This window comes from Carettochelys insculpta, chromosome 13 (assembly GCF_033958435.1).
Source record: "Carettochelys insculpta isolate YL-2023 chromosome 13, ASM3395843v1, whole genome shotgun sequence".
In the NCBI taxonomy this organism is placed as follows: domain Eukaryota; kingdom Metazoa; phylum Chordata; order Testudines; family Carettochelyidae; genus Carettochelys; species Carettochelys insculpta.
Window position 1 is genome coordinate 21,101,849 of NC_134149.1, and position 122,905 is coordinate 21,224,753.

At 41.7% G+C, this 122,905-nt stretch overlaps 1 protein-coding gene across 1 annotated transcript; it reads left to right on the plus strand.

Annotated features, from left to right (window-relative positions):
* Nucleotides 1–21,532: 21,532 nt before the first annotated feature.
* ABCB7 (ATP binding cassette subfamily B member 7) lies at nucleotides 21,533–116,586 on the plus strand. The gene is made up of 16 exons (XM_075007721.1): nucleotides 21,533–21,694; nucleotides 49,694–49,762; nucleotides 53,301–53,387; nucleotides 70,211–70,330; nucleotides 82,059–82,191; nucleotides 82,658–82,926; nucleotides 84,024–84,112; nucleotides 84,204–84,291; nucleotides 86,617–86,791; nucleotides 91,909–92,066; nucleotides 92,603–92,766; nucleotides 92,916–93,045; nucleotides 93,615–93,786; nucleotides 109,169–109,272; nucleotides 112,208–112,315; nucleotides 114,590–116,586. Exons 1-16 carry the CDS (start codon nucleotides 21,533–21,535, stop codon nucleotides 114,806–114,808), a joined length of 2,247 nt encoding a protein of 748 aa, XP_074863822.1. The 3' UTR covers nucleotides 114,809–116,586.
* Nucleotides 116,587–122,905: the final 6,319 nt, after the last annotated feature.

The window sequence follows — 122,905 nt, forward strand, 5'->3', positions numbered from 1 at the left end:
CAGTGCTGCTGGAAGGAAAATGTCTTCCATGCGCTACCGTTTTGCCCTCAAGATCAGGGGAATGGACTAATTAGGGGGAGGGAGGTCTTTTCTTTTTCTGATTGTTAACTAGCTTTGCTTGTTATGAGTACTAATTCTTCAGGGGTAATATTTTGACATATATGAAAAAAAAATCCCAGGTGCGCTTGTTGTGGACAAAATTTCTGGTATGGTATTTTTCAACAGAATTGGTAAATGTTCGAGGGAAAGGGGTTTATAATGGCAGAGTCTGAACTTGATAGGCACAAACATAGAACCTTCATTGGAGTTGAAAATTTTGATTCTGCAGTAATTAAGGGGGGGCATAACAGTAACTCTGTAGGCATGTGCCTAATAGGGAATATAGGATTTTTTTTTAAAAATCAAGCAAAATCTTGGTACATTTTAATTATCTTGTCAAACCATTTAACTGAGAATGAAATATGAAGTAATATTGCTATTCGTAAAGTAGCATTTTGTAAGAACTTCTTGTGTGATTTTTTTTTTATAATGCTTTTAAATATGCATACATTGGAGAGCAGACAAGCTAGGACTGGATGAAAGACTGCACCACCAAAAATGAGCACCATAGAAGGAATTTGTAGGGCTGAAATTTAGAGAACATCAAACCAGGCTTCTTCTTTTACTCTCCCAAAAGTATATGTACAGGTATGTGCAGTTATAAAGTTGTATGTACCTCTGGGGATGGTGGCTAAATGTTTATACATTCACAATTGCATTTTTTGAACACAATCAGAGGTTGATGATTTAACGTTTTGATTATGTGCAGCAAATTTACAGTGTTGTAAAATGAACTACAGGCCTGTCTGCTAGATCAGCTTACTTAGAATGGAGTGTGCATTGGGATTGTGTGCTTTAGAATTTTAAGATGAACAGCAGCCCAGAAACCCAACAGAGAGGCTGCCAGACAAATATCTCATAACAGAAGGCCTGTGTGAATTTGGAGAAGTGAAGACTACTGCAGGGAAAAAATTATAGGAGGCTCAAAAGAGAAGGGAGTCTGATCTCAAGAAGCTGATAACCATCAACATCTTACAAACTCTACTCCAAACCAGAATCCACAAAAATCAAGGCTTGTGTGTGTATCCCTAATGTAGTTCTGCTTGGGGGCTTTACAATCATTTGAACCTGTGCTTCTCCTTGTACTTACAAGCTTTTCACTTCTACCTTGTCCTCCCTACCTGTTGTATCCACCTGTTGTCTCTTATATGTTAAAATTATGTGCCCTGTGGGACAAAGACTAAACAAAATTTGTTATCACAGTCTTGGGCCCTAATTTGGGCCTCTGAATGCTACAACAATACAAATAAGGATATTAATGCCAAAGAAAGGAGCTTGATGGTTGCTGTATTGGCTCAACTTAAAGGCCTAGCCTTGTCCCCATGGCAGACAGTGAGAGGTTTGTTACAGGCTTCAGAAGAAGTTGGAGTGGGTTGCAAGATAATACACTGTGCAGTACACTTGTCTTATTTCCTTTGGGAAAAGTAGTCTGAATTAGATTATGAGGCCACAGTAAAAGAAATATGTCACATCAGCTGTTGAACTTGGCATGAAGTCCGTGAATAGGTTCCAGTCCCATTAGGGGAGGCATCTTCAGGAATTGCTTTCACAGTGCAACTGTTTTTTGTCAGCCATAGCCAAGCAACACACGTGGGAGCTGCATGATCCCTGCTAGAAGAGCTAATGCAGGATAGGCTCTTACATAGGTTTAAACTGGGAGTGAGTAAAATAAAGTACAAGTTAACCAGTGTAAAGCTTGTGGAAGGGGAAACAAAAACAGGGCCTATGTGTATGACAGAAAAATCAAGTTAATTGTCTATTCATTGTGATATTTCTAAAATGTCATTCTAAATTTTTCTATCAGTCTGCCCTCTGGAAATTCATGCTACCTAATCAGGTCCCACAACTTTTCTTCCCTAATTCATGTTAACTGACAAAACTCAGAAATTCCAAGTCCTGTGAAGTGTGCCATACCACAGTCATTGCTCTCTGAATTCTGGTTGTTGATTAAATGATGAGACTCCTAAATTTCAAAGCATTGATTGGACTATATTACAGTCATGGCCAGGAATACTTATCAGTGAATCTGATGTTTACTTCTGACTTTATAATTACAGTTAATACTCCAGGTCCCTTGAGGGGACGTGGGGAATGAAAGGGAAGCAAACGCATATATGAGGAGGAAAGAAAAAAAAATCATTGCTGCTTCAAACCCAACAAAAATTAAACTGCGACTTCTTATCTTTCTGCACAGAAAAAGCAAAACATATTCTGCCAATCTACAATTATTTTTATATTTAGATTAAGGATGTAAACAAAAAAACAAGAGTAAACCCTACATGTGAGAGCATTGTGTTGGAGTGTCACCTGTGCACATGCTGCAGTAATCCTGACATCAAAGTGACTGCTGTCTCCACACGCAGAATTCTTGGGCATTTAAAGATACAGTGCTCAGAAAGCGCAGAACATTAAAGGTAAGGGGAGAATTGGGAAAGAACATTTTGTACTAAGAAATAACACCTGAGATTTTTATTAGACCTACTAGGAAACAATTTAGCTCAGGAAGTCAGCTTTTTCTTTTGGCTCAAAATGGTTGCATGCAAACTGCCATATGTTTTAATAAAAATGTTCAATATGTAACCCTTCTTCCAGATAAAGCCAGTAGTAGCTAGGACCAGATTCGATATGTAGGGGTTCTGCTCCATCCAACCAGTATGAAACTGCCTTGAGTCCCTGCTCAGTAACATGTAAAATTCACACATCGCACCTGGTCACTTCTGAGAGGCAATCCTTCCCCATTCACAAGCACAAAGTGAGTGTAGAAAATACACTTCTAATAAAAAGGGAGGGAAATAACTTGGCATTAATTTGGGGGAAATACCACAAACAGGGTTCATAAACAAAACTGAAAGTGAAAGTCCCACCCCAAGTAGTTTGTGGAGTGTATTTTCCTCTCAGGTTCTTCAGTCTAACAACCTAAATATCCCCCTTGTATGCCCAACCTTTCTCTGCACCCCACTCACAGTTGCTGCCCTCGGTCATGGCAGACCCAGAGTTCAGAGGTGAATCTGAAGGGTTCATCTATCTTGAGTAGTGGACGTAAAGGAGCATCTTTCTCCACGGGTCACTTGCTGTCTGCCTGCTTACTGTTTTCTGCCACCTCCCTGCTGGCCACTTATTTCCACTGCTACCTTTTTGCTCCCACTGGCCCATGGCTTGCAGTGGGTTTGTCTGGGCAAAACCCAGTGATTTCAGCTCTTAGCTCAGAGCACAACACAGCCACAAGAAATTTCAGCATTCACTGGAATAAATTTACAATAATAAAAGAGACCCCTCATGGAGCCTATTTGAGCTCTATCATTGAAACAGTGTGGAGAAACAGGGCAAACCAGTTTCTCAGCTCACATTTGGTAGGTATCTAGACAACTACCTGAGAAGCCTGCCTTCCCCATTTATCCTCACGGGATTCCTTGTCCATCCAACAAGGTCCTTTGACAACATCTTTCTCCTTTTGAAATAAGTTACACACAGTCCTTTCTGTATTCCCACAATAATTGCAAGCAATGGTGATCACATTTCTCAATTCCTGCATTTACTATTAATAGAATTTGTGACCTCACGCCAGCCAAGTTGGTTATAACGAGCAAAACACCACTCCATCAGCTGAATAGCTAACAAATTTAGCAAAGCAGGAGCAAACTGTTTATATAAACACACCCAGGTTTTCTCTCCCATCCCACTAGCTATAATGGAAGCATTCCTTCTGATCCAGCTTACAAATAGTTACAGTTGCTCAACTAACACTTTATGCCAGGGTTAAGCAATAAGATGGATGTGGTTTGCTAGGACTAGCCTGTGATGGTCCACTAGCCCTGTATTTACTTGCACTTCCATAGGTATCAGTAGTTTCAGGATCACCCTTGGCCAATGGGAGCTGTGGGAAGTGGTGTCCCAGTCTGTGGTGCTTTCCACGGGTTCCATTTGCTAGGAACAACAATCCACATCCAATGAGTGCTGCAAGCGCCTGTACCAGTGAAGGCACAGGTAAATACAGTGGCGGTGGCCTGCCACGGTCTAAGCCTGGTGAACTCCATCCAGCCTGTGGACTGGTTGTTGCCCACCACTGCTTTATGCAAACATATTTTAGCTTGTGTGTTGTTTTTAAACTATTTTTTTGTTTATTTGTCTGTTTTTGTTTGCGAGGATTCATTTGGAGTTCGCTGCTCATTATTCAAGCAGGGTGGTTGGTCATCAAGAAAGTTACTTCATATTGTTCTGTCTCTGTGTTTGAATTAACATCATTTTTATAAAACAAAAAAGTGTCATAGCACTTTTTTGCAATTTTGGTTTTGTGAAGATACAGACTAACATGGCTACCTCTCTGTGATAATTTTTTATCGTTTCCCATGTGGGAGTACACATGCTTGTATGACTATGAAACTCCCCTGAAGATTTGTACAAAACCTTGTACTTCCCAATGTTAGCAAACAGCAAAAATAGGCTTTTGAATACTGCTGAGGCAAATTCACATATCTGATATGCAAACTGTTTGCAGTATTTGCCCATGTCTAGTCCTAACCATATGACGTAATGAAAAAAAAAAGAGAAAAAAAACACAGCTGTTAACCTGGTGGTCATGACCAAATTGAAGTTCAGCTAGTTAACTTCAGCATCCCTATATTTGCTCTGTAGTTTACTGGATTTTGCTTCAGTTCATGCCCTAAGTTGTGTAGTGTTTCTGAGTGCTTATAAACAGCTGCTACATTGTATTCCAGGGGTATTTGCATTCCAGTGGTATGCAAAGTAAATTATTTTAGCCAGAAAAACAATGTATTTTTGAAAATTTAGCCCTAACTTGCTAACAGAACATGCAAAAAACTGGAAAATATAGCCCAGAAGAAGACTGCTAACACTATACAAAATTCTGCTCTGGTGGCTGTCAGCTCGTAGTGGAGTTGTACTAGGGATGAGTTTGTCTGAGTGTTTCTTTTATCATCCAGACTGTTTCTTAAATTCATTCTGAATGAAGCAAAAGTTTAAAATAGAAAACTCTTTTGCCTAGTTTTTCATATATTTATAAAGGGAAAAAATATCCCACACTTTGCAGTTCCTTCTGTTTAATTTCAATGGCCCTAGATCATAGTTGTTCTGCAGCCAATTGTTACCAGCCAATCAATTGCATCTCTTATCCAGAAATATTCCTTTTGGTGTATAGGGCTTTCTTTAATCTCCCTTCCTCCCAGCAACCCACCCATCCACAAACACAGTTCTGGGGCTATGATGGGAAATACTGCACTTTGACTATTCTCCAGTTGCCTAAGAACGCCATACCACCCCAGAAGATGTCTTAACGGGTGCTAAGGACTGCACCTGGGCAACCCAGCCTGTCACTGGACTTTAGGAATGGAGTCTATTGCATATTATTATTGCCAGATGACATCAGACATTCTATAGTTTGGACACCACAACCCTGTTGAATTCTCTGTGCCTATTAAAAGTATCTGCTTTTTATTTAGGCTAATTCATACAAGAGCTTACTGAATGCTTTTTTTTTTCCTTTGTGTATCTACGCTGGAAAATCCTCACATTGGTGTAAAAATGGAGGTGCAAATTTTGTTTTTAAAGACACTTATGTTGGGGTGGATTGCAAGACTGGGTCTATTAGAAATTCACTGGTTATAGTTATGTATGGGAAGGGATATCCTGGGAAGGTTGTAGAGAAGTTGTGGGTCTGTTAAGGAGGGGAGAACCAGCAGGGCAGGGAGGCTGAAGAGTGAATCTGAACGTATCCTTATTCTGGGTATTGTAGCCTGGTGCACAGGTTTGAGGTAGTGACCTGACCAAATCTGAGTGGTGCTGTGACTGCACCAGCTCATAATGCCACTCAAATTTTGTTTGGCTGCAACCCCCAGCATAATGGAAGAGTGGCTGGGTCAGGTCCAGCCCTACAGGACAGGAGCTGCATCAGAGGGTAGGTCACACTTGCTGGAGGAGAATGAGGACACTGACCTATGATTTTGGATCTCCAGTTTTGGCCCCTGGTGTAATGCAGAGAGAGAGAGAATGCAGCTGGTGAGTTGCCTTACTAAAAAGTTTAGGAACCTCCAGTTTATTGGACAATGTAGTGACTGTTCAAACCATATCTTTTGTTCAAAGACAATACATTAATCTAAGACAAAAGGATTGTGGTGTTTGTGGACGAAATGCAGAGGGCTTTTCCTAAGTATGGTTTGGAGGTAGAATGCAGAAAACAGACAAGAACAGAGAGGCAAAAGGCAAAAAAAATCCAGTAGCTTATGAGCACACTGTGACCCTGGGAAAAGTGAGAGGGACCTTTTGGTTTATTGACCAAAGAAGCTTGTGCCTGCCTCCCTCTTTTGTTTTGTTTTGTTTTTTCCCCTCCAAATAAGTCAGCAGCAGAGCTACTCTCTAGTCAGTCTCATCAACACAACTGGCCTGGAGCAGGCTGTCTGATTAGCCATGTAACCTGATTGTCTGCAGAATGGCTCTTAATCCAGCAACACAGTAGGTTCCCCATTTACTTCAATGCTCAGGTCTACTGCTGTGCATGTTTCAACTTTGCTGCTTTGCCTGGTACCCCATATGCATTTGTTCTTAGTCCTTAGTTTTGATCCTTAGCTTTGACTTGTGCCTGTGGACTTTGGCAAGATCCTTGGCTCTGGTTCTGAGAGTCTATCTTTTGGGTAGACCCTTGGCTTTGGCTCCAGCCATTAAGCCTGTTACCCACACTGACCATTAGGCTAAACTATCTTCATACTGGCTGGCTGATAGGCCATAAGCTAAGAAGATTGCTCTTTTTTATTTTGGCTCCTTGTGTGTTCAGAGAAGCAGGACTACATACATGACTTGTGTTGTGTGGGGTTTTGTTCTTTAGTACACAAGACTACAGATTCTTCTATTTTTATTTCCAAATGGAAAATTTCAGGGTCCTGATATTTAACTAGCTGCTTGGATCAATAATGGGAAGAAAATTAAACACATATCAGTTTACTGATCATGTATTATAGTATATGCTCTTTCCCTATGGAATCAACCCTCCCCCATAATTTTAATTTAATTTTATCCTTGCAACACTCCTGTGATAGAGGAAGATATTTTACCCATTTTACAATGAGAATTCCCAAAAAGGAAAGCTATTCAGTTTATTTAAAAGAACAATGGTCATGGCACTGACTATTCTAGTTACTATCATGTTTTAGTATGGGGAAACTCTGGGAAAAGTCAACTATTTACTTACCCTAACAATTGTTTAAAATATATTTTAAACAATGTAATCATGTCAGTTGTAAACCAATAAGAACCCAAACTTAACCATGCTGAAAACTTAATAGGCTCAAATTTGTGAAACGGAGGAACTGTGCATAATGGCCAGCTGGCCATGACAATCATACAGATGTTTAAAATAAACAACAGGACTGGTTCATTGCTAATTACACCATTTTTACGCTAATATAATTCCAATATCTTCAAATATGTAATCACACAGCCTCTCTTATAATAATTCAGCACATAATAGTATGGGCTAAAGATTAATAGATTACACAATTTTCTAAAAATATTAGTGGTCATTATCTCCAGTGCAGGACTGTTTCCTACATTTTGTACTGCTTTGTCCAAGCTAGTTCTGAAAATCCCAAGCAAGAGAAGTAGTTCCATCACTTTTCATAAAGAACTATTCTAATGCCTCCTAAATTACACTCAATTTTTTCTGATAATTTTTAATTTTCCCATTCTAAATTTTTTCCACTACTCGTTGTTAAATCCATTCATAATTTTGCTCCTTTTTAAGGTTTAATTATTTTTTTCCATTTTGGTTCATAAGGATTTTAGAATTTCATGAAAGGGACTATTCCAATCCTCTAGTCTGATCTCCTGTGGAACACAGGCTATAGTTCATTCAGTAATACCCGCACTGAACCCATATTTTGTGGCTGAATAGTTTTCCCAGTATGAGTTGATGCCGTGTTCCTGCACAGAGTCTGCAAACAAATACAGTTAACAGTGGTTCCCATTCTGGTCTGGTGTAAACCCATAGAAACAGGTAGGGTTATATTAGGAGTGAAGGTGGCCCAAAAGCTCTGTGAGGTGTGAAATCCCACCAATAATCTCAGTGGGATGTTAACTATTAAGCCTAACAATGACAATTCTAATATTAAATCTTATAACTATTACAAGAATCCAGCTATTCATGGATGCTGGGTGACTCTTGAATTGAGTGCTATTACTTTTTACCCTCTCATTCTGATTCCTTCCTATAATTCAGATGCCATAATAACAACAACATTTTCATTCAATCTGAGCATTGCAATCATTAGAAGTACCTGGTCACTTCTTGAACTATAGGAGTCAGTCTTTGGCATAACTCCAACACTAATTTCTGCTCATTTTGGAAAGTGCTTTATACTTAAAATGTAGCTCAGTCTTCTTTCTGAAGCTCCACTCTGTACCTTTACATCTTTGAGAATTAATAAGCAGAGTTGGAAGGGATTATATGTCAATATCAATCTTTTAAAATATTTTAAAGTTCAACTATAAAAATGCACTTTTAAAATGCTTTTTGTTAACAGTTCTCCATCCCCAATTGATATAGCACGTAATCTGTTTGACTCCTGACTCTACAGCACTTTTAGAGTGTGCATTTTCACGATCCTGATATTTTATACGTAAATCTTATGATTTCACAGCCTGTGCACATTTCAAGTCAAGTATTTCCCTGTCACTGCACAAATCTCCTTTGAACACAGCCTTGATGAATTTTTACACATATGGTTTTATTCTACATACACTACTAAGCCATTTCATGTATCTGTGTGCAGAGATGTCAAAAATATGAGCATTAAGTTGGAGCTACCACCCTAAAGAAACAACGAAAATGGAGATTTGAGAACATAATGGTAAAAATCTTTGATGTCCTGCATGTATATAGTTCAACCTTATTTTTATTGAAGGTTTGGAATACTTTAAAATGAACCCTATTCGGAGAGGAAGTTGGAAATTTCTTCAAGTTTTCTTCATAGGAGAAGTTGTAGACAAAGCCAAATTGTTTATTAGGTGCCAGTCTACTGAAACTAAGAGGGCAAAACTGAAGGAAGACTGTCAGGTATACAGCAAAAGTGTGTATTTTTGATCTAAGAACAATTCTACTAATTTTTAATGCAAGTACCCAATATAGTCAGGTATTGAGTCAGACTAGTTGCAAAAAAAGGTACATATTTTCAGTCACACCAGTGCAACTTCATGTCTTCAATAGGGTAATGTAATCACAATAATAATTTGATCCAAACCTTTTTGGTCTAATTATGTGTCCAATGATCAGATCTCCAATCACCTGCCTTGTTTGTAAAGCTCTTGACAACCTGCTGCTTTATCTGACATCAGATTCACCCAGTCTACTTCTGTTGTGTTTCTGTCTTCATATTCACCAGTGCATTTTATTCTTCTAATCTCTTTACCTTTCTGGCCTCACTTTTCTCTATTTTTCTACTTCAAAATATATCAACTAAATGAAATCCAGCTATTTGTTTTTGAAGTATCTTGTTTTCATGGAGTTTTAATACATACAACCTTATTAGCATTTTGCTGGTTCTGTAATATGGACTGATTCATAGCTCTTAAATAAGGGATACTGTCAACATACTCAGTCATGATACTTTTTGGCTATATCTACACTAGTCTCTTCCTTTCGGAAGGGGCATGGTAATCAGCAAGTTGGGAAGATGAATAATGGCGGCCACGCATGATTTGAAAGTGCCACTGTCAAATCACGCACCATCTGTGTAGACGGCCTTTCAAAAGGACCCCCTAGACTTTGAAAACCCCTTCTTCTTAAAACAAAATAAGAAGAAGGGGCTTTCGAAGTTCAGGGGGTCCTTTCGAAAGGGCCACCTCTACACAGGTGGTGCATGATTTGAAAGCAGCGCTTTCAGATAGCACATGGCTGCCTTTATGCTAATGAGGCACTGCGTATTCATGGCAGTGCCTCATTAGCATCTTCCCAACTCACTTATTACCGTGCCCCTTCTGAAAGGAAGTGGCTAGTGTAGACATAGCCTTTATGATCCATGCTATCTTAAAAGTCATGTGAAAACATTAATTAGTCTTCAGAACTTCTTACATTGCATACGATTATTATCCCCATTTTACTGCTGAGGCAATTGAGAGTCTTTAAGTGACTCTCACAAAAGCTGTGTCTACATGTGCACGCTACTTCGAAGTAGCGGCACTAACTTCGAAATAGCGCCCGTCGCGGCTACACGCGTCGGGCGCTATTTCGAAGTTAACTTCGACGTTAGGCGGCGAGACGTCGAAGTCGCTAACCTCATGAGAGGATCGGAATAGCGCCCTACTTCGACGTTCAACGTCGAAGTAGGGACCGTGTAGACGATCCGCATCCCGCAACGTCGAAATTGCCGGGTCCTCCATGGCGGCCATCAGCTGGGGGGTTGAGAGATGCTCTCTCTCCAGCCCCTGCGGGGCTCTATGGTCACCGTGGACAGCAGCCCTTAGCCCAGGGCTTCTGGCTGCTGCTGCGGCAGCTGGGGATCCATGCTGCATGCACAGGGTCTGCAACCAGTTGTCGGCTCTGTGTACCTTGTGTTGTTTAGTGCAACTGTGTCTGGGAGGGGCCCTTTAAGGGAGCGGCTTGCTGTTGAGTCCGCCCTGTGATCCTGTCTGCAGCTGTGCCTGGCACCCTTATTTTGATGTGTGCTACTTTGGCGTGTAGACGTACCCTCGCAGCGCCTATTTCGATGTGGTGCCGCGCAACGTCGAAGTTGAACATCGACGTTGCCAGCCCTGGAGGACGTGTAGACGTTATTAATCGAAATAGCCTATTTCGATGTTGGCTTCACGTGTAGACGTAGCCAAAGTTATACAGAAAAGGAGTAGTAGAGCAATCCAGATGCACAAGAAACGTGTTACTAGTCCAATAATATCAAGGGTCTGAAAAGTTGACAGACGTGAGAACATTTAGTGATAAGGCTAAAATCTAGTCCTGTCTCATTGTTTTATACTTATTTTAATGTGTCTCCAAATGGTGAGCATTGTTGCATAGCAATCCACTGTGATTAACAGTCAAATTAAATGTACAAAAAGAAGGGACAGTCATATCTAAGTCCAGTCAAATACATTCAAGAGCGAGATTCACCTTTTTTGTGTGGGTCTCCAAAAATGCCGAGCTATCCTCCCTGTATCAGCTCTCTCCAAAGACACCATATTTCTTCCATCACAGATTCAGTGGATGTTATCCATGTCACCCCTTGTTCTATCAGATGTAATCACAGATGAAGCATGGTCCCCATGGGTTGACCTCTTCATTAGTTCTTGTCCTAGGGGATGCAGTGAGTCAAAATAATCTCCTTATCTAATAGACTCTGAATTGGGAGGCAATGTGGTCCAGAGACCTATTATTCAGAATATCACGGTACTTATTTGAGGATTCTCACTGTGGTCTTATTTATGCCACTTCACCTCTCTGGATCTCCATTTCTCCTGTCTTGTCTATTTTGGGTAGGAATTGACTTCTTCTATGACTATGTCTACACTTGGCAAAGTATGTTGACCACAGATACGCAATTCTAGCTATGGCAATTGCATAGCTAAAATCAATGTATCTGCCCTCGGCTAACTTGGCTGTCTACACTGGGGAAGGGTGATGAGAGAGTTTCTTCTGTCGACCTCTCTTACTCTTGGTGTCTTGTGAGGAGTGCAGTGGTCGACTGTGACCCCTGTGAGATCAATTTCGGATGTCTATAGTAGACATGCAAAATTGAACCCTGGAAGATCAACTCTCCTACCCCTGAGTGGGTCAGTCTTCTGAGGTAGTGTAGACATAGCCTCTGTGTCTGTACCATGCCTAGCCCAATGATGTGATATTCTAATACAAATAATAATTGCTAATGGACCATAAGGGTAGGAGAAAGGAATATAAATGTAGAAAAACAAAACTGGTGAACTGATCAAAGAAGATAGGAAGAGGAGAAATAGAGGAGAAACAGAACAGAACTGGAAGAACCTTAGCTACAGAAAACAAGTTGAGATTTTTTTTTAAACTGTGTTAAATAATATAATACCCCTTAGAATTATATATTCAGTTGCATACCTTAACTCATACCATAGAATCAGGGAAATTATAGACCTCTGAAGCAGCTCAGTATCTGGTGATACAATAGGAAATTTATTGAGATTACAGAATGTTCTCTAAAAAAACAGCGCAATTTTTCTCCCTGTACAAGACTGTTCATTAGATGCCATTTTCTAGTGCATTGTTCAGTTTGAATTTTAAAAGTTCTAAGTGATGAAAGTTTCTAAACAAGGTGGATAAAACTAGATTATTTAAAAATAATTTTTTTATTTAATTTGGATATTTTATTTTACTTCAGTTATAGTTTTCTTGTAAAAATCTGCACATAATGCAAAATATGTTGGGGCCTAAATTTATTGAAATATTTTTAAAAATTTTAATAAATAAATATACTGAATCCATGACCTTCTATCAGGTAAGGACTAAACTTATATATAAAGAAAGAATCAGAGGAAAAACATCTAACTTTCGAGGTCAAGCTTTATAACTATGTCACAATAGGTCATGTACAGTATCAGAGATTTGATCCTGTGGGGATCCAGGTGCCATGCTACATCACATAAGAGTCTGCCAAATCATTGCAGGCATTTGGAACTGGCCTCTGACTAGAGGAGATGTGGTCATGTATCTCAACATGATCATCCACTCAGCCCATGTGGGTGATATCTTACTTCTGTTTTATAGCTTTTCTCTGCCTGAGCTCTGCTTGCCTCACTTCCCAATTTTTTAAAAAAATGTCCCACTACTGAACTGATGGAAGTTAGAAGCTAAGCACCTGGAACCAGTATTTAAGTGCTAACCAGCTCTTGATAGCAGCAGACTCTTCTTCAGGCAGAGAAAGACTGTTTTCTTTATTTGGATTAATTCATTCACAATTGAGAAACTGAATGGGAATTGATAAAACAGGAAAACTTGTCTTTCACTTCCAGTCTATAAATCAAAATGAAGTGGCTGAGGATGAGATCTACCAGTTACAGAAATCTGAAGGACAGCATAAGTGTATTAGGACAGGGGTGAGCAAACTTTTTAGGCTGCACCCTCCTTTTTGTCCGTACAATTAGCTGGACCCCTCCCCCCAGCCTGTGGTAGGACCACAGAAAGGGATGCGGGGGGCGGCGCTTGGGAAAGGGGTGCTGGGAGGCTCCAGGGAGTGCCCTGAGGGTGAAGGGGTGCTTGGGGATAGGACCCCAGGAGGGCACCTTTTCAATCCAGGAACTCACCAGCTGCCCTATTGCTTGACTCAGGGCCTCCGTTCATGCGATAGGCCCAGCGGCAGGGGACTGAGGGGGGGAATCCCTTGGCAACAGTGGCCAAGTGGGAAAATCAGATGGCTAGGGAGGCAACAGAGCTGCAGGGGGGTGTCTATCAAACTTTGCCCCCTCTGTACAAAATGCCACATCCCCCTCTGGAGGGTGTGCCCCCCACTTTGTGCACTCCTGCCTTAGTAGAATTTGTCATTTTAAGAGACTTAGGCAAGTAGGAATTTAAACTCCAGTCACTTTGGCTAGGACATACTGGGAACTAATTGATAAATTAAACAGTAGTAAGTCACCAGGACCAGATCATATTCACCCAAGAGTTCTGAAGGAACTCAAATATGAAATTGTAGAACTATCCACTATGCCATGTAGACTCTTGGTTAAATAAAACCCTGTACAAGGATAATTGCTAAATAGCTAATGTGATGCTGATTTTTACAGGGACAACTATGGGACCTACAGGCTGGTAAGACTAATTTCTGTACCAGGCACACTGGATGAAACTATAGTTTAAAACAGAATTATTGTAAATAGATAAACACAACGTGTTGGGGAAAAGTCAACACAGCAGTTGTGAAGTGAAAATATGCCCCACCAATTGATTACAATTCTTTGAGGAGGCTAATAAACATGGACAAAGATGATTCAGGCTTCTAGAAAACCCTTGTCAAGGTTCCGCATTAAAAAAGGCTCTTAAAGTACATACAGGTTGAACCTCTGGAGTCCGGCACACTTGGGACCTTAACAGTGTCGAACCAGAGAATTTGTCAACCCAAGAGAGGTCAATATTGTTTAGCAGCATTACCAACACTTCCACAGGTTTCTGGGCTCTTAGAAGACATTTAGAGGTAAATTAAGGCCAAACAACAGCACAGAACACAAAGCTAGAGCTGGTGGCTTTAAACAAACACTATGGGACCACAGGAAATTTGGCCACGCCCATGACAAGTGGACATCTGGCTAACTACAATCATGCTAGACCACAAATGCTGCTGTGAGTGCCAGACTACAAAGGTTCCACCTGTAGTCATGGGATATGAGGGCAGGTCGTGTCACTGAAAGGTAGTTGTTTAAAAGATGGAAAACAAAGGCAGGAATAAATTATCAGTTTTTACAGTGGAGAAAAGCAAATAATGGCGTCCCCCCTGTAGTGATCTGTACTAGAAACTATGCTCTTTAACATATTCAAAAATGATCTGGTAAAGGGATTGTGAGCTAGAAAGGTTTGCAGATTATGCAAAATTATTTAAAATAGTTTAGTCCAAATCTTACTGTGAAGTGATCTCAGAAAACTGGGTGATGGGGCAAAAAAGGTAGATGAAATTCAAAGTTGATAAATGCAAAGTAATGCACCCTAATACCAACTATACATACAAAATAATGGAATTTAAAGTAATTGTTACCCCTCAAAAGAGATCTTGGAATCATTACACATAGCTGTCTGAAAACACGTACTCTGTGTGCAGCAGCAGTCAAAAGAGCAAATAATGTCAGAAACTATTAGGGAACGGACAGAAAATAAAACAAAGTATCATCATGCCGCAATGTAAATCCATGATGTGCCCATGCCTTGAGTACTAAATGGAGTTTTGGTCACAACCATCTCAAAAAGGATATTATTGGAAACAATACAAAGAAGGGGGAAAAATTAACAGGGGCATAGAACATCTTCCATCTGATGAGAGATCAAAAAGATTGGCTCTGCTCAGTTTAGAAAATAGACAATTAAAAGGAATATGCTGAGGTCTATATGTCATGAATGATGTGTAGAAAGTGAGTAAAGAACAGTTGTTTATTCCTTCATGTAACAGTAGAAACAAGAGTTACTCAGGCTGGGTCTATGCTTGCCTCCAACTTTGAAGGGGACATGGTACTCTGGGTGATAGGAGATTACTAATGAAGTGCTGCAGTGAATATGCAGCACTTCATTAGGCTAATTCTCCCCCGCGGTAACTTCAAAGTGTCAAACTTCGAAGTGCCAGCATGCATGTAGCTGCAGGCACTTCAAAATGCCTTTACTCCTCAAAATTTTGGGGAGTAAAGGTGCTTAGAAGTTGCACGGACACATCAAAGTTTGATACTCTGAAGGTGCCACGGGGGAGAATTAGCCTAATGCAGTGCTGCATATTCACTGCAGTACTTCATTAGTAATCTCCCATCACCCTGATTACCATGCCCCCTTCGAAGTTGGGGGCAAGTGTAGACAAGCTCCCAATTAAATTAACAGTCAGCAAATTTCAAACAAACAAGGAAGTACTTCTTCATACAATAGTCAACCAGTAGAACTCGTTGATGGAAATGTTATGAAGGCCAAAAGCATAACTGAGTTCAAAAAAAGTATTTAGGTAGTCCGTCGTGTCTGACGATGACATCTTGAGCTTGCACAGGTTCATCGTTTGTGGACTCACATGTGGCTGAGGAGTCCAAGCTTTGAACGGCATGGGCGTTCACAGTGGGGGCAAGGGAATTGTCTTGGTTCTGTTGGTGCGGCTGCTGCTGTTGTTTCCTTCCTCTCACAAGCATCAATGAGGCATATGCATCACTGATCTTCAAAGTTGTCATATGCATGTTGTACAAGAGCACGCCAGCCTGTTCAGTCTTTTGCACGCTGCTCTTGTTGATCTGGTTTTAAACCAGCATCAGCAATGTTGGCCTTCACACAGCCTTTATACCTCTTGTGAGGCCTGCCTTGATTCCTTTTGCCCTGAGAGAGTTCACTGTAGAGGAGTTGCTTAGGGTTTCTTGACTCCGCCATTCGTCTGGCATGCCCTGTCCAGTGAAGCTGGGCTTTCAGAATCATGGCTTCGATGCTCGTGGTTCCTGCTCTGTCCAGGACTTCCAGGTTCATAAATCTGTCCTGCCATCGAATGTGCAGTATTGACCTCAGGCTGTGTGTGTGGAAGCGCTCCAGCAGTTTTATATGTTTTCTGTACAAGGTCCAGGTTTCACAACCATACAGGAGATTGGTCAGGACTACAGCCTTGTACACTTTCAGTTTAGTGGACTGTCAGGTATTGTGCTGAATGCCAGAATCTGCCAGGCCAGCCAGGCACTAGGATGTCTGATAGCACGAGCATTGAAAAAAAGAATTACCTAAGTTCATGGAGGAGAGGTCCACCAATGGCTGTTAGCTAAGATGGTCAGGGATGCAACACCACACTCTGGGTATCCCTGCACATCTCACTGTGCAAATCTGGTAAGATGGGAGATGACAGGAGATGGATCACTTGATAAATGGCTCTATGGTGTTGATTCCCTCTCAAGCATCTGACATGACCGTTGTCAGAAGACAAGGATACTGGTCTAGAGGGATCATTGGTCTGAGGCAAAAATTCCCAAAGTGATCTGAAATAATCAGTTTAATTCACTGGCTACATATAATCTGTCCATTTAATCAGTCATTTAGTTGTAAGTGTGAAAAATGTTTTGATAAAGGAATTTTATGTATTCAAAACATTTAAGGTTGTTTTATTTAATACATTTTATGTGCTTATTGGTGTATTTCAGTAGTTCCCAAACTATGTTCCGGCAGAACACTGGTGTTCTGCGAGTGATGGCAAAGTGTTCCGCCATTGAAATTGAGTAATTGTGGTCTCTTCCCCATTTTCAGGGGAAAAAATAAATTTTGGGATGGAATGTTCTCAGTTTTACAGTTTTCTGGAAATGACTATACAGTAACCAATTTTATATGTGTTTTGTTAATGTCTGTTTTCACTATTATTTGTTAAGTTGCATATGCCATACAATAATTTAATTAATATTATTATGAAATATTTCCTGTTAGTAATGTTCCTTATAGTTAGTGTGATATATAAAAGAAATAAAGTGTTCTGCAGAGAGCGCCATGGTATCCAAGTGTTCCACTCCCAGAAAAAGTTTGGGAACTGCTGGTGTATTTAATTAAATGCTAATCACTATTCTAATGCACCTTTACACACATTATGAACACAAACACAATTATCTCATAAATAAGTAAGATATCACTGTTTTAAAACATTAGAATTGTGTAATTAAGAATCTGAAAATATTAAGCTATATAATTGCTTAAATAAATGTATATAGCTACAGAGTACCATGTTGGGTAACCAAAATATACCAAATCTATTATAAAGGCACAATTTAGTGTAAACCATTATGTTTAATGCTATATCAACCACTGAGAATGCACCTTTCTTTAGAAAATAACTGAACTAAAAATGGAAAAGTTGATGAAAAATTATTACTTAAATCAAATTATTCCACTTAGTTTTGAATCAGTCTACCCTGTTCCCAACTGATAGGGATTTCACTAGTTTTCTTAAGATTCCATTCCTCTGTGTCTCACTTCCCATCATAAAAGTTTTCTCCTACTATTCAGTCTCAATTTTTCTCGTTAATATGATGTCATGGTGTGATTCACTCATGTGTCACTGTAAATAATTCCTCTCCTTCTTTAATGTTTATTTTTCACTATATCCCCATAGTTATCTGTAATCAAGCTGTGAATGTTTAGTTCTCTTAATCTCTCCAGTTTCCAAATATTATTGAGCTAAGAGCTAGGGTTATACCTTGGTCTTGGAGGTTCAGTGAAATCACTCTGAATTCTCACACATATGCCTTATATTGAATGTAGCTACAAACATTTCTTACAAACTAGGACTTGCCTTGGAATTTTAGGATTAGAACTGGGCAAAACCCTAGAAAGTGCCTGCAGGGGAAAATTCTGTACTGGCAGCAATATGAACTGGATGATCTCATGCATCTTTCCATCTCTAACTTCAGTGGTTCTCCTAAATTACATGATAGGCCAGTAACTCAACATATAACCTCAAATAATTTCTTATTCTGTGTTTCAGTATACGTTAAAGGAGTCTAATAATACCACTGCCTCATTAGGGAGTTGTGAAACTTGAATATTTTCAGTTTGTCAAGTGTTTTAGATTCCTGGTTTTAAAGTACTAGAGCTGTGCAAAGTAGTCTGGTAATATAGTAATGTTATTTTATTCTGTTGCTAATTTAAAACCTATTTTCTTCCAGGATTACACTAGGTGGCACTGTTCATACCAAATACTGTCAAATGTGATTACAATGAAGAGTCCGATTAGTAACAGAGAAATGTCACCTATATAGTATGAAATGAACCTTGGTCAGAAGCAATGTTGAATGTCATAGTGCAGCCTAGCAATTCCTGAGAAACCTACCTCATTAAAATCAGTTTTAAGCCAGGCCTCTTTTTTTTTTTTTCCTGTCAGGCTGTCTCCCTAACTGAGCTCACAATTCTCCCTGAAGGCAGCAATAGCAATAGTCAAGCTCCGGTAGCCTTGAAGAGATCTTTGGGTGATTAATAATGTCACACTGAGTTACAGCTTCATCATGGCTATGCATGCCAATCAGTTGAAAATATGTGCATTTTTGTAATCCGTGGCACATTCCTGAATTTCCTCAACTTTCAGACTGCTGTAACTTAGGGACCAGTGTTCTGTGTAAACTGAATGCTTGGCAGCCACTTAGGAGAGATTCAGGTGCTGCCCAGCCAATTAGCAGAGTGCCAACAGCTGCCCACAATGGGCAGCATGTGTTTGTATGGGTGGTGCACATCCGTACAAGCCTCAATGCACATAACAACATTTATTCTGCCCATGAAGAGAAAAAATTAGAGGGAACACTTTTAGGGACCTATTCTTACCATGCTGATTTGTTGTGAAGAAACCAAAGATGTGTTGGTGTAAACAAAGTTTCACTTGCCCAAGGAGTTCTGTTACATGGTTCACAGTTAAATCTATCTTGACGATAGCCTCAGCTTTCAACAGAGCTGAGAGGTCACTTATATATAATGACCCAGTCATGCTGGAAGGGCGTAACAAGTTGGGTTCCGCAGGGGTATGATTTGTGACTGGTTCTATTCACTATCTTCATCAATGATTTAGATATTGACATACAGAGTATGCTTATTAAGTTTGTAGATGATACCAAGCTGAGAGAGGTTGCAATTCTTTGGAAGATAGGGTCAGAATTCAAAATGGTCTGGACAAACTGAAGAAATGGTCTGAGGAAAACAGAATGAAGTTTAATAAGGACAAATGCAAAGTACTCTATTTAGGAAGAAACAGTCAGCTTCATACATGCAAAATGAGAAGCAACTGTCTAGGAAGGAGTACTGCAGCAAAGGATCTAGGGGTCATAGTGGACCACAAGCTAAATCTGAGTCAACAGCGTGATGATGTTGCAAAAAAAGCAAACATGATTCTGGGATGCATTAATAGGAGTGGTGAGAGCAAGACACGGGAAGTAATTCTTTCGCTCTACTCAGCGCTCCTTAGGCCTAACTTAGAATACTGTGTCCAGTTCTGGGTACCACAGTTAAAAAAAGATGTGGAGAAATTTGAGAAGGTCTAGAGAAGAGCAATAAGAATGATTGAAGGTCTAGAGAACATGAGCTATAAGGGAAAACTGAAAAAACTGGGCTTATTTAGAAAAGAGAAGACTTAGAGGGGACATGAGAGTGGTTTTCAAGTACCTAAAAGAGGGTTACAAGGAGGAGGGAGAAAAATTATTCTCCTTGGTCTCTGAAGATAGGACAAGGAGCAATAGTCTTAGACTGCAGCAAGGGAGGTTTAGGTTGGACATTGGGAAAAACTTCCTGTCAGGGTGGTTAAACACTGGAATAAATTGCCTAGGGAGGTTGTGGAATCTCCATCACTGGAGATATTTAAGAGCAGGTTAGACAGACATCCGTTGGGGATGGTCTAAATGGTGCTTGTTCCTGCCATGAGGGCAGGGGACTGGGCTCGATTAGCTCTCGAGGTGCCTTCCAGTCTAATGTTCTATGATTCTATCCATCTTACTCCAAGCAGTATCTTCTCAGTCCACATTTTATACTTCCATTTTCAGGACTGTTGCATTATGGGAGATCCCCAGCTGCAATCAAGGTAACTACTGCAGTCAATAAAGTGGGCCCAATAGGGTTGACAAACATTGCCCGAAATGGATAGATGTCTCAGACTCTGGATACTCCTGGAGCCATCAATCTGTGTAAGAATTTGAATATAGAAGTTAGATTGTTAAATGTCACTTTGAAACAAATACCCCTCTTTACAATAGAAAGATACTTTGAAAATTTTTAAAACATCAATCCCAAAGTGATGGATTTATTGGGGACAGATAAGACTAATATTTGGAGTCAGATGTATTTGGTATTGAGGGTTTCATTATTCAGATGACCCAGTTCCACAAACAGGATTATTAGAAAGGATGACTAGAGTTTTAGAGTAAAACCAGTTATTCCTTATCTTCCAGGAACAGGGGACACTGTAACTCAAGATGACCAGTTTAGGGAAGGAGCCAAGAAACAACCCTGGAAGGATTTAATATCTGGGAGATGGGAGGAAAAGACCCCCTGTCTTTTGCTGCTAGAGGAACATGCTGGATCTTGGGTGTGCACTGGAGAGGTTCTTTAAAGCACAGGACACATGCACTCTCTCCCTGATCCTTCACCAATCTGAGAGAACAATACGGCCCTTAAAACCTATCACATTCCATTTCCTTGTGTCTTCAAATAGCCTATTCCCCAGGACACGAAAAGAGGAGGCTGGAGCGTAGCTAAGTGTGAGTGTTAATGTGCTCAAGCAGCTGATCAGTTCCATTAGCTTTGGAGGCCAGTGGCTTGCTCAGGTGCCCACAGACCATGGTGGCTGCTGGGTTACAAAACTTGTGAAAATGAAAACTGGTAGTGGTACTGGCAGCTCCTGGAACATGCAGGCATGTCAGCCCCACACTGGGTGAATCCCCATCCCTGCTTAAGGTGCCCTGGATGGATCCCTGTTGGGGTGCCCCATCGCCATCTAGACTGGGAGCAGAGCTGCCTCAGATGGATCTCCCTAGTGGAGTTAGGAACTCTACCAGTGGGGTGAACTGTGGCTCTGCCGCAGGCCCAGAAATTTCTCATCAGATCTAAGTGGCACTAAGAAGTGAGGGAGATGGAGGGAAGCCCTTGGCTAGGTTCTGAGCAGCAGTAATCTAAAGCAGGTTCCGCTTCCGGTGTCAGGCCAGGCCAGGTCAAGGGACATGAGAACACTTTGCCCTCACTCCTTCTCCCCCACCCCCATCTTTTCCGCCAGTATCCCACAATCCTCTCTTTCGTCTCTCTTCCAAGATGGCGCTGCTGGGGGCTCCACGGAGCCTAGCGGCTCTGGCTGCCTTCCATCGGAGAAGGCTGCTGGCAGCTTCCTTGCTGCGGCACCCGGCGGCTGGCGTGCACGGCTGGACAGCCGGCGGCGGGAAGAAGCGGAGACAGTGCCCTCCGCGGACCTACCAGGTGCGGCGGGGAGCACGCGCTCCTGCCGGGACCGGGCGCTGTCGGGAGGACACGGGGCGGGTAGTGTTGGGCAAAGGGTGAGAGGACCGTGTGGGGCAGGCAGAGCTGGGAGTGAGGGCAGGATACACCCGGAGGCTCCGCGGTATGTGGCGGGGGCAAAGCGTTGTCGGCAGTGAGGAGCTGGGGCGCTAATGAGGCCAGTGTGGCAGGGCTCCTGGGGGACAAGGGGGCTCCTCCGCCAGGGACTGCTGCGTGGCGCCCCGCGGCTAAGGGGCGCTGGGGTCAGGGTTGCCGCGGACGGGGTAAGCGGAGCTGAGAACATGGGGGCAGCACGGCCAAGGAAGCCTAGAGCCAAGCAGGCACTGAGTTTCTTTACAGGAGTTTTTGTACAGGCAGGAGCCGGGGGTGGGTGTTTAAGGGGGAGTTAGTGCCTTGTGTATCTTCTGCCTCTTTTTACTGATATACCTTGGCTAGTGTGGGATGGTGTAGTTTGTACTTTTCCTTTAGAGCCTCCTTTGCTCTGTTATTGCTTTCAATAGCTTTTTTTTCTTCATCTCATTCTGTTGGGAAAAAAACTGAGTGGATGAATTTACGAAGAGTGGCGGTACAGCCAGACCAAAGTTCTTTCTAGCCCAGTATGCTGTGTTGTGACAGTGGGCAATGCCAGGTGCCACAGAGGGAATGAATAAAGCAAGTAATGGTCTGTTGATCCAACCTCTGTTGCCCATTTCCAGCTTTTCAATTCTGAGTCTTTCCCATGCTCCACCTACAACCATCATGTTATCAAGTTATTGCACTTCACAAGGTTATTCTGGTGAGGAAATTTTAAGTGATGCTGACTGAGGGGGGAACCCCCTGGTGCTATAGCATGGAATGTAAGGGGGTCAGGCTAATATTATTCTTTCTATTTCATTTACATCTATGGCTGTTAATTTGCCTATGACTAAAGTGTATGAAATGTGTGGGAGTGGACGGGGGCTATATGCACCCACCAGTATCACCACCCTCCACACACACTCCGCCAGCGTTGTGATGCTTCCAGTGAGCATAGGGCCTCCCCCAGAGCAGTGCAGCGTGAGCTTCCTAGCTTGTGCTATTCCTAGGCCATAGTGTTCTGGGGTCTGGGGTGGAGACTGCCCCACATGCTCTGGAAGTGGCGGGTGGGATAGGGACATGTGGCCAGTGTCTCCTATAGCCTCCACATTGGTTGCCTTTGACTTTAGTTCTGATGTGTTTAAAACAAAGTTGCAAGCGTTTTTAAATAATTGGTCTCTCAATTTGAAATGTTTATAATTAAAAAAAATAACATGAGAGAGTTTATGTTATTGTGGTTTATCTATGTAATAAAGAATGAGACAGTATTTTTATATTAAAAGTACTGGTTTAGATTTGACCAAGAATAACAGCAGGCTGTTAAGTGTATTGGAGGAAGTGTCATTATAGTCATGGGCCAGTCTAATGGGGACAGTGTCCATGTCAAAAAGCCACTAGCAGATTTGGTGGTAATAGCATTCTCACCTTGGCACAGAGGCTACAAAGATAACTGCCCTGAAGCTTCAGCTTCTGAAGAGCATGTTGCACATGTGTTAGGTGGTGCCACACTTTTGCAGGGATGCTGTTCTAAAATATTTGTTTTTCGGTGTAAATCTTTAAATTAGTTGTGAAGGAGCAGAAGTAGAAGTGTGACACCGTGTAGATTCAAGCACAACTCCTTTATTATGCACAGCTGGTAGTGTGTCACTTCGCTTGTTTGGCTCAATGAGACTGACAAACAGCTGATTACAATGAATTATAGAGAGTGCCAATGGGCAGAGGCAAATGATGGGGTGGTATTTCCCAAACCCTTAGATCTGCGGTGTCCAATATGGTGTCTGTTCACCACATGTGGTGAACTGGAGAACGTGGTTGTGGTGAATGCAGCTTGTTAGAGCCGCACACCTGGAGCACCATCTGCGCATGCGCCCCATCATTTGGTGGGACAAACATGGTGGCCTTGGCAGAGGCAGCTCCTCCTGTGTCTCGCTTGGGCTGCGGCAAAGTTTGGGGCTGCACAGTTTGGACAGCACAGCTCTCAGGGCTAGCATTGTGTGGCTCTTGGAGCTGGTGCTGCGCTGTGCCATGTCACTCTTGGGGTGTGCGGCTTGGGCCTGGGTGGCTCCGACAGTGGATCCAGTGAGTCATCGGGGGTGTGGAGGGTAGAGTGCCTGGCTGAGGGGTGGGGAAGGGAGGTGCTGCCTGGCTGGGGGGTAGGGGGCATGTGATGATCAGTTGATTTTCTTTTGGACACCACTGGCCTAGGTAGATGCTAGCAGCAAGGCATAATGAGCACAATAAGCCAATAGTCTAAAAGATAAGTGCTCCACCCATGGCTCAGGTTTACATTTGAATACAAAGGTGTTGTTATTTACATTTTTTCTTGTAGATGATAGATCAGATTAAATTCCAATGCCAGGTCTTTAGGAATGACAGGTGGCACTCACTGTTGGGCCCCTCTGTAAGTACGTTCCTGTGTGGTCTTGAGACATAAAGGGACAATAATTATAAGTATATAATTGGCAATAATTATCAATGCTGCCCCATTCTGCGCTCAGATTGGCATCTGTGAAGAGTAGACGCCATCGCTCATGCTGACATGTTAGACCTTTTCCTGAACTTAGGCTGTTGTTTGAGTACTTAGGTTGTTATCTCTCCAACTGGAGAGCAGACTTCCAAGCCCCTTTTCAATTAATTTTGAGGTGAAAATTCAAGATAAGCCCCAATTACTACTTTCACACCCAAAGTTATACTGTCTAAACTCTTGTTTTATGGCTAGTGACACAAACAAAGGCTTGTTCTGCTATCTGTGCCATGCCTTGTTCAGCAACGAAGGGTCCTGTGGCACCTTATAGACTGACAGAAAAGTTTTGAGCATGAGCTTTCGTGAGCATAACATAAGAACATAAGAATGGCCATACTGGGTCAGACCAAAGGTCCATCCAGCCCAGCATCCCATCTGCCGACGGTGGCCAATGCCAGGTGCCCCAGAGAAGGAGAACAGAAGACGATCAAGTGATTTATCTCCTGCCATCCATCTCCTGCCCTTGTTCTGAAGGCCAGGGCACCATACTTTATCCCTGGCTAATAGCCATTTATGGACCTAACCTGCAAAAATTTATCAAGCTCTTTTTTAAACCCGAATAGAGTCCTGGCCTTCACAGCCTCCTCGGGCAAGGAGTTCCACAGGTTGACTGTGTGCTGTGTGAAGAAAAATTTCCTTTTATTAGTTTTGAACCTACTACCCATCAATTTCATTTGGTGTCCCCTAGTTCTTGTATTATGGGAAAAGGTAAATAATTTTTCTATATTCACTTTCGCCACACCATTCATGATTTTATATACCTCTATCATATCGCCCCTCAATCGCCTATTTTCCAAACTGAAAAGTCCCAGTCTCTCTAGCCTCTCCCCATATGGGACCCGTTCCAAGCCCCTAATCATCTTAGTCGCCCTTTTCTGAACCTTTTCTAATGCCAATATATCTTTTTGGAGGTGAGGAGACCACATCTGCACGCAGTACTCAAGATGTGGGCGTACCATAGTTTTATATAGGGGAAGTATGATATCTTTTGTCTTATTATCTATCCCTTTTTTAATAATTCCTAACATCCTATTTGCTTTACTAACTGCCGCTGCACACTGCGTGGATGTCTTCAGAGAACTATCCACTATAACTCCAAGATCCCTTTCCTGATCTGTCGTAGCTAAATTTGACCCCATCATGTTGTACGTGTAATTTGGGTTATTTTTTCCAACATGCATTACCTTACATGAGCACAGACTCACTTCATCAAATGCTGGTCTTGGAAATCTGCAGGGCCAGGTATAAATAAGCCAGAGCAAGGGTGGGGATAAGCAGGTTAGCTCAGTCAGCAAGGGTGAGGCTTACTACCAGCAGTTGATCTGGAGGTGTGAACACCAAGGGGGGGGAAGCTGCTTCTGTATTTAGCCAGCCATTCACAGTCTTTGTTTAAGCCAGTGCTGAGGGCATCGAATTTGCAGATGAATTGTAGCTCAGAAATAAATAAATAAATAAATAATGTGTAACTAGTTGTGACCATTTCTAGGAGTCTATTTAAAACAAAAACCTGATCCTTTCACTCTTAGGCCATAGGTTAAGATGTGTTTGTGCTACCAGCCCAAACCGCACTCGTACTCTAAAAGGAGTATAACAGTCAATATACACTATATGCTATAGTATTATAACCATCAACTTTGTTTAACACACTTTAAAATGTATTGTGCTTGTTGAAAAATAGTAGGAAAATACTGATTTAATGTATTATATGATAGTATTGTCTTTGGCCAGGTGTGAAACTGCCTGAATATTGTGTAAATATTACTTCAATAATTTTTTTATTTAATGGTGAAATTTTGCCAAATGCTATTGTACACCTCCCTTCTTTTTTTGCGATCATTTGAATTATATAGCATTGTTATGTATTTTTCATAAATTTATTTTTGATATTTATAAAATACTGTAACACAAATCATAGCAGATCTGGTTATAATTTTTTTAAAGGTCTTAATCAAAAAGGCTTCTGCAATGGACTGGCTTAAAACCTATTTACAGTCGAATCCCCTGCCACTGTTAAATCAGTTTAATTCAGAATTTTGAACTGCAGTGTTAAAGATTAAATCTAGTAGAAGCCAGAACAAGTATAAAAAGGGGACAGGGGGGAAAGGCATCTGTCTACTAAAAGGGGCACAACTGGTATGTGACTGACAGTACAGGTTGCACCTCCCTTGTTTGGCATGGTTGGGACCTGACAGGTCCCAAACAAGGGAGTTTGTCAGGCGAGATGCAGGTATAGGGCTTCTGTGCCCAGACAGCCCTGCACTTCCAGAGCTGCTGTACCCCAGCCCCCCTACCCCTGGGATTCTGGCCCCACCCTCTGTCCCCTGGCTGCTGCGGGGAAGCCAGTGGACTCTTGCTCTGTCCCCTGGACCCATGGGGCAGGAAGGGACTCTGGTTCCTGATCTCATGCTGCCAACGTATAGGTAGGGGCTCCTGTACGGGGCACATCCCCAGCCTGGTGTACTCTCACCCTGGAACATCAGTGTTCCTGCTGGACTTGGGCTGTTGCCCTTTGAGAGATTACCATATTTGAGAGGTGCACCTGTAGTATTGTTCTAAGAATCACCAGGAACTTCGGCTCTGTGGAGGAACATAGGACCTGTGCATGCTGAATAATGTCTTCCCTTTTTCTTTCCTGTCCACTCAATTGTTCCTTTCTATGCTGATTCTATCTTTTCCTATATATTGTCTCTGTCTTTAAGACAGAGACTTAACTAATTTCTCTGCTGTGGTTGGCCAAGGTCCACCACTGCATAAGCACAGAACAAAACCAATCCCATCCAACTTGCCTTCCTTTTCATGTGTTACTAGTTAATCTTCTGGAAATCAGAAATTGAAAGCCCAGAACTTACAAGAATGCATTTTATGTCTACAAAACTCTCTAGTGTAGATGTAGTCCATAAGTTGAGACAGAAATACCATTTGAGCAGAAGATTCAGAATTTGATCTTTAAATTGTAGATTTTTTTTATGCACAAATCTTATTTAAGATAATGAAGCTGCTTTCTTGTTGGTTTATGATACGATTTCCTTCTGGATACTCCCTTAGCTTGAACATTATTGTCAAGGTGTGTTAGTTCATTCACCTCTTATATTCCTTTATCTTCCAAAGTAACATTAGCATTGGGAGCTGCTGGGAGTTCTCATGTTTTTTCTTGTTGTTGTTTTTCTTAATTTCCTCATAACTGGGTTTTTTACAACCTGAGACAGTTTTTCAGTCTTCGCTTGCATGTAGTTTTGCTGTCGCTTAAAAGATCTATGTCCTCAGTAAAATCTAATCTAGTGTATTTGAGAGCATTGTGATGCATTGGTGGTGTCTGTCTACACGTTTTCTCATCATGAAGTCAATAGCAATGCCAAGCAGTAGAAGTGAGAGAAGGCTTCCTCGTTTGATACTAGTGAAACACCTGTCTGATCTAGAAATAAAATTCCCCTTTTAAGCATGGGATTAAGAAATCTGCATTGATAATTCTACTGCATAGTTCACCTCTAGGCACTTCTTAAGTGCTAGAATACATATGTTTTGGAGAAGTACTTTACCTGGGATAATTCAGACTTTTTTTTCAGAGAGCAAATAACTTGCATTGACTTTTTTTTCTGAATTGGTCAGCAGTCTACTCCATTTTATCTGCTTCTGTTTTGGTCTTTTTTTTTTTTCCTTGACATTTTCTGCTCTTATCTCTTTCCTGACATTTGTTCAGTAATTCTTTCTCTTTTCCAACACTTATTTATTTATATATTTTAAAAGTACAGTAATCCATAACTTGCCCTAGGCATAATGTAAAAGATGAAATCTAAACATTGTCACCTTTAAAGTCCAAACAATTTTTATTCACTCGGAATTTAATGGGAAAATCTTTAATGAAAATTCCCTTCAATTGAAATAATGAACACCACAATAATAGGGAAGGACACCACCATTTTCTCCTCCCATTCCCTACCCTCTGAGTGCAGGAACAACAGAAAGGGGCAGAAAATGCTTTGCAATATTGTTACGTTTGTTTTCCAAAGACAACTGTGACAATAATTCTCTCATATAGAGGTACCAGTTATTTTATTAATATACAATTCAGAATTCCTGTTGTCAGCTATGAATATCTTTTGTAATATATTCCAGTTGTTTTTGCAAAATAACTTTTTTTGTCAATTCCCAAATAAAAATTTTGGTAGTCTGGCTCCTAAATAGAAACATCACAACTATAAAAACAAAAAGCAGCCAAGTAGCACTTTAAAGACTAGCAAAATAATTTATTAGGTGAGCTTTCATGGGACAGACCCACTTCTTCAGACCAGGTCTATATTGCATAGAGCAAACTCGTCAGACTTGCATTTGTCATTTTCTCAGTTTCTAACCAGTACACCACTGTTCAAAAGAACCCAAAATTGTTGTAATTTTGACCCTTGAACTGTTGAATAAGGTCTGAAGAAGTGGGTCTGTCCCACGAAAGCTCACCTAATAAATTATTTTGCTAGTCTTTAAAGTGCTACTTGGCTGCTTTTTGGTTTTTATAGTATATAGACTAGCACGGCTCCCTCTCTGTTACCATCACAGCTATGCTTTGCATTGCTACAGTGTTAAAGAAGAGGGTGTTGTAAACACATCTCAGATGTTACTGCATCTGAATGTTAAAATGAACGATTCTTGAAAAACTCTTGAATAGCTGTTATTTCAGTTTGATAATCTTAAAGCTATATTTATTGCAGAAGTACATTGCTTGACTAGCTTTTCATTACCATTGATTCTGATTAAATGCCTGATACAGACATAATTCTATCAAGGACCAGAATGTAGTTACTTGTTTAGATGAGTAAGATGGTAGGACTAAAATAAATTAAAGAAGAAAAGACTGTTCACATGATAGGTTCTTGTTTTTAAATGCATGCGAGACAAGAAATTCAGAGATAAAGACCAAGTTTCTGACTTACCTTGCACTTTTGGAATTAGGTACTGCAGCACTGTTCTAAAACTCATGCAATATTTATGCATAGTGGATTTAAAACAAAAGAACTAAAGTAAAATGAGTTCCTCAACTTGAAACATTCATTGTTGGCCTGTTTTGAACAATCTTGAAAAGATTTATCTTTAGATGATTTTTAAGAAGATGATGATTTCAGAGAGTGATGCATAAGTGGGAACATTGTCTTAAATCAGGGATCTGCAACCTGCAGCTCTTTAAGGACTTCTTTGTGGCTCCCAGCACTATGATTGCAACTTGTTTAAAAAAACAAACAAACTCCTGATTATTTTGATAGATGGTGAATGTCTAAAAACCCAACAATAAGCCCAATTCATATCTAAGTAGCAAATGATGTGTGATCTTGAAATGTTGGATAACTCCCTCCTTTAATAAAACAGCAGAAGTATAGCACTTGAAAGATTAACAAATGATTTATCACTGAATAAATAATTTTGTTAGTCTTTAAAGTGCTACATTTCTGCTGTTTTGTTTTGTTGGAGTACGGACTAACACGACTACCTCTCTGTTACTATTCATCCTTAATATGTGCAGTGCATAGTGGGATATGATACTGTGTCTGTGTTTTGATTGTGTTGCTAATAGTCTCGATTGTCCTGAAAAAGGAAAAGGGAAGCTTGTGGCATTCCTGCCCTGGAAGGCAATACACATTTTAAGAAAGAAAGCTGAAATTAAATGTGAACTAAAACTGGCATAATTAAAGTGGGGTTTGGGAGTGAAAGTCAGGAAGATAGTGGAACAAAGACACACACAAAGTGTGAGTAAATAGAATATATAAAATGTTTGTGAAATCCTTCAGTAAACAAGTAATTGCATTACGAATCATTGTGTGTGCCCTTCTTAAAACAGGGGTTACAAAAAGTATGGTTTGATGTAATTTTTAAAGAGCACCTTGTATTCACATGCATTGCAGCTCTTAAATTGCTGAGTGTTTTACTGAATTTGAAAAAAAAAATGGCTGCTCTTGCTCTTTTGGTTGTCTTAGGCTGCCTGCTTTGTAATGAAGGTTGGTATAAATTTGTATTTCATGAGTCCGATGTGGCATGATATCTTGCAAAAGCCTCTGTTATGTAATGAAATGAAACTATCATCTATATATTGCGTAGAGGAACCTCGTCAGATTTTCATTTGTCATTTTCTCAGTTTCTAACCAGTACACCACTGTTCAAAAGAACCCAAAATTGTAATTTTGACCCTTGGTCTGTTGAATAAGATTGGGTTTAGGCAATTGGTATGATACATGGATAACTAATTAACAAAGGAACACTTACAGTAATCCCTTGAATCACTCCCCCCGCCGCACGGTCCTGGCTCAACCCCCTGCAGGGCCGTGAAGCCTTGGTTGAACTCCGCTAACCGCAGCCCCAACCCATCACCAGGCTTAACCCTCCCCGCCAACTCCAGGACGTAAGTTTCAAAAAGAGCCATTGGTGCTCCAGCTGCAGAATGTATGTTCTGCCAGGGTAAAAAGCCAGCCCCCTGACTTACGCATAATTCGAGTTATTCGAGGTTGCGTGGAACACAGCCCTCGCATAACTTGAGGAATGACTGTACTCTAAAGCACTGTGCTGCTGTTTGTTCTTAGTAATAATAATTTGTTACAGTAATGCCAAGGAATCCACATTTGAGGCCCTGGTCTATGCTGTAGAAACACAGAATAAAAGAGTTTAGAATCCAACTATGAGACAAGAGGCAAGAGATGGATACACATGTGATACTGAAAAAAAATATGAAGCAGTTTTGGTCAGTATCATTGAAATTAAAATGTTAATGCATGTTGTAGCAAGTCTGCAAGAGATGTCACCTCCACTAGCATTACAGTAAACTCTTTCATCTTTGGCATTCTGTCATCTTGATAGAATGGGTATCTGAGAAACTCACTTTGCATTTTAGCACTGACAATTTGAATATACCAATCTGTGCTTGCATCTCTTCAAAAAATCCTTTATTAAAGGTGCAAGTCTCACATGCATTTCTTGATCACCCAGAATTACCATCAGTGAAACTTGCCCCACCAACTCTTGCATAACCATGAAAAAATATTTTTTTTTCCCCTTTATGTACTCTGAAGCAAAGTTTTTGTGATAGAGGAGAATTGCCTGCATGTTGCAGCAGAGCACACTTCAGGCTTGTCCATACTTACAGAGAGTCAACACTCCAAAGATCAGTCTTTTTAGATGAGCCTTTCCAGAGGGATCACAAGGCAAGTTGTTAGTTAATTCTTATAATTATTGCTGAACAATACAATTTAATCAAATGAGGAGGTCAAGCTATACTCACATAAAATGACTGATTTTAACCAATGTCTCTCTAGCTTTATTTTCCTGCTTGAAGTAACTGCTTAACTGACCTTAACGTATTGAAGAGCCCAGTCTGATCAATTGACCTCTCCCCATTCCCCTTCTTTCTCTTTCCTCATTGATTCTCATTCACTGTCTTCCATTTCCATTCTCCTAATTCCTGCTGCTGAAATTCAATTAAGCTATTATGCACTCTTCTTTTCTATGTGCCTTTGCCACTTTTCTTTACTCCCACCTATCTTCTCATTCATTGTTTTACTTGACATTTATTCTTTTGTTCAGATGCTTCTTTTAACACTTTCCTTTGATTCTGTCCTCATTCACATTCTTCTTCCCATCCATTCACATACTTGCTATGCTTCCTTCCTCCTGTTACATTTTTTTTTCTTTCCTGCTTTTAAGGATATAGTCTAGCTCCCCAGTAAAACTAGGGGTAAGATTCTCCTATATTTCCACATTATTTTGTTTTATCCCTAATATACTGCAGTTACGCAGGAAACTTGGTCAGAAGTGGCAGAATAGCAAATGCTGCCTGAACATTAGATTTAACCTTTAACAAATGCTTCTTGGTAATCTTGAGTGGTGTTTTTTTTTTGTTTTTGTTTTTAAACATTCAGTGCTCTGATGTGTTAAATAAGATATTTATAATATTCGACTATCAACAGTCGTGCTGTAGAAATAGATAGCTTTCAAGTACAATGAATATTAAACATGTTCTGGTAAGTCTATGATCTGAAGAAGTGTATCTGTTCCCCGAAAGCTCATCACCTAATTATTTTGTTAGTCTTTAAAGTGCTACATGACTGCTTTTTTTGTTTCAATACCATACTAAACATGTTTTATCTTTGAAAATATAGTATTATACTAGAAAGGCAATAAAAGTAAATTAAGATTTCAAAGTCAAACAGTCAGAAGTTAAGAAATGACATAATTAAGGTTGCCTGTTCAGTCTATGAAATGAAGATAAAGCAGGAATAGTCAAAAACAAAGAAGGGCCATCTTTGTACCTCTTAAATAATGTGTTTGCGTCTTTTTACAGTTCTTTCTTAGTGGACTACATCTGTTGGTTGACAGCAGTGGACGCTTAAGTCTGCTGTCTAGGGAGCACGTACAGCTCAGAAAACAGCAATACCAAATTATGTCTGAGGCTGCGTCTACACTATGGTATAAATTTGAATTTAAGGCAGTTAGTTTGTTAGTACCACATGACTGTCTTCACTATAAATACCATTAGCTCAATTTTGGAAGCACTAATATTGCAGTTATCTGATGGGTATAACGTCAAGCTCAAATTCAAAAGTTCAATTCAAGGCCAGTGTGGAAGTGCCAGGTCTTAAAATCGAATTTATTAGCATCCAGAAGTGTCCCTTATGTATCCCACAAAGCTATGCATGCTGCACTTGGCTCCCAGCTTCTGGCTACTAGGGAAGTCTGCGGGGAGGGGGAATAAACCCTCACATTTAACAGGTGGTCGGGAGGAACAGACGGCCCTTCTCCCCTATTAGTCCATTAAAGGGAGGGTTTATTGTACTAGTGAGAGCCGGGAAATAGACAGTACTGCTGCACCTGGCTCAGAATGGTGGGCTGAGGGAACTGTGGGATAGGTTCCCACAATGCATTGCTGCAACAGCTGATGTTTGGTGATTTCAGTGTGGAAGCAGTATGTCAAATTTGTTGGGAGCCAATGGGAAGTGAGGACACTCAAAATTGAATTAAAAAAAGCATTATAAAATCGATTTTTAATAAATTCATATTTATCTCCCAGTGTAGATGTAGCCTTAGGCTGCGTCACCACTGTCTGTTCCAGTCTGCATGTTGGGCTGCTCATGTTAGCTTAATGTTTGGGCTCCCTGTTGATAAAAGATATTTCGAAGAGAAGCATGAGAGGAAGAATAACCTTGTCCATAAGGCATAGGATTGAGACTCAAGAGCACCCAGATTCCTTCACAGATTTTTGTGTGATCTAAGACAAATCCTTTAATTTCTGTGCTTCCACTCCTTAATTTTTACATTGTGAGCCTTCCATGATTGCAGAGGTGTGGCATGAGTTATTTAAGCAATGTTTAATTGAAAAGTGTTGTGTGACTTTAAATGATTGTAAGAGAGAGCAATTTTTCTCAATCTACGGTGAGTGGGCAGAAGAGAAGACCAGTGCTGGGAGGCAAAAGAAAGCTGTGTAACCGTAGAGCCACCTTTTTCCACCCTCCATGTGTGTTAATGCAGCTTAGATAAAGCAACAGATGGCTTGTTTAAAAAAACAAAAAATATTTTCTTCCAACGGTCAGTATACACATAGGGACTGCAGTTTCAACAGTCCAAACTGAGGGAATGTGGGATTTGTCCTGAAACAGGGCATCAGCGCACATGCTAGTTATTTTAACAATAATAGGTTACATTCCCTTAATACAAGGGTTTGTAATCTGATAGAGCTGCAATAAAACTTCACATATATTCAACAATAGAGTTTTAAAATTTGAGTAATGGGAAGAAAATCCCTAATCCAAAAATATTGTAGAGAAAGTCAAATAACCTCGACTACTTTAGATTTACTAGTCTAAGTAAAACATTTATTTTCCTATATAGCTCATTAAAATTCTTGGATTATATTTTTCGGAATAGGAAATTGATTTTTTTTAAGATATGCACATTTACAGCATTATATAAACAATAGAGATCTCAGAATGGTGGGTAAAAATCAATGATTTTTAAAGAAGGATTTTTTTAAATTAAAAAAATCATCAATACAACACTAAATTTCTTGTTTAGAAACAACAGCTACAATTAAATCTCATCACAAACATGCTACATATCTTCTTCATGTCATAAAAATGAATTAACGGCTCTAGTCTCTGCATCTTAACTGCCAGCTCTTGCTTCTTGAAAGTTCAGGGCTTTCAGTTTGTTTCTCAGCAGACTAAAGTAACCTGTGCAAAGAAAGACACAGTCTGCATAGGATTGTTTTTGATCTGTGCTTAGATAGTGCTGGACCTGGGTCAAGCATGACTGAGAGGTTAGTTAAGAGATTGTCTGAGGCAGAGAGACAATATGTAGGAAAGGACTGAGGCAGCACAGAAAGGGTAGGTAAAGAGGGCTGGAAAGAAAAAGAGAGGCTGTTCAGCACACACACACACACACAGCTTCCTATATTTCCCTGCATTAAATGATACCATGCTGATTACTTTTGAACCTCATGGCCACAGATGATGATGATGAAGCCATAAGAGTGTGCCCAAGCAAACCTTATCCTATACTTGTTTTCTCAAAAAACAGAAGTGACAGTGAGTTCAATGTGGCTTACTCCAAAATTAAGTGCATTGTAAGCTTTTTTTTGTTAATTAATCTTAGCTTTTTTTGGTAATTTGGAGTAGGATCTGCATCTATGCTGAAAAAAAGATTAACTGAATAGTAAATTGAGAAGAATGACTATTCAAAATCGTTTTTTAGTTTTGTTTCAGTATCCCATTTAAGGCTAAGAAACTTAGGCCTCATGTACACTAGGATGTTAAGTCAATCAGTCCATACTACATGGTCCATTTTGCTAACTTTAATGGCTCCTAAGGTGAGCTTTGGTACTTCTGCTTTTCATGATTAATGCCAAATTTTACTTTGTATGATCAATTTAGGGTGGTGTAGATGGGTCATTGTTAAATTTGATGTTCTTGGCCTCCTGGAGTTGTCCCACATTGCCTCAGTGTGACCACCCTGGCCACCACTTCCAGCTTCACTGCTCTCCAGGTGTGTAGGAAATCACCCAGCTAAGTTTGAATTTCATTTCCCATTTGGCTAGTGTAGTGATTGGAGCTGGCAGCACATCTGGCCCTGAATTCCCAAAGTCACAGGTGAGCTCCAGCATGCCATGTGCAAGAGATACAGGACCTTATTGCTGTATAGGGGGATGAAGTTGTGCTAGAACTACAAAGCAACATAAGAAATGCCATCATCTATTGCAAGATTTCACAGGGTACAGTGGTAAAAGGATATATCAGGGTTTCCCAGCAGTACCATGTAAAAATAAAGGAACTCAGATAGAAGACAAAAAAAGCAAAGGAATGTTCTGGGTCATCACCACAAACATGTTGCTTCTAAGAGCAGCTGAATGGGTTTCTAGGGTGGACCCAGCCACTGTCCCCAAAGGGTCCATGGCCCAAGAGATTCCTCAGGCAGCTACGGGCAACAGCAGGGGGCATGGTGGATGAGGAGGAGGGGGACAAGGACAATGATTAACAGGCGAATGGAGCAGCTGATCCCACAGATAGCCAGCAACTTTATTTAATTTAGGATTTCATCCCTTCCTCCTAGGATGTTTCATAGCTGGACCCTGATTGCAAGGAGAGCACCTCTGTTGAGTTCTCATTTTTAATTATGCTAAAAGTGCATTAAGGCAATTGGGTGTGATCTGTGGCTGGCATAGTACCTGCACAGCCTGGGCTCCCCCAGGGTAACTTGTTAAACGTGTCTGAGGATAGAGCACTAATCTCCCTGCACATCTCCATAAATCTCTCACACAAGTACTCTTTAATCCTTTCCATGCCAAGCCAACAGTAAGTGATCTGGTGTCATTGCACCACAGAGCAGTGCAGCACACCGACCAGCCTTCTCCCTACATTCATTGAGCGTCTGTTCCTTATCAGTGCATATTATTCTGAGCAGGCTAATATCTCACACTGTAGCCTAGAGGAAGCTTGGGAAGGAGCGTGCTCAACATCAGGCTCTTAGACCACTGCTCTCCAGCCTCCCAGCTGTTAGGTTGGCATGGATCCAAAGGAGAGCACAGACGTGAGAAAATATGTTCCTAGAGCACATGCAAGCTGACCACGCAGATGTGGCACAGTTAAATGCATACAGAACCAGACAGGAGGGTGGATTGGAAGGAGAGGAAAGCGCTCAGAGTGTGCAGTCCAGACCCAGGAAGAAGATGTTGAAACTGATGGGTCAGCAAACAGACTCCTGAGGTGCCTAGTACAGGAGCACAGAGCCCCACTGCAGCCCATGATGAATCACATGCCCTTCTCACCATGTTTCATACCGTCCCTGCTTTGGCCTCTCAGAATGGGGGAAAGTCAAGGGCCGCCTTGGATTCTACGCCCAGGGATGTTTCTGAGAGCAGAAGGCTGACATTACCCCACATGTGATAGCAAAACCCCTCTTGCTCTTGCTAATCCCACCTCCAAAGCCCCTGCTGTGAACTCCTTTACTGTAGCCGAAATAAAAACAATTAAGATCTCAAAAAGTGTCTCTATTGCTCATGTTGTGTGGAGAGCGGGGGTTTACAGGTCAGCATACATCATATAGGGGTACCTACAGAATAGCAATAGACATGAATGTCATGTCACTGTCTGGTCATTCATAAAAGCTGTTATGCAAAGCCTCCTTGATTGCCAGTGCCCTTCTGTGTGGTTTCTTTATTGACATGGTGTTTGGCTGCTCATAATTAGTGGCCAGGTGCTCTGCTTTGGCCTTCAAGCCTGGCCTGAAATTTTCCCTGTTACTCTCATATATTATGGAGCACACCACAGGCTGCCACCACAAGAGGAATGTTGCTTTCTCTGAGGTCTGGGTCAGGAGGTTGCTGAAACCTGGCTTTTAAATGACCAAATGCACTTTCTACTACCATTCTGTGCTTGCTCAGCCTGTAGTTGAACTGCTCCTTACTGCGGACCAAGTGGTCTTTGTATATTAGCCATGAGAGCAAAGGGTAATCTGGATCTCCCAGGATCATTAGTGGCATTTCTACATCTCTAATGGTGATTTTCTGGTCTGGGAAGAAAGTTTGAGGCTGCAGCTTTCTGAATAGACCAGACTTCATAGAGTTGCGTGTGTCATGCACCTTTCTTGACCATCCCACATTGATGTTGGTGTAACGGCCTTTGTGATCTACCAAAGCCTGCAACACCATGGAGAAGTACAACTTATTGTTTATGTACTCTGTGGTAAGTTGGTCAGCTTTCAAAATAGGGATGTGCATTCCATCTATCTCCCCACCACAGTTAGGGAACCCTATCACAGCAAAACCAACCACTATGTCCTGCACATTACCCAGAGTCACCGTCTTCATAGCAGAAGGGTATCGATTGCCTTGGCTATCTGGATGATAGCAGCTCCCACTGTAGATTTGCCCAGTCTGAATTGATTGCCTGCTGACTAGTAGCTATCTGGCATTGCAGGCTACCGCAGAGCTATTGCCACACACTTCTGATCTGTCAGAGCAGGTCTCATTCTGGTGCTGCTGCATTTCAGGGCAGGAGAAAGAATTTGCAAAGTTCAACGAAAGTGGTCTTGCACATGCAGACATTTTGTAGTCACAGCTGATCATCCCATACCTGCATAACAGTGAGGTCTCACCAGTCTGAGCTTGTTTCACAGCATGAAAACTGACACTCCACTGCATACAAACCATAAAGTACAGCTAGCATCTCCTCATTCCTCCTTTGCAGTGTTTCATATTAGTGTATGTTCATGTCCCCCTCGGTCATCACCACTCTGGTGGCTGTTTAGGCTCTGCACATACTGCAGTACAATGCATGAGGTATTCATAATACTAACCACAACAGTTTGAAGCTATACAGGTTCCATGCCAGCCTTGCAGTGACATCTTCATGGATAGCCAGTGAAAAAAGAACGCAAAAACCACTTTTTTCTGTTGCTTTCCAAAGGGGAGAGGAAGAGGAAATAAGTACCCACTCAGAAACACCCGCTGCACTTTTTTTGTATTGTTAGATGCTGAGAGCTTAACCTACAATGCAGGGATATAGCAGGAACTGCGGGATAGGTATCCACAGTGCATTGTCGACAAACTGTGGAAACTTTTGGGATGGGGGAGCCTGTACAGAAAGGATGGACTCTACCTGAACCAAAATGGAACCAGACTGCTGGCACTTACCATTAAAAAGGCTGTGGAGCAGCTTTTAAACTAAGAAATGGGGAAAAGCTGATTAGTGCAGAGGAGCATGTGGATCAGACAGAGACTCCTTAGCAAAGAGTCTATTGATAGAAATTTTCTAGGTTTTAGTCAGGAGGAGAGGATGGAAGAGGATAAAATATGGGCTGGATCAAAAGAGAAACAATGACATAAAAAGAATCAGGAAAGGGCAGAAAAATAAATAGTGATAAGCTTTTAAGGTGCTTATACACAAATGCTAGAAGTCTAAATAAATAAGATGGGTGTACTAGAGTGCCTTGTATTGGAGAAGGATATTGATATAATAGGCATCACAGAAACCTGGTGGAATGAGAATAAGCAATGGGACACAATCATACCGGGGTATAAAATATATTGAAAGGACAGAACAGGTTGTGCAGGTGGGGGAGTTGTACTATATGCAAAAGAAAATGTAGACTCAAATGAAGTAAAAATCTTAATCAAAAAGTTCCATAGAATCTCTAGGGATAGAAATTCCATGCTCTAATAAGAATACAGCAGTAGGGATATACTATCGACCACCTGACCAGGACAGTGATAATGACTATGAAATGCTAAGGGAGATTAGGGAGGCAATTAAAATAGAAACTCAATAATAGTAGGGTATTTCAGTTATCCCCGTATTGACTGGGCACATGTCACCTGAGGACGAGATGTGGAGATAAAATTCCTTGATACCTGAAATGACTGTGTCTTGGAGCAGCTAGTATAAGAACCCACAAGGGGAGAGACAATTCTTGATTTAGTTCTGAGTGGAGTGCAGGATCTGGTCCAAGAGGTAACTGTAACAGGAGCACTTGGAAACAGTGACCATAATGCCATATTCAATATTCCTGTGGCAGGAAGAACATCTCAGCAGTCCAACACTGTGGCATCTAATTTCAGAAAAGGGAACTACACAAAAATGAGAAGGTTAGTTAAACGGAAACTAAAAGGTACAGTGATTAAAGTAAAATCCCTACACGCTGCATGGAAACATTTCAACTATGCCATAATAGAGGCCCAATTTAAATAATTAAAAAGGCATCTTTTAAAAAGTGGAAGTCAAATCCTAGTGAGGAAAATAAAAAGGTGCATAAACACTGCCAAATTAAATGTAAAAATTTGATAAGAAAAGCCAAAAGGGCGTTTGAAGAACAGCTAGCTAAACACTCAAAAAGGAATAACAAGAAGTTTTTTAAGTAAATCAGAAGCAGGAAGCCTGCTAAACAACCAGTGGAGCCCCTAGACGGTCAAGATACAAAAGGAGCACTGAAAGTTGACAAAGTCTTTGTGGAGAAACTCAGTGAATTCTTTGCTTCTGTCTTTGCAACTGAGGATGTTAAGGAGATTCTCACACTTGAGCTGTCCTCTGTAGGTGACAAATCTGAGGAACTGTCCAAAGATTGAGGTGTCATTAACGGAGGTTTTGGAACTGATTGATAAACTTAACAGTAACAAGTCACTGGAACCAGATGGAATTCACCCAAAAGTTCTGAAAAAACTCAGACGTGAAATTATGGAACTGTTAACTGTGGTTGTAACCTGTCCTTTAAATCATCTTCTGTACCCAATGACTGGAAGATAGTTAATGTAACACCAATATTTAAAAAGGGTTCTAGAGCCGATCTGGTAAGTCTAATGTCAGTACCTGGCAAGTTAGTTGAAACCATAGTAAAGAATAAAATTGTCAGGCACATAGAAGAACGTAATTTGTTGGGCAAAAGTCAACATGGTTTCTGTAAAGGGAAATCATGTCTTACTAATCTATTAGAGTTCTTTGAAGGGGGCAACAAATGTGGATAAGGGGGATCTAGTAGATATAGTGTACTTGGATTTCCAAAAAGCCTTTGACAAGGTCCCTCACCAAAGGCTCTTATGTAAATTAAGTTGTTATGGGATAAGAGGGAAGATCCTTTTATGGATTGAGAATTGTTAAAAAGCAGGAAACGGGGTAGGAATAAATGCTAAATTTTCAGAATGGGGAGAGGTAACTGTTGGCATTCCCCAAGGGTCAGTCCTATTCACACAATCTTATTCACCTCTTTCACAAATGATCTGGAGGAAACGGGTGAAGTTTGAAGACAATACTAAACTGCTCAAGACAGTTAAGACCAAGTGGTCTGTGAAGAACTTCAGAAAGATCTCACAAAACTGAGTGATTGGCCAATAAAATGGCAAATAAAATTTAATGTGGATAAATATAAAGTAATACATGTTGGAAAGAATAACCCCAACTATACATACAGTATAAGGAGGGGCTAATTTAGCTACAACTAATCAGGAAAGAGATCTTGGATAGTTCTCTGAAAACATCCATGCAGTGTGCAGCAGTAGTCAAAAACGCAAACAGGATATTAGGAATCATTAAAAAAGGGATTGAGAATAAGACGGAGAATATCTTATTGCCCTTATATAAAACTGTGGTATGGCCACATCTTGAATACTGCATACAGATGCGGCCTCCTCATTTCAAAAAACATACATTGGCATTAGAAAAGGTTCAGAAAAGGGCAGCTAAAATGATTAGAGGCCTGGAACGGGTCCCATATGAATATAGATTAGAGAGACCAAGACTTTTCAGCTTAGAAAAGAGGAGACAAAGGGAGGGTATGATAGAAGTATATAAAGTTATGAATGGTGTGGAGAAAGTGAACAAGGAAAATACATTTACTTATTTCCATAATATCAGAACTAGGGGACACTAAATGAAATTAATGGGCAGCAGGTTTAAAACAAATAAAAGGAAATTCTTTGCACGACACAAAATCAACCTATGGAACTCCTTGCTAGAGGAGGCTGTGAAGGCTAGGACTGTAACAGGGTTAAAAAGAGCAAGATAGATTCATGGAGGCTAGGTCCATTAATGGCTATTAGCCAAGATGGGTAAGGAATGGTGTCCCTAGCCTTTGTTTTTTGGAAGCTGGATAAGGATGACAGGATAGAGATCACTTGATCATTACATATTCAGTCCACTCCTTCTGAGGCACCTGGCGTTGGCCACTGTTGTCACGCAGGGTACCGGGCTGGATGGACCTTTCTGACCCAGTGTGACCATTCTTATGTTCTTACATAAGTCGAAGCTGCCAGCCCTAATGGGGATGCACTCCAGGGACTTCATGTGCCAGTGTGACATGCATCTTTAACTTCACAAAATTGGGTCCTCCAATATTGCCTTTAACAAATTTGACCTAGTTTCCTAGTGTAGACATACCCTTAGAGCAGTTATTTGCAACAACTTCAGAGTCATCCATTGGTATTTTTAGCACCAGTTCAGCTAAACATATTTCAGAAAATGAAGTGTTGGTAACAAGCAAAAGATTTGTCATCCAGTAAAACTAGTATCATGGATGGGTTTGTGGCAAAGGCCAGCAAATGTTGGTTAAACTTCTTTAATCTGGAACTCTCTCATCCAGCAACACCCGTAATCTGGTATGATTTTAGTTAGCTGGAAGACCGCTTACCATGGGTGTGGCCAAGTTTCCCATGGTCCTGTACAGTTTGTTTCCAGCCACCAGTCCTGGATCTCAATGTTCTGTGCTGCTGTTTAGTTCTAATTTACTCCTAAATGTCTTCTAAGAACCCACTAAGCAGTGGAAGTGTTGGTAATGCTGCTAGACAATATTGACACCCCCCTGCCCCCGGTCCAGCAAATTCTCTTATCCAGCATCTTTCAGGTCCTGAGGGTAGCAAATTAGCGAGGTTCAACCTGTAACAACAAGACACCACAAATGAAAAATTGCTTAGTCCATTTATGCCTCAGATTATCCTTTTTGCACTGTTAAGAAAAACCTTCATTAACATGGTTGAGTCCATTTGAGTAAGCTCTGTTCCATGTGGTAGAATAGACATTGATGGAAGGTTGCTAGATATGAGAAGAAAACTGAAAAGTGTACAGAAATATTGAGGGGAAATTTATCAGTTTAAGCCTTGATGGGTGGAGCAGTGTACACAATGACCCACTAATATGTGCCTGTGTGTCAACAGGAGATATGGTTGCATATCTTTCAGAAACTGTTGGGAAATCCCCATGCAACAGTGAAGTTATAATGAACTAAATAAAAATTCAACTTTCATGTCAGTCACATGCTGCAAACATGCCAAAGATGAGAAGACACTTAAAAGAAGAAAATGAAGTATGCTCCTGAATAATCAAGCTGCAGTGCCCATTTAATGCATTTTTTTTTTTAGCCAAAGACTTAATTATGTCTTCTCCCGGAATAAAAGAAATGTTTTTGAAGTCAGTAAACACTTTCATAAGAATTGTGTTGCTTTAGCTTCACTGAACAGAGCAAGAGGATCCAAACTAATTCTCCCTCAAAAAGTTCAATGGAATTTTGTGATTAGTTGTTTTGAGCAATGTATTTAAAATGGACCTATTCTCATAACCTTGAGAAGAAAACTGTGATTAAATGGAACTATCTCATCCAAAGTGTCTAAAATTGGATTCAAAAGTAAGAGTTTATACCCAGTATACTGAAACCTATTAACCATAGCCTTAAACAAACTTCAGAGATGCTGATGCTTTCAAAATGTAGAAGGCACTTCAGGAGACATTGACCAAAAAAGTACCTCACCAGAAAGTTAAACTACAGGCAGTAAAAAAGTGAATGGATGAAAGTGAATGGATTTTCTTGCAAACATTCTTTTAACTCCAGATACAAAGGTGGATGCTTAACTTCTGAAGATGCTGCTATGCTATGGACACCTCAAATAATGTAATCACATAATGCAAAACTAAATAATCAGTATGGCTACTGTAACTTGAAATAACTTAGCAATTTGTGTAATGCAAATTGCATAAATTATTTCAAGTTAACTTATTTCAAACTTGTTGCTGTCCAAACTTTTTTTTTTTTAAGGACGGCTGGAAGTTAGCAGCTCACAAGACTGCTGCAATTGCAATTATGAAACATTTATATAACATTTAATATTTAGTTTGCTAAAATACAAGTGCCATTGTGTTTGTGTGTAATTTAGTTCTTACCATTTTTAATGTGCTGATACTGCTGCATTTGCAGCGTGACACAGGTAAGTATCATGTACTCTTTCCTAAATTAATAAAAAATCAAGTTGTCTAAGAAAATTACACAAACTATACCTTCTTTGATGTTGTAAATTGCTGTACTGAGTTGTAAATTGATGTTTTAGGCATCAAATTTGCAGCATTGTTTAAGAAATATGCGACGGAGTATCAGTGGGAAACTTGATTTACATCAGTGATGTAAATCAATCAGTCTGCCCTGGGCTGTGAATTCTTTTTTCCCTTACGTCTTCAAAGCTCAACAGTCCGCTACTTCCAAGAACATTCTTCATGCAAAATCATTCTGGATTTAATACTGAGCATTCATGTGCTTGATCACTCTGAATGTTAATTGACATGCTTCTTAGTGATCTAAACAAGAGTCTAGAGCATTACTTCTGTGAAGCTTCACTCTGAGAATCAGAGAGAATCCATAGTAGACAATTGAGTCTCAGCACTGAGGATAACATAGTTCTCTAATCTTCAGCATGTATCTGGTGAATGTAATATGCTGAAGGCAGAACTCTATTTCCATGTTTTGACTGGAGTAGTGTAATGAGTAACTCAATCTATATTCATTTAGAGCTTAATTTTGTTTTCCTGTAGCACTTAAGAATGCAGAAGTGGAGCTTGTTCCCAGCCCTGTACAAAAGCTAACAGGCAAGAATGAGGCACCGTTAACAGATTGGAAGGAGCAGTCATGACTGATCTTCTAATGAAGTCATTGCATCTGAAGTAGGGAGTTCAGCTGCAATTTGTAACATAAATATACAATTAAAAGAGGTGGTCTTCTGTTGGATGCCCAGGTAGCATCTGTTGCAGTGTAGATATCCATACTTTTATTCCAGTTTCTGACACAGATCAGGTGGCTGCAGTGCTCTTTACTTATGACTGTGAACCAGGGCTGCTTGGAAACAGAAGCTAATATGGATTGCCATGTCCCGCTTATGAGGTGGAGCTCACATGGAGGGCACACCGTATCAGTGCAGTAGGGTTTGCTCTTAATTCTGTAGACCATCTGGTGGAATTCAGGATGTTGGTATCAATTTATAAAGCCCTAAATGGTTTAATATATGGTCATCATAAAATTTCTGTTCTCAAGCCATGCTTCCTTGGGTGATCTGTGGAAGTGCTTGAGTTCTTGTCAATATAAATATAAGGGAGCAAGTTGGAGGGCGTTCTTTGTGAATGGTGGCTGTCTCTGTAAAGAGTTTATTATAAATCTAAAGTAGTGTCAAAGATCTGCCAAGATATGAATTCTTTCTCCTGCAGCTGTAGCAGTAACATGTTTCAGCTGCACTGTAAAATCACACCTATGGTGGAAAAAGTCCATCTTCATTGGCAAAACCAAACAGTCTCTTAACTATATAAGGGTATTGCAGTGTTGCAACTGTGATGGGACCTTCTGAAGACTTCATTCCCAGTGGGATCAGAATTATGCTACCTATGACCCTGGTTGAACAAAACTTTTGATAAGTTTCTAATGCTGTTTTCTTGATCACAGTGGAGAGTGTTTTGTTTTTTTTTTAGGGGACGTAGGAGCAAGGATGTGTAAACTTTTTATGTCAGACCCTACTTTTCAGCATTGCAATTAGCAAGGCAACCGCCTCCCATCTAATGTAATCCACACCGATGTATAAGAAAATAAGTATGTAGAATGTAAAAACTTCATTAATCGGTGTATAAATGTGAATACACACACACAAAAACAGTAACATATCTCAATATTTTTAATGAGGTGGATGAGGCGGAGACCCAGTAGCTGATTGTGCTGCCATTTCCCCTATGAAATTTCATATCCCTTCTTTTGTGCACCTTGAGTTTAAAGAATGGATTTCAAAGACAGTTGTATATGCAACCACAGGTCTAAGTATTGGACATGATTTGGCTTGTTATACTGGGATTATTTAATGAGCCACTGTCAACTTGCAACCTTCTCAGTTTAAAAGAGAGAGGCGCAATCTAGGCTAATGGGGCACAAGACTGTCATCATCAAGATGATTTCCCAGGATAAGGTAGTTTCACTGACTACACTTGCGTACCCAAAATTTGTGGGGTGTGCCAATTGAACTGTAGCAGAACTTCAAAAGGCTGCGTAGGGAGTGCAGGGCTCTGACAGTCAATGTTGTGCGCAGTCAGCATGCGCCTCACTTGACGTGGCCTTTCTTTAAGCGTGTGTCACTTCTTTTTATATATTGGTAGAGGAAAAAAACTATATAGATGAAAACCAGTAGAATCTGGTAACCTTGTGCATGGACAACAGTACAGAAAATGACTCTTGGACCACACACAGAATCCCAATGGTCCAAAGGTTGCCCACCACCGGTGTAAAACAAGACTTAAAATCAGTTACAAATGTTACTGCCGCAAGGGCCTCGGTCCCCAAACTTCTATGATCTTACTATCTTCTCTTCCGATTGAAACAAAAAGTGAAAAATTCTGATTGTGAATGTTGACTTAAGTGGTAACTGTAAGGAGGCTCTGCACTTCTGAAAACGTGACCGCTTATTTGGGAGTCTTTAGGCGCTCATTTTTGAAAACATTGGCCTGTATAACTGAGTGCTTAGGATTCCCAGTACCGCATTAGGCGTCATGTATATCAGATTTGTTAGCTTGTGTCTGCAAAAGATGTACACACAACTGCATACTGTTATATAAAAATAGGGGTGGGAGGGAGGTATACTACAGGGAACTCCTTGAAATATTAATTTTTAAGACTGCAAGTTGCTCTGTTCAGGGACAGGAGCTTCGAAGTCACTGAAGCACTTTCAGTATAACTTAGGGGAACCTTTGTAAATGTCATTAGGACTTGCATGTTTCTGAACATTTTACCTTTTATCTTATCTGATAAATGGAGGGTGCCTAGCATACCCTTCATGCTAAGCAGTAGTTGTGAAATGGTTTGCAAAAACTGTTTTGCTCAAAGACCAGCATGTTTCTGTGCCATTTGATCAAGATTCTGATACTAGAAAGCCATTGCTACATTAAGTGCCAGGAGTGTGTGATTCATCTTGAGAAGGAGGTAATAGAATGTTTTATTCCAAAAATACTTCATTCTATCCTACATGCAGGGTATAATACAATAAGATGTTAAAACTGGCATTATGTTGTGAAGAAGTTAGCTTCACTTGATTATATTTCATCAGCAGTTTCTAATATACTATATGACTTAGGACAAGGATAGAAAGAAAGTTTTAGGCAATGCATAGGAAATATACAAAGGCAGTGCTGCTCTTTGTTAAGGTTAAGAATATTTTTCTTGAGTTCATTGTCTTGACATTTGTTCTATGCCTTGGGCTGATGAGCTCCTCCTTTGCTGTTCTACTGGACACTATTTTTTATATTGTGCAGCTAGTATTGTAACAGAGCTGTAGAAGACTGGTTTATGGTGAAATGTTATCTAGGTGCTTTAGGAGTATCAGGACTATTTTAACTACAGGTTAGAAATCTCTAGTCAGGTACTTTCTGGTCTGGCAACATCTGTGGACTGACATGATTTTAGTTAGCCAGATGTCCACTTATCGTGAGTGTGGTCAAATTTCTTGTGGTCCCCTAAAGTTTGTTTACAGCCACCAGTCCTTGCTTTGTGTTCTGTGCTATTATTAATGCTTAATTTATCCTTAAATGTCTTCTGAGAACCCAGTAAGCAGTGGGAGTGTTGGTAATGCTACTAGACTGCAAATTCTCTGGTTCAGCCCCAGTCAGATCATGAGGGTGACGGACTAGAGAGGTTCAACCTGTACTGGGGGTAAAGAACATGCTTCTGGATAGCACTCTACCGGTTATGTTATGAAAGCATGCTGAGTGCCCCCTGTCTGCTGTTGCTAGAAGGAATTGGTCCCTATCCTTATTGAAAGGAACAGTGTAATGAAAATGGCTATCCAGGTTTAAGACTCTTTGCTACTACTTATGTAGCATCCCAAAGATTTTCAGAACTTCAGAAGGCTGGGCAGACAAGATCTGTTCTATAACACTTAGAACAGTGGTTCCCAAACTTTTCAGCATCACATCCCGCCTTCAATTTTTAAGAGACCTTCACGCCCCCCAGCTATTCTTTTACCATCATCCAATGCCCCTTCTAACAAAAAATTCAGTTTGTAATTTAAAATAAACACAAAAACTTGATATAAAAATGTTATTTAAAGTAAAAATAAGCACAAATAGTTTTTCGCGGCCCAAAAATTTAATAAAAATGTAATTTAACAGCAGAAACAAAATGAATTTAATGTGAAGGACGATGCTGCATTTTCTGCACAAGTTGGGAAATCCTAAGTTTGAAAGATGAAAGTGTGCAATGCAAATCGTGTTTGACGTCCAGTCAATTTTTGTTTCGTTTTTAACGTGCCTAAACTTGAAAAGCTCTTTTCACAGAAGTACGTTGACAAAAATGGAAGATTAATATGTAGAACTTCTCCAGATTTCAAGTACATTGGGAAATATTTTTATCCAAAATTCCTCCAAGCTTGAGTTTTCAAAATTATCTTTTGCACTTGAATCATATTTTATTTCAAGTGCTTGTTCTTGCGGTAATTCTGACAATGTATCGACATCGTTGAATGGATTGCGTACTGATTTATGAATGGGGTTGCCAGAAAAGTTGTCTGGAAAATAGCAGATAACAGACTCAAATGGAGCTGTGCCACCCTGCCCTGAGCCGTGTGCCAATGCTGGAGCCTGAGTGCCTCCCCACCCCCTGGGGACCCCTTGCCTCCTGCCGGACCTTGACCCCTGCTGGGCTGACACCAGTCCAGCCACAGGCTGCAAAGGCTGGTTCCAGCCCCATGCTGGACATGGCCCTGGCCCCATGGGCACCAGCTCCGCCCCAAAGGGGCAGCTGGCATGGCCCCAGAGCTGCAGGCATGGCCTGGGCCCTGTAGAGACCAGTTGCAGTCCTTGCCGGGGTGCCAGACACTGTTCAGGCCCTGTCCCAGCATGGAGGGCAACTATGGACCGGCCAGGCTAATGGTAACAGCCCCCACCTTGTGAGTGTCTGGTGCAGCCCCAGCTGCCAGAGCGGCCTGTGCCAGCTGCCCGCCCACCAGCTGCCAGGACCAGCTGCCTGCTCTCTGCCAGCCACCTGAGCAGCCCATTCAAACTGCGGGTCAGCCGCCCGAGCCCCACACTACTGGGGCCAGCTACCCGAGCCCCGGGAGCTGCCTGTCCAAGCTCCGTTCTGCCCTTCCCCTTTCCAAAACCCAGGTGCCACCAGCCCCATTCTCTTACCCCATCCCCCTCTCCCTCTCTTTCCCCCAAGCCAGGCTCCCCAGACCCCCATCTTCCTCCCCACACCCAACCCACATTCCTTTGCAGGAAGCAGGTAGCTCTACATGGGACTTCGCTGGCTGCCTGCTTTTTATAGTGGCTGCGCCAGGTCTCCCACATAAAATGGCAGGGGCTGAGTGCTGGAAGCAGAGACTGACTTTTTCCTGTAGTGGGAGGAGGTGATGGGGGTTGGTTTGCCTCGCACCCCTCATGGAATTTCTTCTCACACACCCCGGGGGGGGTACACCTCCCCAGTTTGGGAAACCATGGCTTAGACTATAGTGTTTCAATTCTGCAAGAGCATCTGATAGTACTCTATTTCATGCTTATGGCAGAGTCCCTTATTTGTAAATTTGGTGTGTTTTATATTCCACCTGAAAAAAACTGCAACCCATTTATTTTTAGATTCATAGCAGTGGCAGCATTTCCAAGGCAGAGTTGTAGCTTTTGCTAGCCTTTTGGTCTAACATACAAGCACAATATTGATTGAGGCAAGAAGACACAAAAACAGGGAGGACAAGGATAGGAGTAAAACCATAATGGGAAGTAGAACAAAAGGGCTATTTGAAAATAGTGCAAAGGCCATCTAAGGACATAACAGATTGAGAAGAGGGGAGGGGGAGGTATGACTTTCAAGGAATAAAGAATAGGAGTCAAGTGAAAGTGTGGGTGGAATTGGATGAAAGGTGTGTTGACATTTTGACTTTTTTTTTTTTTTTTTTAAATAGTAGGATTCAGTTTATTTTGTACATAGTTCCCATCAGTTTTTTCATCTTATTTTTCTTCTTTGGTCACTTGTCAAAAACTTTTTCAGTTCTCATGTTATGTGTGTTTACTTGAACTAGATGAAATATTCTCTGAACATGATGTATACTCTCTTAATTACTCAGTTCTCCCTCTCTTTCTTTTATCCTGTAAATTCCACAGACAGTCAGACAAGCTACATGGCAGCGGTTGGAGTGTGGCTATTCAAGACAATTATTAGATGTTGCAAAGGTAGGATTAAGTTGTCTTTCTTCCTTCTGCTGTCTCAGGGAAAAATTCAAGCCCTTGGAGCTTCTTCCAATTTATGCTGTGTATTTTAGATCCTTTATTTAATTTTCCCTTTTTTATGATTTCTAAGTGCTACCAGATGAATGGCAAGTTGTTTCTGCCCCTGGAAATGGTGAAACAATCTCTGCTGAAATCTGGATAATCTTTTCCCTTTGAGATGTCTTGCTAAATAGCTAAAAATCAATGCCAGCGTAGTAATGTTTTCAGAAAGCTTTTAAAAATGTACCTGTGGCTTGTTGACACTCAGATTTATCCTGGAGTTCAATGCCTGAGAAAACTGAGATTGCCTTAAATTATCAAATATGCAGAGCATTATTACTCCAAAATATGCTTAGCTTATGAAACATAAAGAAACTTTGAAAATTTATTGGCATCAATGGCAAAGTATTATGCCAGTTGTTTTTTTTAACTGTCTGAAGGTTGTTTTCTGTGTTGCTAATGTAAACATATGGTGTTTTTTGTTCGTAGTCTTCATCTGCTAATAACAAGGAAATATGTGAAACTATAGGATTGATTACAGGCAGGAAATTTACCTAAATTCTCATGTCTTAATTTTAAAGTTATATCCCACAATATGTCTCCTTTTTAAATACCAATGAATTATTTAAGGATAACATTTCAAGTGTGTCTAAGTGATTTAGGAGCCTAAAACCCATTGATGTTCAGTTACTCAGCGATTTACGCTTTAATTTTATGCTTTGAGATTCTAGATGTGAATAACAGAAATGGAATTGTGAATCAGGTATGCCTGAATTCTAATGCCTGTTGAACCTCTCTCATCCAGCAACAACTGTAATCCAGCATGATTTTAGTTAGCTGGACAGCTGCTTATCGTGAGTGTGGCGAAATTTCCCAGGATCCCATAAAGGTTCTTCACAGCCGCCAGTCCTCAGTGTTCTGTGTTGTTGTTTAGCTATAATTTACCCCTAAATATCTTCTAAGAGCCCAGCAAACAGTGGAAGTATTGGTAATGCTACTAGGCAATATTGATCTCCCATCGTTTGGCAAATTCTCTTGTTTGGCACTGGTCAGGTCCTGAGGGTGCCGGATTAGAAAGGTCCAACCTGTATATTAGATCATGCTACCTCTCTTGTATACTGTATATGAAATTCCATCATAATGCCTGATTATGTTCTCTTATATTGAAGTTGTGTTACTTTTTCCACTGTGAAAGATTCTTGCTACTTTTTTAGATACTCCACTTTTGTTTTCAGCAGCAAGCCTTCAAAGTAAGAGAGAAATAGTGTGATTAGCAAAGTGATGTGTTTGTCCCATGAAATTTCATTCAGATTATCTGAATTACAAACAAATCATCATTTCCCTTTTCTCACTTGTATTCGCCTGGAAAAATTTGGTAGTATGCTAAAATAACTGAATACAATTTAAAAAAAAAACAAAAAAATGCAGGGTTAATCCCACTGCTGCGGCACGTCTTGGCAACATCTGGGAGCAGCAAGATAGTGAATCAGGCTGACTGCCTCAGAATGCACTCCTAGAATTGGCATGTGGCCCCTACTTCCTATCTCCTCTTTTGTAAGCACCAGATGTAACTGAAGGGGTAGAAGTCTATGCTGCCATGCTGAAGTCTCAGGATTCAAACCTTGAGGATACGTAGTTGGGGAGATGATTAGCTGTATGTAACCTTGTTTGTACCTCTGACTGTCATTTCCTAGATGTTTTAACAATGAGTTTTTAAGAAAAGCTGTGTTTTGGTTGTAGATTCAAGCATTCATAGGCTTGCTAATAACACTTGGAGTTGCCCATGCAATTTTAATTATGCTCCCTATTACATATGCAATACTGTGTTTTCACACAGGAAACCTGCTCATTCTCTGCAGAGATTGTACATGTGAAAGGACAGAATTAAGGTTTCATGGGCAACTTTAAATCTGGCATTTATTCACCTTCAGGTGTGTGGCTTTGCAATCTAATTAACTGTTTTTCTATAGATTTTTCTAATAGGAAATGTCAAGTGGACTAGAGTTCAGGGGCTATTGATCTACAGTTCCTTCTCTGCCACTGACTCCCATGCCTTTTGAGCAGGTTATTTAACCTCTCTACTCAGTTGTCCTAACTACAAAGTGGGGATAGTAATATTAACTACTTCAGAGAGGTGTTGTGGGTTAATTCTTTGCACAGCATTTAGAACCACTTGTAAAGTTCTGTATTTATTGTGATATTTGCCAAACTGGTGACATTCCAGTGTAATGCAGTAATTTTAAGCATTTCATTGAAAGTTCCATTTTGCTTAAACAATGTATTAGTAAAAATGCATTTTCTTTCCCATCAAGGGAAGGTATGTGTAGCTAGATATAAATCAGATGACATTTGGTTAACTTAATTGGATGTAAGTAAATTGCAATGTATGTATTTAATTTACAATGTAATTAAATAATGGCCCTGTTTGTGATCTGTTTATTTTTACTATACTTTTGTAGAGAGACTTTTTAATGACATAGTGGGATTCATTGTGGGTGGAGTTTTTTTTTTGCAGTGATTTCTGTAACAAATTTCCTCAATTTACAAGTAAGGATGGCTTTTCTAATCGCCAGCCCTGCAAACTCCACATGTGTTCTGAAGGTCAGACTTGATTTTTTATCTCCTCCTGCATCACCACCACAGTAAAGGTTGTGCAGGGTGATGTAGGCCCTCATTTACAACTGCCCATTGTCCTGGTCTCCTCTGGTTATGCCTGTTCATAACATTAGTAGATTTCCAAATCTGTAGATGAAATCATTTACTAGTTATTTTTTGCACATTAAAACAACAAAATGCACTTCACTCCCTGTTAAACCTTATTTAAATGCAAAAGTTGCATTGGTTTAAGGAAATCGTTGTTCACAAATCAGTTAGGTTAAAGAGTGTTCTTAATTTGGTTTGCCGCTAGCTTTTATTAATTTAACTTATCTTGAATCAGTTGCTTACCAAACTACACTGATACTTTGGTGTACACCTGGCTTATAAATGTTTCCAAATAGGCTTTTGCATGGATTTAATTACTATTTTTTTCAAAGTTTTAAACTTTTAAAACTTTTTTTTAAAGACAATTTAAACTGGCACACTTTATGTACATACAAGTTCTTGGCAAGGTTAACAGAAAACAAAATCATTAAAACATACACATTTTGTCTCTAAGATCCACAGATAATGTGCTCAGGAAGTAGATCTGTTAAATAAGAAGGTGACATTTTTATAGAGTAATTTTTACACTAGAGATGTACTTGAAAGATTTAAAGATCTCCTTCTGTAAGCCTTAAACAATTTCTGCTCTAAGGTATTTTGACATAGCTATTAAAATCTGTTGCCTTCTCATGCCAGCTTCAGGAGACAGGTATGGTTCCTGAGGCATAATCTCCATTCAGCTGAGTGATAACATTTTGTTACTAGATTTTCAGTTCTATTCCAATTTAAGTTTTGTTCATAATTTTTATGTCCAAGGTTCTTGAAGTAACTATATAATTGATATTTATGTTTCACACAGACTCTCCAGAGGTGGCCACTGATAAATAAGAGAACATGTTGGCACGGTCATGCAGGTGGTGGACTCCACACAGATCCAAAGCAAGGGGTAAAAGTTTGATTAAACAACATTACTCAAACTCTGTTCAAGATGCTATAGAAATCAAATGTGTACAGCCTTTTCAAACATTTAAGAACTGAAAATCGCAAATGTTTCCAACAGATGTCTACTTTAGTTTTTAGACTGTTGTTTAATAAATCCTGTGAGTTGTGAGCCATGGATTAGTAGATTGTAAATTGTGTAGCACTGGTAATGATTTGATCTGCTTATTTTGCCACAAATTCTCTGGCTTTCTATAAGAGTTACCGAAATGTCACAAATGTTAACTTGAAATTAGCCTCAGGTACTTTAGGCTTTTCATGACAGATCTATTCTGCTGGACTTTAATATGATCTCTTATTTCTGCTTGTCAGTGGCATTTCTAGGGCTTGATATTTGGTGGAGAAGGAATTTGTTTGTGGGTGCAAGTCAGTGCATCACTCAATCTGTCTGCATTCACTGCATCAATAAAAATGTTTTGTTTGAAAATTCATCATCTCTTTAATCTAATGTGCATCATGGGCAACCTTAATTCTGACTTCCTAACTTTTTCCATTTCAATTTGATTATTACTTTAACATTGATTCTTTGGGTATAATTTCTGCTTTTATTTTTTTTTTCCAGTTTGCTTTTTGAGTTATATTGCTTCTTCCTCTGCTACCAAGCTGCAGAGGGGTAAGAGCAGAGTTTTTTCTTTTTTTAAAAAAGAGAGGAACCAGTACTCAGCCAGTTTCTCTCCTTCCACTCTCTGCCCCCACCCCACCAGTCGATCCCATGACTGGGATTGCCAAGGTGCTGGTACTCAGTACCGGCGAGTACTGGCACAAAAAAAGCACTGGGTAAGCGTCGTCATTGACAGGAGAGACAGATCCCTGCTCTTAGTTCCCAGGCCCCCACCCCCCTCCATCCTGAAGAAGCCATTATGGGCAAGTCTCAGTAACTGTGAGGGCATGGCAGTGTGTACATCAGATAACTGGGACCAGTTTGTCCCTTAGCACATGTCAGGATTAAATTAGGTTCATGGCCACTCTAATTTCTGCTGCCTAGTAATGACTCCTAAGAAGCAGCTGGGAATTGCACTCACCACAAACATCTATCCTGGCAATCTAAGTTACTATCACTTGAGGATCTATTCTGATAGCAAAAACTGTATGGCTATGAATACTGTGTTTGTGAGCCCCTTGAAATACCAGAGGAAGTACCAAGATTTAGCCATCTTTCTTTCCACTGTAAGTTAGTGGAGATTTTCAATTAATTCTTAACAAGAATCTGTGGTGGCAGCGGCTTTCTCAAAGTTTATATTCATCTTTCTCTACAAACCCAGGCTGACTGAAGTTTAGCCTTTGTCTATATGGGGGCTAAAGTTGCTCCCTGTCCTCTGAAGTTATTATAGACGTTCTTAGTAAAATTAGCTCAGTATGCAAGAAAAGTATGTTTAGGTTGAACCTGTCTAGTTTGGCACTCTCTCATCTAGCAATGTCTGTAGTCCAGCATGATTTTAGTTAGCCAGGCAATCACTTATCATGGGTGTGGCCAAGTTTTCCATGGTCCCTGTGATGTAGTGGAAGACATCTGTGTGTTGTGAGTGGCTCACAGAGGGTGTGGGGCTCCTACTGAGGGTAACCTAGGCCACCACGTGACACCTCTGGACTGCAGACAATAGAGGCGGTGGAGCCTGAGGGGTTTGAATTGGAACTGGAAGTTGGAAAGCAGTTAGTCTGGGCTGGAGGGGGGAGAGAGAGAGAGGAGGGGGCAAGGTCCTGGCTCCGGGGGCCCGTCGGGGCCTCCTCTCCCCAGTGTGGATTGGAGTAACTGTCCCTGATCACTGTATTGACCCTTCTGTAAGGTGCCGTGCTCTGTCGGCTAATAAACCCTCTGTTCTCCTGCTGAGTGAGAGTTACTCCTGCCTGCAGACGGGATGCGGAGCTTGGGAATCCCTGAACACCATCACACTGGTGTCAGGGTGGGATGTACTGCACCCTCAGGATGGAGCAGCCGGCAGTAAGAGACTGGGGCGCAGGAGGAAGAAGGGGGGCCACTGAGACCCTGGTGTGCTGACGGGCAGTGAGGTGCAGTTCCCCAAGGCAGAGGGGCCTGTGGCTGAACCCAAGCAACTGTGGTCGTGGTCCTCGAGAGGGGGTGTCATGCCCGAGGACGGGTTACTCCTGGGAGTCCATTGGAGTCAGTCCCAGCAGATGGAGGGGCTGAGGGCCCAACCCCCAGGAACAAGTGACCCGCGAGGAGGCTGACACACTGAATGAGTTCTTCCCAAGAGAGTGTGCTCATGGTCGTTGAGAGGGGGTGTTACATCGAAGAAGGGGTTCTTCTGGGTGTCTGTTGGAGTCGGTCCCAGAGGGCAGAGGGGCCTACAGCCTAACACCAGGGAGCTTGTGACCCGCAAGGAGTCTGGCACACTGAAGGGATTCTTCCAGGAATCGTGGGGTGCAGCAGGCATCGGCCTGTGAGCCTGCAACCACACTCGGCAGCTCCACTGTGAAGCGGCAGCACCTGGAAACTGAATTGAGATTAAAGGAGCTGGACAAGGCAGCATGGATGTACAATGGCAGAGTTGAGGGTTAAGGAAACTCCTGCAGGGGTAAGCCCAGATCGGGGCACGGAGCCCTGGACTGCATGGAGCTCTGAATCGAGTGGCCTGCCACAGTTTAAGGAAGGAGTGTTTTCAACCCACCGTCTACTAGTGGCCAAGACAGGCCTGCAAACAGTTTTCTAGGCCTGGGCCAAGGAAGGGTGCCTGTGTGTCTGTGCAGGAAAGCATCTTGTCCACTGGGAATGGCAAGTTGTCTGTGAGAGAAGCTGCTTCACCTTCTAGGCGTGTGTCGAGACCAGCCAGGGGGGCTGAGACAAAGGAGAGAGTGTATCCGATTTGTGTGTCTGTGTTGAGCAGCAGCAGCATGCCTGGGGAGAGAGCAGAGCCTGCATTTGAAAAAGGTGCCAACAACGATGAAACTAATCCATTGTCTGAGGAGGCTTCCTCAGCCTGGGGTGGCTGGAGAGGGAACCACCAGGAAAGAGCATTCCAGGTGTGACTCTGAATCCGGCCATGGGGGCTGGAACAGAGGGAATGGCTCTGAGATGGGCAGTAGTATCCCTGATAAGGACGCTCGTCCTTGGTGCAAGAAAGGCTACTTCAGCTTCTAGGGAAGTGAATCCTTTGTCTGAGCCTGTGGGGGCTCAAAATGGGGCCAAGATCCCAGAGCTGGATCTGAGTGCAGCTGAAGCCCAACTGGGAAGTGGGCCTACCTCTGTGTGTCTCAGGGAGGAAGATGCTTTAACTCCATCTGATCCAGTTAGTATCATCAGGGAATTCCAGAGACCAGGTGATTCTGGTAGTTGTTCTTTGCCTGATGCTGAGGTGTTACTGGGAGGGAGCGAGAGCTCTCTGTCTAATCAGTCATCCTCTAGCCAGGACACAGGAAGAGCAGACTGGCAATGGAGTTATGCTGCCTGATGAAGATAAAGAAGCTGGTAGCAGAAGGGAGGAAAGGGATCCTACCCTTCTGTCCGGTGGTACTAGCTGTCTGCCTGGAGGGGGATTATGTGGGAATCTGCCCAATGGGCCAGAAGTGATCCTGGATATAGATGAAACCCAGGAGTTGGTTGTGGCTGAAAGGAGCAGTGCCCCTGTGGAACCAGACAGGGGTGAGTTGTTTCGGGGAGCTCTTGAGTAAGACAATTTCTGTGAAACTTTTCCTGAGCAGTGTTGGGGGCTGTGGAAAATGGAAGTGTCATGAAGGAGAGTGAACAGGAAAGGTGCTTGTTTGTAAGAGCCAGAGCCAGCCCTTTGCCTGTGAAGAAGATTGTTTCAGCTCCTGAAGGTCAAAGCAGGCAGTGTAAAGGTTTCTCAGGAATTGGAAGTTGGTCCAAGTAAAGTGAAAGCTATCAGGAATGTGAGCAGCCCTGTGATAACCAAGTGAAACAGCTGCACAATCAATCTCTGTAGGATGCAGGAGAGGGCCAGCAATTCCCGATCTCCAGATGATAGAAACACTTATATTCTCATAGTGGACTCTACTTCTGATTCTATGGGGAGGCAGAAGTTGGAGGTGGAAGGACAAAGGAGCTTTGGGCCTGGTGGGCCAGTAAGGGATAAACAGGGATTTTTTCATGTGAATTCTGCATCTGGGACTCACTAAGCAACTTTCAGAAAGCAGTTTGATATGCAAATTTCCAGACTGGCTAGAAGGAGGAGGTTTTCAGGAGGATCACTAATGGCCTAGACACTGCTAGAAGGAAGGGCACACCCAGAGAAATCAGATTTCCACCCCATGGGGCAAGGGAGAAGATTAGAACGTGATGGTGCAAAGAAAGGCCTCAACCATTTAGCCCCAAAATGCCAGATTTTCAAGGATGTTACACAAAGGTTGCAGTATACCAAAGAGCATTGTAAATGTATAATTGCAATGGGTTTGTTCTTGTTACTCACACTGACTGCTGTAACCAGTGGGTGGTGCTACCAGAAGCTGTGGTATTGTACCACGTGCTGAATGTTTGGAAAGAGCCATGTGATGTGTTGACATTGATGTATAAGCATGAACTGTATGTTGAAGGAGTTTGTAATTTGAAATGTCACTGTTGTTCCCTGTAACTAGTCTTGCAGCCTCTCACATGAGAAGGAACTTTCCAAACCTATTGGCTGTTTCTACACAGGCCACTTCCTTTAGAAGTGGCATGCTAATACATGGAGCGAAAATGCTAATAAGACACAGATGCAAATTCCCAGTGCCTCATTAGCATAACATCACGTGATTTGGAGTCTGGAAGACCATTCTTCTGGACTCCAAAACGCTGTGTAGAAGTGCAGACCCGGGGGGGCTTCCAGAAAAAAGTCCTCCTTCCGGAGGCCCTTTCTTTCCAAAAATTTTCGGGAAGAAGGGGCCTGTGGAAGAAGGACATCCTTCCAGAAGCCCCCTTGGGGGCCACGCTTCTACACAGCGTTTTGGAGTCCAGAAGAACAGTCTTCCAGACTCCAAATCACATGACATTATGCTAATGAGGTGTGGGGAATTTGCATCCACACCTCATTAGCATCTTTCTCTCTGTGTATTAGCATCCCACTTCCAAAGGAAGTGGCCTGTGTAGAAACGGCCATTGTGTGGCATGGAAGGGGGAACTGAGGCGCACATCCATTTTGGTGATATGGCTAAATGCCAAGGGTAGAAAGCATTTTTATCTTCATTTACTGGGCAGTGACTGAATTCCAGACATTTGCTGGAGCAGCTATATGACTGGTGGGCAAACGGGGCAGAGGCCCCAACCAGAGAGGAACTGTTTGATCTGCTGGTGCTGCAGTAGCTGTATGGGCTGTGCCTGCCTGTCTTGAGAACATGACTGCTGGACTGCAGGCCGAAGCAGAGAGACCAACCAACCCGAGGCAACTAAAGGAACTTGCCTGGCTGCATCATATGAAAGAGGCCAATACCAAGCTCCTGAGGTGGAGCCTCCCTCTGCAGCATTATGACATGGATGTGGTACACATCAAGGGCAGCACCGAGGGTACAGCTGATGCCCGATCATGCAGGAAGGGCCCCAGACTTCTCCAAGTCACCGGCTGAGTGACCCTGCTCAGTTCAGTCTGGAAGTTGGGAGAGATGTGATGTAGTGGGAGATGCCTGTGTGTATGTGAGTGGCTCACAGAGGGTGTGGGGCTCCAGCTGAGGATAACCTAGGCCACCAGAACAAAAAAGCAGTCAAGTAGCACTTTAAAGACTAGCAAAATAATTTATTAGGTGAGCTTTCGTGGGACAAACCCACTTCTTCAGACCATAGCCATACCAGAACAGACTCAATATTTAAGGCATAGAGAACCAAAAATAGTAATCAAAGTTGACAAATAAGAAAAAAATTATCAAGGTGAGCAAATCGCGGTTGGGGGGGTGGTCAAGAACTAGATTAAGCCAAGTATGCCAAAGAGCATATAATGTCCCAGAAAATTTGCATCCCAGTTCAAACCACATGTTAATATGTTGAATTTGACTATGAAAGAGAGTTCAGCAGCCTCTCTTTCCAAAGCAGACTGAAAATTCTTCTTCAATAAGACACAAACTCGTAAGTCATTAACTGAGTGGCCCACTCCATTAAAATGTAGACTAACTGGTTTGTGGATTGGGAAACACTGGATGCCCTATTTCGGGCATTGGCACCCTTACCACCGGACAATGCAGTTACATTGACTCCCTCCTCAAACCCTATGACACCAACAATCCCAGCTATCTGCGAGATACTACCGACTTTGAGGAAATTACAAAACATTGGAACAGTTCCTGACATCGTCATCCTTGCCACTATGGATGTAGAGACTCTGTACACTAATATTCCACACAAAGACAGATTACAGGCAATCAGGAATATCATCCCTGATGTCTGACCTCTGTAACTTTGTTCTCACCCACAATTATTTCCGATTTGGGGACAGTTTATACCTCCAGATTAGTGGAACTACTATGGGCACCCTCATGACCCCACAATATGCTGATATATTTATGGCTGACCTGGAACAACGATTCCTCAGCTCTCGTCCCCTATTACCCCTCCTCTACTTAAGATACGTTGATGACATCTTTATGATTTGGACCCATGGTATAGACTCTAGAAGAATTCTACGGAGACTTTAACAATCTGCACCCCACCATCAACTTATGCCTCGATTACTCCACGCAAGAGATACATTTCCTGGATGCTACAGTACAAATCAAGGATGGCAAGATCGGTACCACACTGTACCGGAAACCCACTGGTCGTTATACTTACCTACACGCTTCTGGCTTCCATCCTGCACACACAACTAGATCCATTGTTTACAGTAAAGCCCTTAGATACACTCACATTTGCTCTGATCCAACTGACAGTGAGCAAAAACTACAAGCTCTCTACCAAATATTCATAAACTTGAATTACCCACCAGGAGAAATAAAAAAACAAATTGACAGGGCCAGACGAATACCCAGAGACCAGCTACTCCAAGATAGGCCCAAAAAAGGAAAGAACAGAACACCGCTGGTCATTGCCTACAGCCTCCAACTCAAGCCACTGCAATGAATTATTAAAGACCTACAACCTATTCTTAATCAGGATGCCACACTCCAGAAGGCCCTAGGTGACAGGCCTGTTCTCTCCTACAGACAACCTCCCAACCTTATGAGGATTCTAACCAATAGCCACAGTACTGCAGAAACACCAGTCTTGGGACTTTTCCTTGCAACAAAGCCCATTGCCAGCTTTGTCCACATATCTATTCTGGCGATACCATCACTGGACCTAATGAGGTTATTCACAGAATCACGGGCACATTCTCATGTTCCTCAACTAACAACATATGTGCCATCATGTGCCGACAATGCCCAGATGCTTTGTACATTGGACAGACTTCAAACTCTCTCAAAGAATTTATGGGCACAAAACAGACATCAAAATATTCCTGATCCACAAAACAGTTAGTCTGCATTTTAATGGAGTGGGTCATTCTGTTAATGACTTAAGAGTTTGCATCTTATTGAAGAAGAATTTTCAGTCTGCTTTGGAAAGAGAGGCTTCTGAACTCTCTTCCTTATTCAAATTCGACACATTAACACGTGGTTTGAACTGGGATGCAAATTTTCTGGGACATTATAGGGGCTCTTTGGCATACTTTTGGCTTAATCTAATTCTTGACTCTCTCTCCACCCCCCACCACCCCCAGCTCTCTGATTTGCTGACCTTGATAATTTTTTTTTCTGATTTGTCAACTTTGATTACTGCTTTTGGTTCTCTATGCCTTAAATATTGAGTCTGTTCTGATATGGCTATGGTCTGAAGATGCAGATGCAGCAAGGACTGTCACTCTCATGTGGGTGGGCCTTCACAGTCACGGTCGACGCTGCAAATGATGATCCCTAATGAAACTACGAAGGGCACGATCCATAGTCTACGTATACTGAAGGATGCCTACTACTACATGGTCTGAAGAAGTGGGTCTGTCCCACAAAAGCTCATGTAATAAATTATTTTGTTAGTCTTTAAAGTGCAACTTGGCTGCTTTTTTGTTTTGATAGTATATAGACTAGCACGGCTCCCTCTCTGTTACTAGGCCACCAGGTGACACCTCTGGACTTCAGACAAAAGAGGAGGTGGAGCCTGAGGGGTTTGAATTGGAACTGGAAGTTGGAAAGCAGTTAGTCTGGGCTGGGACAGAGAGACACAAAGTGGGGGGCAAGGTCCTGGCTCCGGGGGCCCCTCGGGGCCTCCTCTCCCCAGTGTGGATTGGAGTGACTGTCCCTGATTGATGTACTGACTCTTCTGAAAGACACTGTGCCCTGTCGGCTAATAAACCTGCTGTTCTCCTGCTGAGTGAGAGTCACTCCTGCCTGCAGACAGGGTTCAGAGCTTGGGATCCCCTGGACCCCATAGCAGTCCCATAAAATTTGTTTACAGCCATCAGTCCTGGCTCTCTGTGTTGTTGTTTAACTGAAATTTACTCCTAAATATCTTCTAAGAGCCCAGCAATCAGTGAAAGTGTTGGTAATGCTGCTGGACAATATTGAGCTTCCCCTGGTGCAGTAGATTTTCTGGCTTGACGCTGAGGATGCTGGATTAGAGGTTTATCCTATATTATCCCCATTTTACAGGTGTTTACAAAGATTCAGAAAGAGGTTAAAGTAATACTGCCTTTTTAGAAATTATTTTTACTTGCTAGTGATACAAGTCATACCTAAGATGTCTGATAACTGAAAGATTAGAGAAAAGTAATTCTCCCTAATTTTTGTTATTAGTCATCTTAGGTATTACTTGACACCAGCAAGTAAAAATAATTTTCTCCTTATTGTCAATTTCTCTGTATGGTGAGTCTACTGCAAAGCAATACAAGGAATAAATAATTAAAGGATGTGTGATTATACAGTATAACAGTATTGGAAAGGGAATGTCAAGGTTTGTATAGTACTGATCCTGAAACTACTTCTACCACAGTTTTAAAATGTATTAGATTTCAAGTTAATGTTGACTTTTTGAGAATTTACGATAAGACTGTATGTAAAGCTATGGCTTCTGAATGTTGGTCCTATTTTTAAGGAGTCTGTCTTCATAGTCTTTCTCATAGACTGCTTCAAATGCACGATAAAGCCCTGATACTTTGCCTCTCTTCCCTCCTACTTTCTCCAGTAGTATAGTCATTATGCAGGTAATTCTGCCATTGACACCAAAGTGCTTTCTTTTAAGTATTGCTCATACCATCCTTTTGGAAGAATTTGCTGTATTAATAATACAACATATTTTGGTACAGAATCTCATTGGATGCCCAGCAAAGGGGAAACATATACACAAGTCTTTTTTTTTTTTTTTCTTTTTTCTTTACAGGTCACCTTTAACAGACTTAATTAAAACAAAAACAAAAAAAAAACCACCACCCTAATCCTGTGGCTTTTATGTCTTCTGCATTGTGATTCATGTTTCTCCACATCTATCATTATATCTGTACTCATTTTGTGTTGAACTTTGATGTAATGCATATTTTGTTCATCCTTTGATTTTTTTCTTGATCTGTTGCAAGACAGTGCAAAGCACTTGCTGAATTCTCACTATTCTGAATAGACTGTTCTGGTTTTGAAACCATTCGTAGCCGTCAACGAGCCAGACTGAATTCCTCGTTTGCCACCTTCATATTTTCTTCTCATTTTTTCCCCTCTCTAATAGCTTTTCTGTACAGTGTCTGACTAGCCAACAGCAACATATAATTAGAACCAGTCCAGTCACTCTACTAGATTTTTTTATTAACATGACACCAGTCTGTTCCTTCAAAACCATTAAAGGTGCTTTAAAAAGTGCTTTTGTTTGAAATGCAAGGCTATTTACGCATACCCTTCACTACAAAGGGCAGTGTTCACGGTTGTGCTTTTGCCAGCATCTCTTCACATCTGTGTAGCTGGGGACAAGCAGAAATGCAATTTTACATCTTCTGACTTATGAATTGTCGATATATCCACTTGTTAAATGCTATATGAAGGGTATTTATAACTTATATTGGTCAGTTACTGTATGTGCAGCTAGCAGCTGTCAGTGTCTTGTTAACTTCTTGCTGTTGAGGCAACCTAGGGACACCAGTATCAAACTTAAGCCTATACTTTAACATAAAAATCCATCTCTCTTGTGTTTTGAATCTCATGTGCCTTTTCTCTTAACAAAAAAAGCCCCTACCTTTTCCCTCTAATTCAAATTTGGCTTCACGGTGAATTTTAAAACTAACTTACGTCTTTCTCCTGAAATTGACAACAGGGTGAATGCATAAAATAAGCTCCAATGTGGGAAATACAGAATTGTGTAAAATCCATCTCTTGTCATGGATCTTCTGTTTAGTAAAAATTCATCCAGAAAAGGGCAAATAAACTTTTTCCAGCAAACTACCTGAAATGGAAAGATTAACATGCACGAGGTAATGGCTAATTTAGTTTACTTGCTAGTTGCTGGCTTCACTTCAGCTTCAGATAACCTTTCTGTCTTTCAAGATTGCCCCAGGTGTCCAGCAATGAAGGAGTTGTTGGTTGTCAGTGAATACTGTGTGTTACATTCTAGTGTGAACCAAGGCACATGTTTTTATATGATTTTGTACAGCATGTGGACTTCTTTGCAAGTCAGAGGAAAATAATTCTTCTTAATCCATTAAATTATCTCACTACAAAAACAAAAATTTATTCTTTCATCAGAATGTTGGATTTATCTTTAGTTTAAAAAGAGGTTTCAGGGTGGGACTAGGTTATAAAATAAGACAGGCAAAAATTTACGGTCCTATTTAAACTCTGGTCATGTACAGCTCACTGACCTTATAATGGATGATTACCCAACTTCAGAGACCATTCCATTAAATGAAGTGGTGACATTTTACACACAATTAAACCAACCAGACCAGTTTTGGAATGTTGGGGGTATGGTCAGGGCTGGGGGGGAGGGTTTTCTTTGAAAGAATACCAGTGTACACTGTAGAATATCCTAAAAGAAAACAGACACTTTTTTTAGGCAGAGCAAGAGTCCTTGTCACTATCCTGTAAAGAAGGGTAAGTAACATACTTGTTAAATGATTAAGTACTTGAAACATATCAGTTTATGGCAATGTGTCTAAATTAGATGTTTAACTAAAATAATTCTTAAGACACAGGTTCGCAATCTTCATTGTACTGCAACCCTCTTCTGACAACAGAAATTAAAACATGAACCCGAGACAAGGGACTGAAGCATGAGCCAACCCAAACCCCTCCACCTCTGGCAGGGGGACAGATTCCAAGTGCTTCAGCCCCAGACAAGGGCCCTGCTACCGGAGTCCTGAAACATAGGGCTGAAGCCCTAGAGCTTTTGCTTCAGCCCCATATAGTGGGGTTCAGGTTTCAGCCCTGGCCCCCAGTAAGTTTGTCAGCCCTGCAGACCCCATTAAAATGGGTTTCCAAATCACTGGTTTAAAATAAGAATGTTTACAAATTTTGAACTTCTGGCAGAAATACTAAATTTCAGATGCATTTGAGTTCCTGTATGCTCAGAAATTAAATTTCTGCATTTATATATGTGTCATAGTGCTGTTTTACTCTCATGTTTCTTATAATCCATACAAACCCCTGTCTTGCTTTGATCCCTTTTGTCTCATCCCATCTGTGATTTTGTTGGCTTTTTTATTATGTCCAAGGTACTTGGACCCAACTCCCAGAAATATGTGCCAAGTCCCACCCTTTATTCACAAGTCTTTGAAATAACTACATGTCACTCTTCTGTGTATTGTACCTGTTTGTGTAGTTACACCTTAAGCTCTTTGGAGCCATGTATGAATTCCACACAGTTTACTTAGGGTATGTCTACACTACAGCAGAAACTCGATTTTAAGGCACTTCACTTGATTTTACAATGTGACTGTCTTCACTGCAAATACCATTAGATCGATTTTAAGGGACGCTAAGTTTGATTTTTTTTTTTCTTGCCCCAACCCTCCAATGTGGCATAATGCCAAGTTTGAATTTAAAAGGTTGAATTAATACTAGTGTGGAAACTGTTTTTCTAAATCGATTTTTTTTTTTTACTGGCCTCCAGAGGTATACCACAGTGCCCCACAGGTGTCCATTCTGGCCACTTTCACCTCCACTGCTCTCCAGGTGCACAGGAACTGGATAACAGGAAGTCTGGGGACTGGAATTCATTTTCTTCCTGACCACCATAGATATCGAACCTCAGGAGCACACCTCAGGTGCCATCCTTGCATCTAGCTACCACATCTAGCGATCACGACTATAGGGGTCTTCTGGTATGAATTCTTGGGGTCGCAAAAGAGCTCCAGCGTGGATCCCTAATGAGATTCTGGATCTCATTTCTGTGTGTGGTGAAGAATCAATGCTGAGCTGTGAATGAGCAAACAAAATGCAGACATTTATGGGAAGATTTCACGGGGCATGATTGAGAAAGGAAATGCCCAGGACACTCAGCAGTCCCAGGTCAAAATAAAAGAGCTCAGGCAGAATTATCAAAGTGAGAGAAGCAAATGAGTGATCTGTATCCTCTCCCAAGGCATGTTTCTACTACAAGCAGCTCCATGCCATTCTTGGTAGGGACCCAACCATCCTCCCTGAGGCTATCAGGGACTCTTCAGGAGGACATCCTCAGGACTACAGTGACAGCTGAGAGGGTGAGCAGGAGGCAGAGGCCGATGCAGAGGAGGGAGTGACAGTCAGTAGGCACCCAAAAAAGCTGATCCTGACAGGGATCTTCATCACCCTAGAACAATCCCTTTAACACCTGATGCTTCGGGGTCCAGAAACACTGGATAGGGCTCTTCCGGTGAGTACATTTTTAGAGTGCTGTAGGTGGGTTGTGCTTGGGTTGAGGTATAGGTTTACTTCTGCTGAGCATATTTTTTAAACTATTACAAGTAGGTTGTAGATCAGGCATGGTGAATCTGTGCCCCTTAGAACAGCTTGTTTAATATTTCCGCAGGTGGAGTACTTATCCTTTTTGGAGAGCTCCATAAAGGTCTCAGCTAGGTATTCTTGAATTTTTTGCACAAGGTTTTTGGGGAGGTGTGATTTATTGCAGCTTCCACAATAGCACACCTTGCCATGCCAGGCAACTAGTATGTAATCTGGCATCATGGCACCACACAGCATTCTGGCAAATTTTTCAGCCCTGTGCTCACACAGCATAAGCCTATTTTCTTTTTCACTTTCTTATTCTTAGGAGGCTAGTGTCTCTTTTTGCAGCCTAGAAGAAGCATGGGAAGTTTCATTAGGGTTTGTCCCCTTAACATTATCGCATTGCTCCCTGGCCATTTGAATTTCCCAGGACTGCCCTGCCACATCATGTGAGTGGCAGGCTCTCCAGTTCCCCTCCCATGTGGCTGGCAGGTCCTTTTCGTCTCCGACCATGCTGCTGGCCTTTCCCCTGCACAAGATTTGTGAGGAGCCACCAAGAAAGTGTTTGGTCCCCCTCACCCCCGAGCTTTACAGTTTACAGGGCTTTGTTTCAAACCCCTGTCCCATCCCTACATCCTTAAGTCAACAACATCTTACCAGGTCTGCAGTGAAATGATCTGGACAACTATTAGCTTCTGTTCTGCAGATGTTGATTTATTGTCATCTTTTAAGAAGCCAAAAGTGGCCTTGGAAAACAAAAGTTACCCTGATAGTGAAACAGAAACCCTCTAAGCGTTTCTATGGGTAAAAACGCTTTGTGTCAAATGAAAAATTGTATCTAAATTATGACCATCACTGTCTTCAACAGGCAGTGTGAGTGGGGGGACAAGGTTTCTGTGATGAGTCACGAGAAAAGATCTAAACAGGACCTTATCCTACAGCAGCTTGAAAAGACAGAATGGGAATGAACCAAAGCTACCACTGACAGAAGATGGACCCAGCAGTGGTGACAAAGCATGCTCCAGTGCAGGACTGAGAACTCTGCGGAGCTCCTGACAGCTGTTGGGGAGCAAACTGACATTCTGCGTTCCATGCTGGAGCTGCAGAGGGACAACCACTGCAGGACTCATAATGTGGCCTCTACACCCTGTTGCGTGACCTCCCCTTGATATGGCTTGACACACCCCCTTTGTTGGGGTCCCTGAATGCATGGGGTTGGGGGAGGCCAAAGACAGTCTCGCGTTCTAGCCATAGGACTTCTCTATGCTGCAAAAGTCTCAAATACCACCATACATGATGCCAGGATTCCCTTGTATTTCCTACTCCTTAACCCTCCCCCCTCTAAATAAAAAGAATCTTTTTGTGAAAACCACAGTGTTGTTTATTGGTTCACATTGGGTGGGATGCAGTTGGAGGTGCTTTCATAAAGGTCAAGCACACGCAGTTATGTCAGTGTGGAGGTGGTATCACAATAGTTAAATGCCGCAGATTCATGTGTCTGTCTGCTCATTCATAAAGCTGTTTTTCAAAGGCTCCCTGATTTTTGTTGCTTCTGCCTGCAGACTGCTGATTGCTCTTGTGTCCAGCTTTTCATGAATACTGCCCAGGGCATCTGCCTCTGCCACCCAGGCTGGCGTGACATTTTCCCCCTTTGATTCACAAATGTTACAGAGAATACAGCACACTGAAACCACATCGAGGATGTTGGTTTCACAAAGGTCCAAACACATCAAAAGGCACCTGCATCTGGCTTTTAAATGGCCGAAGTCACATTCTGCACTTGCTCAGACTTTAATTGAAGTTCTCCTTGCTGCAGTCTAGGGTGCCTGTGTATGGCTTCCTGAGCCAAGGGAGCAGAGGGTAAGCAGGGTCGGCCTGTGTAACTATAGTCATCTCCACTTCACCAATGTTGATTTTCTGGTTTGGGAAGAAAATCCCATCCTGGAGCTTTCTGTGCAGACCTGAATTTCTAAAGATGCACGGGTCATGCGCCTTTCCCTACTATCCCACGCAGATGTTGGTGAAAGAACCTTTGTGATCCACCATGTTTGCAACACCATGGAGAGGTATCCCTTGTGGTTTGTGTACTCTGAGGCCAGGTGGTCCAGGGCCAGGATGGGGATGTGTGTTTCATCTATTGCCCCATCACAGTTAGGAGAGCCCATAGCAGCAAAGCCATCCACTACGTGCTGCATGTTTCCCAGAGTCAGTCTTCTGCGTCAGATGGGCACAGATTGCATTGGCTACCTGAATCACTGTGGCCCTCACTGTAGATCTGTCCACCCCAAATTGATTTCCCACTGACTGGTAGCTGTCGGGTGTTGCAAACTTCCGCAGAGCAATTGCCACAGGTTTGTGAATGGTCAAAGCAGGTCTCATTCTGGTATTGGTGGACTTCAGGGCAGGGGACAGCAAATCAGAGTTCCACGAAAGTGGTCTTGTGCATTCGGACGTTCTGCAGCCACTGCTGGCTGTTCCAGACCATGAAAATTAATGTGGTCCCACAAGTGTGTTCTGGTTTCACATCTCCAGAATCAGCACTCTGCTGCAAGCAATGCCTCTAGGGCAGCCAGTAGCTCTGCATTTCTGTTCTCCAGTTCTTCAGTATCATCATCCGAGTTATCCTCATCCATCTCATCCTCCCCCGGCTTTGTCTAATAAAATACTGCATGCCGCTTTGGGAAGTGGCCATAACATACTATGGAATGGCTATAAACTGTTCAGAATCCATGCTAGCGCCGTGAGCTGGGGCAGGCTTTGGAAAAATGGCACAAAATTCCTTGGTCCATCCATTTGTTTTCCAATGGGAGGTACTTTGCACTCTGTGATTATGACATCAGACACCCACAAGCACTTGCTGCCCATTTTTTCCCATAAGCTACTGGCACAAAGCTCAGAATGCAACAGGCACTGTGGGATAGGTACCCACAATGCATTGCTGATGCAGTCAAACTTTGGTAAACAATGGAGACGCGCTATGTCGACTTTTTGGACATTTGTGGACCCTCATCTTCGACTTTATAAAATCTAGCAGTAAAAAGTCAATGTCAATAAATTTGACTTTATTTCATAGTGTAGACATAGCCTTAGTGTATCAGCCTCATAAAAGTTTTTGGTGTTCTATAAATTAGCCCCGTACAGCAGGGTGGGCAAACTGCAGTCTACAGGCCACATTGGTCCCTCAGGGCTTTTTATTTAGGTCCTTATGATTATCAGTCCAGTGGTGCAGTAGGGCTAACATAGGCTACCCACTGCCCTAGCTCTGTGCTACTCCTGGAAGGTGTCAGCATGACTTTGCAGCCCCTGAAGGCAAGGGTAGAGGGCTCCACAAGCTGTCTTCACTGGCAAGCACTGTATTGCTGCTCCCATTGGTCAGGAATGGGGAACTGCAACCTATGTTTCCTCTAGAAAAGTCAAAATGAAAAAACAGAAAAAAAATTTTTGTCGTTCAGCAGCTTATAAATATCAAATGTTTGAGTACAGAAATAGTTTTCCTTCATATCATTCATATGTAAAATATTTCTTGGCTAAAATGCAGTTCTGTCATGTCTAAATTTTTTTTGCACTGGTAATTAAATGGGTACTCTAAAGGTAGAGGATTCAAGATGGGAAGAGAGACTTTTTGGTTTAAGATTGTGGTGTTAAATGGTAAACCCTTTTAGAGCTGCTTCTGAACATATAGATTGTAGTTCGTTTTCTCAGTACTTTGACATCTAGTTTTTATGGTTTTATAGGTGTTAGTGCAGTCAGGACAGCTTTTTAAAAGAAAAATATGTAATTTCCTTATGTGTTAAAATTTCTGAGTAGTTTTTTCAAGTGTTTTGTCAAACTCACCATGATTAGTGAATATAACATTTTTCTGGGTTTATATTTTGCTTTTTTCCATTTTGATGTTTAAATGCTGCATTTTGAAATATATTTCTTTATCTCTAGTAATATGATGTGGTTTTTTTTTCTCAATAGTTGAAAGAGATAGATGCCGGGAAGATTATCCGGGCAATGTTATCTTATGTATGGCCCAAAGACAGACCAGACCTACGAGCCAGAGTTGCCATCTCTTTGGGATTTTTGGCAGGTGCAAAGGTAAGAAAAGCTCAATTGTGACGACTATAATGGCCCCTGCAACCAGGGAGCATTGTTCTGCTATTACTTTTGCAAGTAGGCCTATGGCAATTTACCATTTGTTGTACAACACATAGGTGTACTGGTTCTCAGTGTTGAGGTGCTCCTATTATGCAGATAAAACAACTATGGTTATAGAGTTGGGAGGAACTAATTAAGATCAATCATATAATTTGAATCAATTGCACAATTTACTCACCATTTAATCAGTTAAATTATGATAGAAGGGTCTTAAGTGTGGGAACGGGAGATGAGTAAAAGAATCAGACACAGTGAAAGGTGTAGAAGGAGCACAGGGAGAGGAAGAAAGGAGGGTGAGCCAGCAACAGAGAAACTCATGGGCCATGTCTACACTAGGGGAAAACTTCGAAATGGCCATGCTAATGGCCAAATCGAAGAATACTAATGAGGCGCTGAAATGAATGTTGGCATGCTGCCGGCCACAGCACTTCGGAAGTGCCGTGTTTCAGTCACAAGTGGCATGAAGGTCCTTTTCGAAAGGACCCTGCAAATGTCAAAATCAGGTGATAGGAATGGGGCATTTCGACGTTTGCAGGGGCATTTCAAAAAGAGTAGGAATTTCCTCTGAATCCTTGCAGGTTTTGCTCTGTGATAACGATGTGAAAATGCAAATGGAAGGAGGATGGCAGTAGTGCATTCATGTGCTACAAATGGAGAGCACTGCAGACATAGTGCAGTGTCTGGTAGGTGGCATTTTTTACCCACCGCCATTAGAAAGTTGTTGGCTTAGCCTCGCCAGGAAGCTGAGAGAAGTAATGGCATCCTGGTGACCCAAGTCAGCTCCTCCTAAACTGGAAGGAAGGCAACATGCAGACCCAGTTTTTTCCTGTTGTTTAGCTGTGGGTGTCTGCAGAGTAGGAAGATTGACATGTGGGAAGGATAAGACGTTGCTCCAGCCCCAGAAGGCTGATGCTGCTGAATTTGTTTCGCTTTGTATTATTAGACAAAAAATATTGCTGTCTTCGTGCTGATTACAGTACTGGCCCTTACTTAAAAATAAATAAAAGTTAAAGAAGAAACATTCAGTTCCATTCCAAGGCAAAGATAATGATTTCACCTTTGTTTTACTTCTGGTTTTGAGAGACTAATTTGTGTGCTTATCAGTGAATGTGTTTATCCCCTTTTAGAATCTTTGTGTGAAGCATTTGCACTATAAATGTGTACAGATTGTTGGAGGGTACAACGCTCAGTTGGCAGTGATTTTGTAGGAATAAGGCAGAAGAACACATGCTTAATTCTCTGCATATACACATTCTCTTTCCATAGAAAAATATAAATCTCCTTTGATTTGTAAGTGTTGGGGAGCAAATTCTAATCTTTTAATTGAAACAAGGAGCTCTAACTGGCTACCTAATGACGGGGCAATTATTTACCACACATAAGGCTAAAACTAGGCTACAGCTGAGATAAACTTAATTCTAGCAAATGAGAGTACAGAAAGAAAAGGTTTTGCTGTGCAGAAAGTCTGTTTCAGGGCTTGTCTACATTAAATATTGACTGGAATAAGCTATTCTGCAATAGTTGTTCCAGAATAAGAGTGTTCAATGAGGGGAATAATTCCAATCAGTTTCCCTATTGAGAGGAGCTCTTACTGAGAAATGAGTTCAGTGCTATAACTGGCTGAACCAAGTATTGTCTTATCAGCATTCAACAACCTGAAAGGAGGGGTGGAAGAAACAAACTGCAGGCCTAGAGGTGATAAAAGAATGTTTGCCTCCCCACTTCAATTCAATTAAATAATATCTTGACCTGCAGCTCTTTGTCTCACTGGTGATCTTTCTCTGAAATGATAGCTTGATCCTTTCTACAGTAGGTGTTCTGCTTTGCAATTGTTGTGCAGGAAGTTGCTAACATCCCCTCTAACAGTGTGTAAAATATGGCATAAACGTATCGTTGAGAATCCTCCACCCCTGTTTTTGACGTCAGTACATAACATGCAACAATATTTGAAACTGTGCTTTGAACTTTGGTAAATTGTGTTCACAACTCATTCCAAATACCGATACCAGTAGCAGATGGCATGATATGCTGCAGGCTGAACAAGAGAGAAGCCCACATACTGGTATCTATCTGGCATACATGTTGTTTTTGTTGTTGTTTAGGGGGTTATTCTGGTGAAGCCTCCCCCTTACACATCTGTCATGAAGGCTCTGCCTACATCTGAGGAAAGCAGGTTGTAACTCCTTTTAAAATCTCTTCATAATCGTGCTTGAAATTCCAATCAGAGGTCAGCTGTTTGAAGGTAATCTGAAGTATTCCCAGCTCCAAGGCATAGATTTTAAGTTTAGAAGGGATCATCATGGTTATAGTCTAACCACCTGCAACTTGTAAAGCTCAGTATGATAGTGGTAAGTCTGATTTTCCCCCATGTGGCGGCACTGTATACTGCTTCTAGAAATGGCTTTTCAATATGAGATGTTGCAAATAGCTTCTTGTATGCAGTGAGATGAAGTGATGCCCAGTATGCCTCAACATTATAACTAGTTGAGTGTTATGCACCCTTCTTGTTAAATCCATGTATGCAACCTAACACAGTCTCCAAACAGCACTATGCACTCTTTACTAACATACCTCAACTATAGCTAGATCTCATGTGGGAAGAATGGGTGACAATTAACTTCCCAAAGAAATCCTCTTTGGTGAACTGTCATGTGGGTTGAGAACAAGAGGAAGACCAAAGCTAAGATTCAAGGATACAGGCAAAAATGCCATGAAAAAATTCGGTCATGCTCCAAAATCCTGGGAATCTCGATCATCAGATCGAAATACCTGGTGTTGATTGCTACAACAGGGCACATCATCCTTTTGATAGTATATGTGCAAGGCATGCAAAAGAGCTTGGTCTTAGAAGGAAAAGCTCTCAGAATCAAGAATTTGGAAGTAGACTGACGTGGTTATTGCAGTTGACCGTGCAGATCCAATATCAGACAGATAAGCCATGAAAGAAGCTGTAGACTCAAACACTGCCCATAGATCCTCACCACCACTGCTAACCACTCTCTGAGATGAAAAGGGGCCGTGTGTGTGTGTGTGTGTGTGTGTAAAATAAATATTAACATAGGCTCCCTTTTCCACAAGCATTCGACTAGCCTGGGCTCCCTTTTCCATAAGTATTCCACAAATATTGTCTTTCTTGCAATCCGAGATCAAATGAAGCATGCAGTGGCAGTAACAAGTAACCACCACCTCTCAGAATGAGTGGCTTCTGAGTAGAAAGAAAAATCTTAACAAACGTTTCCAAGGCTGTTCTTTCATTGTGGCACAAAGCATTATCCTGTCCACATTCTCAGCCACAGAAGTCCAATGGCTGGTTTTTGAGTATGGAGTCATCGGCTGAGAGTTGTGTTTTATTTCATGAAGATTCTTGTACTGCTTTTTTGGTCTTTGGTGGAGCTAGTTATCTAGTTTTCTCTAGTTTTCTGGTTCCCAGCTCAGGCTGTCTGATGAGAACAGAAGAGTTATTATGAGTAAGCGAGTTTAAAAGACTCCCTGAACAATTTTTCTCTTGTTCTCAGTACTCTTCCTACTTGCCACTTTCTGTCTGTACCAAAACTATCTCATACATAGATTCTCACTGTGATAGCTCAGATGGTACGGGCTTTCTTAGCTTCTGCCTTTTCCTCCAATACTGTTAAATCCTTCTACCTTTTCCTCTAGTCAATTTGCATGCAACTTATCTGAAACCTCCCTGAACCCTGTATAGAAAAAAAAAAATTGTGGAACCTTTGAATTAGACTGCCTTAGAGCCCTTTGTCCTGTTTGTTCTCGTGACCAGTTATTTGTGTTTGCTAACCTCTGATGAAACAGATTATTGTTCATATTGTTACAAAACTGTATTAGAGTAGGAATGCTGATGTGTCTGATTCCCATTATATTAAGATCTGGTTCAGTTTATCAACTATAAACTGTTTGCTTCCAGAGGGCTTGTATCCTTAAATTGTATATTTTATAAAGGTCAGTTGAGTGGAGTGGGAAAGTGGAGAAGTTTGTGAGTTTTCCCAGTTTTGTTCATTTTGAAATATTCAGGTTCAGTGTAACTGAGCCACAAGACCAAGTAGACAAAGTTGCACTGTGGCTACTGAAGAGCTTATAGTTAAACCTCTCTCTCCTTATCTTAGGACTGGATTGCTTGTCACTGGAAAAATTACTTTGGTTTTGGTTCTTTCTCCACTTTTCTCAGTTTAAAGCCTTATATTAAATGCTACTATAAAAAAGAATTGTTTGTGCAGTTTTTCATGACTGGAGGACTGAAAAAGGGCTGACAAAGATCTGCTCTAAGGCTATGTATTTTTGTCTTTTTTCAGAAGTATTGTTGAATACTCCTTTTGTTATGTTTGAAATTCTGAATCTTTAGAACATATCTAAACGAGTGCCAGAAAGGTGCAACAGGAAGTGAGGGGAGTTCCTTAATAAATTTAGATACGCTGCATACTTTGTCCAAGGTTTTATGTAGTCTGGCATTAAATTCTACACATTTGCTCTCCCAATTCCATCTTCTGTTGGCTTGTGTGTTTTATTTTGACTCCTTTTTCGCTTCCCTTTCCTCCGCCGACTCCTTCGCTCTTCATCTCAGATGCATTAAGTATCTTTAGGAGCCAGATTAAACTCATGGATTTGACAAGAATCTTGTCACCTCTGTCAAATCTACAGTTTTTTGGCCTCTTGCTTGTGGACTCAAAATGCATTATTCATGAGCTGGAGGAATCTTTCACACGATCTGTATTTCTACTGACTGTTAATTTTCTGTGTTTGGGGAAAATTCATATGGCTAAAAGGGCAAGGAATAAGTGCCGCAAGCTGATGGAACTTACAATGCATGATATAACTCTACCTTTTAAATTACCTTCATATAAGGTCCTCATTATAGAGGTATCTCAGCATCTGTTGATGTTACCTGTAATCAGATGGTTTCATTAACCCCTTTCTTCCTTGTATATGAGGCATCTAAAATGAAATTATTTCAGGATTAATTCCCTGTCCCTTGCTCTGGAAAGGGAGAAGTTTCAAAGACCTCAGCTTCAAGTAGCCCATGTTTTTTCCCCTCTTTGCTGTTTTTAAACCTAACTTGCAGCACTGTATCACAGCTACCACTCCTCTCAGATGGGTGGGGAACTGCCAACTTGCAGTCCGGATTCAGACCATGGCTGGCCTGATTCTGGACCCTGAGACTTTGGGCTCTCCTCCCCATCTTCCAGCTAGCATCCCAAAGTGGGGTGAGGAGCCCTGAGCCGCCTCTTGTTGGACAAACGGCAGCTTAGTGCTCCCTGTAGACGGGCTTCCCCTGCCTCACTGATTAGCCAATATTCTGGCCAAGCAGAGCAGCAGGGGGCAGGAGTTGGACAGTGCCTGGCAATGGTGGGAGGCAAAGCTGCCTGGAGAGGGTTTTCTTCTGCCATTGCCATTTCCCTATCCAGGGAAGTGGTGTGGTGGCGGCAATGATCAGAGGTAAGTGCCCCAGCCCACTCCAGCACCCTTCTACCTTTCCAAATCCCACACCTGCTCTTGCATCTCTTCCCATGAGTTAGGCTGGGAATGGTGGGTGAGGAGCCAGCTGAGTACTGGTTCATCTTTTTACAGAAAAAGGCACTACTTAAGATGGAACACTCTTTCAGAATTTATGAGCTAACCAATATAAATGCATCGAGATACACTCATATCTTCTCTTGTCTGGCTTATCTAAATCATGCTGTATTTGGTGGGAGCTTTTCACAGTTAATTTTTAGGCAATTATGTGGTTATTTTCAGAAAGAAGAATAAAACCCCCAACAAAGTATTTTAGAATAATTTTACTCAAGTCTTGTCAAAAACTGACAACTTCAGAGCTCCATTCTTTCTTTCAGAGAACAAGTTACTATTATCCGAAGAACTTAAAAATGGCCATACTGGGTCAGACTAAAGGTCCATCTCGCTCAGTGTCTTCTGACACTGGCCAGTGCCAGGTGCCCCAGAGGGAATGCACTGAACAACCTGGCAATCATCAAGTGATCCATCTCCTATTGCCCATTCCCAGCTCCTGACTGACAGAGGCTAGGGACAATATTGATGCCCATCCTGGCTAATAGTTATTGTTACACCTATCCTCTATGAATTTATCTAACTCTTTTTTTGAACTCCTTTTATAGTCTTGGACTTCACAACATCCTCTGGCAGAGAATTCCACAGATTGACTGTGTGCTGCGTGAAGAAGTACATCCTTTGTTTTAAACCTGCTGTCTATTAATTTCATTTGGTGACCCCTCATTCCTGTGTTGTGGGCAGTAGTTAAATAACTCTTCTGTATTCACTTTTTTCCACACCAGTCATGATTATATAGACCTCTATCATATTCTCTTTTTGCATATTAAGCAACAGCGGATCCCAAAGTGACCCCATTTTGGTCAAAACAGGAGTCAAACAAGGCTGTGTCATTGCCCGATCGTTGTTCTACATCTTCATTTCCATGACCCTTCCCCTCATTGACGGCAAGTTTCTAGATGTCATGAAGATTGTCAATAACTCAAATGGGAAACTTTTTAGTCTCAGGAGACGGAAGGCTAAAAGCAAGACCTCCATGACCTTGATCATGGAGCTCCAATGCATGGGATGACAACATGGTTGTTGCTCTTTCTCACAGAGCTCTTCAGACCATCTTAAGCACCTTCAATAAAGCATACGAGAATCTTGGCCTCACACAATATGAAAAAGACTGAGCTGCTCCACCAGCCCTCACCAGCAGAACAATCTTATGTACCTTCTATTGAAGTCAACGAAGAACTGCTGGAAAACGTGGAGCATTTCCCATACGTTGGAAATCATCTTTCTGCTAAAGTTGACATGGACATGGAAATCCAGCACCATCTGAGCTATGCAAGCTCTGCTTTTGCCCACCTGCAACAAAAAGGGCTTTGAAAACTAGGACATCTATGCCGAGACAAAGCTCTTTGCGTGCCATGTAGTGGTTATTCCAAAGCTACTGTACACATGTGTAACCTGGGTAATATGCAAGCATCATTTGAAGGCACTTGAACAATATCAACGCTGCCTCAGGTGAATCCTAAATATCTATTGTGAGGATAGGAGTACGAATACTAGCATCCTGGAAGAGTTGAACGTGACCAGCATTGAAGCCATTATTGTTCACCAACAACTTTGTTGGACTGCTTCAGATCAGTGCCTCCCAAAACAAATTCTGTTTTCCGAGTTGAAGGAAGGACGAAGGAGCATTGGGAGCCAGAGGAAGCAATATAAGGACGTTCTGAAGGCACACATGGAAAAAGTACAGAATTGGTGTCAACACTTGGGAGAACCTTGCCTAGGACCATTCCCAGTGGAGAGCAGTAATCCATTAAGGGGGTGGCACAATTTGAGCAGTTCCGCCTCAGTGAAGATGAGGAGAGGTGGAGAAGAAGAGTATCAAAAACTGCCCCGTGCCCCTCTAACTGCTACCAACACCTGTCCCTTCTGCGATAAGACCTCTGACTCCAGAATTGGGCTAATCAGCCATCGATGGACTAACAAATAGGAGGGTGATATGAAGATGTCCTACTCATTATCAAGTGGCATCCAAGAAGATCCCCTTTTAGTCATCTCCAGTGCTGCCAACAGACTCTCTGTGCTCCGGGCAAGGGGTGATGGAGGGTCCTGCTCTGCACCCCGCAACAGGGTCAGGGCCTCAAGTGGAAGGAGCAGGGCAAGGGGCCACCAACTCTTAGAGCTACCTGGACCATGGTGCTCACCCCAGCCCTCAGGGCTACCTGGAGCAAGCCACAGAGTTCTCCGACAGTGATTTAAGGGTCTTGGGGCTCTGGCAGCCGAGAGCTCTGGGCACTTTGTCTTGCTGGGACCCACGCCAGTTGCCTACTCCCCAACCCTTCATTGGGCCTGGTCATCTCATTTCTAAGCTGAAAAGTTAGTCTTTTTAATCTCTCCTCATTTGGTAGCCATTCCATACCCCTAATAATTTTTGTTGCCCTTTTCTGAACTTTTTCTCTAATGCCACAACCTTTTTTTTTTTGTTTTTTTTTTTTTTGTGTTCAGATGAGGTGACCACATTTGCACTCAGTATTCAAAATCTGAGCATACAATGGATTTATATAGAGGCAATGAAATACTCTCTGTCTTCATTACAGGGAAGATCAACACTGCTGTAGCTGATCTTCAGGAGTTTGGTTTAGCATGCCTGGTAGGGAACCAAATTCGCAGTGTACCCCATTGGTGCCAGTACTCTTGCTCCTCATGAGGAGTAAAGGAAATCAGCAAGAGGTTTGGTCCCATCGACTGCTCACACTGGACACAGCATGGAGCTCGAATTAAGGTAGACTCCAGCAATGTAATTCATGTAGCTGGAGTTGCGTATCTTAATTTGACCTTCCCTTTTAGTGTGCACTTTCCCTTATTCTCCATCCCTTTCTTAATGATTCCCAACATTGTTTGCTTTTTTGACTGACACTGCATACTGAGTTGATTTTTTTTTTCAGAGAACTATCAGTGATAACTCCAAGAGCTCTCTCTTGGGTGATAACAGCTGATATAGTCCCCATCATTTTAGACATACAATTGGGATTATGTTTTCCAATATGCACTACTTTGAATTAATAAAAATTAAAATTTATTGCTATTTTTCGCCTAGTCACCAAGTTTTATGAGAACCTTTTGAAGCTATTCACAGTCTGATTTGGAATTAACTGTCTTGAGTAGTTTTGTATCATCTGCAAATTTTGCCACCTGACTTGTTTACCCCTTTCTTCAGACATTTATGAATATGTTGAATAGGATTAGTCCCAGTATGGGCCCCAGGAGACATCACTAGTTACTGCTCTCCCTTCTGAGAACTGACCATTTATTCCTACTCTCTCTTTCCTATTTTAGGTGTTTTGTTTTGTTTTTTAAATTGCATGAGTTTGGATTAGTCTAGTTTAAAGAATGTTACAGGTATTGAACCCCCCACTTCAAGCTCTCCCCTCTAAACTCTCTCACAAAACTCCCCCATTAGCTACTCCTGTTCTCTAGCTCCTCTGGTCACTTAGCAGCATGCTTTTTAAAGCCCTGGCTTTACTGAGTAGCCATGCCTCTGGTTAAGGCTTGATGGGTGTTAAAGGGATTAGGTATCAAAACCTTGTTAAGAGGCTCTGAGCCTTGCCTAGCATGCTGCTAGCCTTAACACATGGTCCAACAAACAAACAAGCTCAGCACAGTATCTTTGAGGCAAGCCACAAACATACCACAAACACACGCACTAGAGAGAACCTCTTACTGGAAGGATCACTTAATCACTTCTCCTTCACCTAGAGAACTCCCTTGCAAAGCTCCTGTCAGCTGCTTCTGTTTGCGAACAATTTTTTTTATCATTTTAGACTTTTGCAGTGTCAGATATTTTTAGTGTATGTTGTAAAAAACTATTCTTAAACTTTTGCTGCAGTTCAATTTTATTCCTTTTCACAGAAAACATTAGTGTTTGTTGTTTGGATGTTCAGATTAACTAAACAGTCTCTTACTCGGGGACCAACAGCCGCCATCGGCCCCAGGGCAAGGTGGAAAGGGGCGCCTGGCTCTGTGCCTCAAATGTGGTGGGGCCAAGGGCAGAAGGAGCAGAGCCTAGAGCAGGTAGCCCTTACCATTGCTCAGACCATGGCACTGCCGCACCCCCCCCACATGGCCGCCCTCGATCTTAGAGCTGTGTGGAGCAGCCCAGTAGAAGTATTTCCAAGGAGCTCACAGTTCTGTCCTCTGATGCCTTGGGTCCCTTAGTGCTCTGGGGCAACTGTCCTCTTTCCTTCACCTCCTCCCACTGTGGTTGGTGGGCCTGCCTTTACCCAATGGAGCTCAATCAAGATTAAGGATTTTAGGTGCTATTATAGTAGAATTCATTTGGGGTGTAATCTGGCCTTTTTGTAATTGAAGAGGGGCTGGGCTACGTCATTTACAAATATCCTCTCCAGATGCTAAGTAGATAACACACTGAAAGTTGATAGGTGATCTTCTTGTAGGACTAATTCGTTTTTTATCTCCCTTTTTTCTAATTGCAAAGCATCTATACAAAGTCAGTTCATTGTAAGGGTATTTTAACATCTGGTATATGTTAAAGATATTGAGTCGTAAGGCATCTGTTCAGTTGCTAAGAAACTCATATGCCTTAGTTTGAAACCTTCATTGTTAAAAGGAGTTTAAATCCCTGAATAATTTTATCAGTCGGAGATAAAATTAAAGCTGTTGACAGTTGCGTCTTCATAGTTGGTATAAATGAATGGTATAATAATGGAACATTAACAAGATTTGGGATATTTGTTTTCTTAAGCATTACAGAATCTTCACGTGTTTTTGCTCTTAATGTATGCAAGTGAAAATTTTCAAGATAAATCCTTCATTAACTTAACCAGGCTTCTTCTTTCTTATATGTGCAGGCAATTCTATTGTTTTCCCTCTCTTATAGACTATTTAGTACTGTCTAGCTCAGGGATTCCCAGCGTATGGGTTGGGACCCAAACATGAGTCACTGTTAGATTTTCTAAGGGTTACTGGCTGGGCAGCTCTGAACCACATGTGTCTATTTAAGGAGCCATTTGCAGCTCCCACCACTGCTCCCGCTCATTCCTTCAGTTCCCAATCCCTGTCTTGCTGTGCTGAAATGAAATTCAGTTTAATGGCCAGCAGGAGGGCTTAGCCGTTAAACCAATTAAATTGAGTCCTATTTCAGTGCAGAAGGACAGGGAACTGCCTGTGCTGCAAGTGGGGGAAGGAAGGGAGTAAGAGGGCTGTGGAGAGCTGCACAGAGGAGGCAGCAGCCCAGCAAAGAAGCAGCGTGGGGCAGCAGTGTCGCTTGTGTGAGGTGGCAGGGGACATTTTGGGACTGTGAGGGTTTTAAGCCTGGGGGTGTGGGAGGCAGCGTTTTGAATTGCCTTGGGTCAGAGATTTACTGAATTGTCAAAATGGGTCACCATCTCAAAGGTTGGGAACCACGCTATATTTCATGTCCAGGTAACAAGTAATTCATATTGCTGTATAGACTGTAAAAGAACTATGTTACATTATTGTGGAGAATTGTGTGATTAACCTAGGTAAAAAAGGTTAATCTTTGAAATCACCTTCAAAATTGAGAGCACCCTGTAAATGAGAAGTAATACTACTATTACACAAGACAAAGAGCCAACCACTCTCTCAACTTTCTTTGAGTCATTTGGACTTTCTGGTGTTTAAGCCCTCTCAGAACGCAGCCCAGAGTTAATATATTGGGTTTTTGGCCTTTTTTTAAAATCAGTAGCTCTCTGCATTAACCATTTCCATTGTTTTACCTGGCAGTATTTGTAGCTAAAATTCTTACAATGGGCAGGCTTTGACCTTTTATAGCTTAATGGCACTGGTAAGTGTATACTGTGCAGACCATTGATACTTGCTCAACTGTCTTGCTATTGTTTGAATGAGTCTTCAAAATGAATTACAGTGAGCTATTGAGTTAGGATGAAAGGTGATATTTAAAACGAACCGGTGGGAAGCATGAAGTAATCCCTCTATCACAGAAGTTCAAACTTCCTAATGCAGATAATTGTATTTTTGAAATCAGGAGTGCCATCTCACTGGTATTAAGTGGTTAATAACAAAATGCAGTAATTGTAGTTAATTCAGGGGAAATATTTATACTTTATAAATAAATATTTTAGCACATCCTAGATAATTGCTGTTTTTATGCTTTTAGGCCATGAATATAGTTGTTCCCTTCATGTTTAAATATGCAGTAGACAACCTCAACCAGATGTCTGGAAACATGCTGAACCTGAGTGATGCACCAAATACAGTGGCAACCATGGCAACAGCTGTTTTGATTGGCTGTAAGTGTGATTCCTTAATCTGTCAACAGGTGTTGACTTTCTGCAGTGAGGTTTTAGAATATTAGAGCTCATGACCTTTTTTGCTGCTAAGCATTGAAGATGGTTATTCTAATATTTTTTTCCTACTTCTGTTGATACTGAGCTTTCTGTGGCCTTAGTTTTGTTTCCCAGTTCGGGGGCAGGGGGGAGAGTTCCTTATAGAATTAATTTCTAATAATGAATCCTCTAACAAGTTGACCCACCAGTATGTTTGTAGTAAACAGCCACAAACAAAAGCCAAATTAAAAATGAATAAATCAAAAAAGTACACGTTGGAGCAGTAAGTGCTACAAATACCCTTTGTATAAAAATAGCCATTTATAAGGGAGGAACAACCTCTTCCCTCTATCATACTTATTTATCAAGGCTGTTTTGAAGTTGAGTAAAATAAGTGACTTAAGAAGAATCTTATATTCTTCTTCTTCAGATGGTGTGTCAAGAGCTGGGGCTGCCTTATTTAATGAAGCTAGAAATGCAGTATTTGGGAAAGTAGCCCAGAATTCTATCAGAAGGATAGCAAAGAATGTCTTTCTCCATCTGCATAACCTGGATTTGGGATTCCACTTGAACAGACAAACGGGAGCTCTGTCAAAAGCTATTGACAGGGGAACAAGAGGCATCAGCTTTGTGCTCAGTGCTTTAGTATTTAATCTGGGACCCACTGTTTTTGAAATGGCACTTGTGAGTGGAATTCTGGTAAGTGTTACTTATTCATGAAGCATCCTGTAAATTGAAGGATCAGGTCTCACTTTTTTGGGATTAACATCATCTAACATTGAATTTCCTTTGCAACAAAACTTACAAAACATAGCATTTGGAAGATACCAGTACAGAAAGCATAAAAGAGCGCACGCTGTTAATATTAAACTTAGCTATTTTAAAACTCATTATTTTAAGCTAACTTTAGGTACAATACATGCTGCTGGGTAACCTAATTTGCAGTTTTTACGGTTATATTTATATGGTATTCTAAATGTTTTATCTCTCTCGAATGTTGTATGGAAAAGTTAACAATGTCAAAAGGGCAAAATGACTATACATGAACTGATGTCTGGTGTGTGAAGTGCTAATAAACTGGATGAATATAGGAAAAAATCCTATGGGTTTGAAATTAATTTTTAGCCCCTTGTCTTCATGAGTATTTTTGTTTGTGTTGTCCCTTATCTTGGATTTTTACATTAAATTTGATTTTACACCTCACAAACATTGTTGATTAAATAATTTGATTAAATGTAGCAGCCTAAAAATATGTAAATTTGTGTCCTGGTATCATTTGATGATGACCCTGTCAGAGATGCCAGCCTTGGTATCCCATTCATCTGCTTCTCACTCAGCCTCCTACAGCTTTTTTCACACTGTCTCCAAAAGCTATGTATACTCAGAGTGGATTACAGTGGGAACAGCATTCCAAGGCACATCTGTAAGGCCACTACTCTGTCACTTAAGACTCACCATTTTTTGCAAAGCTTTGAAGAAATTTGCAGACTAAGACGCTTAGAACAAAATAATCATTTAAAAAAAATTTGAAAGCCTTTTCTCACCATTTTGTGTACTAGTGGTTGCTGAGTCGTTTCATTATCTCATTGATATTACCTCTGTCCTTCCTTAGCCAGCACCCTTTCTCTAACCCAGTTAGATCAAGGCTGATTATTAGTTTATAAACTGTTTGGGGTAAGGGCCATGTCTTTTAATTTCTTTTGGGAGGGACCTACCCAGTTTTTGGATGCTATGATACTTTTGAAATAATATTGGTATACTGAGTCATACTGAAGATTAGTATTTTTCTCCTTCAGTATTATAAATGCGGTGCACAATTTGCATTTGTAACCCTGGGGACACTCGGCACATATACAGCATTCACGATAGGAGTTACACAATGGAGGTAAGGCATTCCTTAAAACAAATCAGGATTCAAAGATTATTCCTCTCACTGTAACCAATACTCTTTGACTGTGAAAACCTTTATTTTACAGGACTAAATTTAGAATAGAAATGAACAAAGCAGATAATGATGCAGGTAATGCTGCAATTGACTCGCTGCTAAATTATGAAACTGTGAAGGTAAGACATCAAATCTCCTTTTGCTGTCTTTAACACTGTGATATAAGATATAGTTATCCACTAACATCTATATATTGCAGGTGAGTTTAGGGGTGTGCTACACAAGAGAGCATCTTTTAGCATCAATCCCTGTTTTCCATTTTTTTTGTCTTACAAAATCCTTCACTTTTTGGAACTTCAGCTCAATTTCCTGAAACAGTAGACCCCTGACTTATGTGAGGGTTACATTCTCGCAACTCCTGCATAAGTCAGATTTCCTGTGCAAAGCATGGGAGCCTGGAAAGTGATGAGAGCATCAGCCCTGGTCAGTTTTCTGGCTCCAAGGAGTCGAGGGGGATCTGGGGACCAGGCGGCAGCCTGGCTTCCAGCTCCCCTCCGCTTGCGGGAGCTGGGAAACTGACCAGCACGAGTGCTGGTGAATTACCAGGCTCTCACCGTGAGGGGAGCTGAGAACCAGGTGGCAGCGTGGCTCCAGGCTCCCCTGTACTGACAGGAGTGAGGAAACTGACCACTTCATCTCTGGTCAGTTTGCTTGCTCCAGCTGGTGTGGAGCCAGGCTCGGCTTCTCTCAGCTGGGGGAAGCGGGGAGAAGCTGCAGTGGCACAGCTGTCTGTCCATCCAGCTTCCCCAAGGTTGGAGAAGCCACTGCGAGGCAGACAGCTGTGGTGCGGCTTCTCCCAGCCGGGGAAAGCCAGGGAGAAGCCCCACTGCCACGGCTGCACACTTGGCTTCCCCCAGCCAGAAGGCAGCTTCAAGGTGCACTTAACTTGCATTAACGCAAGTGAAGCACAACTCGAAGTCATGCGTTTTGTGATGCGTAGTTTTAGTTAAAACAATATCTTGTTTGCAAATGATAAAGTCTGATGAATAACTTATTCCAGCTATTTTCCAAACAAAACAAAATAAAAAAAGCAGTCATGGCACTTTAAAGACTAACAAAATAATTTATTAGGTGATGAGCTTTTGTGGGACAGACCCACTTCTTCAGATCTAGAGAAGTGGGTCTGCCCCATGAAAGCTCATTACCTAATAAAATATTTTGTTAGTCTTTAAAATGTTACATGAATGTGTTTATTTTTTAAAGGAGACGGACTATTACGGCTACCTCTCTGTTACCATTCAGCTGTCTTCCAGTGTTTCTTGTCTCTGTAGCACTTTTGTAGAAGAGAGATTCTCATATGGACTATGTCCTGTCATAATACCCATCCCTATGCACAGTCTTAAAGTGTTATGTTGCAGGCAGACTGTCAAGAAGGGACATGAAAACCATTGGTAGTTCATGGACCACAGTCTGAGAATTACTGATTTATATCAGTACAGATGCCTAAGCTAATTTCTAAGCTAAGGTGCAAGAAATGGTTCTTTGGGCATTAGTAGAAACAGAAAGGTGGTGGGGGAAGGCATTTTATTTTTTTGGTGTTCATTTCCAGCCTAGGTGAAGTGAGGCTTTATGGTCAGACATTCAGATCAATTATATGTTAAAAAATGTAGTTCTCTGAAAATGGATAATGGTCTAATCTAGATAATGTGAAAACTGCATGCAGGGGATGGTGATACAGCCATTCCTCAGTAAGCAGTGGGAAGCTTTTTCTAGTGAGTGCTTGACCCTACGTTGACAATTTCTGCAAAATTTTCAAAGTTTATCTAAAACAAAACAACCCTCACCCCTTATGGTTGTTGAAGACCATCTTCTAAATATAAACCATTTTCGTGCCATCTTTCTGAGCCAGCAGCAGGACAGTGTTGTTTCTAATTCTGTACATCAGCCACTGTATCTATATGAGAAATAAGACTAAATATCAGCAGTGGAAAGGGACCAGGACTGATTGCTGTGAGCAACCCCGACACTGCTAGAGACATATCAGTTTTAGGCTTCCACTGCTTCTGAAATCTGTAAGTAGAAAGGCACAAGTAGTGAAGTTTTCTGTTGAGAAGGATCTAAAAATGAAGATTGGATGAAGAGTAAAATCATGAGGACCTTGCCATCTGAAGAGCATTTGGGGAAGTTCCAGAAGATAGATAAGATTGTTAATCAACACAAAAGATGAATCACTCAAGCTAGGTCCAATAAGAGCACTCTGGTGCAGATACCAGGTGGGCTCTGGTCATCTAACAAGGTCATGGCCCTGGCCTTTGCTGGCTGGGCTTTTAGAATTGTCTTTGGGTATTAGGTTTAATTGTCCAATGAGTAGGTATCTAGTATGCTTTTGAACCCCGACTCGTGCATAATTAATGTTACAATTAATCTTATGTTTAGCTAAAGTACTGCAACCCCAGTACATTTTAAAGAATGACATACTTTTTCTACCTTTGTCTATGCTGTAGTATTTCAATAATGAAAAATATGAAGCCCAGCGATATGATGGATTTTTGAAGACCTATGAAAATGCATCACTGAAGACTACCTCTACTTTAGCTATGCTGAACTTTGGGCAAAATGCTATATTCAGCATTGGCTTAACAGCCATTATGGTACTTGCAAGTCAGGGAATTGTTGCAGGTAAATGATTTGCCTCTAAGTAAAACACAAGTCCCCCTGTGCATTAATAGTAGGATTGGAGTAAGGTATTTTAGAGAGGGCTGTCTATGCTGTGAGATTAGGTTGAGGTATTCATCATTAGGTCGAATTTGAGTGTATCTACACCATCTTAAAGGATTTTGAAAATTGTCCCCTGTGCTCCATATGAATGAGTGGAGTAAAGGTTGAGGAGACATTCACATAGTAAATTAGGGCAGTATAAACACTGTATTTTAATTTGGAGTTAAGAGAGTCAGGTGATGATCTAGAGTATTCCATTGTGAATGCTCTGCTCTAGTGAGCACTTTGAACTTCACTGATCTTCAGCCAGCTCAGCAGGAAAAGTCCCAGGAACTTTTGAACGCTCCTTTTCTTTAGGAGCTGTATGGAGAGCTCATGAGCACAGCTGAGCATGCTTGCCCAGTGTCAAAAGCCTGCACCATGCAGGGTTTAGGACAGGCATGCACTAAGTGGCAGGTGTGAAATTTTGTAAGCGGGGGGGGGGGGGGGGGGAGGGGGCACAGCATGATTGGGCTGCCCTCCTCTGCAACATAGCCTCCATTGCCTTTCCCCTGCCACTCTGCTCCTGTTGTGCTGACTTCTGCAGGGAACCATCTCATGGCTGCTTGCTTTCTTTTTCCAGAGACAACAGCTCACTCTGGGAGTCTCTCCAGGGAGGAGGGTGTGGCCTTGCTGCAGGACAGCCGTTTCATTAATGAATCAATGACCCTCCTGCAGGAAAGAGAGGAGGAGCTGAGTGTATGGGTGAACTCTGGCTCAGCTTCACCCAGCCTACCCCATGCCCAGAAGGAGAGCCTGGGGGAAGAGTGTGGTTAGAGAAGCAGGCAGGCTTTACACGCTGTGAAGACTAAACAGCTCGGCTCCCAGGCCAGACCAGATCAGCAACTACCAGCTACTTACTCCCTACTCCCACTTGGCAGGGCCCTCAAGAATACTAAGTCCCCCTTCAACAGTGTGCTCAGATCTCCCAAATACTGGCTGTGGGCTCTGGGTCCATCAGTGGTTTGCTTTACAAGTGCTAATTCTATTTTATACTTAACTCCTTGAGGCACCTGAACTGGGTTTGCTTCAAAGCTCCTGAGCATTTCATCGCTGCTGAGAATCCCTTACAATAAGTTACAAAATTAGCTCAATTGCTGTCCACCTTTCTGTTAAGTGCCTGGGTCAGAGAAATGATCACGTGGGTCCAACTGATAAAAAACTAGATGTATAAATTTTTTTGCTGGTGTGTCTTCCTTGAATGAACTAAAAATAAAAGCCAAGCTTTTCAGAAGAGAAAGTGGCATACAGAAAGCTGATTTATCTGCTGTCTCCCCGCTCACCCCCAGGGCCTCCACCTCCACCGTTGCTGAGGGAGCACAGCACAGCACTTCCAGAAGATCACCGCTCGCTTCCAGGACTTTTGGGGCAGGGAGCTCTGCTAAATTGCAGGGACAAAAAGTGGGGCCCGATGTAAAAAGTTTGCTCTCCGCTGGTTGAGAAGATTGTGGGTCTGATTGCTGGGGATGGGAAGTGGGTGTAAAGTGGGGGAGAATAAGTGTCTGGGTAGGCACAGTTCTGAACCAGTAAAAGAAATGCTGATATTTATGCCAGAACCTCACGAGGAGTGGTGGACAAGAGGCACACCACAGACACACAGCAGTGCTGTGTGAAAATAAAGGAGCTTAAAGAAGCATATCAGAGGACAAGACAAATTCTGAGCCACAGACATGGAAGGCTGACACCATGCACCCATAGCCACCTGCAACAAGGTTTTCATCCCATGAGGCATTGTGACCCTAGTCTAAAATTCCAGTCTGTTGAAGGGAATGTGGGCTAGCTACCCACAATGCATTACTCCTTGAGTCTGTGCAACCCCTCGCAGTGAGGATGTGCTCCGTGGACCACAGCCGTCTAGCGGGGGGGTGTAAAATTGCGTTTGTTAAATCATATGGTCAGCATTGAATTATATAAAATTGACCTAATTTTATAATATAGACATGCCCAAAATGTGATACTACTGCATCTGATGCTGTCAAAACAAAAAAGCAGTCAAGTAGCACTTCAAAGACTTAACAAAATAATTTATTAGGTGATGAGCTTTTGTGGGACAGACCCACTTCTTCAGATCTACCTACAGCTTCTGATGCTGTAATTTTAAATTATTGTTGTTTTAGGAGTGGATGTTTGGGTGTAACTTTGTGGTGAGGTTTTCTTTTGGTTTTTCGCTTTTTCATGTAGGTAATGCTCCAACTGAGCTGTCCTAGCCAGAAGTAAAACAAACTAGCAGATCAAAATAAAACTTGGATGTATCAGAGCATAAGATATATTACGTGCTTGTCTGTATTACTGGATGGCAGGCATTTTTATTAAATGCAATTTTTGTCACTTTGTTTTAGTTTTAACTTCTGTCACAATGACACAAGTTCTTCAAAGTCTGTTTATCTCACCCTTGAAATATTTTGTTGGACATGGCTGATATGAAGTATTTGCCCTCTCATTTGATACCATTATATTTTCATTGGCTACATCTACACTAACCAAAAACTTTGAAATGGCCATACAAATGGCCATTTCGAAGTTTACTAATGAAGCGCTGAAATACATAATCTGCGCCTCATTAGCATGTGGGCGGCCGCGGCACTTCGAAGTGGCCAGAGTCCTTTCGAAAAGGAGCCTCGTCTGGACAAGCTGCGTCAATTTCGAAGTGCCACAGCCGCCCGCATGCTAATGAGGCACTGAATATGTATTTCAGCGCTTCATTAGTAAACTTCGAAATGGCCATTTTTTGGCTAGTGTGGACACGGCCATTCTGTCGCATATGTGTGGGATAGTGAGACCTATGCTTTAGAAGAAACTGGTTCTTCTCTTTAAAGGAAAACATATTACACTTACAAATTCACTGATTCTAGATGAATAACTTCGTGAGTCTCTGACATTTTAAATTAGGAAAGATAATTGCTGAACACTTGTATTTTAAAAATCCCAGTCATCTAAGAGTGGTAACTGTATGAAAACTCTGTTCTGTTTACGTTGCAACAGAAATGTTCCATCTAATCGTCAGACTCTTGCGCCATTGAAAATTATGTCCATGAATTTAAATGTTAATTTGCTGTTATTGCAGTGCACATGGAGGAGGGGAAGCCTTCCAGTTTGAGTATACCTAAGAATATTGACGTTAACATATTTTAATTAATTGTGGCAACAGTTTAAATTGAAATCAAATATTTTACAATGGTCAGGAAAATGTTATGGTGATGCACCTTACACTGAAAAGCTCCATTAATTGTTACAAAAGATCCATGGGCAGTGGTAGTTCAAAGACTTGCAGATGGCAAAGTAACTCATGTTGAAAAGACTATCGTTGATGGGGTTCTTGGTTTTTTGAGGATGGTAAGGTCGTGGAACTAGACGGGTATAATGAAAACTTATTACAAATAAGTCTTTCCACCAGTCAGTTGCTCTTCTGTGCTTGTTCATTCTGAGACAATACTGGAACTATACATACACTACCACTTACGTCACTCAGGGGTATGAGTAGCCCGTCTCCCTTTGTTTGTCCTACCAAGATAAGTACCTCCAGGTTTGGGAGGTGAATTAATTCTTTCAATGGGAGAGCTCTCTCCTGTTGGCTTAGAGTGCCTAGCTCTGTTTAAAAAGCCCTTCTCTGGAGGTAGATCTTCTACTTGATAGACTTATCTAGACTCATTTATTATTGTGGTACGTTATGGTAGCTATTAATCTAAGGAATCAGACATTTAAATAGAAAAAGATTCAGTAGGAAACATAACTTAGCAGCACACTTGTACGCCTTGCCTTTCATAGTATGTATTGAAGAATTACAAAAATATATATAAAAATGACTATTATACTTGTTGACACAAGGCTTTTTGCTGGGCATTTTATTACGATTAGGTAATCATTTCCATCGCTTACCTGTGCAAGATTGTTTCCCTACACGACGTACTGTACTCTAATATGTAGTTTAAATTATTCTAGTGAAGCTCCATCATTAGTTTCAAGTGGCTATTTTCCAATCTTATTAGAATTCCAGTTTTAAAAAAAAAAGTCTACATGTTTTATTTTTCTTTACTGACTTCCATCCCTCCTCTCTGTTACCATATTAAACAATGCCTCTTCCATCGTGGAATGGGATGGAATAACCATTAAATATTTGTAGACTAACATGACAGCAGAATAATCCCATTTGGTCGTCATATTAATTAAGTGGAACGAAAATATCTCAGGCATAACAAAGCACCAGAATGATGCCCTAACGTGGTAAACGAAGATTTCTCTTGACATGGGAATTCTTGCGTGACCGACATTGGCATAATTTTGTCTGTGTGCCTGCCCTTCTTTCTACACATGAAGGATAGGCCAGAATAAGGAAGGCAAGGTAGTAGAGTACACAGCATTGTGACAGAACCTTGGCTGGTGAAGTATCTGACTATTGCAGCCAGTGTAACCTAGGTCAGGTCCCAGCTGGCCTGTAAACAGGGGAGTAGAAGAGTGGTTTGGAGGTCTTTTAATATCTGTTCTTCTCGGCTGAATGTAAATTGAAAACCTCTGAGGATTGACCAAATAGTTTTTCCTCATAGCTTGGGCCAGTCTGTCTTTTAGGCTGTTCTTTGAATATCTTCCAGCTAATTGTATTTAGTACAGTATCACACAGTACTGTGGTATTTCACACAGTATCTTAAGTCTGATCTTACTAGAGTCGCATAGAAAGTTAATATTCCCTCTCTTATCCAAGAAATGATGCTCTGATTAAGCCTAACTGTATTTCTAAGATTTTTTAGAACCCATTGAAAAGAGAAAAACAATGGAGTTTGCAACATCATCTAATGTTCTGTAATACCATGAGCTATCTGTTTCTTAATTAAATTAGCATTAGAGAGGCCCATGGCATTTCATTGGACAAACTCTGCTGCTCCAAGAATGACTTTTCTTTTGTATTGTTAAACAGTTTTGTCCTGTTGTAAACGTAGCATAGTGCAGACTAGGCTGGATTTGCCACTAACAGGCCTAAAATATTTATGTTCCGTACTGGTAAAATATTTAAGATGAATGCTGTCTCTCCCTATCTTTATTTTAAGGGAACTTGACAGTTGGGGATCTGGTGATGGTGAATGGATTGTTATTCCAGCTTTCTTTACCACTTAACTTCCTGGGAACAGTGTACAGAGAGACCAGGCAAGCTCTCATAGATATGAACACCTTGTTTACCCTGCTCAGCATAGACACAAGAATTAAAGTAAGTGATTTAGAAAGTACTTCAATACTTCATTCATAAAATTTTGTGCCAATGTTTTTGCTTCATTCTCTGTTAATTTTTAGTGCTCATTTCTGTTCTACAAGGTGATGCAGTATAAGGTAGCTCTGTACATTCTTTGCTTTAAGTGCAGTTAGTGGAATAGTTTTTGCTTTTAACTTACAAAGCCTGTTAGTAAAAGAGAATATTATTTCACAGAGAAGTTGTATTGGTATTGAGGTTTTTTTATTTTAGTGTTTTGTACCATGCTCTTAAGTGATTTAGTTGTAATTAATGATGCAGAATTTATTACACGAAAAAGCTGCCTAGAAGCTGACTGATTAGAGGGGAAGTTTTTGACCTTCAGGGGAGGAGAGGAATGAACCATAATCTTCACATGTATGGCTAAAATAGATAACTTTGTTAAAGCTAAAGCATCTGTCTTTCACTTTTTGAATTAAGAATTTGACTGTTAAGCTTGTTGAGCTGTTTGAAATACATTCTGGGCAGTTTATAAAATGGCACTCTTTTTTTAATAGGACAAAGAGCTGGCTCCACCGCTGCACATCACGCCACAGACTGCTACCATCGCCTTTGATAACGTGTATTTTGAATACCTTGAGGGGCAGAAAGTCCTTAATGGAGTGTCTTTTGAAGTCCCTGCAGGAAAGAAAGTGGCCATTGTAGGAGGTAGTGGGTCAGGGTGGGTAAATGGACTTTGCGAAATTCTGCATCATTGATTGACGTTCGAACATATGATTTTATTCTGCTTTGAACGTTTTTTCTGATGTGCTTTTATGTTGATTGAGTTTACAAATTTGACACTAAAATTTCACCTTCTCTCAATTTTAGAAAAAGCACAATAGTAAGATTACTATTCCGCTTCTTTGAACCCCAGAAAGGAAACATATATGTTGCTGGTCAGAATATACAAGACGTCAGCTTGGAAAGCTTGAGGAAGGCTATAGGAGTTGTACCTCAGGTATAGTGTTTTATAATATCCCAGAAGTTGTCCTTGGTAGTATAACTTAAGATATTCAAAAACTCTAGGTCAAATGGAAAACAGGCTTAACACAGTGACATCATCAGACTTAGTGTGAAAGTCTCTATTCCTTTAGTGTTTCAGGAAATCTGATGAAGTGAGTCTGTGCTCACGAAAGCTCATGCTCAAAACTTTTCTGTTAGTCTATAAGGTGCCACAGGACCCTTCGTTGCTGTTTCAGGAAATCTTGTAATTTTTGTATTTGAAACATCAAGGAAATGTTACGAACAAAATTGAAGAGGTTTCTTGCCTGATGTTTTGCATAGTCATTAACACTTGTTGCAAGGTAGGAAAACTAGAGCATGTATGTAAAGGTCTTAATTATGTCACTCCACATGAATGTTGTATCTGTTCAAAATACAGTTATTTCTGATGACATTTTCTCAGAAATATTTTTGCCTTCAGGGCTCAGTAGAAGAGTATAAACTAATCTGTATTGATTGTTTTCAACTTGCACTCATGAGGTATCAATCGTGTTTTCATATTTAAAGTATTCTTTACAATTGTAGGATGCCGTTCTATTCCATAACACCATCTACTACAACCTTTTATATGGTAACATTGGTGCATCAGCAGAAGAGGTGTATGCAGTAGCTAAGTTAGCAGGAATCCATGATGCCATTATTCGAATGCCCAATGGATACAACACACAAGTTGGTGAACGGGGACTCAAGCTCTCTGGTAAATCCATAAATGTTCACATTCTTTGCACTCTTTTTGCTGGCTCCAAACTATGTATGCATTTAACACAATCGCTGAGTTGTCATTATTTTGACGTTCTTAGCAGGCATGTAAAATGTGTACAGTTAAATATTAATAACAATAGCTCAAGACCTCTGTAGTCTAGAAGCTATTTAAAGGAATATATTTTCAGGGAAAATTAAGTACAGGTTGAACCTCTCTAATCCATAACTCTTTTGTCTGGCAAACGCTGTAATTTGGCATGATTTTAGTTAGCCAGACGACCACTTATCATGGGTGTGGCCAAGTTTCCTGTGTTCCCATAAAGTTTGTTTACAGCTCCCAGTACAGTCTCTGTGTTTTGTGCTGTTATTTAGTTGTAATTTATCCCTAAATGTCTTCTAAGAGCCCATTAAGCAGTGGAAGCGTTGGCAATGTGCTAGAAAATATTGACCTCCTGTGGTCCAACAAATTCTCTCATCTGGCACCAGTCAGGTCCCCAGGATGCTGGGTGAGAGAGGTTCAACCTGTAATGTCAGAATTACATATACTTCTTTCCTTCTGGTCTGATGTTTTGGGGTAGTAGAAAAATATGTATGAATAGAATTGGAATGTCTGATGTGTGTGTTTGGATGATGTATGTTGCTGCTTAGTGAGGAGCAAATATGCTGTGCTCCAAGTCCTAAATAAGGGTGGAGGTGAGAGGTGGGTGAAGTGTTGAACAGGGAAAAAAAAGGAGGGCCGCGTCTCAGTGATGACCCGCACCACTGGGATTGATTTTGCTGTTACGAAACTGATGGTGTTATAGCCGTGGCTTACACGACGCTACTAACAGGAGGAATAGGATTACACCCAAAAGAAAGAGAAACACCCCCTGAGGTTTTTCTGACTCCCAGTAGTTATCTAAAACAGCCCACGGGTTGGTGGAATTCATTGGCTGTTGTTTATCCTGATTTCTAAGAGCTGTTATCTATCCCCAGGAAGTGAGAGTTTCGAGTTTTAGGGGATAGGGCTTAAGGGTTAATAGGAGAGTGTGACGTACAGATACAAACAAACAAACAAACAAACTGTCCTGTAGAACACAGAGGTTCAGTGGACCACACTTCCCAGCTGAGACAGCTTGCTTTCAGAACTTCCTGGTCACTGGGTCAAAACCCTTACAGGGGTTCTGGGACGTCTTTGCCTCAGCCTTACACGTGACCCTTACAGGCTCATGAAACTAAAGACACGCACACAGTAATACACATAGCTATGGCAGGGTACTAAAAGGAAAACCAGAGATAAAAATGCAAATGCTAACTTGTACTTACGCAGCTGAGCAGGTACAGGAACAAAACACTGCATCTGGCTATCTAAGCTATACTGTTACACATTTCTTCATGGTACCAATAGGTATTCACGCACTACTCTGTTTAACTTGCGCGCAGGCGGGAGGAGCAGCGAAGGATGATCAGTCCTTGTCGCAGACAGCGTCCGGTCTCTACAGAATTTGGGAATTCCTCACCCTCCTTATGTTGCTGCCTCCCTTTATGGTCCTGCTGTTTGCTGGCTCCACCCAAGGCCTGACACATCACATCCTGGTTGCTTCTGCTTCTCTTTGCCTGCAGCCCCTCTCAGCCCCCCTCACCATTTTACACAACCATACATCTCATGCTTATTTTTTCCTTTTAAGGTATGCAGCTGGCCCTCTGGGCTGCTAGGTCAGAGGCCATGGATCTTTCCTGTGTAGGTTTTTCATGTTTGTCACTTTTAGACGGGGGTGGGGAAGGCTGCAGATAGTGCAGTCTGCAAGCAATTCAGTAAATTCCGTTGCTGACTGATCTAGACTTGCCCAATTCACTTGGTTCCACAGTTCTTGGTGTGGGATTAGTGGTTTAGCCTGCTTGTGCTGAGCCATATTTCCGTATAACAATTTAAAAGGGTCTCTGGACCCTGCCTCCACCCCACGTACCTCATTGTGTTGTTCAAGTGCCCATACAGTTCACCCTAGCATGCTCGAGTGTGGCCGTTTACTTAAGGGTCACCAGGTAATTTTGCACACTTAGGTTGTATTAAAGGTTTACCCAAGTGTGTATGGAATTTCCGAGTTTGGGTTTTTAAATGTAAATGTGCAGCGTCTAACATTGCTTGGAGGGGCGGGTGGGTGGGGCAGTAGTATTATGGAGTTTGTTGGTACAGCATAGTGAAAATCGATCCTTCTCATAGTAAAATGGATTTTATGGTAACTTGCTATTTTGAATTTGGTATAAATGTAATACATATTTTAGTGTGGCCTCTCATGATCCTGGGCCCCCAGGGCCCTGTTCTGTCCACAAATACAGCAGAGACCACTCCAGTTCCAGGAACCCGTACTTCTATTATGTGTGAAAGTCCCCCCACTCTTCTATAGACAGTTGATCACAGAAATCCCTCTCGCTCCCCAGCTACAGGGGAGCAGAGCCTACCACATCCTGGCTCTTCCTCTTCCTCTTCCTCCCCCCCTACCCTGCCCTCTACACTCTACCAGCTGCCTTAAATAACTCCTCTGCTTCAGGGGCTCACAGCTGCCAACCATCAGGCCTGGGTTTGCTCAGTCAGCTCCAATGACCTTCTTAGGGCGGGGCTGACATAATAGAGCTTTGTTGCAGGGTCTGTGGCCAGTAATCTGTCACAACATGCATTGCATTCTGTCAGTTAAGGTTGCTGATTATATAACATGCCTAATACAAAACCTAAAAAGCAAGGAAATAAAAAGTTAATATACCCTATGAGGCTCCACGCGGAGGCACACAGCTCACCTAGCAGCACAACCACTATATGCTGTGGGGAATGTACCACAAGTGTAATTCCATAGAAGGGCCAGCATTTCAACATCACCCTTCCAAAATTCCACCTCCATTCAACAGTCAGACCTGACTATCTCCTCTCTAGTCCCACCATTGCCCCTGCTATGTAGTTGTGTACGATTATGCGTATGAATGTTAGAGGAAAGTATAGGAGATAGAAGGCTGACATCCTTACAGGACAGAATTAAGTGGGTGATAGTGAATGATGGACAGCTGATTGCATAGCAGTTAAGAAATGCTTGGCTGTCTTGCCCATTAGTAGGACTTTTGGGGTGGTGGGACGTGGGGGGTTAAAGATGTAGAATGTTGTGGGTTTTACTGATGTGTGTATGCACATGTATGTATTTTTGATTGAGCATTTCAACCTTAACTACCTCTTAAAAGTAAAGTTTTTTATTGAGAAATAAGCTATTAGGTTTGTGTGCCAAGACATTGTCAGCATTAACCTATGAATTTTACGTGTTGAATAATGCAAACTGTGATCAATGTTCATCTTGTGGGATGAAACAATTTTAACAAGAATAAATGTTATATTTTAGGTGGTAGTCTGTATTCTTATGGTTCTTACAAATGTTCTATAACATATAACTTCATGAAAGTAGAATTCATTTCATGAAGTACTACTACATGTATTTCACTAATTGAATTGATTTTCTGTGTTTAGATATTGTAGAAAGTGTGGTGATGATAAAATGCATAGGTGCGTGAATCCATTTTCTGTGCCAGGTTTCAAAGATGTAAGGCTGCCACCTGTTTTTCACCAAATCTATAAGGCAATGTGTATAAAGGTGTTTACGTTATTCTTAAAGTACATGTTGAAAGAAAACAATTTTCCTATTTATAGCATATTGTTATCTTAAAAGTGTAAAAGTTCTTAAGTGCTTTTGTCCATGACTAAAGCCACTTGATAAAGTTGCAAGTTTAAATGAAATATATGAGAAGTTTAAAGTCAATATCTAAAAACTGGCATTTTTGGCAGTTGCCTTATTTCACAAGGAGTGTTTAATTCTTTTTTTAAAACATCTTTATTTCATTCATGTGACAGTCTAGAAGAGGTGGTGGAGAAAAGTGGGTTATCAGAAGAGTAATTGCATGGGATGAAGGCTGTATGCGTAGATGGTTGGGGGAAGATGTTCCAGGTGTAGGAGCAAGCATGGAGACATTTGTTAACACTTGAAGGGAAGCAGAATTTGTATAGCCATAGGGTTTAGTGAGGGAGTAGAGGAAGATGAGATAAAGCAAGACAGAACTGTGTAGAACTTTGTAGATAGGGATAAAAACATTTTGGCCAATAACCTTGTATGACAGATTGGGTCACAGAGATCCCCTTAAGCCTGTTATCTAATGGGAAGATCATACCACAGAGCCTACCTACCTAAATTCTGGGGGTTCCCAGCGTCCTGTCCTGCTGAGCCAGAATCTCTTGTCTCCTGCAGCAAGGCAGATAGTTGGGATAACAGCCCCTAGCAAAGCAACACAGAAACTGAGAACAGCTCAGATCTGGGAAGACTGTTGCAGGAACTTAACACAGCACCTTGGTATGCAGCCATCCATGGGATCAAAGCCCTAGATAAATCCATTGTAGGGATTATCTTCATTACATGGTGGATTCATGCTGCAGTGCTCGATCCTCTGGCCTTTGATTTATTGTGTTTGCTGAGTCATGATAAATTGACTTCTGAGTTATCTCCTGTTGACTATGGCCCTCCACCAGGAAGGGAAAGAGTAGGTAGAGTTGACAGGGAAGTGTCGGTTGCCAGTCTTACTGCTTGGAAGACACTGCAGTATGTTGACTTCAGCTATGTCATTCATTTTATTTTAATTTTTTTTTTTTTTTTATAATTGGAGGTACACATCTCCTAGAGCTGGAAAGGGACCTCAGGACGTCATCTGGTCCAGTCCCCTGCCCTCTTGGCAGGACCAAGCACCATCCCTAACATCTATTTGCCCCAATCCTTAAATAGCCTCCTCAAGGATTAAGCTCTCAACCCCAGGTTTAGAAGGCCAATGCTCAAACCACTGAGCTATCCTTCCCCCCCATGTTGGGGATTGATGGGCGTGGGGGACATACTGTAGACAAGGCCTTACTCTATTTAGAAGTTTCACACAGAGCAAGCTCATAAAGTTGTTCATTCTCTTTATCAATGAAATAAAGGGTTACACAGAGGATGACAAACTTTTCAAAGATAGGCTACATGCCCCAATTTGCATAAAGTATATATGACTTAGGTCTTCCTATTCAAAAACATATTTCCATAAAAGTATAGATGTGCAGCATCACATGTTTTATATGACTTGCAGGATGCAAGCTGGCTGTATTCTTACACTGTTCTCTCCCGTACTGCTAATATCTCAAACCTTGTAACTCCAAACAGTGGCCCCACCAATGGTCAGAAATGCCTGTTGTAAAATTTTGTGTCTCAAAGCACACATCTCCCATTAGTTCTGGGAAGAAGTTATTACCTCTCTAACCTTGAGTGTCTTCTGACTAAGCCTTTTTGAAAGTTTGAGACATTGACTCCATTTTTTCACTTTGCACTGTCACCATGGTGATTTTGACTGCACACACAACACACTTTTTATGAGGGAAGCACTTAAATTAGGTTGACGCTGCAATTTTAAAATTTATTTGGCCTGTTTTAAGGCTTTCATGTTGAAACACAAAATATGTTTGAAAAAATTTTATTTCCAGAGAGGTAGCCTTGTTAGTCTGTATTCTAACCAAACTAACCAGCAGTCATGTAGCAATTGAAAGACTAACAAAATATTGTATTCAGTGATGAGCTTTCGTGAGGCAGACCCACTTCCTCAGATACCTCCAGATATGAAGAAGTGGGTCTGCCACACGAAAGCTCATCACCTAATACATTATTTTGTTTGTCTTTAAAGTGGTACATGACTGCTGGTTTGTTTTGAACAATTATGTACAGGTTGAACCTCCCTAGTCTGGCATCCTCAGGATCTGACCAGTGCTGGATGAGAGAATTTGCCAGATCTCAGAATGTCAGTATTGTCTAGGAGCATTACCAACTCTTCCACTGCTTACTGGGCTCTTAGAAGACATTTGGGGTAAATTAGAGTTAAATAGCAGCAGAGAACACTGAGAGCCAGGACCAATGGCTGTAAACAAACTTTATGGGACCATGGGAAACTTGGTCACACCCGTGATAAGTGGCCATCCAGCTATCTAAAACTGATGGATTATAGACATTGCCGGATGGGAGTATGCCAGACTAGAGAGGTTCAACCTGTATCACTGAAAATCATAGCGATTTGAATTCTCTAGTTGGCAAAGCAGTAGTTGGGGATGTGCTTTGGTAGTGTAGTGAATAGAAGCTCCAATCACAGAGTCTTATGACTGGAAGGGACTTCAAGAGGTCATCTAATCCAGTCTTCTACAGTCATGCTAGAATTCATTATTCTCTGACAGGTGTTTGTGTGACCTGCTCTTAAAATTCTCCAATGATGGAGATTCCACAACTACCCTAGACAATTTATTCCAGTGTTTAACCACCCTGACAGTTAGGAAGTTTTTCCTAATGTCCCACCTAAACTGGCCTTGCTGCAATGTAAGCCCACTGCTGTTTGTTTTATCAGAGGTTAAGGAGTGCATTTTTTCTATTTTTCTCCTTGTTAACAGCCTTTTATATACCTCAGTTGTGTCCCTTTGTCATCTCTTCAAAATAACCCCTGTTTTTTCACTCTACCCTCATAGGCTGTTTTCTCTCAACCTTTAATCATTTTGTTGCTCTTCTCTGGATTTCCTCCCCCATTTGTCCATATCTTTCCTAAAATGCTGTGCCCAGAACTGGTACCAGTTGAGGATTAATCAGAATAGATGAGAGTGGAAGAATGACTTCTCATGTCTTGCTTACAACACTCCTGCTAATATAGCCCAGCATGTTTGCTTTTTTTGTAAAAGTATAACACTATTGACTCTCATTTAGCTTGTGGTCCAGTGGCCTCCCCCAAATCTGTTTCTCCAGTACTCCTTCCTAGGCCGTCATTTCTCATTTTTAGGTATGTGGGTAATGGATTGTTCCTTCCTAAGTGGAGTACCTTGCATTAGTCCTTATTGAATTTCATCCTATTTACTTCAGTCCATTTCTCCAGTTTGTCCAGATCATTTTGAATTTTAATCCTCTCCTCCAAAGCATTTGTAACCCCTCCCACCATGACATCATTGCAAAATTTACGCTTATGCTCTATGATACTGAACTGAACTGAATCTCAAACCGATCTCTGTGGGACCCTACTTAATATGCCCTTCCATCTTGCTGGTGAATCATTGATAACTACTGCCTGAGATGTTTTTTTTCCAACCAGTTACGAATCCTACCTTGTTGTAGCTTCATCCCTTGTTTGTTTCTCTAGTCACTCACTTCTAAGACTAAATTAGATGAATATTACAAAGTGGACATTAATAGTAAACATGTATCATAACTACTTAGTCTGATCAAGATAAAAGGGAGGCTTGAGCCCATACTTTTAGAAGTACGGTAATCCCCTGTTATACATGATTTTGATTTGTGCTTAGCTTGCAATAACACGACTTAAGTGCAAATTGAAAGTGCTCCAGCCCCTCAGCTGGGGGAAGTAGGGCAGATGACCCCAAGATGGGGGAACCCAGTGGGCAGAGAGGTGGGAGAAACCCAGCCTCTGTCTGCCTGCCCAGCTCCCAATTGCTATTCTAAAAAGTTCCTTTTGTTGAAGTAAAGTAGTGGTGATCATTGTCAAATTGTGGGATGTCAGGTGTAGCAAGCCAACAGTGCACTTGCATGTTTTTAAACTTATTTTAAATGGCCTTGCTTAATGTGGGCAACATTCAGTCAAATCAGTGAACTCTCATTTCTCTGGTGTCAGTAAATTAGCTTTAAAAAGCAGAAATATTGCATGATGATTCTCCTCACTACTATAATGCTGAAATAAAGGGTACAATGGGGAGAAGTGTTTTGGGTTTTTTTTTGTTTTTGTTTCTTAAATGGAAACTTTTATCAATTAACTGCACTCAGTAAAATGCTCACCCGACAGTAAACATTGTGAAAATTAACAGTTTACATAGAGAGTGAACAATAAATATGAAAACCAGTTTTAGCCTATGCTGGCAATATAAATTTAATTTTTTAAATATTTGTCTACAGTTTTAAGCATTGCAAATACAAAATCATCTTAAAATATTCACCAAACATTGCTTTGCTGGATTGTGCACAAAATAAAATGTGGAGCAACTGTATATTCTGCAAACCATCTACAAAAGAGAAGGCCACCATTATGGGATCACTGTGTATATTTAAAGCACAGGCTCTGGCAAATAGTAATGTTCTTCATGCTAGATATTTCTTGAGAGAAGTAAAAATAACATCTTGGGCAAATAGTGCTACTGCTGTTCATTGCTCATCTTAACCACATTCTAATATGCATGGATTACATTGAGTAAGAGATGCATCAACACAGGATGGTAGGGATTAGTGAACAACAGAACTACAAGATAGAAAAGGGGGTACTTAAGGGGATCATATGTTGGGAGTGGGAGGTGTTACGTATTGTATATGCAAGAACTTCAGGCTGCTGTGAGCAATTTAAGACTGATGTTTACACTGCTCTAAAGGACATTTAGGAAGCACCTGAGTAAAGGCGAATAGTGAAAGGCTAGCTCTAAGTGAGGTTTTAGAAATTTGGTTGGCAGCAAGTGATGTTGAAATGTTCATGTGATGATGGGGGGCATTTCAGGCAATGAACATTGTATATGACTGTATAGTCCTGAATCAGGAGGAGTAAGCATGAAACCATTCCAGTACCCTACACACTGGAGTCTGAGTTGTATTCCTGGCTTTACTGCTGACCTGTCTGATCTTGCACAAGTCACTTTACCTCTCTGCATCTCTTTCTGTGTCTGCAAAATGGGAATAATGATTCTTAGCTTCCTTTTAATACACTTTAAGATATTTATATGAAATAAAAAGTGTACATAAGAAGACGTATTACTTTAACTGTCTGCTGGGCACTCTTTTTTACTCTTGATTACTGTCGCCCCCACTAAATTATGTTCTTCCTCGAGTGTCCCCGTGGGTGCTCCACGATAGGTGTCGGGCTTGCCCCGGCGCCGCAGGTCGGATCTTCCCAGCAGTTTCTGCCGGACCGCGCATGAGCCGGACCGCGCCGCTCCCTTGCGCGCTCCCAGCCACGTGCGCAATCCGGTCCCCGCCAGTTCCTCTTTAACCGCCATCGGCTGCAGACGGAATTCGCTCAGGCTACAGCCAGAGTTAGCATATTTAATGTTTTTAAAGTGTTTAGAGTTTCTTTTTCAGTCTTTTAGCTTAAGTTACCTTGTTATTGTTTTCAAAAAAAAAAAAAAAGAAGAGAGAGTAAAAAGTAAAGTTTTACAGCCTTAGTAGCAAGCAGAGCAGTGGAGGCCCGGGGACGTAAGGCCATTAGGCCTCCTACCACGGCAGGCTGAGTCCGAGAGGGGAACAGGCACAGAGAAGGTGCTATGTACCCTATTAACAACTCAGACTCGTCACAATGTCCTCTTCAGGATTCAAAAACTGTGTCATGTCGCGAAGCGATGCCGGCCTCCGACGGGCACAGTCAGTGCATTAGGTGCCTCGGGGAATCTCATGTCACCCAGAAATGCTCCTTCTGCGCAAAGCTCAGAGCCAGAGCAAGGAAGGACAGAGAGATGCGGCTGAAAATGCTGCTCTTTGACAAGGCCCTCCAGCCAGACGTGCCGGAGCGGCCTCAGCAGGAGGGACCCGCAGGGGCCCATAAAAGGAAAGCTGCTTCCCTAACGCCATCAGCGCAAAAACGGAGGAAGCTTTCACCAACCCGATCCCTGCCAGCAGCCACAGCGAGCAGGACGGGTGGAGCGCATAGCCCCCAGCCACAGTCACAGCTGAGCGGCGGCGGCGTGGAGACGCACGTGGCAGAGGCTGAGCCTCTGATAATCAAACAGCCGCCCTGCACTGCGGGCAGGGCGGCGGCCAGGCAAGCGCCGGAACCGGTGGCACCGCAGCTAGTGGCACCAACCCCCGGGAAACCGGCGGTGCAGAGCTCGCAGGCATGCGGGCTGCAGGCACCGGGGGAGACCACCCGTGGGGCACCGCAGCGGAGCGTGCCGAGCGCGGCACAGACAGCGGGGCCGAGATCCCCGACGCGGAAAGGGGCAGAGCCAGCCCCACAGGGGAGGGGAAAGGCAGCACAGAAAACCCGGCACCACAGCCCTTCTCCAGACAGGGCTGCAGGGTTCCTCGCTCTAAGCCCTCCACTTATGCTGCGGACTCCAACGAGGCGGCAGGGATCACCTCCAGTATACCCTGAGCCCCCATCCCCGTTCCTACAGCCAGCCTCACCATGGCTCGGCCCACCATCGCCCTTCCTGGGCTTTGAACCCCTGGAGTACTGCCACAAATCAGTCTCTCCATTATCTCAATCACTCAGATGATCTCGCTCCCCCAGACGCAGGGGGTATGCGCCTCCAGAGTGGTCCAGGTCTCCATCTCCGGAACAGTGCCCGTGTTGCCATGGTCGCCCCTATCACGCGGGGCATAGACGCCATAGGCATACTCCCAGGGACAGATCCCCCCAGACAGTTCAATATCCCTGAGGGCAATCGCGGACGGGGACGGAAACGCAGATATCTCAGGGGGAGTTGATTCTGGAACCCCGAGATTTTCCCTCGCAAGTATCTAGCGAGAGGATGTATCACCGTCAACAGGACCCAGAGGGATCCAGAGAGGCTTACCCTCGCAGTTCCTCGCTATCTTCCCCTGACGAGGCCACGGCCTCAGGGGACGTCCATCCTCCGGATGATCTCAAATAGTTCCAAGAGCTGTTTAAAAGGGTGGCCTTCACGCAAGGCATCCAAACAGCAGAGGTGCAGGAGAAACACCATAAGCTCCTTAAAAACTTGAGACCTCCAGCCTCTTCCAAAATAGCTATTCCGCTTGATGAAGCAATCATGGAGTCCGCCACCACAATATGGCAGACCCCTGCGTCCACTCCGCCTATAAACAAGAGAGCGGATAAGAAGTACTTCGTCCCGGCGAAGGGCATGGAGTTCCTGTTCAGCCACCTGCAACCAAATTCTCTGGTGGTGGAATCGTCTCAACAGAGGTCGAAAACTTCTCAGTACAAGACAGGGGGAACGGACAAAGATGCCAAGAAACTAGAGTTGTTCAGCAGAAAGGTCTACTCCTCTTCTACCCTACTGTTGAGAATGGCGAATTACGCAGCTCATCTAGCGAACCATAATTTCGACAACTACGCCAGGCTGACTTCCCTCATGGACTCGCTTCCAGAGGACAAGAAGCCGGTGCTCAAGGCCATCGTGCAGGAAGGCTACGCAGCCTCGAGAACAGGAGTTCAGATCGCCCTAGACGTAGCAGATACGGCAGCACGCTCAACAGCTACGGCAGTGGTCATGTGCAGGGAGTCCTGGCTCCAGACATCGGGTATCCTGAGGGATCTGCAGGCGAAGATTGTTGATCTCCCCTTTGACACGCAGAAGCTGTTTGCTGAATCAACCGACTCGGTCCTTCATTCCAGTAAAGACTCAAGAGCTACTCTCAGGACCTTGGGGATTTACACCCCTCCATACAGAAAGAAAAAGTATTACCCCCAACAAAGACGATACCAGTATCAACCACAGCATCCCCGGTACCACAGGGGCTACGAGCAAGGGTGACATCAACAGCACCAACAGCTCAGAACTCCCAGGCGACGTTCTCAACAGAGCCATGCGTCCTTGGGGCAGGGCCAAAGGCCACAAGTTTGACACACAGATCCAGGGCTGCGCCATCACTACCATCGCGCAATGTCATCCGAAGCTATTATTCCACCATCGCCTCTGACCATTCTACGACCAGTGGCAAAAGATCACCACAGACAAATGGGTACTAGAGATCATAGCCACGGGTTACGCGATTCCCTTCCAGTCGCTCCCACCGCCACGACCTCCACCCAGACCCCACCTAAAGGACGCCTCCCACGAAGTGAGACTCAAGCAGGAGGTAGACCATCTTATGCTTATAGGGGCAGTGGAAAGAGTGCCGGAGCAACTCCGAGGGAAAGGGTTCTACTCAAGATACTTCCTCACAGAGAAGAAGACAGGAGGCTGGAGGCCCATCCTAGATCTTCAAGGCCTCAACCGGTACTTGCGCAAGCAACGCTTTCGGATGATCACAGTCACCTCTATACTTACGGCACTGGACGATGGAGATTGGTTCGTAGCCCTCGACTTACAAGACGCGTATTTCCACATAACTGTTCACCCGGCTCACAGACGCTTTCTCTGGTTTATGGTAGGCAAAGAACATTTTCAGTACAAGGTTCTGCCGTTCGGCCTCTCCTCGGCCCCCAGAGTCTTCACCAAGACCTTGGCAGTGGTGTCAGCCTACCTGCACAGACAGGGGGTGTTTATATTCCCATATCTGGACGACTGCCTACTGAAAGGGGCCTCGAAGGAGGAGGTACTACGCATGATACGCGTCACAGCAGACACGTTCTCTTCGCTGGGCCTGGTCATCAATCTGGCAAAATCAAAGATAGACCCCGCACAGGGCATAGAGTTCATAGGGGCACGTATAAATTCCATCACAGCAAGGGTTTATCTACCAGATGCCCGCTTTTGCGCCATTGGTTCCCTCGTGCAAGTCATCACCTTCAGCCCTACAGTGCCGGTTCTGACGTGCTTACAGCTGCTGGGCCACATGGCAGCAGCAACATTTGTGGTACAGAACGCCCGATTGCATATGCGCAGCATGCAGCACTGGCTGGCGAGCGTCTACAAACCGGCAGCACACACCATCCACAGGGTGGTGTTGCCCACGACAGAGGTGCGCAGATCCCTGCAATGGTGGGTGAACCCCAAGAACATGCTAACAGGGGTGCCCTTTCACCAACCACAAATATCTGTTTTTCTCACTACCGACACCTCCCACATAGGGTGGGGAGCACACATGGGCGAAAAGGTGACGCAAGGACCGTGGTCCTCCATGGAACAGTCACTGCACATAAATATACTGGAGCTCAGAGCAGTGTTCAACGCCTGCAAACACTTTCGAGACCATATACAAGGCAAAGTAGTTGGGATCGGTACAGACAATACCTCCACCATGTTTTATATAAATCGGCAAGGAGGAACTCGGTCCCGTGCCTTATGTGTGAAAGCAGTCCGATTGTGGAACTGGTGCATCGCCAACAATATAACCTTGAAAGCCTCGTATTTACCAGGCGCTCACAATGTGAAGGCAGACCAGCTGAGCAGGCGCTTCACACTCACACACGAGTGGCAGATCCATTCCGATCTGCTACGACCGATTTTTCACGCATGGGGTTTTCCCCAGATAGACCTGTTTGCCACTCAACACAACAAGAAGTGCCCACAGTACTGCTCCAGGGCAGGACTGGGATGGGGGTCCCTGGGGGACGCATTCGCGATCTCGTGGAGGGGCCCCCTGCTCTATGCATTTCCTCCCACAGTGCTTATCCACAAAGTCTTGCAGAAAGCCAGGAGAGAGAGAGCTCGAATGATCCTAGTAGTCCCAACATGGGATCGACAGCAATGGTTCCCCTTACTCCTGCGCATGTCGGACCGTCCACCGATGCCCCTCCCGGTGGCACCGGATCTGCTCACGCAAGCCCAGGGGTCCATAGTGCGTCCACACCCCCGAGGCCTGCGACTGAAAGCATGGTTAATCCATGGCTCAGCTCCCTAGAGAGCACATGTACGGAGGGAGTGCAACAAGTCCTAGAAAGTAGCAGGAGGACTTCCACCAGGAAGACCTATAAGCAAAAATGGACTCGATTCCCTGCATGGTGTTCTACCAAGCAATTAGCCCCCCTTGCTGTGCCAATACCTGTAATATTAGAGTATTTACTGGACCTCAAGGGAGGCGGACTCTCCCTATCCTCGTTGAAGGTCCACCTTGCCGCTATATCGGCTTTCAGACATGAAGAGGAAGGGCACACGGTGTTTGCCCATCCCATGGTTACCAGGTTCCTCAAAGGGCTGGTAAACCTATACCCCCCTCGGAAACCGCTTCCACCTTCGTGGAGCTTGGACCTGGTGCTTAATGCGCTAACGGGACCACCGTTTGAACCCTTAGCCACGGTTTCCCTCCGTCTCCTTACGAGAAAGACTACCTTCCTTTTCGCAATCACGTCAGCTCGCAGGGTGAGCGAGCTTGCGGCAGTTATGGCAACGCCACCCTGCACAGTATTTTCCAAGGAGGCGGTAACCTTACGGCTGCATCCAGCCTTTGTTCCCAAAGTTTCTTCTGAGTTTCATATTAACGAACCTATAGTTTTACCCTCATTTTATCCAAAGCCTCATACCTCCAACAAAGAGGCACACCTACACCTCCTGGACCTGAGGAGGGCGCTGGCTTTCTATATAGACAGGACTAAGTCCTTCCGGAAAACGGATAGACTCCTAGTCTCTCTCGCTCCCAAATCAAAAGGAGAAGGTCTCTCTTCGCAGAGAATCTCGAAGCACATCGTATCCTGCATAAAAATGTGCTACGAGCTTAGAAAGACTCCTTTACTGGCCCCGCCTAGGGCTCACTCCACTAGGGCGATGGCGGCATCAACAGCCTTTTTCAAGGGCGTTGCGCTAAAAGACATTTGCAGAGCGGCGACCTGGTCATTCTATGACACCTTCGCCAAGCATTATGCCCTTCACAGGGTATTCCAAGAGGATACCCGTCTCTCGACAGCGGTCCTCTCGGGGACAAGCTGCACATAAACCAATTACCCACCTCCTATCTTGGGTTACTGCTGGGTAGTCACCTGTCGTGGAGCACCCACGGGGACACTTGAGGAGGAAAGAGAAGTTACTCACCATAGTAACGGTGGTTCTTCGAGATGTGTCCCCGTGGGTGCTCCACCACCCGCCCATCCTCCCCGCTTCGGATCTCTGTTTAGTATTTTTCAGGAGCATCCGAGGCGGTTGGTCAAGGAACTGGCGGGGACCGGATCGCGCACGTGGCCGGGAGCACGCAAGGGAGCGGTGCGCGCCGGCGCTTGCGCGGTCCGGCAGAAACTGCTGGAAAGATCCGACCTGCGGCGCTGGGGCGAGCCCGACACCTGTCGTGGAGCACCCACGGGGACACATCTCGAAGAACCATCGTTACTACGGTGAGTAACTTCTCTTTTTGGTGGTTACTTTCTGTCCAACTTCTACATTGATTTTAAAATTGTAACCAGTCTTACATTGACTAACACTTTTGGTGTCACTGCCCAGAAAATGGCTGCTGCTGGTGATAGCAAAAGGTCTAGTAAATCCAGTTGTCATTTCAACTTCAGATGGACTTTAGTTCCATGTGTAAATTATCAGGTAAGCTTCAGTATTCTGATAAGCAAAATGAGCGGATCTTTCTTGTAATGTGGCTGTTATCCCTTCTCTTTTTATATAAAATGGTTGCATGGGAAAGATGAAGGAAAAATGACTTCAGAGACCTACAAATAGGATGCAGCTCTCTTCATCACAGGTGTTAGAATACCATGCCGCGGTGAGCAAGGCAAAAATAACCTTTTTTTTTTCCTTCTCTTTTGCTCAGGAGGGGAAAAGCAAAGAGTTGCTATTGCTAGAGCCATCTTAAAGAATCCTCCTATTATTCTCTACGATGAAGCCACATCATCTTTAGATTCAATTACAGAAGAGGTAAATTTGGATAAAGACTCTAACGCCTTTTCTGCTGGCCCTCCAACGTCCTCTGAAGTTGTTCTGTCATAGCTTGCTTTGTATGTAGTTACTGTAATGCCATTTTTTAATATTGTCAAATGAGAAGTCCTAGAAAGTGAAGAATCTCTTTTTCCCCAGAGACCAAAAGTAGAGAAATGCTAAGGGTATGTCTATACTGAGATAAAAAAGACCATGACACTGCTGTCAGAGCCCAGGTCAACTGGTTCTGGTTCAAGCTCTGGCTCCGGCTAAGGCTGTGGTTCACAAGGCTATAAAATTGCAGTGTTGACATTCAGGCTGGGGCTGATGCCTGATCTGTGAGATTCCCCCGCCTTTCCCTTGCACAGTCTGAGGTCCTGGGCTCCACCCAAAGCCTATAGCCACATGAGCCTGAGCCCTGCAAAGCTTGAATTTACGTGGCCAGCTATACTCATGCCACAGGCCTCTTACTGCCAGAGCACTGCAAGGATACAAAATTTGTGTCCTCTTTTGCATCTGCAAAAATAAGTTGCACATATTTGTGGATATTCACACATTTGCAGGGTTCAAGATAGAAAAATGTTGTCTATATCCATAACTGCAAATATAAAATAGATCTCTGGATTTGCAAGCTGCTCCTTATTGCAGTGTAGATTTTACCTTGAAATTCCCAACCAAGATAGAATTAGAGCCAGAAATGTCATGTCTGCATCTGAACTTCTGACCTGTTTAATAGTATGACATCCTGTTGCAACAGTAAGCCTATGCCACTAAAGCTGTGTCTACACGTGCACGCTACTTCGAAGTAGCAGCACTAACTTCGAAATAGCGCCCGTCGCGGCTACACGCGTCAGGCGCTATTTCGAAGTTAACTTTGACGTTAGGCGGCGAGACGTCGAAGTTGCTAACCTCATGAGGGGATCGGAATAGCGCCCTACTTCGACGTTCAACGTCGAAGTAGGGACCGTGTAGACAATCCGCGTCCCGCAACGTCGAAATTGTGGGGTCCTCCATGGCAGCCATCAGCTGGGGGGTTGAGAGACGCTGTCTCTCCAGCCCGTGTGGGGCTCTATGGTCACCGTGTGCAGCAGCCCTTAGCCCAGGGCTTCTGGCTGCTGCTGCTGCTGCAGCGGGGGATTCATGCTGCATGCACAGGGTCTGCAACTCGTTGTCGGCTCTGTGTATCTTGTGCTGTTTAGTGCAAGTGTGTCTGGGAGGGGCCCTTTAAGGGAGCGGCTGGCTGTTGAGTCCGCCCTGTGGCCCTGTCTGCAGCTGTGCCTGGCACCCTTATTTCGATGTGTGCTACTGTGGCGTGTAGACGTTCCCTCGCTGCACCTATTTCGATGTGGTGCTGCACAACGTCGATGTTCAACATCGACGTTGGCAGCCCTGGAGGACGTGTAGACGTTATTCATCGAAATAGCCTATTTCGATGTCGCCACATCGAAATAGGCTACTTCGATGTAGGCTTCACGTGTAGACGTAGCCTAACTGTTGCAGTTGCTAATGTAATCATGGTGTGTGAAGCCTATAGGCCATTTTTAATAGAGGAATTTAGGTGCTATTCAACACTGGTTACAATATAAGTCATTTAAATGATTGTGACAATGCAAAATAGAAAACCATTGACGCATTGTGGAGCATCACACTGAGATGCAAGTCAGGTATGCATAACCTGCACTGCTGGTATTAATTTATATTCAGTTCATTGGAAGGGCTGTGAAACATCAGGATGTTGTGGCACAGGTGTCATGACACGAACACAGCAGCTGCATCTGACTTAATAACTACAACTTTGTTCTAAATACAGAAATCTCAGCAGTAAAAGTAATTTCGTGAACTAAGCACATTTTCTAAACCAGAGCTAAATAATTCTATTTGCCATTCTGTGGATTATTTGACATACGTTGACCACTGATCACTAGATTGCGCTTATTTTACAGACATAGGGATGTCATTTAATGTACACTTTGCACATGCTTCTGGTGTATAATAGAAATAATGATCCCCCTGTCTAAAGTAAACCACTTCCCTGAACTGGTGTTTTTGTTATTTGTAACAAAGATTTCTGAAGAGTACTACTTTTTTCCCTCTCATTTTGCTATATTTATTACAAGGTTGCTGAGCAAAGCTGAATGTTTGCACATTACAGCTGCACTTTAAAGGCAGCAAACAAAAATGAATTCTTTCCAGAAATGGGTATCTTGTAATCACAGTGTTTTCTGTCAGAGCCCAGGGTGTAAAAAATCCACACACTCCTCAGTTGACATAGCATTTTTGACCTAGCCCCCCAGTTTAGATGATGCTATGTCACTTAGGAATACTTCAGTCAACCTGGGTGCCATTATTTGGAGAGATGGTGTTTATGCATCAGTGGAATATCTCTTTCCCTTAGCACAGGCTGCATGCTTGTGGCAGTTTATACCAACATGGGTTCCATAGCACAGCTATACTGGTAAAATCTCCTTCGTGTAGGCATATCCACAGTCTTGGCTGTTGTTTAATATTTATTGATTTGGAGAAAAAATACCATGCCACTGCTATCAGTGCTGTTTCTTGTATAGTCAAGCTACGAAAGTGTGGGTTTGGGGTTTTTTTTGCTGATGGTGAACAAACACCTCTGTTACTTTGAAATGTTTAATATTTCACAAAGAAATGTCATCTTTCTTGGCTTTCCTTCACATTGTGAAGCTCCACTTTGAGGACTTTTACAGAGCTATTGATGTCTTATTCTAGGTGTTTGTGTTGCTTCTTCCATAAGTAGTCCCACCTATTTCTCAGTGTAGGGCTTTGAATCCTTTACTCATCTTTCATTAAAACTTTGTTTGACATGTTACATGACCAGATTTTGTTTTTGCTCAGGTGCATGAACATGTGTGTGGGTGTACACCCCCCACACACATGTAAACATGCATGTGCATTCTTAATTTTGCAGAACATTCTCAGTGCCATGAGAGACCTAGTGAAGCACAGAACAACTGTTTTCATTGCACACAGACTATCAACAGTAGTTGATGCGGATGAAATCCTTGTCCTGGATCAGGTAAGAAATCACTTGTTTAATGCAACTTTGATGTTATGTGAATGTTTTAGTGACTGTTGTGTGTTTGAAACCTACAAATTATTTCTGAGTATACAGAACCAAACTGCCTTTGTTGAAAATGAGCCATGTTTGAAAAATCTGTTTCAAGTTATATTTTTTTCTTGGAACAATATGGGTAAGAAGTGTTGTTAGCACACACGTGTGCCTCTACTTTTGTATGTTGTAGTGCACTTGTATAATACCTTAACTACTCATAGTTTACTCGTGTTTCCATGGATTACTGTAAGTCAGATTCAGATGGCAATCTGATATTTGTTTAAGGTAGTGTATGACCTACCTCTTTCATGAATATCTGTCATGCTGGATTCATAATGTGTTGCCCCAATTTATGTTTCATTTTCCTTGCTCAATGAGAGTAGCCATTTTTCAGATACGCCCTTTGTTCCTCATTTTCAATAGAAAAAAGAGGGTAGCGTGGTCTGTGTTTTTGCAGATAAAACTGTTGCATGATTGTTTAGTATAATTACAGTAGAAATCTGAGCATCACTCTTTATTGCGGACAGTAGCTCTAGAAAATTGTAATTATTCTCTGTCTTTCTCTCCACCCCGAAAAAGAGACCCTTTCAGTATTTGCTTAACATCTCTGTTCAGCCATCACCTTATACTCAATTTATCCTATGTCTGCCTTCCCCTCTGTTACAATGTGTGTAACAAAAATAAAATAATATTGCTAAAAATCAGTTATTTTTAACTCAGTAGATATTAGTGATGTAGATTTAGTGTGTCGATTATGGATCTTTTTACATTTGTGAAAGGTAGTATTGTGTGCTGTTCATCTGTTTTTATTTACTCTTCATATGCTTGAATGCTTTGGAATCTTCAGTGATTAAAATTATATATGTAAAAGAAAACCTGTTTCTTTTGTATGTTAAATGATTTCTGGAATTTCTTAACATGAAACTTTCAAAGTGATTTAACGGTATTTCTCAATATCATTGAGATTCAGATGGCAGAGACAAAATTAGATAATGGGGTAAACTCACTTCCCACCTGTCTGTTTGCTGCTTTTGCTAAATATTCAAATAGCATACATTCGTGTACCTCTACTTTTTCTATAAAAAGCCATACCTAGCACAACATTTAGTGTCGTTTATAACTGTATATAATGAGCCAATCCGTGAATTACATAATGTATCACAACACAGTCAGAGTGTGTTTTGAATTAAAGCATAATTGCTGGGGGGGTTTTTTTGTTGTTTTTAAAAAGCAGAATTAAACTAGTTCATTAGTGTTAGCTGAACATCTGGGAGGCTTAGGTTCATCTCTGGTCTTGCTTTTCCAAGCTTCTGCTTCAGTAGAAACCAAGTGATGTGCTCGGTCAGGTAACATGATGTATGATTCCCTGTTGGCAGGCTGGTTCATGAAGCATATTTGATGCGTTTGTGAAGGGGACCTTAGTAATAGCCAATCAAGTAAACATCAGGAAAGGAAAAGAAGCTGGAAAATTGTATAGTCACTTTGCTGCATGATGTAAATATTACATCACAAAGTTTAGTATTTTCTCCGTATATTAATGAGTAACCAAAATAACACATTTATGGCTTTTACACAGTCTCATAAATTATCTGTTTTTCGGACTCATGGAAATGTGTACACACACTCTCTCTCTCTTTTCCCCCCCCGCCCCCAATACAATTTTGGTTACTGAATTTTCTGACATAGGAACAAAACATAGGGTTTGCACCAGTTTGAACATAAATCCTGGTTTTAAACCAATTTGGTTTAATTGTGCAAATTCCAGCATGGACATTCTTATTTTTGGTTTAATAATAGTTTATTTCAGTTTAGCATAAATTTATTCCTAGTCCACCTTCACTCAAGATAAGGCAGATTTTTTTTTTATTTTGGAACATCACTGTGTCTTTGCCCTGGTTTAATAATTATAATAAATCTTAACTCTTAAAATAGGATTAGTACTATATATAAAGCTGTACCATTAATTTAAATTGACATTGTTTTTTGCGTACCAAGCTGTGAGCTTTGTCCAACTGAGAGCCATGGATGGCACCTAATTTTTATAACCCAGACAAGATTTCAGCTCTCTAGGGAGACTGAGTTCCTCTCTCTGAGCCTGTCCCTGTGGATTTCGCCTCCTAATTAAAGAGGAGGATTTCTGTGAGCTACACTGCAAAACTGCCTGGGCCATACCTTTGTCACTTACATACTCAAGAGAGCTGACAGTGATTAAATACTAACTTTATATATGTTTTACAGGGTAAAGTTGCTGAACGTGGTAGTCATTTAGATCTTCTTGCCAGTCCCAGCAGTCTCTACTATGAGATGTGGCACACACAGAGCAGCAGAATACTAAATAGTAATAACAATCAGAAATGGGAAGAAGGAAATAACCATATGTCCAAAGAAGAAGAAAGGAAGAAACTTCAGGAGGAAATTATTAACAGTGTAAAGGGCTGTGGAAACTGTTCATGCTAAGAGTGTGATTAAATTTCTGCTGCTGGTTCAAAGGGTGATACAAGATTGCACTGAAGCACAGCTCTGGTTTGAAAACATAAACAATTCAGACTTTCCCTGGTTGGTCTTGGTTTTTTTACAGTATCTCAGCACAGCATAACTTCCTTAACCAAAGGATTTATTTCTACTTCTGTCAGAATCGCTAATATTTAATGAGGTGTATGAGAGCTTTTGAAAAACTCTCACTTTATTGCTAATCAACAATACATATTTTTAAGGCTGTTTCAGACGTGTATCTCTTTTACTGGCAATCACTTGTCAAGTGAGCTAGATTATTTCAGCTGGCAAAGACGGAATTGTTTGAGCTCTATCATTAAGTGGTATACAGACTTGTTCGTATTTTGTTTTCCACCAGGAGTGGTTGGTTAAAAATGTTTTATATTTTTAATGTGATTCAGTAAACTTGAATTTGTATGCTATAAAATAAGATGTACTTAGTTGTTAAATGACTCTCTGGCTTGAAATAATGTGTTTCCGTTTTAAAGAACATCAAATAAAAAAACCTTTAGTAGCAACTTCAAATTCAGAGCACCCCTGCTCATTCCTCCAAAACAACTTTGTATTTTTCTGTCTGGAAAACTTCATAATTGTACCATTAAAGAGGAAATAATACATATTTTTAAGGACTATTTAAAATCCTAATTAACAGAATATAATTTGACATAACATAAATGTTGTAATGCAAAACATTATAAATTATAGCTTCCCCTCTATTTACTTGCCAAGATGAACATGCAGTGTTCTGTGTCTTTGACATATGTTGTAAAACAACTCCATTCTGTTTTATTTCAAGCATTTAAATGCCTAGGGAGCATTTAAAGTTCAGTAAGATTAGCTTGTGAAGGAATGGTATATTTTTGTAATTTTTTCATGGTTATTTGAGAAATCAGCCAAAATATTGTTTGGGCTTTTGTCCTAATAACCATATAGGTTTCTGTACCCCACCCCCAAACCTATAAAATTCTGCGAAATCTTAAATCCCTCTACAGCTTGCAAGACCTCATATGAGTGGTCCCTAAAATTGTTATCTCTTTGGGCTTATCTGCACTGGGAGACTTATCAGCATATTATATACTGGTATTCTAGTTTCACCCTTGGTATATAAAATCTGTATGGGTACTGCTGTTACAAAATAGGAAAACTTTTTTTTTTTCCTGGTTCAGCTTCTGTCACTAGTAGAATGAATGTCTCCAAAAGGGGCATCATACCAATATGCAGTATAATTATGCTAGTAAATTTCCCTATATATATAAACCCTTAGTAATTAACTGTTTGGAGGAGATTCTTGGATGCTGAACTCAAATCCTGTCAGTAAAATGCTTCAGTCACCTTTAAAGATTTGTTAAGGTATTTACTTTCTAATAAAACAGGAAAGTAACTTCTTCCAAATGAGTAAAAAAAGACGAAGGACAAGACCAAAGCCAGAATTTTCAGTTTTTACTAATCTGGTTGCCTGATTTGTACTTGGTGTTTTGTTTGTTTGTTTGTTTTTTTAAAAGTGAATGGGAGCTGGAGGTCCTCTTTACCTGTGAAAATTGGACACACAGGTACCTCTGTGAGAACACCCAGAAATTGAAAAACCCCCAGTTACTGAACACTTACTAAAATATGGCTGCAAATGTAAATTATTTACTTTGTTTGATTTTGTAACCTTCATTTTACCTTCATTTTAACTTCATGAACTGGTCATCAAACTATCTACAAAAATCTTGTCAAATTAAAGGAGGTTGAGCTTTTGATTTCTTCCTTTTTGGCTAGTCTCAGTCTTGCTATTAAAACTATGTAAAAAGAAAATAATTATGCCAATAGATAACATCTCTGAAATTAAAATTTACAGTAAAGAGAAAAGCAGAAGTAAGGTAAAATCATGTTAATTTGCAGTTTCAGTTCAAATATTTTTGTTTTATGGGCCTCCCTTTATTTTACCTGGTTTTAAATTTATATTATATGTAAATTTATAAATATATAATAAATTCATAATATATCTCTTGGTTTTAAATTTGCCTTATCAGTACAAAGATGATAAACAATATAATAATCTCAACTGCCAGAACCAGTTAGCAATAGTTTGAGACTGTTTCCATTTCAGGTATGATGTAATTTCAAGTATTTAATTTACTTCTATCTACCGCTATATCTACTAAATTATGTACAAAATGTATTTAATAACATTTCAAAATATTCTTTAGCATTTTTGTTGCTTTGACACGTTACTTGATATTTACATGTTTTAGTGATTTGTTGCATGAATACAGCTGTGGTGACAAGTTTTTCTGAATGGACAATTGCCTACCTAGCAGTACCAGGCTTATACATTCTGTTCATTATGTAAATACTTCTAACACTAGCATTATGTTGAAAATAATCAGAAGTGAACCAGTAATTTCTTTGCTAGACTACATGATACACTAAGTGCTGAAATGAAGCTGATGCATTTTAATTACAAAAAGTTTTTGTGTGTACAGTGTACTCCAGAACTTGGAGTGTTACTACCACTGTAGAAGAGGGTCATCTTTTTAGCCAACACATCACATTATGATCAGTTTTGGAGAGGGTGGGGAATGTAGTTTGGGAAGGCTTCTGTACTGATCTTAGTAATAACTGGGGTTTTCCCTTTATCCTGTAACTACAAAAAGAGAATTTACTTAGAAGCAGATAAATGTTGGAAATCTGGAGAGTTTTATATATGGGCTTGGTTTTGTCACTGCTACAGCTCTACCTTACTCCATCAAAAAGATACGAGACAGTATTGCGTCTTGCCTCATGAGCAGTAATGTCAAAGGAGTAGCAGCACTTCACTTATTGATTTTCATGATTGTCAGAGATGTAAAACGTTGGCACTGAATTTGTTAGGGTTGGATTTGTGTGTTCATATGTTATAGGCGTATAGGCTATTCTGAACAGGCATTTGAGAGTATTTCCTGACGTGGAGGATTGCAGCTTAGGAGGACTTGAATACATAGAAGTGTGACAAGTTTTGGGGATGGGGCTGTCCTGTTAGAATCCCTTATTTATGGTGTCTCATGGGGAAAAATCAGTTCATTTTTAAAGCCCTCTTATGGTTGCTCTGAACAGTTGTAGTTGCTGTTAACATAGGGTGGCAGAACTGACGAAACCCACATCTTTACGTAATGTTTGTAAGTCTTGTGGACCAGGAGCAGGTCACTGCTAAAAATTAAACCCGTCTGTTACAGTTTAAAAAACCAAAGCTTGCCATGTTCGCATGAAGAACTCTGGACTAAATAATGCTATTTAAATCCATTTTTGTTTCTAGAAGAATTTATAGCTCTCTAATACTTGTTTAATTATATCTATGTACGTATGCTCATTTGAGATGCATATATTGATTACATAAAATGACTGCTCCTCAAAATATGTCTACCAAGTCTAAATATCTTCAGTGTAGATTTTTTTTAATTCTTAACAGAAAATGGCTCAACACAGAATGTAAGGATAAATACATAATTTGCTACAGTTAGCAAATCTGAGTGTTTTACAAATACGACTATATAATTCACTAGTGCAGGTGGCTTCACAGTTTTATACTCAGCTGTTCTGTCACTACTGATCCATAATAGCATTTTCATATTTGAAATTCAGATTTGAAATTGTCAGTTTTCTTTACAGTGTAAGAAAATAAAATTTGTTATACATTAAATATACCCAGTGTACCCCAAAAGCCAGTCAAAGCCATATTGTATAAACACTTACCTGGAAAACTTCCTATCATAACTCCATTGTTAAGCTGTGCATAAATAATTATAACCAATTAAATGATTTATCTTGTGAATAGAAATGTGTGTCCTGTTGAAGCAGCCCTTCCCACGAGAAACCAATGTTTTGTCAGTAATGTGTTCAGAATAAGAACAGATATGATTTTAATAGCAACTAGTGGGGAGTATGCACTGGATCCACCCAGTTTCAAATTTGTTTTTTAGTAAAAAGAATTGTTTGCAGTGCTCAGTAACTTCAGTGGCACTGATAATCACATATATTGCTTTAGGTTTGCATTAGGTAATCAGAAATTTTAAATAATCAGAGAAAGATAGGTTGATATTGTGCACCCAGATTTTCCTCCACCACTTCAACAGACATACTTATTCAGTGTTAGAAGAAAAACAAAATGATTGATTGACTCCATAAAGAGTTCTGTATTGGCTAGGTCCTATTGAAGAATATCCATGTTCTTAGAAAAAAGCTATTTTTTTTAAAATTTGAAATCACACGTTGTTTATACATTTTACATACAAATACAGCTAAATACTCCCACCTCTCCACCAACTCTCAGCACAAACGTATTGTTTACATTTTGCTTTTGAGCCACATTTTTGAGAATAAATTTCTCTACTCTTGATTTTTCTATCTATCATTCTGGTTTTCCCAGGGGAAATTGAAGTATGAAATACACTTACTGCAATCCAAGTTATCATAAAGTTGTGCTGATGTATTACGGTGCACACACTTGGGCTGCACTAGCAACATTTCATGGTGTCACTTCATTATGCAGTTAGTATGTTTTGAGCTATGCATTGTCTTGCAGAGAGTGTGTTATATTACTGGAGTGAATGAGAAGCATCCCATAATGGATTGTTTAGTTGAGTCTGATTATAGGACTCTCATGCCACATCTTTTAATGACATTATGCAGTGACATCTTGTAAATGTTGACTGACAAAAATGCAGAGGTTAATTTGTAGATTGGGGTGTGCAATAATATTTGATGGGGGGGAGGGCTACACCAGGATTTGGTAAGTGGTCAGGGGTTATACTTTTCTGTGGAGGGGGAATGGGACAGTGATAAGGTGTAGAAGGAAGCTTGGAATAGGAGACTGAGATGAAGGAGAGAGTCAGGAGTCTGAAAGGGAGTTTGGGTGAAGGGGGAGTGTTGTGACCTGGGGCAGTGGTTTGGATGCAGGGTCCAGGAGGGGAAATGGGTCCAGGAGAGGATTCTGGCCTGGGGAGGGGTGCAGTGTCTGGGAGGAAGTTGGGGTTCAGGATAGAGTATGCCAGAAGCAAGCACTGGCTCGGAGGCGCTTACTGAAGCATCTCCCATCTAGCAACGCTCTTAAGCAGGCTTCCAGGCTTTCTAGCAGCCCTATACCACTCCGTGTGACTCTGTGTTATGGGCAAGTCCTTTACGTGCTGCCCCCACCTCCAGTAAAATCTCTCAGCTCCTTTGGATGGAAATCGCTCAATGGGTGCTGAGATATTGTCCTGCACTTCCCCGCCCCCCAGCAAAATCACTCAGCTCCTATTAGCCAGGTATTGGTCAATGGGAGCTGAGAGATTTTGGTGGGTGCAACGCAGAAAGTCTGTTTGCCCCTGCACCCCTGTTCAGCACAGAGAGCCACAGGGAGCAGCTAGCTGTTTTGAGAAGAGTTACTCTGTGCGCGGGTGAGCCAGATTAAAAGGCTTGGCGGGCTGGATCCGGCCTGAAGACCATATCTTGGCTGCCCTGCGTTGTAGAGGATGTTTAAAATATTTTTCTTGCCTTGTAACTTCTATTAATGCTATTTGGAGTTACATGCATACATCTAAGAAAACAGTAATTTAAGATTATAAACTGCTGGATTGTCACAGAAATGGGGAATTGTTGTGAGTTTCATGCTTCTCACTTAGTATTTCATCTGCATTTAAACAATGGTTACAGAGATGTCTGCTTAATGTTCTGTTGATTCTTCTGCTGTGGAGAATTTCCAGTGTCCTCCATCTTCTGTTTATCAGATGGTAGCTCGGTCTGTTGGAGCACCTGAAAAGTTTACAGGTTTTTTTAACCTGTTTTGCTAGGCATTATGGCTGACGCCAACATTGGTTACTGGGGTTTTGGCACCATGTGCATCTTTAATGCCTTCTAATAGGGAGGTCAGAGGGAAAGTTGAATCTTTACTTTCAAAAGCCACATAATAAAGCTTGAATTGAAAGGTTCAGCAGTAGTGTTGTATATGACAAATATACATTTCTGAAAGTTGTATAGAACTACAATTCAGTCATCAGTGTGCTTGGCTCTATTCACGGTACACTTTCGAGTTCCTTTACATAGAGCTCTTCTTCAGGTTTGGAAAATGTAACTGAAAGGTCACAACTAAATGCAAAGTGGAACAGATTGTTTAAAGTTAGCATGTTTCAAGGGACCAGTCATGGTGAAGTGGCCAGCTGACTCTTCTCCACTGATTAGGGGTGGGGTTAAATGGGTTCTAGATTGTTGTAATAAGCCATATATCTAATGTATCTGTTCAGTCCACGATTGTTAGTGTCTAGAAGAGTTGAGATTAAGCTTGTAACAGCAGAAGCCATGAAAGATTGGCACTTTTCATAGCTCGCTGGACAATGTCAATATGGGAGAAGTATCCACTAGATCAGGAGTGGCCAACCCATAGCTCTGTGAGCAATTAAATGCGGCTCCTGCTCAGAGCCACATGCTGGGAATGCCATCCGCTGCACTGCACGCACACACCAATGCTTTGTGGGAGAAGTGCACAGCAGTGGCTCCAGTGAGTTGCCGGCATTGAGTTTGAGCAGGTGACTGGGTGTTCCTGGTTCTGGGGGAGGGGAAGGGCATTGAGTTGGAGTAGAGAGGGTTGGGGATGCCTGGCTCAGGGGGAGGGCATTGAGTCATCTATTATTTGTTTATTTTTATCTAGCTGTATAGATAAATAGATATCTATATAGATAAAAATAAATATATAATGTGGCTCTTCACTTTCTATCCACCTGGCTCCTAGTACCTAACTGGTTGGCTACTCCTGCACTAAATTGTATGCATGCTATTCATTCAGACAAAAGCCTGAGAAGGAGGCTGAGACTTGGGCTGATCTGGAAATGATTAGCCTCCTTTTGCTGCAGTGATGAAGATCTTCCCAGTCGGCGCACCCAGGCCTCACCCTGTTTAACAGCAGGTTCCAATAGCTTGAGAGCGCCTGCAAATTACACTGACCGTGGTGGCACAAAGAGAGATGGATTTCTCTATAGTCAGGACTCAAGCTATGGAGGACTGCAGAGATTAGCACCTTGAATTGCCACTGAAAACAAATAGAGAACAAATCCAGTTTGTGCCATGTATGCCACCGGTCATATGGACAGTTGCATTCTGCTCTAGTTGAACTTCCAAATGGTCTTCCAGGCTGGCACTTTTGTGAGTGACTTGAGAACTCTAAGAGATTTATGGAACTTGCTAGGAGAGTGCAAAGAGGCACTGTACCAGTTTCTCTACAAACAGCTCTCCCATTTAATCTTGACCTCTGGTACCCCCATCACATTCCAGTGCTAGGGCTGTTTTAAGTCGTGACAGCCAGTTGTACCAAATTGCATGGTGGCTGTATGATGTGAATGAACAGGAAGAACCAAAATCTTCAATTGTGACCTCAGGAAGGAATTAAAGAAGGATTTCAAGAGCTGAAAGACTGATGTACCATCCTTGCTCATTCCTGGTTGTCAGTGCTTTGTAGCCATTAATAAAATTGTCAGGTAAGACACTTAGATCACACCAACCTAAAATGTGCCCTGTAAAGCTTTCAACCTGGTCATACAGAGCACAGCAGGGTAGGTGGATGGAGATTTTACCTACAGTTTAAAATGAAAAATAGGTCTGCATGATGTACACCAGCTTGTTACAGCGTATGAATGTGTTCTAAAGCAGTGGTGAGCAAACTTTAGGTTGGGCCCTGACTTTTCATCCCTGCAATTAGCGGGATCCCCCCCTCAGCCCAACCTGTCTAATCCAAACTGATGGAAATTTCAGCTGTGTTCATATGACAAAACAAAACCAAACCAACTTTTGGCACGTGGAAGAAAATAAGTGTGTTGAATGTAATAACTTTATTAATCAGTATATAAAGGTGATTACATGTACATAAAAACAGTAACATATTTCAATATTTTTAATGAGATGGGTGAACCTGAGACCCAGCATCTGATTGTGCTGTGAACCTACCCCCTTTGGAAATTTCACACCCCTTGGAGGGGATCCTTCACTTTGCACACTCCTGTTCTAAAGTACTGTAGTGAGTTTACTGGCCTGGTTATAAACTAATGTGTGTTTTGAAAAGTATGGTGTGAAAAG

Coding starts and splice junctions, on each gene's coding strand:
- ABCB7 (XM_075007721.1), top strand. CDS start 21,533: ATGGCGCTGCTGGGGGCTCCACGGAGCCTAGCGGCTCTGGCTGCCTTC. Junction 86,792..91,908: donor AAGTCAGGGAATTGTTGCAG/GTAAATGATTTG, acceptor CTTTATTTTAAG/GGAACTTGACAGTTGGGGAT. Junction 109,273..112,207: donor TAGATTCAATTACAGAAGAG/GTAAATTTGGAT, acceptor TTAATTTTGCAG/AACATTCTCAGTGCCATGAG.